General features: G+C 45.4%; 1 protein-coding gene across 5 annotated transcripts; it reads right to left on the bottom strand.

The window, feature by feature from the left end:
* Nucleotides 1-661: 661 nt before the first annotated feature.
* LOC146175042 (uncharacterized) lies at nucleotides 662-109,967 on the bottom strand. 5 transcript variants are annotated; one of them, XM_084584394.1, is made up of 17 exons: nucleotides 109,820-109,967; nucleotides 106,645-106,767; nucleotides 106,198-106,355; nucleotides 104,119-104,211; nucleotides 103,135-103,255; nucleotides 92,233-92,289; nucleotides 77,504-77,560; nucleotides 66,361-66,405; nucleotides 63,769-63,872; nucleotides 54,181-54,252; nucleotides 50,188-50,309; nucleotides 46,851-46,900; nucleotides 45,793-45,901; nucleotides 39,392-39,559; nucleotides 6,164-6,299; nucleotides 2,742-2,858; nucleotides 662-947 (listed from the first exon to the last, which is right to left on the bottom strand). In XM_084584394.1, the coding sequence occupies exons 2-17, from the start codon at nucleotides 106,703-106,705 to the stop codon at nucleotides 843-845; spliced, it is 1,575 nt and encodes a 524-aa protein (XP_084440520.1). In that variant the 5' UTR covers nucleotides 106,706-106,767; nucleotides 109,820-109,967; the 3' UTR covers nucleotides 662-842. The 5 variants fall into 5 exon arrangements, 3 of the variants coding, with proteins under 3 accessions (XP_084440520.1, XP_084440522.1, XP_084440521.1); XM_084584396.1 differs by lacking the exon at nucleotides 6,164-6,299; XM_084584395.1 differs by lacking the exon at nucleotides 104,119-104,211.
* Nucleotides 109,968-121,896: the final 11,929 nt, after the last annotated feature.

Raw genomic sequence — 121,896 nt, 5'->3', positions numbered from 1 at the left:
TTTTTTAGAGGGGTATCGTAAACCACTGCATATTAACTCTACGTTGATATATCTTACATATCAGGCCCAAGGAGAAGGTTCCCGCTGCTGCAACTGCAACGTATTCACTCCTGCCCTTGCGCACAGTTCAAATGTAGCGATATCTGTTTCCCGAGATTAGGCCAACAAATTTTTGCCGAAAAGGTGACTTTCGAATTTGACCATAGCGGAATAGACACCCTTAGCATATTGTGTAGCGAGGCAAAGCTACCTTTGCCGGTGTACCTTTGAGGTCGCCTCTAACGCACCAAATGACAGCAGGTGCCAACCTATAGCGAGCATACCTGCCGCGTCAGACCATTCAGCGCGCGTATCACGGCGGTGGGCGGGCCTCCGGTACTATGTTAATGGCCACGGCAACTTAGTTAACGACGTGTCAATGGCGTCTAAAACTGGACTAGACAGTACCGTGAAAAAAAAAAAACAGATTGAAAACGAGCACAAGAAGGGCGTTACACAAAAATCGAGAGTTGCATGCTTTCTCTCGTCACAGTTTGTACACCCAACATAGGGCATCCGTATTTTGCCTTACTATAAATATCCCGGCTATATGAAACTTCATTTAACGCAACAAGAGTTTGTATAGCATTGGACAACCAAGATTGGAAACACAACTGATCAAGAAAAATAATTTATTCATCTCATAGTGAAACATGTTCTCTGTAAGAGTATGAATTATTTGCAATAATGTGTGCCAAAACGCTTAATTAGTGTTCAACTGGCAACAATCTCCAAGAATTCTCGAAGCTTCCTGGTAACAATCATGAGAAGACACCTTGCGTAGCTCACTGCAGGAAATGGTGCTAGAATGCTTTGTTACTTGGTATCAAATTTGTGTGCTGCGTTTGCACTGATCGTCTGATGCTGTTGTTCCATTGGTGTCTTGCGCACACACCACGCTTGCATGTCTGTAACAAACAGCAGGTCTAAATTATTCTTTATGAAAATTTAAATGCAGAAAATATTCTAAAACGCATATGCCAAAAATGAGAATGTTTGGGAGAAAATAGACAGGAGGGTAGTAGGAGGGTAGGAGGGTAGACATCAGATTAGTAGTTCACATTTATCATTGGCGACACAATGACTGCCATATCATAGAGCAAACAAGCTTTTTATTTCAAAACCAGGTGAACTAGCTCGATGATTATCTGCGGCAGGTTTCTTAAAAAAGGCAGTGCTGTATGTAGATTACCTACGAGGGTTGGAAGTAGTTGAAGGAGGATCACACTGTTCAGCAGTTGGGTGTTGCTATTCTAGTGGAAATTAAGAAGAAGAAATGAACATGGGCAGGACATGTAGTGCGAAGAGAGGATAACCGATGGTCGCATGGGGTAACAAACTGGATTCCAAGGGAAGGAAAACGTAGCAGGGGGCGGCAGAAAGTTAGGTGGGCGGATGAGGTTAAGAAATTCGCAATGGTCAAGTGAATGCAGCTAGCACAGAACCGGGTTAATTGGAGAAATATGGGAGAGGTGTTCGCCCTGCAGTGGGAATAGTCAGGCTGATGATGATGATGCAGGCTTAGTTTTATGAGAGCACCGTCTCTCACCAACACTGGCTCGGCGAGTTCTTAGAGAAAGTGATGTCGTCGTCCGTTCCTTAGATTGTCCTATGCAGGGATATACAGTGGGGAGTGAAAAAAAGTTATAGCTGGTTTTTATTATTATTTATACACGAAGTGCAAGGGTCTGTTTCTTAAAGTTAAGTTGCCTCATGTATTATTTGTATTCATCCTGTGCGTATTTAGTCCTTTATCAACTTAGATGACCACACGTGACACATGGTGAGACAAGAGGAAGACACATATGCACCCCTGTGTTGTCCTCCCCGAGGTTCGCCCTCCCGTGTAGTGTGGCATGCGCTGGCGCTGTGGCACGCGTACCCTCATCATTGGCTGAGCGCGCGGTAAAGCCGGTTCTTCTTTGCTTTAGAAGTCAAGAAGAGAGGTCAGAATGTAAGCTACATCAGCGAAGTTCCAAGGTTGGTAGTATTAGTGCTACCATGATAAGTTTGTTCAAAAACGACACATGAATAAAAGTGTATATCGGACAGTGCGGTGCTGAAGCTTTGAGCCATGCAGACAGCTACAGGCTTAAGCCGATACAGCCTTTCCGCGACGCCATCTTACTGTTTACTGCAGGCAGTCGGCGTCAAGAGCAATGTATACAGCTTCAATAACCGTTGATTTCTGCTTTATTATGCTCGTGCTCCTCATACAAAAAAAAAAAAAACAAAACAAAGCGAAGAGAAAGGGAGTCAGCAGGCGATGATTGCATGCTAAACTCTCGTTAGCTCAATAATCGTTAGGCTGGTTAACTGCGGGTTGATTAACTGCGGCGTATTGCGTTGGCATTGGCCTGCCCGTGGGATCACTCACTTATTCCTAATTTTTGCGTAGAATTCTCGATATCAATAAAAAAGAGCAGTCCTGCTCGACCTTTGAAGAATATAAGTTACTTGGGGCAATGGCGTATTCGCGATTATATAAACACCTTGTACCAGTTGGGCTAGGAGCCTGTGCATTAATAGTGTTTATGCCACAGTGCAGGCCGATGTATCGGTATGAACAAACAGTTACCGCTATTGCTTTTCGGCAGATTCGAGGGGTAAAACTAAGAAGTTGTGCAAATAGAGAACAATAACATGCATTCTTCCTTTCGGTCAAGAGAACACGGCTTGACTAACTGACAAGTCAAACTTACCTTTGAAGGCCCGCATTTTAGTCCTTCTGACATGTAGTGCACTTGACAGACACCGCCAAAATGTTCGTCTTTCCAGCAGCATTTAATTCGGCACTGCTCATGCCGACTTGAACGCTTCTGTATCGCAATAAAGTAAATTTATCATTGTATAATGTTGCAGACCTAATGCTTAACTTGATTTCTTACATGTTAGGTTACTTATATACTGAGAGTTTGTGCAATAGCATACAAGACTCTCAATGGGACATGTGATGTTCGTATTGTTCAAAAGGAGGCACGCCGTAACAGGCTAGTATATGCATACGCCAATCTATTCTAAGAACGTACCGAGACATTAAACTCTAAAATAAGGCTCAAAAATATTGTAGTGGGATAACCTACGTGCAGTGCATAACCAACACTACTGGTAGACAGAATGCATTATTACGTATCATCAGTGTAAATACAGTTGTGCGAACATTTTCTGCTGAAGTTTTGCGAGAAAGAGAGATTAGAGATTACTCCTCTTGAGGCGCTTACGAGGTTTCAGTTATTGTAAAAAACTTACCAGATTACACTGTGAGGACGGCAGCCTTTCGTGAAAGCGGCACTGAAAGACTTTTAGAAGAAACTTACTATTGGACTGATTTATAGTGAGAAAGTAGTACAAACATTCGCGGTGGCAATAACAGCAAACGTGCTTCTCAGTTGTAGAGGAAACGATTTGCCCACGCTTCCGGCGGTGCTCATTTCAAAGCTAACCGCAACAATTCATGCTAAGGTACGAAAAGCAAACAGAAAAGCCTGGAAAACGAGCCCTGTAGAGTGGGATCCGAGCACACTGAACAGGGATTACGGGAAACCGGAGTACTAACGAACGATTACGCTTTCAAACACCGTATCACGAGCGCAAAATCCTGATAACGTGCACACAGAACCCCGTAAACACCGAAGCCACTCCGGCTTCTCTTCCGCGGAGCTGTGACAGGGTTTTAACGGAGCTTTAAATGCACGTGATTTAACGGTATATAAAAAACAACGTATCACAATTGAGACGGAATGAGCCCGAAGCGCTACTGTGTTCCTTAAGTATGCACCATTGGGAAGTGTGTATCCTGTGCGTAATTCTTCAACCACTTTCGCATACGAAGCGGGAACTTTTCTTTTTTGTCGACAAAAGATTCATTCAACCGCAGATGCCGGGAATGGTCACGCTGCGCCAAGCCAAACGGACGCTGCGTAGAGGTAAGTCTAATGTTCTCGATTTGAGCCGCAGAATTGAATCCGCCAGTCTGCAGAGAATAAATGTTGCCTTTCCTGAAATCGCTATTTAAGCGGATCCTTCACGTTTTCTTCCCATGATTTTGAATTGCGGCTGAGGAGGGAGAGCCCGTGCGTGTGACGCAAGAACCGTGCTGAGTTGAGAGAGACAGACGAAGCTTAGAGGTAAGCATGACTGCGGCCTCTGCTGATATGGATACTTTTGAGGGGCACCAGCAAGAATTGTGCATGCAGGGTGTTCAGAAGTTGAATTCGGTGATATTTGTCTTGATGGTCGCTGTTCACTGTTTGCCGCGGCAACTTGTTTCTTTTTTAGTTACACTTCACTTTAATGAGTGAAAATGATGAATACCGTGCCTTTCTTTCAAACAGAACTTTATGCTTACAGCCGGGCCCCTTTTTAGATGCGTTTCACTTTTCCATGTTCACTCACCGGCTTATAGTCACTATAGTCACTTTTCAGTTGGATTGAAATGCAAGTGTAAAGTGCTGGCCATGACAATATACAACTGCTTCACCTATCAAACAGTTGTTACGTTTGCCGAACGAATATTCCGAACGAAACATTTCATAAATTTGTATCCTCATGTCACCGGTACACTATCGCATGAAACCAAGGAAATGTCGTATTTTATATGGAATACGTGAGAAAGTTTGAAATGCCGGAGCTTCCTGCCCTAATGTTTGCCCACCCTTGCTCATGTCTCAAATTCATTTCAGTTTCTTTTTTCTTCTATTTTGGCAATGTCAGTTTTGGTTCATGTGTTCCGAATGATACATTTTATAAATATTCATGATAGACCTCTATGGATGGGTGGTAAATGTCTGCTCAATGCTCAGAATCTGTATGCAGAACACGTGCACGCAATTATTTTGAGTGTTAAGTTTTGTAATTCACAGCTGGCACCGGAGCTGCCAGTAGTGTTATTTTTACAGCCGTAGAGTGTACACTCTAGAGCTTGGAGAAAAGTTAATATGAGAGGTTTTCTATTCCGTCCAGTCCACATGTATTTTGTAATTGCAAAGAGCGCACTGCCACCGCCACGAACGTTCTTTCATTTGGAGGTTGTCACACGGCAAATTTCAAGTGCAATCGAGCTCGCAAGCCTGCTTGACTTCAAGCTGCTTCCTCAATCGATCTCGAGATTTCAAGCACATTTGAAAGCGGTCGTCGACACCCTCGTAGCGCACACGAGGAAAAATTTTAAAACCTCATTAAAAATGTCCGTGTAGCATGGGAGGCTTCAATTCTTGAAAACCTAGATGCAGACCATGTTCAATGAGGATCGAAAGCGACCCTGTGACAGTGGTATTAGACTACCCTTCTCCTATTATTGTTTTGTTTTGTTTCTTCTTAAGATTCTGTCACAGGAAGTTATTATTCCATTACCTAACTTTGTCCAACCTTCTACTGCCAGACGAACACGACACACTAGGGGACATATGCTGCAACCTGTCTTAGCCCGAACAAATTCATATAAGTACAGTTTTTTCCCACGGACCATCTCTGATTGGAATTTGCTTCCAGAATTTCTTTTCCAAAGCAGTAATTTTAACAAGGCACTGGAAGGTCATTTGTTTGGTTAGGCTGCTCAACTTTTTAGTACTTTATATCTGTTTCCTTTGTTCATGCCTAATTGTGCTGTGTTATTGTCTATTTTTATTTGTTAGACTGTCAAATTTTTTAATAATTACTATTACTATTATGATTCCTTTTTGCTCGCCGAATTGTAGTTTGTATTGTATTTTTTGTTTTTTCTGTGTGTGATTGTTACCTGCTATGCCCCTCCTGCTTGGTCCATAAGGCGTGCAGTATTTTGAAATAAATAAATAAATAAATAAACAAATAAATAAATAAATAAATAAATAAATAAATAAATAAATAAATAAATAAATAAATAAATAAATAAATAAATAGAAGTTCAAACTTTCAGCTCTTGCCAAATCAGCCTTCTCACGTGCTCTTGTGACGTCGCACAATGCTACGACCAACCTGCGCCTGGCCACGTCAGCGGTAAACTACCAGGGTCATGGCCGTAATTCATCACTTGCAACGCCCAACGTCGCCGTCTCGGACTGCCGAATTGTCTCGCGAACTCGTTGAATAGGGTTAAAACGTTAAAACATGCTTGATCAAAAGAAGCGTGGTTGCCTAAACTTACATGCTCAGGCTTCGCTGTTGGTTCTCCGGGGTGCATTAGTTTGCAGAACTCCCTGCGCGTTATGTTCATCCCTGGGTAAAAGTCGCTTGTGTAACAAGCTTCTTCACTGACATCAGTGCACTCCTTGCCTAAAGTCCTGCAAAAAAATGCAGTGGGTAAACCCTGCTAAATTCAGAAGAAACGACCGCCGTGTTAGGCTTGTTTACATTCCATCGCTGCTATCATTGTTATCACTTAAGTGCGTCGTCATTGTCTTCGTTAGTACCATCAATACCATTATCGCTAACTGCAGCGTCATTACCATCGCTGTTGCCGTCCTGATAATTATCACTAACTGTATCGTCATTCGCCACGCCATTATCACTCTCACGCAAGACAAGAATTACGATTTAATCTTCTCTAGCCTGGCATGGTGTAGTGGTTTTCACGTTCGGCTGGGACTGGAGGGTTAGTGGTTCGATTCCCAGGGGATAATATTTTCTCTTTTTTGTTTGTCTTTGCTCATAGCAAGTTTGTTTCTGCCTCATTGAAGATCATAAGTGACCCATCGCAGATCTTGGCCCGAGGTGGGGTTGTGAAGCTTTCCTTTCTAAAAGCCTTGGTCGCTGTGTGATGCGAACTAATAGCGGCGACATCCATTACCAACTTACTGGAACGTAATCATATGAAAACTCTTTTGAAACAAATGGCATGAGACATTTTGCCACAAACAAGTACCAGAACTTTCGCCACGAAAAATCAAAAGTGTGATGTCGTCTCACATGTGGCCGCTCTGAACGCAAAGAGCGAAGAACCATCGAAATTTCAAGAAGATGTATTAGATGTAGAGATGTAGAGAAACCTGACAAGCCAATTAACTTGTTTATTTGTTTAGCGAAACAACTGAATCAATCTACCTCTTTCTTTGTGTCCGCCGTAGACTTCAAATAATTCCTGGGATAATGGAAAGCTAAATCCAGTATATTTGTTTTAAAATGTGGACCGTTTAAAAAAAAACACCCAACATGATTTACTGCTGATGAATTGTGGTAAATTGCCACTCCCCGTCGTGATGAGATAGTGGAATGGCCTAGGCTCTTAAGTCATTTCTGCTGAGTCACTATCACAGTTCACGTCGCAGTCTTAAGGATTAAGTAGTAGTTATGGAGCAAGTGGTTTATAAAGAGCGTTAGAGATTACATGACATAGATTGTCCTGTAATCACTAACACTCTTTATTAACCACAGTAACGCCTTGCAACACATTTTCTATCTTGAAGGTTTCTTTGTTTGGTTTGGGGGATTTAACGTCCCAAAGCGGCTGAAGAAATAAGAGACGCCGTAGTGGAGGGCTCCGGACATTTTGACCACCTGGGGTCTTTAGCGTTAACTGGCATCGCAAAGCATGCGGGCGCCCTGCTTTTGGCCTCCTTCGAAAAGCGGCCGCCGAGGCCGAGATACCGTTAAGGGAATTTAGCTTTTTATTTCTTGTTTGCTGGCATTGGGATGATGAACCTGGCTGCTAGATTGTAATCATTGTTGTAGTGTTTCTCTTTGTTTGGTTTCACTGTGAAACGCTAGCATATTGTATTTACATTTGTCACAGCTATTATATGCAGTCCGTGAATGCACCGTATCATAGGTTCGCATTTTATATGGCCTCCTGTTTTGATCTCAGATAAAAAAGGCAGTATTGAATATAAATAACTAAATTCAAATGGTTTTCACCCTGTTTGGAATATACTGGTTATTCTTCTTCGATTGGTCCGATCTGCAGCAAGTGCCTTTGCTGAGTACACGTATTTTCTCACCAGCGTCATCCAGCTTCTACGCATATTCTACAGAGCTTTGTTTTTCACAGGCTGTTGAAAATTAATTTAGTCTTCTGCGTAATAATCTTTAATCCCATAGCCGTGCGTTTACTGCGAAAGCAATAGTCATTCTTTGTAAATACTCCTGTTTTACTTTGCAAAGCAACTTCATCAGATAACTGAAAACCGCCCTCGTTGTTGCCTGTCCAGCTCTGAATATTTCCTCAAAGCAAGTGCTTATAGTAGTCGAGAAATGGTTTTGGACGTAGTTCCACTTCTCGCATGTTTAGCTGAAGGTCAAATCTGGTTCGGAAATGACCTCGAACGGGAGGCACGCCGTCCTAACAGCCGTGCGCTTCGCGGTCACATCCGCCGTAGACTCTACCGATCTAGACCAGGGCACTTATCCTCTCTTGACTTTTCAAGAAATCTGTGCCTTTCACCGGAACTCGCACCGTCAGTACCCGGCTCCTCTCAAGGGGCTAGGGAAAGCGGGCGAAAGAATACTTCTTAGACTTTTTACTAATGCTCTACTGTGCCCGGCAGTATTCAAACATTTCGACCCTTCCTTTTCTGGTATCTGCCCTTTCTGTGGAGAGGTGGCTGACACCTTTCACATGGTCTGGGCATGCCAGCTAAATCCTTATCTTTTACCTATATTCCCTTCCCCTACCCGAGAGGACTGGGAGGCGGCCCTGCTCGGCTGCCTGGATCTAGCGGCACAACAAGCGCTGGTCCAGCGAGCTCGTGTGGCAGCCCAGACCAATAGAGTCCCGGAATAAGGGACTCCACCTAGTATTGTAAGGGGTGCGGCCCAATAGGGGTGGCTCTCCAAGCAACTTCTCCTTTTGCAATAAATGTTTTTCACCGCCACCACCGCTGCGCCGACCGTCGCATCGTCCGCTCCCTGTCGTGAGATGCGGCACGTGACGCATTTCGCGACGAGCCGCCGCCACAGCTACGCGCTGCGAAGTCGCGCCCGCCGCCGCTTCGCAGTGAAGAACGAAGTGTCTGGTTAGGTGAACGAAGACGACGTTGAGGGTTGAGTTGAGCCGTTAAGCAGTGCCCATCGATTCCGGAGTTGTGTTGCCCAGTGGTGCTTGGTTTCCACTCTTAACAATATTGTTACGACGGGGGTAAGACGCCGGAGCGCTGAACAACAAGACGATAGGGTAGTGAGCTCAGTTCGTCAACGGCAGCGCGTCCGGCACGAGAGTCTTTTTCCAACGTCTTTCTCCTTCACTTGTGTTCTAAACATCTTCTTCTGTACTGTTACAATTTCCCCCTGGGCAGACGAAGCCCCCCGGGCGAGGCAGTTATTCGATTCCACGAGAGTAGCCATTCATCCGGGCGACATCGGCAACTTCGGTTCTGACTCAACGACGACCACTTGCTGTCACACGTGCTATTTGGTAGTTCACTTCACTGACGCGTTCAAGCACAACGTAAGGGCCAGCGTAATGCGCCAACATTTTCTGGGCTAAACCACGCTTTCGGAGAGGTCGCCAAAGCCACAGTAAATCTCCAGGGACGTAAGACACATGGCTGTGCCGGCTGTCGTACCGAGCTTTTGAACGCTCTTGCGAAGCGAGAACTCGCAAACGGGCGAGACGGCGAGCTTCTTCGGCTCGACAAAGAGGTTCCGCGATGCACGGTTCGTCATGGACGGAGTAAGGAAGAATGGTGTCTAGACAATACCGAGGAGGACGGGCATATAGCAGGAATAACGGGCTGTAGCCAGTATCTCATGTGTTGCAGCGTTGAATGCAAACGTTATAAATGGCAGTATAGTATCCCAATTCTTGTGGTCAGATGCGATGTACATAGATAGCATGTTTGTGAGTGTGCGGTTTTTGCGCTCCGTCAAGCCGTTGGTTTGAGGGTGATATGGTATGGAATGCCGAAACTGCGACGCACACAAAGAAGCTCTTTCACCACATCTGCCATAAACTAGCGACCTCGGTCACTGATGATCACTCGCGGAGGTGCATGGCGGAGAATCACAGAACGGAGCAAGAACAGCGACACGTAGTGAGCGGTGGCTGAAGGAAGAGCTGCCGTTTCGCAGTAGCGGGTGAGATATAGTCGGCACAAACCACGATGCAACGATTTCCGTCGGATGACTTCGGGAAGGGACCCATAAGGTCGATTCCGATTTTCTCAAATGCGCCACGTTGTGGAGTCACAGGATGCAGCAGGCCCTGTGGCGTGGACGTAGGGTGTTTGTGTCGTTGGCACTCAGTGCAGCTCGCCACATATCGCTCAGTCGTCTGGCGCATCTCTGGCCAATAAAACCGGTCGCGGGCACGATGGAGCGTTCTTGCAGAGCCCAGGTGACCGGAAGGGGGGTCGTCGTGCATGGCGCGTAAGATGCACGAGCGGTAGCTCTCGGGAACCACAAGCAGAAAATTCGTACCGGTGCTTGAGTAAGCCTTTTTTACAAAAGCCCATCACGGAGACAAACTGAGCTGGAAGCGGTGGAATCCCGCGCCTCCGCAAGCAGGGGCTCGAGGCTTATATCGGTCTCTTGCGCAGTCCGCAGAGCCGAGGCGTCGGAAAACTCGGGCACGACAGAGGCGATGTAATGATCGAAATCACCAGAGTGACATTCGGTCGTAGGAAGAGGAAGACGTGAAATACAGTCTGCATCGGCGTGTTTGCGGCCACTCTTGTACGAAACAGTGAAGTCGTACTCTTGCAGACGAAGAGCCCAGCGTGCCAGATGACCAGATGGATCACGAAGGTTGACAAGCCAACACAGGGCATGATGGCCCTTCACAACCGTGAAATGGCGTTCATATAGGTAGCACCAAAACCGCTGAACAGCGAAAACTACAGCGAGACACTCCTGCTCCGTAACAGTGTAGTTACGCTCAGGTTTGCTGAGGGAACGGCTTGCATACGCAAATACATGTTCGCCTGTTGTCGAACGTTGCACAAGCACAGTGCCAACACCAATCCCACTTGCATCAGTGTGGACTTCAATCGGAGCGGAGGGGTTGAAGTGCCGTAGTATGGGATGTGACGTAGGCAGAAACTTTAGTTGGCGAAAAGACGCGTCACAAACTCAGGTCCAGTCGAAAGGGACGTCCTTTTGTAGAAGGGATGTCAGAGTGTAGGCGACGTCGGCAAACCTTGGGATGAATCGTCGAAAGTAGGAACACAGGCCCAGAAAACTGCGGAGCTCCTTTTGAATCTGTGGTCGTTGGAATGCTGCAACTGCTGCAGTCTTCTGTGGATCTGGCCGAACTCTATCGCGGTCGACGAGATGCCCGAGTACCAACGCTTGACGTTCACCAAAACGGCACTTTTTGGAATTCAGGACAAGGCCAGCCTTCTGTAGTCAATCTAAAACAACAGTGAGTCGCATGTTATGTTCAGTAAAAGTCCGGCCAAAAATAACAACATCGTCTAAATAGCACATGCAGATTTCCCACTTGAGGCCACGAAGTATTGTGTCCATAAATCTTTCAAATGTGGCCGGCACATTACATAGGCCGAAGGGCATCACGTTAAATTCAAATAGGCCGTCCGGCGTAACAAATGCATTTTTTTTATTGTCAGCAGGGTCCATCGGAATCTGCCAATACCCCGATCGCAAATCGACTGAAGAGAAATAAGACGCGGAGAAAAGGCAATCTATGACATCGTCGATGCGTGGGAGAGGATACACATCCTTTTTAGAGATGGAGTTGAGGCGACGATAGTCAATGCAGAACCTCCATGTTCCGTCTTTTTTCTTCACCAATATCACGGGAGCAGCCCAAGAACTGGAGGATTCCTGTATTACGCCCCTGTTGAACATGTCTTGGACTTGCTCGGTGTTGATCTTACGCTCTGATGGTGACACACGGTACGGCCTTTGACGGATCGGATGGGCAGATCCCGTGTCAATCCTGCGGCGTGCGCGCGACCGCGGAAAACGTTGCGAGCCGTCGGACTGCGCGAAATCAAAGACGGATAGGTGCTGGGACAAGAGGTTCTTCAATATCTGTCGTTGTGAGGTGTTCAACGATGCGCTGATCATCGGAAGAAGCGTTTCATCAGCAGGTGAGTTAGTAGCGGGGTTGTCTGGAGAAGGAGTAACGACAGCTACACAATTCGGGAGAGTTTCGCTACATGAAGCTAATTTGGAGCCCGCTGGAAAAACAACTGGTTTCGATGAGCAATTTATAGTCCACAGTTTGGTACGGCCCTCTTTCACGCGAACCAAACAATGAGGCACTAAAGCATTTTTCTTTACGCACTCTATATTAAGAGGCGCCACAGTAGCCTCAAAAGAGTCGTTAATAGCACGGGAGCAGGACACCTGGACACATACTGCTGAATGCGGCGGTATGACGACTTCATCATACACACACAAAACGTCTTCATAATTTGATGTCTCTTCCAAAAGTTCACGAGGAAGGGAACTACTAACACTTAGCTCTCCCGTTCGTTAGTCAACTGTAGCGCCGCACATATGCAGGAAGTCAAATCCCAAGATTACGTCGTGAGTAGATCGGGGCATTACTGCGAACCCCGCCGGAAATACTGTGCCCCCCAAGGAAACTTTAACGCTGCATACCCCAACCGGATACAATAACTCTCCACTTACTCCATAAAAATTTGCAGTTTTGTCCCAAACAAACATAACTTTGTTCTTCAAAAGGTCCTTAAAATCTAAACTCATTACTGAAACTGTAGCACCAGTGTCTACCAACGCAATCGTTGGCAAACCATCAACAATCACATTGACCTTGTTCTTTAACATGAACACAGACGGAGGAATAATAGGTATCAGCGCACATTGTCCAGCGACCTCACCTCCATTGGCCGCGCTGGCTAGTTTTCCTGCATTAGTGGTGGAGATCGGCGCCATGGAGACGGGGAGCGGCGCACACGAAATGACGGAGGTGGTGTCACACTACGGTCAGACGCTGGCGAATGGCTGCGGAGCCCTTCGTTTTGAAAACGGCCCCTCCGGGAGGGATGTTCTGGCCGATAGCTGTCGATGTAGGGCTGGACGATGCGTCGGTTCGGTGCCGTCGAGGAATTCCGGAACGATGTGCGGCGATTGCAGTAGCGGGAAATGTGACCCGCGGCACCACACCGGTAGCACACCGGAAGAGGTCGGTCAAAAAGTGGCATGTCAGCTGGTTCCTGCATGGTAGGCCGCGACGAATATCCAGATGGTGGTTCCGAGACGATGTAGTTGTCCGGCGGTCGGCGCGATGTACGACTGGAGTAAGGGCGAGGATCTCTACGCTGATGGCAAAAGAATTGTTGAAAATTCTCTTCAGGTCTTGATCGCGGAGTGTATAGGTCTTCGCGGCAGACAAAGTCGGTGACATTCGCGGACATCGGCGGGCCCACACCCCCATAGGTTGGAAGAGCATATACGTCCCCTCCGAAGCCATTGGGCCGGACAAGCTGCTCACGTCGTGACATCTCATCTCGAACAATTTCACGGATGGCGCACAGGAAGCTTTGAGATGGCGATTCTTCAATGCAAGCCACTGTAGTCACATTTGCGAGCCGTCCAAATTTCGGTGTAATGCGGCGAGTCTTTAGGGCCTGGAATGTTCGGCCAGGCCCTACCTTATCATCTTCAGTCATCCTGCTGTCGACGGTCTTGCACAACTTCAGTATGGCCTCTATGTAGGTAGTGCAAGCTTCTCCGGCTGCCTGAGCACTCTGAGCAAGTGTCTGCTCGGCCTGTTTCTTCTTTGCAGCTAGGTCACCGATTCCTTGATAGCTTGGACAAAACTTTCCCAAGTTGTCAGGGAGTCCTCGTGGTTCTCATACCACATCAAGGCGGTTTGCGTAAAAAAAAGACTACATTGGCTAGCTTAGCCACTGAATCCCAGCGGTTATAGCGGCTCACACGTTCATAATGAGTGAGCCAGCCATTACCATCTTCCCCTGCTTGGCCGGCAAAGGAACGAGGCTCGCGAAACGGTAGCGTCGCATTCGTGGTGGTCGGCGGCGCATCGCGAGACGGGGGTAGAGGATCCCGTGTTGATGTTCGGGACTGCTCGGTAGTCTGCTGCATTCTTGTTGAAAAGGGTGGGAGACCAGCGAGGCGATGGCTCCGACGAAGCTCCAGCGATTGAGGATGCGTCTAGAGGGTAGTCGTACCCAGCACCTGACCACCAATTTGTTACGACGGGGGTAAGACTTCGGAGCGCTGAACAACAAGACGATAGGTTGTTGTTGTTGAAAACTTTTATTGTCCAACAGAGAAGGACAATAAAAGTTTTCAACAACAACAACCTATCGTCTTGTTAGGGAGCTCAGCTCGTCAACGGCAGCGCGTCCGGCACGAGAGTCTTTTTGCAACGTCTTTCTCCTTCACTTGTGTTCTAAACTTCATCTTCAATTCTGTGCTGTTACTATATTAATCCAACTCTTCGTCACTCTGCTCTGTGTTCAAAGGAGCAGGTAAACGGGGCCGCTTCTGCCGCCGCTATGCGAAGGCGCTCAGCCTTTTTAGGTCGCCGACAGCTCCGCCTCTCTTCCAAAGAACTGTCTTTACCACTATTCAGTGGCCGTTTACCTCTGACTATTTTTGTAGCAGCTGCGATACTTTTTTCCATAACATGAAAATCAATGCAGCAGCCGGTGCGCGTCGTCGTCGCAGTAAAATCTCGCCAACTTAGATAACCTGCTGATTGGGTGAAGTGTTTTTCTACAGAATGAGAGAATCTAATACCTCGAAATAAGCTTACCAGAACTAAGCCGAGGTGTAATATAAATAAATAAACTTAATAAAAAAGCACAACTAAACTCCTTAGAAACGCATATATAGAGCAGCAGTTAAACGTGTGTTATCCCACTTACTGAGTCACGTGGACCTGCCAAGAGGTGGCGGCACGGTACGTTCTCGCGCTTATATTGTACAGCAGCCTTTACGAAAACCTGCCTGACCGTTTTAATGTTGCCCTGACTTTATGCACGAGAACTTTAGAAAATACATTGTAAGCAACCAATCGTAAAGTGACCAGTATGTAATTTTTCGCATCCGTGACAAAATACTTTTATCCTGTCTCACAGATTAGTTAATATTACTCCCTTTGCAAGGTTTCGGTACTTTCAAGTTTTTGATGTATTGCGTATAATGGGCCCCCAGCTTTATAGCAAAATATTTACTAGCCCCATTATGCGAAAATCAAGTCGCCGGTGTGTAGACTCGATGGTACCTGAAAACTAGTTCAGATGTCCACAGAAGCCAGTATGACAGATACTGCGCATTCCCCTTTCTGTAAATCAATTATTAAGGCGAAAATCTTTCTAGGCTCATGATGAACTACCGTCGGCGAGATGTGTAAGCGAGATTCCGCCACTAGCAGATGCCTTCCCTTTACTGCAACCAAGTATACAACACCGGAGAACTCTGATGCGGCCAACAGAAGGATGTTTGTGTTGGTGAAGGGGAGTACGATTTACTGTGCGCCGCAGCAACTCTCTGGCTTTCGCATTTCTCCACTGCAGATTCTGCAGTGCTCTCGAAAATATTTCGCAGCACGATTAGTCGACGCTCCGTCAAGAATCTGTATGCTACCTAATCTCACCAGCTACTTTTCCTCTTTTCTTAGCGGTTATGCTTTCGTAACTTCGTTTTTGTGTACCTAAGTAAACTTTGATTATCTAAAAAGTGGATATTTTCATTATCTTCGTCGTTGCTTCATCTGCTGTATAGATATGTGTATAGTTCGGTTATATTGACAATCTTATCAATATTTGTAATGAAATTACACTCCCTGTCTCTTAGCACACACAGCTGAGTTTTTTTTTTATTCTGTAAAGAAGAAGATGTACCTGCCGCCAGCGTGCCGTTATTTGAGACATAGTTTTATTACAAGAAACTTGGCTTTTGCCAAATCGGCCATTTTCTCTAAAGTATTTTAGAACTTTTAGATCAGATCGCACTAGCGGCCGGGGTGGCGGCTTGCTAACATTAATTTCGTCAAAAAGAATTCATCGGGCGAAGGTGTCACACAAAATTCTACGACAAGACTGCGAGCTGCTTGCAGTTGATATCGCAATTACACAGTCTGCTCCTCTCACTATTGCAAATGTCTACTTCTCAACAGGTGTCCGTACAACAGATGATTTGAGTGATCTTTTGAGTTCAACAAACGGACTGATTATTGCTGGCGATTTTAATTCACACCATGTTATTTGGGGTTACCGTTCAGATATATGTGGGCAGCGACTTTGGAACTGGATGTCTGTAAATGATGTGCATTGCTGTAATAGTCCAGGCATAACCTTCATGCGAGCAGCTGCTAGGTCAGTAATTAATTTAACGTTAGCAGCAAATAGAGTAAGGGTCTCATCATGGGCTACGGTGGATTGTGGTACATCTAGCGACCACTTTCCAGTTACGTTTAATATAGAATCTACTCCCCTTAGAGTAACTACTTGTGAGCAAAAATTTGTCAACCATAAACTCTTTAAAAAGTTTGTGAACTCCTCTTTTTCCTCAATAGCATCATCTCAGACGAGCACTCTCTTCACTGCTAGATGCCACTGAGCGTTCAGTGTTCACTGTGAAATCGTCTGTCCCTAACAAAATGTCATGCCGATGGTGGAACGAAGAATGTGAGAAAGCATTCCGTCGTAGAAAAGCTGCGTGGAAGAGCCTTTCCCATAACCAGTGTCCCCAAAATTGGATAAATTATAAATTTTATGCGGCTTCATTTAAACAAACTATTCGTATAGCAAAGGATGAGTATAATGCTAATATGAATATCTATCTCTCTAATCCAATTAATCGGAAGGCATTGTATAGGTTCATGGAACGCAACCAAAATTCTTCTCCACCACATGTAACCGAGTCAGAAGTTTTATCACCCAATGAAGCAAAAGCGAAACTTGAACAAATTGCGAACGGTCTTGCTATTCGCTTTCAAGCGCAAACGGTGGCTCCCTTACTTCGACCTACACCACGTGCTGATTTCGTTGCAGTTGAGTCACCGGAATTGCATTGTATAGCGGCTGCTCTGAAACCTGCAGCTCCTGGGTGTGACGGTATTACAGTGGCTATGCTGAAAGCTTTAGTGCAAGACCACAGCTCGGAGGTGTTGAATATTGTCAATTTTTCTCTGGAAAATGCTTGGTTACCTCAAGACTGGAAAGTTGCAAAAATTATACTGAGCCTCAAAGATCCAAAAAAAGGCTTTGATTTGGATAATATTCGGCCAATTTCTCTGACTTCAAATCTAGTGAAACTTATTGAACGCATAGTTAACCGCCGCCTCACAAACCATGTGATGACCCTGAATGTATTTAATGATGCACAAATTAGTTTTCGTCAAGGGTGCTCCATTTGGACGGCTCATACAGATTTGGAAAGTAGAATTAGGTTAGCAATGAAGAAGAAAGAAGTGTCGGCATTAGTCACTTGGATATCGCCAAAGCATACGACAGTGTAGAACATTCTATTCTGTTGAATAAGATAAACGAAATTAGGTCGCCTTCTTACATGTTTGCATGGTTAAAAGAATTCTTAAGCAATAGAAAATTTTTCTGCACGAGAGGGTCTATAACTTCTGAAACTTATTACCAAACTAGAGGCGTGCCTCAGGGATCGGTGCTGTCTCCATTGCTATTTAATATATTAATGAGAGATATTCCCGTTCATCCAAATATAAAATTGTACATGTATGCGGATGATATTGCCTTTTTCTCTTCTGCACGAGATGTTCATTCCTTATATCAGCTATTGCAAGCCTACTTGAATGCCCTTGAAGTTTGGCTCGGTAAAGTAAAATTAACTGTCAACGTGAAGAAATCCTCAGTACTCGTTTTCCCACCGGCACACCCTCTTTATATCTCCCTTGTGTATTGCGGTTCACAAATCTCACAGGTCGAATCCTTAAAATACTTGGGTGTATTATACCACTCCCAATTAGACTGGCGGCCTCAAATCAAAAGTAATTGCCTGAAAGGTTAGCGAGCCCTTGGTCGCCTGATTCGAATTAGCCATAAGGAATTCGGAATGCGTAGAGATACTCTTTTGTTTCTCTATAAAACTTATTTGAGACCAATTCTGGAGTTCGGCTGCGTTCTTTTCTCGGGCAGTCCTAATTTCAAATTACGACCTTTGTTGCTACTGCAGAGGCGCGCTTTACGACTATGTTTGGGGTTGCCAAGAACAGTTTCAAATGCAGTCCTCTATTTAGAGGCCCGTGTACGTGACTTGAACTCTCGATTTGGGCTGCTAACTGTGCGAACCTTTTTAAGAGCACTGGAATCTCTGTCCGGAGTGGCTTCTCCCATTTTTATTACACACCAATCTCAGTTTCTAGATTATCATTGGCCGCAATATAAGCAACCACAATTTGTATTTACTCAGTCCTTGCTGTCCAAAATTGCAGTTTCGCTTAGGTCAGTAAGACGTGTTGGCAATGTTCAAGCTACTTCCATACTGTGCTTTGACCAGTCGTTGCCATCTAATGCAAAACACTTGACTACCACGGTAATAAAGGGACACCTTGAAGATTATCTATTACAATATCCACGACACGTACCTATTTTCACAGATGCCTCACAACGAAATGAAAAAGCAGCAATAGGGATTTACTCCAAAGCACTTGATTGGAGTTTTTCTGTACGGATCCCTGATTACACACCAATATTTACTGCTGAATTGCTTGCAATTGGTTTGGCCCTTCAAAAAGTTCCCGGTAATGTTACTCACGTAATCATACTCTCTGACTGCCTGTCAGTCTTAGCAGCATTAGAAAGTCCGAAAATGCGTCTTTTGAAACAAACCCTGATGTTTTTCCTTCCGATACACTTACAGGAAGTACGTTTTCAGTGGGTTCCGGGACACTGCGGCATCGCTTCTAATGCAATGGCGGAATATTTAGCAAATTCAGCTCTCAGTGGGCCTGTTGCCGATGTTGTACCCAATATTATCTTGCTAAATATATCCCGTTTTGAACGATTTCAAACGTTAAACTCCTTGAGCCATGAGCCACTCCTTGCGACTACGGATTTTAATCATTTAAATTTCCATTGGAATGTCCGATGTTGTACCTCGAGGCAATGTGAGGTTTCCATGACGCTCATGAGTTGTAGAATTCCTTCCCTCAATCTTTATTTATGTCGCTCTGGATTCACGCCGTCCAATCTTTGTGCGTCATGTAATGACGTGGAAACAATTGAACATTACATCCTCTCCTGCCACAGGTATGCTGCTCAGAGACGACATTACCTAGAAATACCTCTTGCTCGCCAAGACTGCCATTTACAGTTCCTGTCCTCCTCTCCTTTGGTGCAACCGTCAAAGGGTATGCCCTAAAACCGGTGTGTGAATTACTTCATAATTATAATATTGCTACTGGAAGATTTGTGTGCTTGCGCTGAGCTGTCTGAGTTGTATTTTTTCTTCTTATTATTTTTTAGTAATTTACAATTTCATTCCTTTTTTTCATTGCTTTCTATTACATCGCCTCAAAATTTCAAGTTATTTCAGCAACACTAGCTCCTAATTTTTAGGTTATATATATCATATAGTCAAATCGACATTATCAAAAATAGTATGTCACCTACAACGAATTCTGGCCAATCCCCCACTGTGGGTATGTGCCATTACAACGAGGGAGAAGAAGAAGAAGAAGAATTTGAGCCAGCGCCTGCCTGCAAGCTTCGAGCTAGCCCTAGCAAACGAGCTCGCCTTACAATAAAGCTCGTGATAATCTTGGAGGAGTCTGCGAGGACTGATCCTAGAGCTACGCATTCGTATCTTCGCTACCGCGATGCCAGGTGACGCCATCCAACCATCCGCTTCGCAACCTACAACCTGTCTCAGTGCGCTTCGTCAACGGAATCCTGAAATTTTCAGTGGCACGCACGAACATAATGTGGAGGCCTGGCTGTCCTCCTACGACCGGGTGAGCGCTCACAACCGGTAAGAGGACTTTATGAAGCTGACAAATGTCATTTTCTACTTGACGGGTATGGCGAACCTTTGGATCAAAAATCACGAATTGGACTTCGTCACCTGGTCCGCTTTGAAAACATCCTTTAGTGACACGTTCGGGCGTCCGGCAGTGCGCAAACGTCGCGCTGAGCAGCGTCTTTCTTCTCGCACCCAACAGCTCGGTGAATGCTTCACCAGTTATATAGAAGTCCTCGATCTATGCAAACGCGTCAGTGCATCAATGATAGATACTGAGTGCTTCAAGCATGTGCTAAAGGGCATTGATCTAGGCGCCTTTCACATGATTAAAGCCAAAGGCCCCACCTCTGTCAGCGAGATCATCAATATCTGCCAGAATTATGACGAATTGCGCCAAGGCCGAGTCTTCACTCGGCTGCCCTCAACACAGGCCGCGACTCTTAATAACCTCGACGCAACAAGCGAAGCCGACAGTTCTCTCCTACTCCAGATTCAACAGTTTGTCGGTGAGGACGTGACCCGGCAGCTGTTGCTGCTTCCCTTTGCTCCGACCGCGCAATCAAATCTGGCACCGACACTTCAACATCTGATCCGGGAGCAAGTGTCCGAGGCCATGCCATCAGTTTGTCACCCGCCTCCCGTTGCAGTGCCTTCAGTTGCACCTCCTGCTGCAGCGCATTCTCTTACAGCGCCGCTTACTTACGCTGAAATAACCAGACAGCCGCCGGCAGTGTTTTCTCCTTTTCAATATCCTCTCGAGTCATTCCCGCTCCTACTGTTCGGCCGCGCCCCCAACGTTTCCAACCATGGCGAACACCAGACAACTTGCCAATTTGCTCGCTTGCGGCATCGCTGGACACGTGTTGCGTCACTGCCGCCGCCGTGTCATGACCTCTTTTGACGAAGCAGGCCACCGAGCATACGCTTACGACCCTCCACGGCATTTTACCGAAAGCCCTCCTTCCGAGCCTATCGACCCGATTACAATCTCTGTGCGTCGCCGCTCTCCATCTCCGCGTCGTCGCTCAGTGGCTCCCATGCACCGTCGTTCAACCCCGCTGCAGGAAAACTAGGGATCGCAGTTCGGGAGGCAAGAACTGTGTTGTCGACGGAACATCTAAGCCCTCTGTTTTCGCCGCCGAATTTGATAGATGTTTCCGTGGAGAGCATCGATGTTCTTTCCTTTGTGGGGAGAGGGCGCTCTCAGCGCTTGAGGTGAACGGGCGCACTGGAATGAGTTCCGTGTTTCGACACCGATATCAGCGATAAATTGTGCCATCGAACTCGAATCTTTGATGTATTGAACTGCGGAAGTCACGAGGATCACGAAGACACCAAGTTTCTGGGCATGTGAACCTTTTTCCGCCTTTTTTGGAAAGATTGTAGTTTCCAACTACGTGGGAGGCTAAGCCTGACGAGGCATAGTGAGCCGGCAGCAGCCAGCGCTGCTGCGCAGCCGAAGTGCGCACAACACCTGGAGCCACAATAATAAAATAGAAATCGTCGTAGAAGGAGAAAGTATATAACCCGAGGAACTCGAGGTGCCAAACCAGTGGTTCGTCATCTATAAGGCTCGTAACATGCGCTTGGAGGAAGCGCGTCGACAAGAAGAAAAAGAGAAAGTGCGAACCAAGCAGAAGGGAATGAAGATGGTCGTGAACGCGGTGGAAAAACAGTACGTTCGAATTCCAATAGGAACGGAAAGGATCAATATAAGGCCACGTGGAGGCCTAGCGAAGCTCATGACGCACGGAACGCTGGCGTCGGGTGACATAGTCAAGCTGGCGGCGGTTATAAATTCGAAAGAGGAATGAGACAAAGACTTTGTCTAGCCAAACCTGAAGCAACAGACTATTCTTATAGCAAAGACAAGCGAAAGCCGGAGATTGAAATATCTCAGCCTGAAAAACCTGAAGGTGAACGCGGAGGACACGGAGGTTACGGCGTATCCCGCAACACCGGAGACATGCGGCAAGGGAGTCATATACGACATCCCGTTATTTTACACGGAAAAAGATATGATGATAAGACTGAAGAGAGAAGATAATCCGGAAATCTACGGAGTCAGAAGACTAGGGAAAGAATCCAAGGTTGTGATGATAATGTTCGCCCAAGAAGAGGTTACAAGATGGATCATTGTCGGGGGAGTTCCAGTAAAATGCTGGCTGTACAAGAAAAAGTACGAGGTATGTTATGCATGCGGAAGAATGGGACACAGAGCGGGCGTATGCCCAGATTCGAAGAACATCAAATGTAGGGAATGCGGAAAGGAAAACCCACCGGATGACCACAGGTGCGAACCAGTATGCCAGATGTGCGACAAGGGACACATCCTTGGAGATAGCAAATGCAATTCCATCTACCATACGCCATATATCGTCAAGAAGCGGCGCTGGGAGAAAATCATGGAGATGGAAGAACGAAGGAGGCAAGAGCAAGAATGGAGCCAAGAGCCGATCCACAAAAACGGATCCGATTACAGATTCAGAGAGGATTCTTTCATAAGTCTAAGGGAGGGAAGTGGAGGATACAACTCGAGGGGAATCACAAGGGGAGGAGATCGAGCCAGAAGGAGAAGCAAGTCAAGAGACAAGAGTCAACCAAGTGAGAAGCAGCTCCAGTTGCCGACGACAAACCAAAAAAAAAAGACCGAGGACCCAAGCAAACCAGCAACCCATGGGGAAGATACAAGGCGCCGGGAGAGAAAAGCATCAGCTTCGCAGAAGGGTCGCAACCAGGTATGGGGAATAGCCAGGATGAGAAAATAGGTAGGTTAATGAGGCAAATCGAGGAAATGCAAAATATAATAGAAAAACAAAACGAAACCATACGAAGACTTGAAAAACAGCAGAATCCAATGCAAGCACAAGCACAGACGTAACAACCCACAGCTGTAGCAGGAACAGTAGCAGGAAACGAGGCGGGAGCTAACAGTGACAAGGATATGAGACCTATACAACCGCCGCGGGCAAAACGCAAAAGCAATGACACGGGGTCTTCGCAAGACCTGGAAACTAGGGTCACACGATTGGGAAATGGCTTCATGAAGCTAGAGAGTGTGATCACAAGCATCACAGATTTTATGAAACAAAAGATTGCACAAATAAATGCACAGATTCAGAAGATAATAAATAGACACGTCGAACATGTCACGAATAACGCCAACAGGACTCTTGGATACTTGCGTCGAAATTTCTCTACCGGGCCTATGCCGACAAAACTAACCCTTTATAAAACATTAGTACGACCGAAGTTAGAATGCGCATCTGCAGTTTGGGATCTAAATATAATCACACTGAAAAACACACTAGGATCCATTCAAAATCGTGCGGCACGTTTCATCTTATCTAACTTTTCCCGTCACGCTAGCATTACTTCCATGAAAAACACACTTGCCTTAGCCGACCTTTCTTCGCGCCGAAAGTGTTTCCGACTATGTATTTTCCAGAGAATGTATCATCATAACCCTCTGTTAAAGAATCATCTTTTTGCGAGCCCTTCATACATTTCATCCCGTTCCGATCATGTATTTAAAGTTGGTGTTCCATTTTTGAGAACAAAAATGTGTCATTATTCTTTTATTCCTAAAACTAGCGTTGACTGGAACGACCTTCCTCCCTCCATCGCTGCCATCACTGATGTTGCAAATTTCAAGAAAACTGTATTTTGCGCCATCATATAACTTCATTATTGTATAGCTATGCACTGTATATTTTGTTTTTGTCTGTACCACTCCTTTCTGTAATGACTTCGGGCCTGGAAAGTATTCGAAATAAATAAATAAGAGATGCAAAAACAGGCAGAGAATATTAGCCTAATACAGGTGGAGTTGGCAGCCAACAAAGGGTGGCAGCAAAAAGCAGAGGAAGCGATACTTCAGCTTCAAGATGGACAGAACGGAGAATATTAGCAATCAAATCTGGCAAGGGAATTGCAGAGGTTTAAGGAGAAAGAGGTCAGTGCTACAGCAGCATCTTAAGCAATCAGAAAACCAACCTCTCGCAATAGCGCTGCAGGAAACGGGGTACTGCGAATTGGCAGGATACCAAGCTTTCCATAGTAACAAAGGAGACAGAACGAGGGTGACGTTAGTAAAAAGAAATGTGGCAGCTCTGGAGCACGACATAGGATCTAGGGACATAGAACACCTGTTCGTATTGTGGAGGTATTAGCCGGGAGCATCACCGAGCCTAATATTTCATACTCAACATCTACAGCTCGCCAAAGCAGAAAAAGGTGCATTGTTAAAAAAGGCTAAAAATATTGTAAGGCAACACGAAGGTCGGACTTGGGGGATCAGGCTTTATTGCAGACCTGAAGCCTTGGTCGCGCACTGCAGCCAAACACACCCCGCGATGACGATGGGTATCTACAAGAGGGAGCAGGATGAAGATGAAGCAGCACGTTCAGCCGTGTGGAAGATGAAGCGCCACACAGTGCTCACACTATTTCGCCCGCGCAGTTGAAACGGCCAGCCTGGCCACAATTAGTCCTCAGGATTGCTCCGAATAAAAGGTTTCATACGTGAAACGTGGACAACTTCAGTGCCACTGTAACGACAGTCCGAAGGAGGGTAAACAGGGGAGACGCGATAGTTGACCGGGGAGGTTTTTTCAAGAACTGTGTAAGGACCAATGTAACGGTGCTGTAACTTGTCACAAATGCCAGGAGTGCGTAATGGGGTTCAAAGTTACACCTCGTCGCCGGGACGGAACGAAACATGGCGATGGGTTGCATCATGGCGGCACTTGCGGTCTTCCTGGCTAGCTTCCGTGTTGACGGGAGCAAGCCGGCGAGAATTGGCCACTCGGGAAAGGAACTGGTCAGGAAGAGAGGATGAGGAACTGGCATGTGTAGAAAGGAAAGAGGCGTCAAGAAGGGTAGCGGGAGAATGGCCGTAAACGAGGAAAAACGGGGTGTAACTTGTGGTCCGCTGTACAGCCGTATTGTAGGCGAACGTAACAAAAGGAAGTATTACGTCCCAGTTTCGGTGGTCTTGGTCGACGTACATAGACAGCATGTCAGAAAGCGTGCGGTGGAACCGCTCAGTCAACCCATTGGTCTGCGGGTGATAGCTGGAGGTCAATTTGTGATGTGTGGTTGAGGCCTCAATAACTTCGGCTACAATCGTCGACAGAAATGTCCGACCACGATCGCTGAGAAGCACTTGAGGGGCCCCAAGGCGCAGTACGAGCGATTCCAAAAAGAAGGTCGCGACCTCATGTGCTGAGCCATTAGGCAGGGCAGCGGTCTCAGCATAGCTTGTTATGTGGTCGACGGCGGTGACGATCCAGCGATTACCTCGTGCGGACAATGGGAGTGGCCCGTATAAGTCTATGCCAAAAACGGCAAAAGGAGTAGCAGGGCAAAGTAGCGGCTGTAGTAGGCCAGCAGGAGGAGAAGTGGGCCGTTTGCGGCGCTGACATGGCAGACAAGAGGCGACGTATTTTGCCACACTTGAGGCGAGGCCTGGCCAGAAGAAACGGGTTTTCACGAGGTGGTAAGTTTTATGAAAGCCTAAGTGACCGGCTGTGGCATCATCGTGGAAAGCCGCCAGGATACGGGTGCGAAGCGCTCTCGGAATAACGGGAACCCAACGGGTGCCTTCAGAACAATAAATATAACGGGAGAGCACGCCGTTGTCAAGTTTGAACTTTTGCGGTTGCCTGCGCATCCTAGCGGTAGGAGGGTGAGAAGCACCGGTGAGAAGGTTGATTAGGGAAAGACAGTAGGGATCTGCTCGCTGGTGTGAAATAATGTCGTAGCGATCTGGAGCAGCGGCAGGAGTAGCACAGGTGGTGTTTGGAGCTCTGGACGACATTGGGACGTCGAGGGTGCACGCAGGAAGGCGTGAAGGAGCACTAGGTGGTGATTCTGGGAGCGGGCAGCGGGAAAGAGCATCGGCATCTCGATGTTTGCGACCCGATTTGAATATGACATCGAAGTGGTATTCCTGCAAACGCAGAATCTAACGGCCCAGGCGTCCAGTCAAATTTTTGAGGGTTGATAACCAGCACAGAGCGTGGTGATCGGTAACGATCGTGAAATGGCGGCCGTAGAGGTAGGGGAGGAATTTCTGAACTGCCCAAACGACGGCGAGGCACTCTCGCTCAGTGATGGTGTAGTTGCGTTCCGCTCGTGTTAGAGTTCGACTGGCAAATGCAATTACCTTTTCCCGAGAAGTGGTATCACGTTGCAGAAGTACGGCGCCGATACCGAGGCTGCTGGCATCAGTGTGGAGTATGGTGGCAGCAGTGTCGTCGAAGTGAGCGAGAACAGGGTCCGAAGTGAGGGCATTCTTTAGGGTTGGAAAGCTTTTTCGCATTCTTCGGACCAATTGAAAGTAGTACGGTCGGTAAGGAGGCGGTGGAGCGGTGCAGCAATGGTAGCGAAATTGCGAATGAAACGGCGAAAGTACGAAGACACACCAAGGAAACTGCGTAGTTCCTTAGTCCGGTGAGGGCGTGCAAAGTTCAAAACTGCGGCAAGCTTGTCAGGGTCGGGTCGAATGCCATCGCGGCTGACGAGGTGGCCCAGGATCTGGATTTCTTTCTTGGCGAAATTACACTTTTTTGTGTTCAGCTGGAGACCGGCGGATGCCAGGCACGTTAATACTTGGTCAAGGCGGCATAAATGATCAGAAAACGTCGCAGAGAAAATAACTATGTCGTCCAATTAGCACAAGCATGTTTCCCACTTAAGTCCTCTCGGTATCTGCCAGTAACCGGAACGCAAATCCAAAGTGGAGAAATATTCGGCGCCCTGAAGACAGTCGAGGGAGTCGTCAATTCGTGGCATAGGGTAAACATCTTTTCGAGTGACTTTGTTAAGTGCGCGGTAATCAACGCAAAAACGCACGGACCCATCCTTTTCTTTTTTGACCAAGATGACCGGAGATGACCAGGGGCTAGCTGAGGGCCGAATAATGTCTCGCCGGAGCATATCATTCACATCATCTTCTATGATTTTACGTTCTGATTAGGAAACACGGTAAGGGCGGCGGCTAACAATAGAAGTACCTTCTGTAATAATGCGGTGCTGTGCAGAAGACGTTCGGCCCAAGGTCGGAGAAGTGACATCAAAGGAGGCTTGGTGTTTTCGAAGTAATTCCTGCAAAGCTTGGCGGTGAGTCGCAGGAAGGTCAGGATTGATGGTGCCAAAGAGAACACAGAGAGAAGCATCGGAAGAAGCTGCTGGTGAGGAAGAGGGGCGGTAAGGGTGGTGAGGGGCACCGGGTGAATGTCCAGGGCACAAGGAAAGCATGTCCCTTTAGTCAGCAGAATGGGCTCTGGGGAAGTGTTCGAAGCAGCGACAAGCGCTGTGCCATGCTCAAACCGAACAAGACTTGGTGGTAGCGCGATTCCACGGGTCAGATGGCGATCAGAAGGCACGATTAGCACATCTCCGTTATGAATGTCAGTAGAAGTAAGCGCGACAAGTTGTTCGCATCCAGGGGGCAACACTGAGTTAGTAGCGGCAAGCAGGCGATGACGGGGCTCGGGAAGTTCAGAAGACGGATCGCTCTCGTTCATGTAAATGACCCTGTCGCGGCACGAAATGCTGGCTGATGCGGCAGACAGAAAATCCCAGCCTGAAATAATTGGGTGAGCGCACGGTGACATTACGGCAAATTGTACATGGTGGCGGACACCATCAACAAAAACTCGCACAGTACACTTAGCAAAAGGCCGAATTATTGCACCATTACCTCCACGGAGTTCAGGTCCATCATAAGGCGTTTTCACTTTTCGTAAGCGGGAGCACAAATCAGTGTGTATCACACAAACAGCGGCGCCCGTATCAACCAAAGCCTCAACAGATAAACCTTCAACCCACACTAAAATAATATTCCAGGGACGTTCCGGAGGATTTTTGGGATGGCCGAAGAGTGCAGTTTTCCCTCCTAAAAGTGCAGTGGTCAGTTTTCCGATTGGCGGGGGGTCGTTAGTGAAGCTTGACGGAGAGGCGAGGTTGAGCGGCGAAAAGGCGAATGAGAACGTCTTGAAGGCTTGTAACCAGCAGGCGGAGCAGGGCTTTCTGGCGGGGGTGATGAACGTCGGGGATAATCAGGGAATGAACGGTGGTTAGAGCCGGAAAAGCGAGGAGGGTAGTCTGCTTCAAATGAGTCGTAGCCGCGGCGTTCATTCTGGAACCTGCGACGACAGAAGCGGGAAATATGGCCTCGGTACCCGCAGTAATAACAAACAGGGCGGGCTGGGCGCCAGTTGGGGTAGTATGTCGGCGCCGCGGCAGGTGGTGCCAATGCAGCGACATGAGCAGTGGTAGGCGCCGGTGGCGTAGGCGCTCCAACTGCAGGAGGCAAGGACGTGACCTGGGCGTACGTTGGCACCTGACAGATGGTAGGAGCGACCAATGTTGGGGGGGAATAGGTCATTGAGGCCAGCTTTTCTTTGATAATGCTAAGCAGGCCCGCACTTGAAGGATGTGGCTCAGATGCAGGGCGGCACAACAGGGAGCAGGATGAAGATGAAGCAGTACGTTCAGCCATGTGGAAGATGAAGCGCCACTTAGTGCTCACAATATATGCGGAGGGCAACAGCTACTCATAGTAGGTGACTTCAATGCACAACATCAAGCATGGAGTTACAGTAGCCAATGCTCCAAAGGCAGGCAGCTATGGGAAGATATTCAGGAGCAAAGCTTCACATTGAATAACAACCCAGACAGCCCGACGAGGATAGGAAATAGTGTCAGCAAGGACACGTCTCCGTAACTCACACTTTCAAAGAACATAGGTCTAAAGTGGTACAACTTGGAATTAAACCTAGGCAGCCACCATTATACTGTAGTAATTAATATAGAAGGAGGGCCGAAAGCGCGAAAAATAAAAAAAAAAGAAAATCACTGAGTGGGACAAGCTTAGAGACTGGAGAACCGCCGAGGAAATTCCACCCATAAACAATATCGAGGAGTGGTGTAACCGGCTTAAACGAGACGTCCAAAAGCACACCAAAATTGTTCAGGGGAAGGATACTCCAGAGGTGGTAGACAGCCGGCTATTGCACATGCGGGAAGCCAAGCAGTCTCGAAAAAAGTCTTAAAAACCAAAAATGGAACAGGTGTCTTAGAAGAAGGATAGCGAAGCTTAACAAAGAAATAGAAGACCGCGCACAACACCTATGCGAGCAAAACTGGGGAGACAGGTGCAATCAAATGGAAAACGAAATGGGCATGGCTAAGAAGTGGAGTATAATGCGACACCTGCTAGACCCAGAGAAAACTAAAACGCAAACTTCCATTAAGTTGATAAAGGCTAGGCACCATCATGGAGGCAGCGATGATGACTTCCTTACAGAACTTAAAGACAAATACATCGGAGAAGTAAGGAAAGATAAATTAGAAACCTACAAGGGGCACCCAAACCAGCGACTAGATGCCCCTATAACGGTAGCTGAAGTTGTAGCAGAAAACCATAGACTAAAAAAACAAAATCGGCCCCAAGGCCGGATGGGATAACAAACAAGATGCTAAGGAACTTGGATAACGACTCGGTAGTGAGCTAACTTTATGCAGAAATGCTGTTAAACAGGGGAAATCCCAGAGCAATGGAAATTTGCTGAGACAGGGCTAATACCCAAACCCAGAAAACCTCCGACGGTCAATAATTTGAGACCAATATCACTCACATCATGTGTAGGTAAACTATTAGAACATGTGATTCAGAGGAGACTGACCAGATACATGGAGGAGAATGAGCTATTGCCCCGAGAGGTGATAGGGTTTAGACAACATCTTAGTACGCAAGATATTATGCTCAGGATACACCATGATAGAGTAAAATCAAGATCAAAAGATGGTAAAGTAATTTTAGGATTGGACCTGAAGAAGGCATTTGACAGTGTAAAACACGATGCTATTCTGCAGGGCCTCACGGAACTAAACGCAGGGGAAAGGATGTATGAATATGTAAGAAATGTTCTAACAGACAAAAAAGCAAAAATAAGATACCAGGGGATAGAATCTCCGATATTCGAACTGGGGAGCAGGGGCACACCACAAGGAGCGGTGCTATCGCCCACACTTTTCAACATAGCCATGCGGGGACTTCCAGAAAAGCTAAAGAAAATCAGACATAAAATTCAGCCTATATGCGGATGACATAACCATTTGGACAAGCAAAGGCAGCGATGCTGAAATCGAACAAAACTTGCAAGAGGCGGCAAACAACACTGTACAATATGCAAAAGAGAAATATCGGAGTTTTTTATATACAATTCGAAACACCTGAGGCTAAAAGAACAAGTGGACGTAAATATAGAAGTGGCGGGACGAGCAGTCCCAAAAGTCGAGCAAATGAGGGTGCTAGGAATGGTCCTCCAAACGAACGGGTACAACGAAGAAATGATAAAGAAACTGGAAGGACAGGTCAAACAAACGACAAACTTTGTAAGGAGAATAGCTAATAGAAAAAGGAGGCCTTAAGGAAAGGAACCTATTAAGGCTCATACGAGCTTTTGTAATAAGCAGGGTCGGGTATGCCACGCCATATTTAGACCTGAAAAAGGCCGAAAAAGACAGGATCGATAACATGATCAGAAAATGCATTAAAATAACACTACACCTCCCGGCAGGTACCTCCACGGACAGGCTAATGATGCTGGGAATACACAACACCTTAGATGAAATAATTGAGGCAACACTAGCTACACAACAAAGACGGCTAGAGAAAACTAAGGGTGGAAGGAACATATTGAGGGAAATAGGTATACAACCGAAGGAATACTGGGACTCGACAGAGGAAATGAGAGTGGAGGTCCGGAAACTGATCCATATCCCCCCATTACCAAAGAACATGCATCCTGAATATAATAATCAAAGACGAGAGAAAAGGGCCGAAACACAGACACGGAGATTCGAGACGGAAAATTCAGATAGAATTGCGTATGTAGATGCTGCATACTGCAGGAAAGGAAAAATGAATCCAGTCGTACTCAATGGCAAGCGAGAAATGGTTACAGCAGTTTCTATACAAACAAAATCGATACAGGCAGCGGAAGAGGCTGCAATAGTACTGCCTCTTGCTCAGACCGAGGCAAAATACAGAGTCAATGACAGCAAAAGCGCAATCAGGAGCTACACCGCTGGCGTAATAGCAACGATAGCGGGTAGAATCCTCGATCAAAAGCGAATAGAAAGAGACGTCACCCTTGTTTGGACGCCAGCCCACGCAGGCGTGCCCGGAAACGAGGCGGCACAGAAACTAGCCCGAGATCTCACACACCGGGCTGGAGGAGTGCCACCTGAGCAAGGCAAACAAGAGGACCTGATTAACTATAGCGAAATAACAATGCACTACAGACTGAGCAGGAGGGTCCTACCACCACCAGACTCCACGTTAGGCAAAAAGGAAGCAGTAGCATGGAGAAAGCTACAGACAAATACATACCCCAACCCAGTTCTTCTCAACCATATATGGCCAGAAATACGATCAGATCTATGTTCACTATGTAAGGAAAGGGGACCTCTAGATCACATAATATAGGAATGTGCAAAGTCACCAGGCAGGGCTAAAAATATAACTAAAGACGCCTGGGAGACCCTTCTGCGAAGCTCAGACCCAAGAGCCCAAAGACAAATTGTTCGACTGGCCGAAATGCCGCCGGAGTCCAAGTTCTACCGGCCTGCAACTAAGGCGACTGTCCCACCTTCGGGGTCTAACCCCCGAAGAGCGGGATAGTCACTCTGTTGGACGAATAAAAGTTCTCTCTCTCTCTCTTGCCCTTGTGTACACCGGTACTGCTGTGTTCGTGCTAAGCGAAAAATTGTGCTGCCAGATGCGCAAAGTTACGACGCCGCTATATGGATTTTCGCTTCCCGCTGCCGATTCCTAGCTCATATACCCTGCGGCCGCCATTACAGCGAGTTCGTATTTAGGGCGCTCTCTACAGCATTGAATTCATCGTCCTTTTATCATGCTCTCACGACGTCATCCTGGGCTGGTACTTTCTATCCCAACATAAGGCCGTTATCGACTGCACTCGTGCTGAATTAGCCCTGTTTCCCCTCTGTGATGCTACGACGACCGACACCGTTACTACCTGCGCCAAATTCACTGTGACTGACGATGTTTCAATTCCGCCATGTTCTAACGTTCTTCGGTCTGTTTCATCCGACTCTCTTTCTGAAGTGTCTGTCATCTTCACACCTTCTGAAGCCTTCAAGCGTCGCAACTGTCTACCCTGCCGTTTGCCGTGCGCACAGCCGAATGGCTGTAGCGCCATAGCCGCCATCAATCCATTCAACTTTCCCTTATCGTTTCTTCGCGGTGAGTGTCTGGAACACGTCCAGCATTTTGCTACGATGCTGGAATGTCAGAACTGCGATGATAACCCTTGCCATATACCGGTTGCTTCGCTTACTGCTACTTCTGCTGTTTCATCTCCAGTGGACATCTTTGCAGATCTATTGACAATGAGCTCACGCCGACTCAACAGACCTAGCTTCTTGCGCTGCTTGACCAGTTCCGTGTCTCCTTTGATTTGTCACATCATAGTTTAGGCCGCACATCAGTTCTTACACATCGGATCGATACCCGCACCCATTCGCCCCTGCGCCAACGACCTTACCGCGTTTCCGGGACCGAATGTCAAACCATCGACGAACAAGTGGCCGACATGCTTAAGCATGGCGTGATTAAACCTTCGTACAGTCCTTGGGCCTCTCCCGTCGTTCTTGGCACCAAAAAAAGATGGCTCCATTCGCTTTTGCGTTGACTATCGGCGCTTGAACAAAATTATCCGTAAGGACGTTTATCCCTCGCCTCGTATTGATGATGGCCTTGACTGTTTACAAGGCGCAGAATTTTTCTCATCTGTGGACCTTCGTTCTGGATACTGGCAAGTACCGCTGGCCGATGTAAACTGTGCCAAGACAGCTTTCGTGACGCCAGGCAGACTGTACGACTTCAGCGTCATGTCATTCGGACTGTGTAATGCTCCTGCAACGTTCAATCGCATGATGGACAACATATTGCGCGGCCTCAAGTGGAAGACCTGCTAGTGCTATTTGGACGACATTTTTGTTTTTCGCCTTATTTCCCGACGTATCTCGCTCGATTAAAACATGTTTTGGAATGCATTACTGCAGCTGGCCTCCAACTAAATTTAAAGAAATTTCCCTTTGCCGTACGCAATATTGGGCCATGTTGTTTCTAAGAACGGTGTGCCCCCTGACCCAGCTAAACGTCGTGCGGTCACTTCATTCCCAATACCATTCACGATGAAGGAACTCCGAAGTTTCATAGGCCTCTGCTCTTATTTCCTACACTTCATCCGCAATTTTGTTTTCATCATCGCGCCATTGAGAACGCTCCTTCGTGGAAGCAACGACCTCTCCGACTGGTCTTCTGCTTGTGACGAGGCGTTTAGTATATTGCACCGATTGCTTACCTTGCCGCCCATATTGCGGCATTTTGACCCTCATGCTCCTACTGAGATCCACACTGACGCAAGCGGCACAGGTATCGGTGCTATTCCAGCACAACGCAAACCAAGGTCTGCTGACTATGTTGTCGCTTACGCGAGCCGCACCTAGACGAAGCCGGAGCTAAACTACCCAATTACTGAGAAGGAATGCCTAGCCAGAATATAGGCGATAGAAAAATCCCGCCCTTATGTGTACGGCCAAGCCTTCTAAATCATTACGGACCATCATTCTTTATGTTGGCTGTCCTCCCTTAAAGGTCCACTGAAATGGGTCACTAAGAAGAGTAAACAACGCCATAACACTGATAGATATTGAACCACCCATCATTCTCCTGCAAAAATTTTCGATCTAGCTTCTGCAACACCGGAGATATCGCCGATTAAAAATGACCCTTCCTATCTTTCCTCTCAAATCGTACGCCGAAGAGAGCCATAAAAAAAAAGAATACAAGCAAGTTCAAAGCTCCGCCCAGAAATACGTCACTTCGACAAACTTCCGGTTGCCGCGCGCTCGCTCGCTGGCGTACTCGCGTCAACCCGTCCTCGCTCTCACACGCCTGAGGAGTTCAGCAGTTCGCGCAGCGACGGTTAGTCTAACCGCGAACCCGTGGTTAGCCTATGTTACACGGCGGACCAAACCATGGTTACACCACTAACCTCAGTTATAGCAAACCGAGCTTGGCGACCTCGGTTTGCGTCGTTAACCGAGGTTATGACTGCGTCTGTTGACGGAGGCTACTCGTCGGCGCCCGAGTGCGCGAAACGTACGAGCTGATCTGCTTCACAAAGTTATTCATTTGCCCACTGTATCACGTTTAAAGATCGGTGTATAGAATATGGTGCCGCCCGACGTCTTCGATTACGGCCGACAGCGCAGCGACTGCGTACTGAAGCCTTGTCTTGCCTGCAGTATCATTTGAACGGCTTGTTGCTGAGCAGAACGTCAAACAATGCGCGGCCTTAGCTATTAAAGTACACGAGTTTGCATCGCTTGCAGCACGGGATGTCGCGAGCAGGCTTAGGTAGGTTACACAATTACCGCGGGGGTGGGGCGCGCGAGCGCGGCGAACGACGGCGCCGTGAGTGACCGTCCATAGTCGTCGCTAGGCCTAAATTGTTTCGCTTCGAAGCCGCGGCGGTCGACGCTTTGGAACTGATTAACGCTGTCGTAAATCGTCTACTTATGAAACTGCCTTATAGTGAATCCTATCCTGCCATAGTAAAATAATTATAGGATTAACTCTGCCGACGCATTAATGGCAGAGCTAGTACGAGGAGATCCGATCAGCCGAAATGCACCAGCGGCAACTGGCTTGAGCAGAAACTTGCTTGTATCACGGCTATCGCTCTTACCAGCAATTTGCTGCTGGTCAGCGATCCTCACGAGGGCTTCATACTTGATATTCGGCTCAGTATTCCAGACGCCAACAAATTTTAGCACGCTTTATTTCGGACATCTGTGCTAACGATCCGCCGTGTCGTTCGCGAACGGTATGCGGGAGGACGGGACACAGCGGCGGTGTTCACGGCTGTCGAAGAGGTGCTGCCATCGTGCGGTGCTTGACCGTGCTATTGACGCCTCGTCGGATGAAACTCCTGTACTTCTGAAGCCACGTTATATAAATAAGATATTTGTAAATGCAGCTTTGCTCTGCCGATCACTGCGTCGCTTCGGTTGTTGTACTTGATGGGCAATGGCCGCCTAACCGATAAGGGTGGCGAGCTGTGTAACAGCCCTCACAGAGTTCGAGCAGCGCACGAGCAGACAACTTTCGCAGCTACCGGAAGTGTGTCCGTGATGTCATGGCTGCAGTGGCCGCAGCGAATGGCAGCTTCTGGCAAGCCTTGCCAGTCAACTCACCCGTGACGTCAAGGGTTAAGGAAATAGTTCCATGCGACACCGACAAGCGACATGCCCTCTGCCCCCGAATTTCAAAAAAGGCTGTTTTTAAAAATTTATAATAAATCGCTGGCTTTGTTCCAAGGAGTCACACTTTGCGTTAATGCTCAAAAGGATTTGTTCTACACACTGAACACATTTATCAGTGGCTTCTTGGGGGCCGTTTCCGTGGACTTATAAGGACTCCACTGGCCGTCTTGCTCACTGGGCATTGCGGCTTGAAGAATATGATATTCGTGCTGTGTATTGATCTGGAAGCAAGCATAACGACGCCACGCACTGTCTTACTCTCCGTTATCCCCTGGAAGTGTTTCTGATGCCGCCATCGACTGCAGTTGCTTGTCTTTCAACAACATGATAGTCGAGCAGCCCAGAGATCCATGGGTCGCCGGTCTTCGCGCTTTCCTTTCGGCCCCTTCGCAGACCACTACGGGATTCTCGTCAGTTTTCCTATTATATGAACGTGAGCCATCTTCACCACTCGATACCATACTTTCTTACCGGCGGGATTCTTCTGAAGCCACCACCATGTCTGAAACCTCAAGATACGCTGAGGAGTGCAGGAAGCTCGCCCGTTCACTCACGTCTTCCGACCAGGGCCGACAAAACAATCGTTTTGCCTCAACTCACGCCGTCGATAGCTTTCTTCCAAGCTACTACCGAGATACCAAGGACCCTACCGCGTCCTTGAGCACGCCTCACCCGTCAATTACATTGTTGAGCCTGTCAAGCCTTCGCCAGAAATTCGACGACGTGAGCGTGAGACCGTCCATGTTTCTCGGCTAAAAACGTACTACGACCCAGACGTATTATTGTCCTCTAAAGTCGCCAGGATGGCTGCCGCTTCTCCTGGGGGGTGATTGTAAAGAAGGAGATGGCTTGGTGCCAGCGCGCCGGCACGAGACGCGGGCACCAGTTGTTCGAGCCTCCTGCAAGCCTCGACCTTGCCCTAGAAAACGAGCTCGCCTTACAATGAACCTCGTTGTAATTCCTTTTGTCCCCTTCGGCGTTTTAGGCTACCATCATTCTTTCAAATATGCTTAATTCTATCGGTATTATACTTCTTCACGGCAGACAATTTACACGTTTTGACTAGATTTGATAGGCCTGCCTGTTCTACCTCCTATTTGGGTATGAGGGGTTCTTGCTGTGCCATTACTTAAATTATTTTTGATTTCCATAGAGCGCATAACTGAATCCTACCTAACTAATCTACCACTTCTGCGCGCACTCAGGAACTATATTACTGAATATATATTTTATCTCTACTGCGCTAAGTCGATGAAGGCTGATGAAAATTCCCGGACGGCACGAACGAAAATATGTGGTATTTTGGGTCGTTTGTAGAAAGACATGAATACAGGGCTGGGAACTGAATGAAAAATTTAATTATTACTGTCCTGGGCGACTAGCGGTACAGTGTGAGCAGGGTGCTATGCAAACACCGAAAATGGCATTTGAGTAATAAGTGAACCTGATTAGGGTAGCTCAGGTTGTAGCCGAGGAGCATGCGGTGTCTCGTTCATGTTGTCCGCGCATTTAGCGCTGCAGTATTCATGGTGAATAACTCAGTAAATAGGCTACCATAATCTGCATTAAGGTTGTTTTCCTGGGTTTACCCAAATTTAAATTCTGTAGAGTAATCTTGATTTCCTACGCTTTCGCTCGTACCGCAAATTCTTCGTGGGCACCTCCAATGAAACGAATAGTTTTTACAAAAGAGCCAGCTTGTATCCTTAATTATGCTAAAGTTTTTCATCTTCATCGCCATAGTATTCATAGTATTTTGTCATCTTCATTGCCACTAGCCGGACTATACCAGCTGCTGGACGAAGGCCTTTCCTAGATTCCTCCAATCAACCTGGTCATGAGCTAGCTGCAAACACTTGACAGCTGCAAATTTCCTAACTTCATCCTCCCATCAAATATTCTGCAGCCCCCTTCTACGTTTTCCTCCTCTTGGAATCTATTTTTTTCCTTAGTGATCACCCGTTTTCCTCCCTTCGCACTACGTTCCTGCCCATGCCCATTTCTTCTTCTTGGCTTTCACTAGAGCGTCAGTTACTCGAGTTCTTCCTCTGACTTGCACGATTCCTATCTCTTAACGGTGCACTTAATATTTTGATTTCGATAGCTGTCGGTATTGTTTCCAATTTTAGTCCAAGTGTTTTTGGCATCCTCTGCGTTTCAGCTCCAAGGTGAGTATAGATAAGAGGCAAATGTTGCATACTTCCTTCTGGCCTGTTGCCGATGAGCTGGTAGTCATAATTCCGCAGGAACTTGACAAATGCGCTCTATTTTATTCTTGTTTTCAGTTGTTTCTCTTTCGTGGTCCCGATCTGCGGATACTACCCGTCCTAAGTAGACATATTCGCCTACACTCTGCAGTGCCTCGCTACCTATTGTGAACTACTGTTGCTATCCTGGGCTGCTGAACGTGAGCTTATATAGTCGGCTGTATATTAACGCGGTAGCGTTAAGGAGCTCGTGTCGCAGAAAAGCCGGTGTCGTCGGCGGCGTTGGCCGTGAGCGATAAATCCCGGCATGCACTTCATAAATAAAAAGCAACTTCCAAGATGGGCTATGTGGGAATCGAACCAGGGTCTCCGGAGTGTGAGACGGAGACGCTACCACTCAGCCACGAGTTCGATGCTTGAAAACGGTACAAAAGCGCTTCTAGTGAATGCGGTGTTGCCTTACAAACGTGCCGTAGAACGTTATACTGTGGTGTATATCGGTAATTATGAGCATGTTACGAGTAGCGAAATACGTTTCGGCTATATTTCTTCTGCGCTCTGCGCACATGCAGAGCCATCTTGCGGCAAACACAGAAGAACCCCTCCTCGCAATGTGCGGCGCTGCCCCGACACGTGGCGCGCCACTCGCCCCTGACGTTTCGCCGTGCACCCTCACGGGTTGTAGAATCAAGCGTCTTTCCTTTCTTTAGATCACTATCTTCGCTCACCCGCTTCTCCGATTCGGGCCGCAGGGGAACCGGTGCGAGGAAGCCCCAATACCCTCGCGTTTAATAAGTTTTCTCGACGAAGTGCAATAACGCTATTGCGTTCCGCTCTTGAAGGCGAAGCTTAAGCGTCCTCCAAATTTTTAATCAAACGTTCTGCAAGGCCGTGGTGATCCATTCTCTACTGTTTCGGCGCGCGCGCCGCAGGAAAAGAAGATGAAATGTTCTCCAAGCTCCGAGAACGCGACGCGGCCGATTACGTAATCTCGGCCACCGCACTGCGCCTCCTCGCCCTCGTCGTCATGCGCGGAGTCACGCGTGCATTCCCGCGCACGGTACCGGCCCTCCTCATCGCTTCGCGCGGAAGGGCCGCGCGTGCTGACCAAGTTCGAGTAAATTCGAGTCCTCTCCATAAGGCCGAGGGGGGAGGCATAGCTTTGGCAGCGCTAAGCTGTTTTCCGCTCCTCCTCCGCGCCTAGAAGCTTCTGCGCTTGCTATTGAAGAGCGCGCCGCGCAGCCATCGACGGTTCTGGTTCTGAGTTTGGTTTGATTCCTTCTCGGAGAAGACAGCGTAGCAAGCAGGCCCCGACTGAGAAGTCGCAAAAAGAGCGATGCGCTCAGTTTGCAATTAGTCTTTCGCCCAGTCTCTTTTGTAAAGTGTGTCTCACTGCCTCGTGTAAATAAGTTTGCTGTACCTTGTGTTTGTGTCGTATAAAGTTAATTTTCGTTTTGTTACTGCAAGTTCGTCGTCCTACGTCTCACTGAGTGTTTGTGTGTGAACTGCATGTCTCCTGCCGAATCGAAGAGCACCTTGGAGAGGTGCGGAAGATTCGAAGAGACAAGAAGAACCGTGACGTTTACTCATTCCTTACAATTCGTCCCCTAAGTTACTTAGCAAGGCTATATATTTGAGAGTACACAGGACTTCGCTATTATTTACATGCACGTCGACTTGCTTTGTGGTATGAAAGGTTGTTTGATTCCTTGGCAAAAAGGGAACAGAGCTAATATTTTTAGTCTATATATTAGTGGGACCCTTGATAAAGAGCTCTTTTTATGCGCTATTTTTATTCCCCGTGGAGAAGATTGTACAGGATATCAGACTACATGATAATATTATAAGCGTGGCTCGAAAGATTACTTAGGTGGGAGAGGGATTTTATAAAAACGTGAAACGTGCGACTGAGGCTTGCGAATGTAATTATTTTAAGTGCTGATACAGATGAATAGTATTTTTACCTATATATAAACCGTACTTGGTTCCTTGAACAGTTCGATAACGTGTATCTGTTCCGTCTTCCTTCACAGTAGCTCATTAGGTATCCATGTAACCAGGGGCAGCTTTCTGATCCTGGGTAGCCTGGAAACGTTTCAAGCGCGCTGGCGTTATCGTGACTAGCTCCCAATCTGAAACGAAAAGACAGTAACAACGGGACTGCTCATTGTAAATGAACACATTGACTAAGTAACGAACATGTAAAAAGATATTATATTTCACGAAACGACAGCTCTGAAATATTTGTCCGCATATATATTAAGCCACTGTACTGTATTAGGCAATGTGGAAGCAATACACTGCACAATATGCAACAGCCGCAGCAGCGAATGTGATAAATTATCGTTTCGATAACTTGTTTCCTCATGTGACATGAAAAACAAATTACAGTGCAGTAACGAGTGTGCTATTGTGACTGGCCATAGGGTTTGCTTGGAAGGAAATACTAGAGTGGGGTGGAGTGGGTCGAAGAGTCGGACACGACTGAACTGAACGAGTGTGCCTCCGAAATGTTTCAGCGTTGATATGGTTTTAAAGAAAATTATGTTTATAGGCATATTACATTCTCTTTCTTCCATAGTCAAAAAGCTGGAGGTGACTTCCAACTTGCCCTGCGAATCACTGATATCCTGAGGGAATCTCTTTCCAAATACTGATTGCAGTGATCCTGTTGGTCAATTTAGAGAGACAGCTCCTCTTCTGTACTCCTACATTCTCGCCATGTGTTTATCCTTCCATGCATATAGCTGACGCTTGGGTTCTCGTACCAGATACCATTCGATTCCTCAGTTCTCCATACTCGCCTCAGGCATCTCCTTGCACCATATATCTATCCGCTTCTTCCTTTGACTTCACTTTCCGGTTGTGCATTCCCCATGTATTGGGATAGCCTCATCAGTTGACGGCAGCCTAGTTTTGAACTCTTTTGCAGAACGCACTCCAGTTGCTTTTTCTTCCACACTCGCAACCGCTCCCTGTCCAGTGCACCTGCCAACCACTACCTGCCCGCTGACTGCAACGACGGCAGGAATCTGGGTAACGTGCTATTAACGTTTAAAGCTGTCAGCATTGAATAAACTCGCCCGGGAGCGTTGTGCCTCGAAAAGCGATGATACACACGGAGGACTACGAGAAGGCCAAGTTCGCTCATTTTTTCCCCTCTACATTGGCCGCAAACAGCCCGGCAGAGCTACGCGCCTTCATGTTCTCGCCCCTCAAGGAAGCAGATCACATGGCCAACCGGACGCGAAGCGAAGACTAGCTTATTGTTAACGTGTCTCTGAAACATGAAGATTTAAGGGTTCGAAAGACGCCATTCGGAAGTAGCCGAGAGGAAGAACAGGCATGGGCGAGAGGTGGCAGCGACCTTAAACCAACACTGTGGAGATTAACCAAGCCTTTCTAAATTATTTTTAAAGGGCTTGCTACTAATTCAGCCTCTAGCATTCTGATCATTAAAGAAAACCTTCTAAAAGCTGGAAGTTTATGTATTTAGCCTCTTATAGCACCGGCAGGGTTCAACACCTCGGCAGCTTTGAATAAGCAGAACTTGTGGAATAGTTGCGATATCAAAGACTTTCGTATACCGTTTGCAAGTGTGACATTGTTTTCCCCAGCGTGGAGGACATTGCTTGCCGTCAAGCCGCGAAAAAAGAAAAAAGGAGACGACAGGCCACGATTGACTATTTGGGTCGCTTCCAGCTGAGCTAAGCGCGCGACATGAAAAGAACGACTCTACTCAGCTGCTGCTACTGTCGACCCGACCTGTATGCAAACCAGGCTGCCAATGAAACGACAGGCATTGAAACCACCAGCCCTCAGCTATGCCCTACTGCGATATTACAAACAAATTAGCTGCCAAAGACACGACGGACCCGCCGTCCCTCGAAAGGACACCATGGAAAAGCAGCAACAATTTAGATGACGTGGGCACAAAACATGATTCCAATGACACGACGGACCGGAGGTCCCTGCGGTGGACTCCACGGAACGGTGGCCGAGTACTATGCGAGGTGGTCCAGACGCAAGAAAAGAGCTCTCTAAACCAGCTCCGGAGGAGTGAGTTCAAAGTGCTTCTGTACAAAAAAAAAAAATGCCGTCAAACATGAGTTCAACATCGAGCTCTGAACAGCCAGCCTAATACGTCGACCACTGCGGACTACTTACGTTGAAATCAAAATGTTCTACAGACCCGCCTATTCATACGCACTTCATGTCTGGACTGAATTTTTTTTTATTTATTGCCTCAGGGCATCAGTAGGATATGAGATGAAGGATAAATGACTGATTAAATGAATGGAAAAAGGTTGGCTGATTTTATGGATTTGTTCTGAGGCTTTCCGTTTTACAACGCGTGAAGAATAAAAAGGCAAAGCCCGTCCCTTGCTGTGGTAGAGTCTGTCTCGCCGTAGCATCTACGCCACCAGCACCATCTCCTTTGTTAGTTTTTTGCAGTTCTCAAGGCAAGGTTTTGTTGTGTCCAGAGGCCATTTTTTCCAGCTGTAACATTTTGCCATCGAACATAAAGCATCATTACACTTTGTCGAAAATGAATCCTGGTGCCTGCCGCAAGGTTAACCCATAGGGGTGGCGTGGTTTGAGTATCTGACATCACATAATTATATGTGCAATTGTTTCAGCCACCTTATGCACACTACATAAATAACAGTAGTGGTTTTCCTTGCCATCATTCCGCCCGTGCCATTTGCGTAGGGTGCAACACACCCGCTCGAGCCTCAGAGAAAGGGTACGCCCCAGAGAGTTGTAAGCCACTCCTGAGTAACGTCTCTGTTGTGCATGATGTACCGATAGTAAGCTTAGCCGCTCCATCCGTTTTCCATCACTTCTCCTCAAAGGAGAGGTTCTTAGCAACGTGCCAAAGTATGGAGAGCATGTGATCATGGCTCTCGACCTCAAGTGGGCGTTCGACAATTTTAGTCGTGAAGCCATATACTATCGGGTCTGAGCAATCTACATTGTGGGCGAAAGATTCATGGTTGCGTCAAGACCTTCCTTACGGATAGGACCGCGACTATAGGGATCGGCGACTTGCGATCGGACAAGATCAGGATGCCTAACAAGGGTACGCCTCAAGGATCTGCAATTTCGCCCCTTACTTCAACATCTCTATGGTTGGTTTGGCGGAAAAGTTGAACGCCATAGACGGCATTCAGCACGCAATATACGTCGATGACATAACGATTTGGACGACGGAGGGCTCGCTAGGTCTCAAGGAGGAGAGGCTACAAGCAGCCGCGGACTGTGTCGATAGTTATGCAAGGGCTAGGGGACTTTCATGTTCGCCCGAAAAATCTGAAATTCTAAGAGTATATAGGCCTCGATACGACAGTAAAGTTGACCTTACCGTTATGCTAGCCGAGGCTCGCATACCAGACGTGCACGTGCTGAGAGTGTTGGGAATGTGGGTTCAATCCAATCAGAGGTCGGACCACACGATCAGACTGCTATCTGGATTTTCGACCCAGATAACGAGAATGATTAGGCGAGTGACCTATAGAAGAAAGGAGATGGAGGACAACACGCTCAAGTTAGTGCGGGCGCTTGTGGTAAGCAGAGCCACGTACAGCCTTCCCTACCAACACCTGAGCCAGACGGAGAAAGAACAAGTGTAATCGATCCTCAGGAAGGCGTACAAGACAGCGCTGCCACTGGGGCTGCCAATGAGAACGGCAAACGCGAATTTAATGGCCCTTGGCTTAACAAACACATACGAAGAGCACAGGGAAGCGCAGCTTGTCTCTCAGATGAGGAGGCTACAACGCACTACGGCGGCGCGAGCTCTCCTCCGAAGACTAGGCTATCATGATCACATGCTGGAGATTGAACGGATGATAGACATATCGGACGCGATCCGGTCTACGTTTGTAGTAGCGCCAATTCCCAAGAACATGCATCCTGTCGTTCATCAGGGTAGGCGTAGGGCCAGGACGGAAGCCTTAACCAAGACCTATAAGAACAAGAACACTGTCTATGTAGACGCGGCGATGTATTCTAACGAAAGAGATGAGCGGTGGTGACGATTGTAGATTTCCAGCTAAAGGAGAAAATGAACGCCTCGCTACGGAACTGCACCGTGTCTGACGCCGAGGAGGCCGCTGTTGCTCTAGCAATCGCTGAGGGCGATAGGGCCGGGCGTTTGCTGGTAGTAATGACCGATTCGCAAGCCGCTTGCCGAGGATTCACAAACGCCAGGATTGGCAAAAAGGCGGCCGCCATCTTGAAGGCCGGTGGGATAAGCGACGCAAAACAATTTGTACTTTGGGCTCCGGGGCACGGCGACATTCCCGGGAACATCCAGGCCGATCTCATAGCTGGAGGTTATGCAAACCGAGGGAGGTCAGAGGCCGAAGAGACCGGGGCAGTGACTCGTACCTACGCAGACATTTTGGTGCACTACCGGGGGACCAGAAGACGGTATCCTCCGCCCCACAGGTTGTTAAACAGGGAGCAGTCAGAGTTTTTGCGGCAGCTACAAACAAATTCTTATCCATGCCTGTCTTTATACAGCAAGATACATGCGACGGTATACAGGGACAAGTGTCCCTGGTGTGGACAGAAACCGACAATATATCATATCACATGGGCCTGCCAGAAAATAAATGTGGTGCCGATAATTCACAACGCCACGCCGGAGCAGTGGGAGGCTGCGCTGCCCAGTTCGGAGTCGAAAGACCAGCTTTGGCTGATTTAACGGGCCAGCAGGGCAGCAAAGGCCGCGGGAGTCCTGGACTGAGGACCCAACCACAGGAGCTCTAGATTATTTTCCTTTTTTGCATTATATAAAGTTTCTTTCTCTCTCTCTCTCTCTCCCATCACTTCGCCCTCGTCTTTGCCAGACAATCACGCACCTTCCCTTTGTTCCGGCAGATATTTATTGTTGATTATTCTTGGCAACAATATTCTTGGTTTTCAGCGAACGTGTTCTCCTTTCCAGCGCGTATGCGCATCGGAGTGACGGCAGCCTTGCACTCGATGTACCCAGCGCTCTCCTTCTAGAGTCCACGAGCGCTTGTCAAAGCTTATCTTAGCAACTGACTCCTCGGCCTCGAAGTGAGACCACCAAATATCTTCTTGTACAGCTTTGTTGGGAGACCAGCGACAGCCATGCAGCGCATGTCGCCCCACGTCTCACTGCTTTCGCTCATTGATATTCTCGTGTCCTGGACCAGATGCATAGCACTGCATCATCATCGCAGCCATTAGATGGTGGTGATGATGATTGAGCTGGCTACCATGGGATAAGGCACTGTGTACGCAGCCATTTTCTGCCGATTTCTCCTGAACACAGCTTTGGTTCAGAGACATTTCTCACGTACGCCTTCATATTTGTGGCCCGGTGGTTCAATGTACGTATTTGATAGAGTTTCGGTTCAAAGAAATTTCTCGCGCACCCCTTCATATTTGTGGTACGGTGGTTCAACCGTACATATTTGATACAGTTTGCTTCAGAGACATTTCTCGCGTACCCCTTCATATTTGTGGCCCGGTGGTTCAATGTACGTATTTGATGGAGTTTCGGTTCAAAGAAATGTCTCGCGCATCCCTTCATATTTGTGGCACAGTGGTTCAACCGTACGTCGTTGGCAGGCTGTGCTTTTTTTCCTTTGTTGTACTTCATTCTCTGTAGTGGAGAAATGCGGAAGCCTGAGCCTTGCTCCTGCACACGGTACATCGCGCACCCATTGTCGAATACAACCGGCGTTCCGTTGAACGCAACAAAGTTCACCGGCGTTCTGTAATTGGTTTAAGGGGAAAGGCAAGGCACAGTGTCTGTCACTGGCGTAATCTCGCTGACATACCTCGCGAACAACACAGCAATGCTCAGGCTTACACATTTCTCCAGCGTAAATGCTGCAGTGCTCTCTAAATGTTTTCGTTTATTTAAGCCCTAAATATATTTTGTTTGATTAATTGACGCTTATTACACACTTATGATCACTATCACTCACTTATTTGGCAGAAACACGTCCCCTTCTGGTTGGCGTGACGTCACGTATCTTGGGCGTCGACATTAGCCGTATAGCTATTTGCACGTATGGTTTATTTACCTTTATATTTTTGCCCCTGATTAATTAATCATCCAATTGGCATGCTTTTTTCAGCAGCAACCTCTCATCATCCTCTATCAATCACAAGCTTTTCTTTGATCCTAACACTTTTAAGAAGGCCACAACTGCTCTGGACAAGACCTGTACACGCGTTCTGTATATCACATTCTGTACAAGCGACCCTGCCGACATAAGCTAGTAATGTTTTCGCATCAATGAGAGAAAGCTACTGAAACGCTATATCAACAAAATTGGCGATAATTATATGGTTAATCGAAGGCACTTTTCGAACTTACATATGAGCTACTTCGTGAGCCAGCCTATGTACACCATTGTAAGTGTGCGGTGTGTCCTCTACTGCAGCAACTTTCTCATCTCCGCAAACTCCACCAGTAAATGCCACACCTGAAAAGGCAGTTCTTGGTAAGAAACGGAATCAGGTTTACACTCCGTTTACTAAAAAATTGGTTACAAAATGGGCTTGAATATTTATTAGCCGGATATCAGAGCGCAGATAGAAAGGCTGGGTGGCAAGAAAGAATATCTGTACGAAATAAAAAATTTAAAAGATAAACTTTGGTTTTTTTTTTGTACTCTGGCCGGAGTTGACATGAGCGATAGCGTAGTCTATAGCTAGTGACCAGTCAGTTCTTTCTGTATTGGACTTCAATGCATATACTACAAATATGAAAGCCTCTTATATAACAGTCAGTTCCAGTAACGTGGCTTACTGTCCAGTCTATATTACGTCTTGCGTGAATTCGACTACTATTTTTGACTTCAAATAGATCCACGCCTTCCTGCCGGTCATTACATCAAGCTGTGGAAATCGCATGACGACCTTTTATGAAGCTGTCATCCCAGTGGCTGTAGCTGCTCTATTTTTTATATAGTGATAAATTGCCGCCGGAAGCCTGGTTACACGAAAATCGTAAACTAGAAATGTTCTTTCGAAAAATGTTTATTATTATTTGCTTTAAAAGAGCAGTAGCCTGGTGGACAACACTCATTCCTTTTGTAAAGGTAGCCGCCTCTGTTGAGGCGTAAACAATTACTGAGTACAAACTAAAAGCAAATGAAGTAAATGTTTCGAAGCAGCCCAGAAAGATCGTCTCTGCTTGTATACTTATTATTTCGTAGTTCCATAATTGAAGGAGTTAATATTTGGGTTTGTTGCTTGCTTAGTGTAGAAGGACTTAAGTACATGCAACACAGCGCTGCTTTTTAATTTTGAGAGAAGTGGTGGCTTTCGTAATATAGCGCTCTCACGGCATCAGCGCAAGTAAATGCCATTGAAATTCAATTCATGGCTACTACTGTTACGAGGGTTAGCATAGGTGATATCATAGCTTACCATCGGCGTCACTTCCAATCTCCTCATCCTCGAAATACACAAGGTCCTCGCTGAAAGAGAAAAAAAAAAGTATTTCTCTATGGCTCTAGAAAGAAATAAATAACAGGAGCTCAAGACTACATATACTTTTAGAAAATTATAAAACCCGGACATCCCTGGCGTGGTGACAAAGCGTTTATCCAGATTTGACTTTAAAATTAACTGCGCCAGGAAATGGTTTGTTGTGAACCCAAATAATTTCTGAATGTTTAATTTAGAAACATGTTTTAGTTATCTGATTCAAAAGCTGGTAGCTACAAGTTGCAATTATTAATTTACTGCAAGTGCGATGCTTTGCATTTAGTGCCAATTTTTTTTTCGAGCATGTTCTTGCAGTGTGCTTGACCATGACAAATTCATGAAGGAGATTAGTCATGCTCTTGTACGAAGTACTTAATTTGAAGCGCCTGCCACTATGAGGCAGTTTATAGAAGGGCCGCACGAGTCTGAAAAATCAACCTGATTTTGTGAGGTAATCTTCAAGTGGTAGACAATCATGACTGCGCTGCACGCTGTGGTTCCCCTGAGCTTATCAAACGAAAGTAAATAAATAAAGGCTGTTTCAGCACTTAAACTCGGTGTTGAGGTTACCGAGAGTTTAGGCATTGACATCAAAAAGCTATAGAAACAATGCCAAAAAGGGGTGGTTATGTCCACTGTTCTTCAACTGCTCTATCCTTGCTAAAGTATGGCTACGCACTCTTCTTGCCACGAGAGTTGGCCTACATTGGCCTGGAAGATTTGTTTTCGGTAATCTAATTATTTTTCCCATGCCCACAGGATATGATGTCAAAAATATAGTTAGAAATGCATCCCTCATCCAGTTCCTCAAGACAACTAAGAACCAGAGGTAAGAAATCTACTTATGAAGATGACTACGGCAACTACTTGATGAATTTATTTTCTGCAGTTATGTAAGAAGTGCAGAGAAATTCCAAGAACATTTACACGAATATGTCGGCACACAAGACAGACCAGTATTTCATATTGAATTGATATCGCTGCTGACAAGATAGACTATTTGGTAAAGCCTTTCGTCTCTACTAAGAAACTATACTCTTCCTGTACCGAGGCCCTCATTGCTGATGACGCTTTCGAAAAGTATGCCCTTGTACAGCCCAAGGAGTCCTGTGAAGGTTGTAAGAATCTGTTGTACATGAGCCGTACGGTACTACAGTTAATTTATTCCTGTGAACGTGTCTAAGAAATACTCAGAAGAAAATTGTGTTGATCGTTTGAGTCACGCAATCAAGACAAAAACGAGTCCTCATGAGCGATCCGTTTCGCTGCCCCCGTATGAGTGTAAGACACCCCAAGCGCTATGAGAAAACTTATGTACTGTTTTGTTACTCTCCGACTACGTATCTAGCTCGCTGGCTAACGAGCCTGATGACTCGGACGACGGTTACGGCAGCAAGACTGTGACAGACGTCAATTTGCCATAGAGTAACATGCTTTAAATGTCACATCATGCTGTACATTACCTTTATAACTATCTTCCTAGCTTAGTTTGTAGCTGCTAACTTCTTTTTTTGTTTTCATGTTTGCTCTGATGGCTACACCACACTGTGCAACGAAATTTCCCCCATGTCTTGCTTGCCTATGTCATGTTTTGCATTATTTGTCATGTTTTGTTTTCCTTTATATTACACTCCACTGTACATACCACGCGAATATGTCCCTCTGCTTTGCTAACTTATAATGTAGTTTGCGTTTTTTGCCATGATTGTCTGCAACCGACATTACATTAATAACATGCGTGGCTTTCATTTCATTGTCAATGGTGCCTGTCAGGGATAAGCTTGACAAGCTCTAAATATATTTGTCTGTAGCATTATTAAGATGCAACGTTTAGTTTGCAGTTATGTTTCTAATAGCCTAGCCCAATCCCAGGGCAGTTTTGTAGTTAAAACAGAAAATTTAAGTACAGGAACACTTAAAAGTAGTTTTAACTAAACCTTTTATAGCACATTGTTTTGGCATTGCATGACTTTTCAAAGGCGATTTCTAATATTGCAGTAAAAGAAAAAAAACAATTGGTGCAGTTAAAATTGACCTAACATTCACAATATTTTATGTCTATGTGCATATTATAGTAATGAGTACATATGTGCTTGATAAAATAAATACGATATGAAAACATATGCGCTGAAATCGGTTTCACAAACGGAGTAATGGCAGCATGAGCAATCGGTGAGCATGTGTGAGCGACGCAAGCGAAGTCTGCGTTTGAGCGGACACAAGAGCTCTAGGTAGTTATGTACACATAAAAAAATGATATAAGTGAACATTTAGTTTTAATTCTTTGCGCTGACACCAGCTAGAGGCAAGCGGTTTTTTGTGTACTTGAAAACTCAGTCGCAGTGACACCTTTGCTACAAGGCGGCATCATTTTTGTATTCCAACGGCCACCAGCAAACGGATGGAACTGCAATCTTAGCAATAAACAAGTGAGAAACCTGCGGGCACGGTTTTAATTATTTGAAAGCAGACAGACATCAGCTTTAGCGAGCTTAGCACACCAAGACTGCCCGCGCGACGGAAGCGATACCGACAGCAGCGCGACAGTGGCTGACGACGCGCTGCCGTTAACAAAGGCTGGAATTAAAAAAAATTGAAAGCAATAAAAATTTGAATAAAAACTAAACCTAGCATGACAGAAGAAAATCTCTCCCACCAGCCCGCAGCGGCCGCAGCTGCTGGGTAACAGACCTTTAAAATAATAGCTCGTTTTTCAAGCCATCAAACGGCATATGAAATGTTCAATCTAGACCATACACTTTGAGCCGTAAAATGAAGTTGTTCAATTACGTCTCCAGCCGTACGATTATAGCATGGCTATTATGAGCAATGCGATACGCACTACGGTGCGGTCAAAATACTATTCAAGTCAAAGCACTTTTAAGTCCATGGAAAGCATGAACTGCGGTGTTGCGAACTCTCATCCCGTGTGTTTCAATATGGCGCTGCCTCCACCCTGAACGGCGGCGCTCTGGCATCGAGACACGTTACGCCGATTATATTGTCGCGCTGTCCTCCATTGAATGCAGGCAGTATTAATAAATGAAAAAAAAAAAGAATGGCCGCCTCATATGCATAGCAGTACACTTAAGGGTGTGCTTTGCGCCCATTTCACACATTCTTCCCCGTTTGCTCGCTCATTGTTTTCGGTAGAACTGAAGTTCTTTTCAGTAGTGAACAATCTTACCAGCATCAAGTAATTAAGAATAGCTTTATAACTAAAATTTCTAATCGTAAACATCCTCAGTTCAGGAATTGCTATCCAACACATCCTTACGTTGTCATTAGTACAGCAATATCACAACGGTTGAAAACTCCCGTCATTGCTAAGGACTTCATGTTTTCCAATGTTGCATTTATGTCAACTTGGCTATTCTTCCAGCTCAGAACTTCGTCATTCTGAAAAACAAAAACAGCACCAAACAAGACAGTTGCATCTGTACACATGTAGAAAGTGACATGTGAGGCTGCGCAAGTGGTCATGCTAGAGAACGCGTGTAGGTCTAAACTGTACATCGTGTAGATCTAGAGGAAGAGAAAGCAACAGCAGTGCAGATAACGGCACAAGCACAGCGCCCACTGCTACACTTGTATCTTTTTATTCTGCACTGTTCCCTCTTATGCAAGTGCTATTTACCTTCTATGATGAAATATTAATTAGCTCACGTAATTCTTCCTTTCACAGCTCAAATAAGCTTTACAGGGACCAACTAATAGTCTAGTAGGCCATTGATATGTAATCGCGTGAAGTTTTTCCTAAAAGCCAGTGCAGTCTTCTTATGACAGCGTAATAGACCGATCCCACCGACCGATCTGCGCATGCGCCGGTTTTCTGGAAGTTCTCCGTCGCCATGTTGTTTGCAGTCCGCTGGACAGCGCGCGCAAATGCCACTGCGTTCCTGAAATCACCGCTCCACACAAACTCATCGCACACTTCTCAGACATCGCCGTCGAGAAAAAATCGTCCTCATTATTTTGGAAAATTGCGCTCACTGTTACAAGCAAGGAAAGCGTTCTAACCGTCCCTTTGTTCTTTTAGGCGATGGCATATACTGTTCGGTTGGTTTGTTTGGTTTGTTGGGTTTAACGTCCCAAAGCAACTCAGGCTATGATAGACGCCGTAGTGGAGGACTCCGGAAATTTCGACCACCTGGGGTTATTTAACGTGCACTGACATCGCACAGCACACGGGCGCCTTGCTTTTCGCCTCCATCGAAAAGCGGCCGCCGAGGCCGGGATGCGATCCTGCGTCCTTGGGAACAGTAGTCGAGCGCCGTAACCACTGCGCCACCCCGGCGGGGTGCATATACTATTCGTTTGGTCGAATAGCCGTCGGCACCGCACGTCCGAAATAATCGGGGTCTGAGTGAAAAATATTGTTGCGAGGCATATCAAGGCAATTTGTGGTTCTAGTGATTGATAACTGATTGATTTGTAATAGGCGATGAAGAGTAACGAAATAATTGTAATTATTTGATTAACTGACAAATTAAGGAAATGAGAAACGAGCAAAGAAAATTGGGAAAAGGGGCTTCACAGGTGTCAAAATTACCAGAATGAAAAGCCAATTTTTTGTGAAGCTCATTAGGAAAATTCAGAGTATGTAGCCGATGAAGTATTTCATGTAATTGAAAAATGAAAAAAATTGGAGAAAAAAGGTGTCAAAGGTGTCAAAATGCTCAGAATGGTGACTGGCTGACGGGAAAAGCTTCATTGAGAGATAGGGAGGGTGATGTGTTCAGAATGAAAAGGAGATGCTTGATTATTCTAATTAGAAAAATACGGAGTGGGCAATTGATCGATTATTTACTTGAAAGAATTGAAAAAAAATAGAGAAATTGGAGAAAGGCCTTCTAAGGCTTTGAAATTCCGAGAATGAAAGCCAATGCTTCATGATCCTAATAAAGAAAATTTAGCGGGCGTAATTGATCAATTAATTGCAATATTTAGAAAAATCAAAAATCCCAAAACCGGGGCTTCAAAGATTTCAGATTGCTCGGAATGAAAAGCTAATGCTCGTTGATGCTAATTAAAAATTTAGAGTGTGTAATTGATGAATTACTTAGTTGAAATAATAAATAAAAATGAAAAATGAGAGCCCAAATGTGTCAGAATGCTCAGAATCAAAAAGCAGTGCTTGATTATGCTAATTAAGGGAAGTCACTATGCGTAATTGATCAAATAATGAATTAAACAAATTGAAAAAAATGAAAAAGTGAAAAGAGGGTTTAAAGGTCTCAAAATACTACAAATGAAAAGTCAATACGTCATGAGGCTAAGGAAAAAAATTCAGAGTGTGTATTATCAATTTATTCTTTCCAATATTTGAAAAAATTGAAAAATACTTTCAAAGGTATCAAACCGCTCAGAATGGAAAACCACTCTTTGCTGATGCTAAGTATTATGCATAAAAATAAATGAAAAACAAATAAAATAACAATTGGAAAAATAAAAAGCGAAAAGCATCCGTGTGTGTGAAACGCTATCGAGTGATAACCGTGTAGCGGCGGAGCTGAAGTGATCCCTTAATTTTGTTTCTGTTGTTATCGAGTGATTACTCAGTGATCTCCTATATTTGAGCCATGTATGAATACTTCAATGCAGAACGATTATTTGGAGGTTTGATTTTAGCACGCGCGGGATTTCAGTGCGTGTTATATTATTTTAGCCTAATTCTGGATGCCATTGGGATGCAATGGAGGGTGGCAAAAAGTTTTAATTGTGTTTTAATTTCATCTGGATTTGGCACAAAGCCGATATTTCACGACAAAAGTGATATCAACTGACTTCTAATCGATTGGATGATGCGTTTTATTTGTGTTCGCCCGAAAACAGTGAGATTTCAGAAATACCGCTGATCCCGATGATTTGTGAAAGTTGACCTGATCGTAGGCGAGAGTCCTGGGTAAGTTGTTGCAAAGTGTCCCGTGGAGAACATTATGTCGATAAAAAATTATCCTCTCGATGTATCATCACCATAATAAAGTTAATTAATTGATCAATTTTACGCTCCAAATTTTCTTAATTAGCGTCATCAAGCATTAGCTTTTTATTACGAGCATTTTTATACCTATGAAGACCCTTTGTCATATTTTGAATTTTTTTCTTTTATTTCAATTAACTAGTTGTCACAATATTAAAGTTAATTAATCGATAAATTACACGCTCCAAAATTTCTTAATTAGCGTCAGCAAGCATTGGCTTTTTATATCAAGCATTTTTACACCTACAAACCACCTTTTTATATTTTTATTTTATTTCAAACAACTAATTGATAATTTATACTTTGTAAATATTTTTAGATAGAATCAGCAAGTATTGGCCTTTCATCCTGAACGCATGGACATCTGTGAACCTTTCTCCAATTTTATCTAACCCCATTTAGCCAATTAATTACAATGATTTTATTAACTCATCATCGCCTATCACACACAAATCAATGATCAAACAATATAACGAAAAATAACCATGATACAATTTTTCGCGCAGCCCCCGAATATTTCCAACGCGCGCCGTCGACTACTACTACTACTATTACGGTGGAATAAACATGGTTTCAATCAATTACTACTATTACGACGACGACGGCACCGACGGCTTTTCGTCGAAAAGCTGAGCAAGCTACACTTAAAACCGGAGTCGCTTTTCTCTTGTGCTATTGCTATGGCATCCAGGAACGTATCAGGTGAATTTTCCCAATGCACTCGGGCATACACACGAGCTAAAAACCGTTCGGAAACGCGGCTCGCGGGCACTCCAGGCGGGCGGAGCGGCCCAATGACTACATCTACCAGCATGCACCGCGGTAGCGGCGGCGTCGTGAAACTGGCTGGTGGGATCGGCCTATTGCTTGCTGCAGAGCAGCTTTGTAAAATGAGGTCAGTGAGTATGCGTTTGGGCATATTATGTGCATTATAGTTTACTTCATAATTTAGGAGTAAGAACTCAGTGCAAAAGATGCTTCCGTAACTATTACAGTGGAAAGCTGATTATTACTTCTCCCAATTTGTTCCAAGTCAGATGATTCGCGACACATTGCTCTTCTTTACCCTGTTTTTACCACGACGTTTATTATGCACATATGCAGCATGCTGGGGATATGTTGCGCATATGTATTTTTACACAAGTTTTGAAAAAGTTTATGTTAATATATGCACTTGAGGAAATATTGCCCCTGAGTTTAGAATCACTCTGACTTGCATAACTCGCGGAGATAGATGCTCGGCTGCAATGAAAGTTAAAGTATACCATCTTTGAAAGGGATGCTTACCAAATTGGTCATGACATGGTTGAGCTGGAAGGTTATCATCGGTTCAGTCATATCGAGAAATCTTAATCCAACCTTTATAGAGAGGTTAAAATAAATCGTTTAGTTTAAAGATTTTGTTCGCGTTATGATCGACGCTGCTCTCGTTTAGCACGTAAAATGAAAAGAGGCAATTCATAAAGTTATCAAAGTAAATGTGTAAAGTTATAAAATTAAAACAAGGAATTAATTGCCCCTGTCTATGACCATTCGGGAAATAAGTCAGTTTCTTGCTTTTAAGGGTTAGAAAACGGCTATAATGATTACGTTATGCACAAAGACAAGCGCCTATACCCTCTTTTAAATGATAATGATTACCAGTAGAAAACATTATATAATATTTTCGCCGTTACAGAAATATGAATTAATATATCATACTTGAAGAATTATAGCCACCTAATTTATGAGTTCATGTTTTATCCTGTGTAATGATGCCTGCGACATTACATGCATGAATCATCATCTGATACTCGCCTACGGTCGCTGAATAATTCCCGATGCGGTTTCGTTTCTCACCTGTTTCAGTTTCGGTTTGAACAGCCGAGCAATGTCTGTTACGTCAACAGATAAGTCTGGGTCATGTGAGTGACGAAAAGCAGCTATATACTTGCTCCTCTGTCGCTTGAATTCACTACAACTCCAAGCTAGCATTCCTCAAGAACAAGAATCACAAAAGTGATGATTCAGCAAATATATCGCTCTTTTGCCATGCCACGCGGAATGAATGAATGAAAACTTTATTTCCACCGAAAAGGAGCCCTTCATCTCCCGCCCCCGGCACGCAGGCCGGGTAGCGGGTCAGGAGGGCCCCGCAGGCTGAGGTCAGGTGAGGTTACAAGCACTCTTCACGGCCTCAGCCGCCAGGCGGGTCGCGTGCCGCTGAACGGTGGGATCTCCGCTCCGCCGCCAAACCTCCCAGGCTTCTCTACTATCAATGTTAACGCCGGCGCCTGGGGAATCGGCGCATTGCCATATTATATGATCTAGCGTGCCTTTTTGTCCGCAATTTTTACATCTAGAATCTTCTTGCTCCCCGGTCTGTGTTAAAAAAACCCCGACAGGGCAGATGTAGTTATCGGCTTGTAATCGCCTCCAGATGCGTGCTTCATTGTTAGTGAGAGACCGATCTGGGGGAGGGTATACTTTTCGATCTAATTTGTAAGATTCTGTGATCTCATTGTATGTGATAGCACAATCCTTAATTCCCTTGCATTCGGGCTGTTCTACCGCTGCCCGGTGGTAGAGATCTCGGGCCAGCAGGTGCGCAGCTTCGTTGCCAGGGACAGATTCGTGTGCTGGTATCCATATGATGGATATGGTTCTAGTAATGGGATTTGTAAGAATTTTTTTGGCCTCCTCTGAGATCCGTCCTTTTGCAAAATTCCAGACAGCCGTTTTGCTGTCGCTGATTATAGTTTTGGCCTGTGTACCAGTGCATGCGAGCGCTATTGCGACCTCTTCAGCTGTACTAATGTCACGGGTGCGTGTTGAGGCCGCAATTTTAGGTGCACCTTCTCCATTTACTACTGCCGAGACAGCTGCTCCATGTCATCCGCATGATGCGTCTACATAAGCAACTTCATCGACTGCTTTGCGTTTCATCCTTTCAGCTATGGCTTTGGCTCTGTGTTCTCTGCGTTCTTTGTTGTAGTCTGGGTGCATGTTTCGATGTAAGGGTGGTACCAGTATGTGTTCCCTTATGTTGGGTGGGATAGATGTTTTCGTCTGCGGGCCTCTGTCTGATTGGAGTCCGACCCAGTCTAGGATGGCTCTGCCTGTCTCCGTCTGACTTAGTCTTTCCAGTTGAGAGATTCTGACAGCTTCAGTGAGCTCTTGTCATGTATTATGAATCCCCATTTTCTCCAGCTTCTCTGTTGATGTGGAGACAGGGAGGCCTAGTGCGCGTTTGACGCATTTTCGAATTATGACGTCGATTTTTTCACGTTCTGTCTTTTTGAGATTGAGAAAAGGTGTGGCATAACATATGCGAGTGATGATGTAGGCCTGTGTCATTTTGAGTAGACTACATTCCTTGAGACCGTGTCCTCTAAGCGCTACTCTTCTGAATATGCCCGTAACTTGGGCTGCGTAGTTCTCCAATTTTTTGATGGTGTTTGTGTTCTGCCCTCTTGCTTGGAGGATCATTCCTAGGATTCTAATTTCCTCTACTTGTGGAACCGGGTAGTTTTCAACATTCATCTTTATGTCTGCTTTATTCTTCTTATATTTGGGGTTGCAGATTAATAGTTCTGACTTTTGCGGCGAGCAGGATAGACCGCGTTCCGCAGCGTACTCAACCACCTTATTTGCGGCAGCCTGGAGTTTGCTCTCTATTCCTGCGTCGCTTCCTTTATTTATCCAGAGATTTATGTCATCTGCGTACATGCTAAATTTTAAGTCCGGTATTTGCTTTAGTTGTGCTGGTAGCCCCCTCATAGGAATGTTAAATAGAAAGGGAGACAAGACAGAGCCTTGTGGCGCTCCCTTGCTACCCAAGGTGATTGTGTGTGATTTGGCGCTTTGAAAGCTCATGGTGACCACTCTGTTAGTGAGAAAATCTTTAATATAGGTAAAGGTTCTGATTCCAACCCCAACTTCTTGGAGACCTTCGAGCACTGCCTTATGCTTGACATTGTCGAAGGCTTTGGTTAGGTCAAGTCCGAGAATAGTCTTTGTATCTGAAGATTCATGTGTTATGATATCGTATCTAAGTCTGAGCATCACGTCCTGTGTGCTTAGCCCCGGCATGATGCCCACCATTTCGTGTGGCCAGAGGTTCTCTTGCTCCATGTATTTGGTAAGTCTCGTCTGACTAACGCGTTCCATTAGCTTTCCCACGCAAGAGGTCAGTGATATGGGTCTTAGGTTTTCTACTTTTGGCGGCTTCCCCGGTTTGGGTATGAGGACTATACTGGCATTTTTCCATGCCTGCGGTCCAGACTCCAGTCTCCAGTCTCCCATACCTTATTCATGTATCCTGTCAGGGCTGTGATTGAATCGTCGTCTAGATTTCTGATAATAGTGTTCGTGATACCGTCAGGTCCTGGGGCTGATCTTGTCTTTAATCCAATAATCTCAGCTCGTACTTCAGCCCTGGGCGTCTAAGTCTAGGTTAGGTTTCCCCTCATATGCTGGTAACATTTCGGTTTCCGTTTGTCCAATCTAGATTTCGATTAATTTACTCATCAATTGTTCGTCCGAGCCTTCGAAGGCATGCTTAACTTTAGTTTGATTTACGTTGGCTAGTGCTTTAGATTTTTCCGGATCGAGCATGTGCCGTAGAATGTTCCATGTTTTGGAGAGGCTCATGCCTTGTTCCATTTCATCACATCTGCTACACCAGTTTTGTTCATTTAGTTTGATGGCGTATGTCTCCATCTCTTTATTATGTCGAGCTAGTGCTCTCCTAATGTTACGGTTCCATCTTTGTGTTTTTATGCTTTTCTCTAGGTCCTGTTTCTTGTTCCACATGTTTAGGAGTTTGCTATCGATATTCGGCGGTGCATCTTCGTCTTCTAGAGTGACTGTTGCCTCCTCCACATGTTTCTTTAGCGTTTGTGACCACTTATCGATATCGTCGATTTTCTCAATTCCCTCGGTCTCTCGTATTTGCCTAAATCTTTCCAATTCCGTGATTTTGCGTTGTTTGGGTTTTCTAATTTTGATTGCTTTTCTTAATGTGAGTGCAATAATGAAGTGGTCACTACCTAGGTTTTGCTCGGTGTTTTTCCAGTCCGCTGTACTTACATTCTTGCTTAAAGGGCCGCTGTCCAGGGAAGGCCCTTTTAAGAAAAAGAGCCCAGTGTTTCGATCAGGTACCGGAGATAGTCTGTGCAAAATTCTACAGCGACACGCGCGCCGCAAAGCATCGAAAATAGAATTCAAAGCTCCCTCATGCTCTCCTTTGAGAAGCCAGCTTCACCGCTCCCTGCGCTGGCCCGACGGGCCCCGATAACGACGTACGTATCGGGAACGACGTCCATTGGTCCGTCTCGCTGACTGACGGGAGAAGGATGGGTGTCTACCGCTCGCAGCGCGCTTTTCCCTCGCCACGGCCAGACTGAATCCAGCGGCGCGCGCTCCCTCGACCGTTTTTTTTTTCGCGCTCGCGGAGAGCCACGCCCCACCTCCCGCCAAACGCGAAGGAGGAAGGGGAATTTGTATTGCGGAGGCTAGACGACCTCGGGCAGGAGAGTGAAAAACCTTTGCGAGGAAACGGAAGGAGAGAGGCAGGATAGAATCGGGTGATTGCGGTGGCTGTAACTGCGTTATTAGTTACTCTTTTCAAAAACATTTTGCGGCCTTGCGTTCCAGAGGCGAAGTCTCACAGTCACCGGGGAAGAAAATATTTTCGACCGGAGGGTGGACAGTGGCCCTTTAAGGTCAGGTCGGGGGTGGTGTCCCTGCTGACGCTATTACCCGTGCGTGTGGGTGCATTTGGATCAGTGTGCAGGGTGAGTCCTAGTGTTTGCATGTCTTCCCATAATTGTCTGCCCTTAGGATCCTGCCGATTGTACCTCCATTCCTGATGGGCTGTATTAAAGTCACCGGCTATGATAATCGGGTTATTTCCTGCGATCTTTAGGGCTTTTCGGAATAGGGCTTGAAACCTAACTTTCTTTTGCTTCGGAGTGCTGTATATGTTCAAGAGAAAGATACTCTTTCGGTCTTTTTTTCCAGTGATGATTTCAGTTAAAGCTGCTTCTATATCCCGAGATGTGATCTCGTGATTAGTAGCGGCTATGTTTCTCTGGATAAAAGTCGTGACTTTGAATTTTTCGCCCCTATCGCTGCTGTGGCTCTGATATCCAAACAATTTGGTTGGGTTTTTCCCAGTCTCCTGTATCATGATAGCTATGTGTTTGTCGGCAGTTTGTTCTATGTATTGTTGCAATAGCGCTCGCTTTCTCTGGTACCTTCGGCAGTTCCACTGCCAGATCGTGGAGTTGTCTTTCTGATTATGGCTTTGCCCATGATTGTTACCCATTGTTTCTTCTAGTTTTGCGATTCTGTTACTGGATTCAGAGAAGGCTAGTGATGCTTCTTGCATTTGTTTAGTGAGATTTTGAATCTGCACTTGCATCTGTCGCTGAGTCCCTAGAAGTTGCTGGATTAGCGTGTTAATATTCTCGAGTTGCTTATCAAATTTGTCATTACGTTGTTCAAATTTTCTATTAAGGGTTATAAATGGATCGGTCTCTCCCCCTTTACGCTTCTGGGGTGGCGGCCGGGTGAATTCCAAGTTCATACAGTTTGGTTCCTCTGAAGTAGAATTAGTGGTAATTGAATTTGTGGTTTTTGGTACCTCATGTGATTGATTTGCAGGCGGGCTGTTAGCCTTGGGCTTTTCGGTGAATTTAGATTTAAGTTCTTGAATTTCGCGACTCAATTGTTTGATCATCTCTCTAAGTTCTGCGTTTTCCCCTCTAAGTTTTTCCATCTCTCCATTTTAAACCTGGGAGGTTTTGCCAACGAAGCTTACCGTCTTGTTGTCTGCTGACTTGAGTTGGCCCCATGGATTCTTGGGATCTCTGGGAGGCAGGCCAGGTCCTCGTCCCTGGCTCGTGTCCCGGGATTTCGAGGTCTCTCTGGTTCTCGAGCTTGATCTTGATCTCGATCGGGTCCCCGACCGTGAGTCCGTGTTTGCCCGGTTCCTTACTCGGGGTTCTCGTCCCCGGTGCTCTTGTTCCGAAGAGTAGAGGATGGATCCCTGGCTTCCTGAAGTTGATTGCAGTTGTTGTTTTTCTAGCCTTTTCTCCCACATTTTCTTCTTTGAGAGGTAGGGCATCCTGTATATTTCGCGGCATTTGTTGTCTCCTAGGACATAGTCTTTGCCGCAGAGCCCAGTCGAAAAAAACTACAGAACTGTGTCAAAAATACGACAAAATATCCTGTAGTTCTGTCGTAACCATCAGATGTTTCTGTAGTTCTGTAGTACTTTTCTGTAGTTCTGTAATTTTTCTGTGGTATATTTCTGTTGTCTGTAGTTCTGTAGCACTTTTCTGTTGTAACTACAGAAATTTCTGATGTTACTACAAAATGTTGTGTTGTGACAACAGGTTTCTCGTCAAAAACCGCACAGAAATCCTGTCGTAACATCAGAAAATTTTCTGTAGTTTTTTTCGACTGGGAGTTGACACTTAGGTTCACATGTGTGTCCAGCGCCTGGATGTTCCAAGCCACAGCCGCGACACTTCACGTTGGCTGGGTCTGGGCATACATCGGCTCTGTGTCCCAGCCTGCCGCATGTTGTGCAGACGTCGTACTTCTTCTTATACAAGTAGCACCTCATATTGATTCCCTGGAAATTGAGCCATTTCGGCACCAACCAGTCTTCGAAAAGTATCAGAATGGTTTTGGATCCCGCTCCCAATCTTCTAATACCGGAGATTTGCGGATTAGTCCCACTCCATTCTATCATTTCTTTAATTTCCTCCGTTGAATATTCGAGTGGTACGTCGTGAACGACGCCTTTGCCTCCGTCTTCCGGCATGGCGATGTATGACTTGGCTTCAATTATGTTGGGTCCAATCTTCAGAGCTTGAATTGCTGCATACTTGTATGTTCTCTCGGTATCCGTGGTAGCGACCAGTATTGATTGCTGAGTAGAGTTTGGGGGGATGATGTCACCCTTGGTGGTCGTCAGATCCAGGCCGGCGGCTTAGATGATAACTCGCGACAAGTTCAATCTTCCTACAATGTTGATAATACTGTTAATTCCGCCTCTGGGGCGAATGATGATCTTGTTAGCGGTGCTGGGAATTCGCTCCTGCTGTCGCTCAATCGATTTTTCGGCCAGCTTCCTCCCTTTAGGGGGCTTGCGCTTGGGTAGGCTCAGCGTTCCAACGTTATCGGCTTGGGCGTTGTTGACTGCCACGTTTCGGTTTCTCTTTCTGACGAACCATTGTCCGTTCAAAATATCGCTGGCGAAAGCGTCTCTTCCCTCCACGGTTTCCATCATCTTGCTCGTCTCAAGTCGCGACGCTGCTCCCAGCCTCTTCGGGTAACGCCTAGCGCCCAGCGAGGCTTCGGAGGCGAGCTAGGCCTAGGCCTCGGTCAGAAATTTTTAAAGACTCATAAAATCCAGAAACTTGGGCCTACCGTCGAAAGTCCGGTGTCCCCGTGGTGTTTCAAGGTTCAGGCATCCGTTGGTAACACAGGATAGAAGGTGAGAAGTCAAATACCGCATTCGCAGATGAACTTTTGCGGAGCGAAACAAAGTGGCGTCCGTCTCCTCCAGCAGCGTTTGCAGAATTCCCATGCCACGCGAGAAATATACTAGGTTGTGACGTCACAACTATCTCTCGGCTGTTGAAACCGAAACTGGTGAGGAAAGAAAATTCAATTTTAAATTATTTTGGGGCCGTAGATGAGACCATGTGGTGATCCATGTACGGGCTCTTCGTGTGTCCTACAGAATCTTTCATTTAAGCGGTTTAGGCTTAGTTGTGAGTCAGCGCATGTACTGTGGCTTTCTTGTCCCTTGTCTTCGTGTTCGCGCTGTTTATATTAATAATGAATAAGTACCAACTCGCCCAACAAAGTATCTTGGTAAGCCATATTTCTTGTGCAACGGGCTCTTCGTGTGTCCTACAGAACTTTTCGTTTAAACGGCTTAGGCTTAGTTGTGAGTCAGCGCATGTACTGTGGCTTTCTTGTTTCTTGTCCCTTCTCTTCGTGTTCGCGCTGTTTATATTAATATTGCCACTATTGTCTTGATCTTAGATAGCTGTTGCTAGATAAAGTTGGCATGCAGTTTTTTCGAGCTCTGCCACCGGCTGAGTGTTGTATACCACTTTTGCTCACGACTGTACATACTGTGAACGCTGATAGTTTCCTTTGAGCTGCTGTACATGAGACGTGCTCGACTTTCTTCTCGACTTGACTGTAAATTAGTTTCGCCTAGCTTCTTCTATGAGTGTGGATGAAACCTATTGGCACAAAATTTTGGTTTTGCAGTAGTATCATGAACGTCCTGGAAAATGCTGGTTGCACATACATCAAAATAAAGGCTGCATTGTGAATCCCTGACACGATCAAGGAATCAACAAGATTGTCTCCGATGAGCCCAGAAACCTACGAATAGAGCCACTACACATTTTCCTCAAAAGCGGAAATGCTTAAAGATACATTCGCACGAAACTATGATATCTTTTTATTGCAATAATCCAATATTCAAAAATTGAAAATGTGCTGCGTTTACTACCCATCAAGTTTCTGGGAAGTGGACATCAAATTAAAAAAAGAAAGAAAAGGAAGCGAGCGACTATGTTTTGTACAGACATGAATTAAACGCTGATTACGTTAATACAGCTCAGCTTAAGAGTTTTGCTGAAGAAGATATTTAGTTTGCAACTAAAATGTTTTTTTCATTAAGCGAGATTGCTTTGTAAAGTATATTGGCGTCCAATTGAAATATTATACGACGATAGGCATTTGGAAAACAACTAGGACCTCAGACTGAGATGATTTTTCTTGTGGTGGTGACTGGAGATAATATACACCTGTCACTAAAGGAGAAACAAGGAAGAGCGGCTCAGGTGTATACGAGTCGCCACTCGTTTGCTGTCCCATAACGCTGCGTTAATGCCATTCTTAGTTCAAGGCGCATAGCCATACATTAGAACACCGCCCCATTAAAATCGCCTGCGCCATCCGCAAATAGTTACCCCTCTTGGTAAATCACAGCTTCCCATCTTCGTATTAAGGGAACTGTATTGAATTAGACATTTCTGAAAAGTATTCTATTGCATCTGTATACGAACGCTGAATATTTGCAACATGCACTGGTATTCTTTTTTGACAAGGCAGCAGTCTTTCTAACAACGCTACCTCTAGAAGACATGCAGCAAGAATTAGCTTGATGCTTCATCAAAGGAGATGGATCAATATAACATAAGTTTGGATGGACATTGTGCGTTATGTGTAATATTTTTCAGCTAGTTATTGACAGTCGTATAAAGCCTATTGGCTTAAACACGGTGTGTTTCCATGTGGCGGGCGTCTGTTATATAGACACACAAAACCATGTAACTACACCTGCTGCTTCAATGGTTGCACGTGTAAAAAGTATTTGATGTTTGCCAAATTTTTTCTGATTATAGGGTAAGACTTTGAATCTAGTGCTTTTGGTTTTGTTGTGAATTGTGCTAGTTTAGCAACCATTAAAATTTGCCTTCGCGCATTGTACACTGACCTTGACGTGCCGAAAGTTATTGCTACTTTCAATCTTATTTTGTGGAAATAGAGATCAAAATATGTCTTCGATGTTTTGGATCGTTGTTCTGTACACTATACTGCTGGCCGAAGTGTATGCTTAGTACTTTGTTGGAAAAGAAGAGCCGAGGCCTAAGCATCAAACCAGGCAAGGCCATATTATACAAGGGGCCAAGGCCTGGACAGGCGTATAGCCTTTAGCGTTGGTCTCCTCCTGTACACTGTCTATGCAACAAATAAAACAAAAATACATTAGGCCAGTTTTAGGACTTCATGGTTATAATCAATCATGCACTGCGTAATATCAACAAAATTTAAAAGCGCAAAGATACGTACCGCGTTTAACATTGTTGCAAGGTACATGATAAGGTCACTCAGCGATTTGAAAGCATTCGTATAATTTTGGCTCGTCACAAAGCAAGTTTCTACGGTGAACGTTTCTGCAAAATCAAAAGCACAATTGCTCAGTGAACATTGTATGTAAAATGCTAAATTTAATGTTGTGTAAAAGCGCTTGTAGTCGCTATCTTCCATATTCTGGAGCCGTGGCTAGAATAAGCCATCTCTTATTCTTGAAACTCACCTCAGAGAAGCAACCTCCCTCTGTTATTGTGCTTAATATTTAGTTTGGAGCACTCATCGTCTTTTTAGTAGCGTTACTGTTAGTAAAATATTGCTCGTTCTTGAACAGCAAATCTTTTCAGCCATTATTTTCAAAAATATATAGAGTTCGTGTCCCCCACATCAAAACGTTTTGTTTCTAAATACTAGAAACATGTTGTAAGGCAGAAAACTTCCTCCTATGCAAGATTTCACGAATGCTGATACAAACTCTGGAGGTGGAATGGAATGTTGGTCAGGGGTCCTTAACTAAACGCAGAGCGACAAATTCACGTTGATCACTAATCCTGTCAGGTAAAGAGTCCCTGGACTCACCTCTTAAATAGGATTTGTTGTTTTGAAATATCAGGAACTTGATGTAACGAGATGCTTTATATCTATACAGTACCTGGTCTGCTTGTATGTGCATGTTTGTTTCATTTTCGGAAGTAGCACGGTTGTTTGGAAACCGGAACATCACTTCAAAGCAGGCAGCTCGTTGCGCATGTAGCAGATTTTTCTGCTGATTAAAGAGATGTTTCTGGCTAAGAAACTTCAGCCGTCGATGATTTCTCAAAAAAGTAAACAACACTGAAGAAGGCCTGCCGACACGTTCAAATTTGGAAAGCCAAAGTGGTGACCTGCTGTTACCTCTTTTTTTTTTTTTAATGAGAAATTGTTTTAGAGAAGATGTTTGGAAACACATGTGTTGGACATAAAATGACTAACGTCTTTGAGGAATAGTAATGACATTGTGGCCATTCGCACGATGGCTAAAGAAGACAGGAGCATTGAATTTGATTGAAAATTAAGTTAATTTTCTGAAAAGTGTTCAAAAAAAATAAAATAGGGCGCCGGCATGATGGAGCTAATACTAAGACTAGAAATCATCTACCAATATAATTTGTTTTTTGCCCGAAGACGGCACAAAACATACATTACAGTATATTGTTGGCAGGCATGAATTCGTAGATTGTTTAATAATCTTAGTAGTATAAAAAAAGCTCTAAATGACACATGAATGCATGCTGTTTTCATTATTGTAATCCTATGTAAGAATGCATGCTACGCCTCGTTAATCATCATGTTTAGCGTGTGTGAAGCTAAATATAATGCAAACCTGCAACCGTATGTCTTAAACTCTGAGATGAGATGGTTCTAAATTATAGGGATATTTTTTACCAACCGCATCGTGCACTGTAAACCTCGCATTTTGTGTCCGCAAATATTGCCGAGAACATTGCAAGCAAGTACTTTTACGTCTTGCCGTACATTTTTCGTAGAATTAAAGAAGTGACTGAGGATTTAATGAAATCTTCGGCAAGAAAAACCTAGTTTAGGTCCCATTAAAGCATCCAACCGAAAGGAACTTGGTCAAGCCTCGCATCGGTTAACCCTTCATGTTTCTGCTAAAAAACAAAAAGCATTATGAACATATCGAATGATACGTTTTGTTGTATCCCGCGAGAGCAAGTAAATGAGCTGATGAAACAAGGAGGGACGTGCCTGATGCCTTTTTGTTTCGAATGTTTAATTTTCATAAAATAGGAGGCCAATGAAAATAGCTGCAGGGAATCAGCTTGAGGGGCCCTGGACCCCTTTGCAAGCAACAGCGCAGAACCGATGCACGCATGATCCTCACTCCTAGATGACCCCTGATTTTGTATGAATTTTTCGTGCCCTTTGGAGAATACAGGAAGAACAGATATTGGACGGTAATTTCTGACGTCTAGCTTATCACCATTCTTTTGTAGTCCAGTAACTCTCGCAGATTTCATTCTACTTGGAAACGTGCCTGACGAAATGCACATGCTGTAGACGTGGACTAAGACAGGTGATATATCGTGTATGCATATATCGTGTATTTCATGTATTATGTATGCATATATCGTGTATTTCAAAGGAATAATACTGAGGTGGAGCTGCAGATGGGATTAGTGTGCATTGTTTTTGTTTTTCTTATTGACAGCAGAGAAACAAAACGAGCATGTGCCTCTAGGGAAAAAGCAACTATTCCTAACAGGAGGCTTCTGAATATAATTTTTCTTGAGCACGTGATACTAACTGAAGGGGCATATTAAGTGCTCATCATATAATAGTGACTGGAACTTTCTTTTTACTTTTCAAATTTTCTATGATAATATACACGTAGAAAACTTAGAGTCTTGACTGACCATAAAGCTCACAGGAAACACACACAAGATAAGCAGACGCAGGACACGTGCTAAGAATCCACTTAGAATCCATCCAATTTGTTTTGCAAGGCGTCGAGAAAGTGTGCAGGCTTTATATTTCGTGTCAAAAAGGGACACTAAGTTTTCAACTTACCATTCGTCGAACCTCTCTCTGGTGTCCTGGTGTTGCCATCAGTTTCTTCCAATATGAAAAGAAAGCTGTCGCACTTCAAGGATATACAATCAGTGCTCTTCAGTCAACATGCACTCAGTGTATTTATTAGCGGGGCAATACGAATCCATGCCATGTAAGAATCCGTGCTTCTGAGCTAGCCGTATTAATATAAAGTATTGGTCTCTTAAATTCATAGCCTCAAAAAGCTTTTATCCAATTCGTACCTGCATTTAATGTCAGAATACTGAAATAGCTGGCAGTCTGATACTGTTTCAAACTTGAGACCAACAGCGAATTGTAGCACTTAAGAGTACCAGCGTTGCCATATCAAAAAAAAAACAACAAACAAACAGCGCGAACAAACGGGGACGAAAGGAAGAAACCACGGCAACAAGCGCTGACTCTCAACTAAGGTTTAAAAACAGGAACCACGCTTATATAAGGAAACAGACGCAATAAAACACCCAAATGAGAACGCACTTATTACTATGTGATATCCAGATATGCAACCTCACAGTCACGCAGGGGCAGGGACGGTTTGCTGACACACAATCTTTCTTTCTTAGCCATATTGTACGCCTCGATGATTTCCCTGGTCAACTGCTCGGGGTGTTTGTACAAACTTTCAGTAAATTTCAAGGACGTAAAACAAGATTGCCACTCACGGCAATGAACAACTAGATTAGTGGAGCGATTATATTCCAATGAGTTGAGATGTTCTATGAGTCATGTGTTAATACATCGTCCCGTTTGCGCAATGTATATCTGACCACAGGACAGGTTTTTATTTTTTATAAACTCCCCCTTTGGAGCACAGCATAAATCTCTTATTGTGTATAACAGCACAAAACGCTACAGATTTATTAGGATTGCGGGACTTACTTTCTACAACTCAACAAATTTTATTGAGCTTATTAGGGGCCGAAAAGACAATATCAGCTTCATACCTATGGACCACATATTTAAGGCCATGAGAAAGGCGATGTACATAGCGAAGGACTGCGAACTTTCTCCGTTTCTGTTCTTTCTGTGAAGACGGAAGCAAAGTCTTCTGCGTCTTGTTCTGCGTTGTCAAAATCCTGTCACCATGCTATGAAACAAAGTTTCGATGACCAGGCTAAGAGACTTAGGGAAGCAGGTTATCCAGCTGAGCTTAACACTTTGGGTTGCAATAAAATAATTAAAAAGCTTAAATCACTGGCATTGCTTTCGTCTTCACAGAAAGAACAGGAGCGGAGAAAGGTCGCAGTCCTTCGCTATGTACATCGCCTTTCTCATGGCCTTAAATATGTGGTCCATAGGTATGAAGCTGATATTGTCTTTTGGGCCCCTAATAAGCTCAATCAAATTTGTTTCTCTTTACCCTCTTCAGTACATTCCTGCCAGGGCCTCTCTTGTATATGGCCCTATAGATGGGCTCCGGAAGAACAACGCCACACGAATCTTTGTACAACTTTTTCTTTTTCACAGTTGATAAATATTCTTTTGAAAATTCTGCGGAAAGAAATCGCACACTTTGAACAACCTCTCTAAAATAACCAAAATACCTCGTTGCACCAAAAGGCTATCGCTTCCCACCGCTTCGGTTATTAATGGGCCACATAAGGGCTACTGCCGCACGAGGCGGACTTATGGTTGTCCGATGGCGGAGCAAATTGCTGGCCTATCGGCGCAACTGTTTGGGCCGTGACCTCTTTTCCCAAGCATTTCACCCCAGAAAAGCCGAGCATCATGCCGGAGGAAAGCTTGTACCCATTGAAAACCCGTACCCGGCGGCACCAGGGATCGAACCCGGTAACTCCGGAATGCGAGGCGGATGCTCTACCACAAAAGCACCGCTGCGGGATCCGAGTACGACCTGCGGGATCCGGACTCGGTTTTTAACCGGGTTTTTGCTAAAGGCAGTCTGTGTTCGCGGCCGGCCAACACCTGCGGTCATTACCTGCGCCCGTCACCACCGCGCCGGGCTCTCCGATCCGGCGTACCAAACGCAGGTAAGCGTTACTCCTGCGCACTCCCGCCCGGGCCTGGTTCCTGCTGTCACCCTTCGCGGCCCGCTACCGATTTTTCGCCGCATTTGGAAGCTCCGGAATCCTGGAGCTGGGTGGCGTGGCGGCCGTGCCTAAGCCTATTAAGTCATGATGAGAGTTTCAGCTTAATGGTTTGCGGCGCGTCCTGATGCCGGTGAACACCACCGGCAACACACTCCCTCACCAGAACAGGAATTGGCCGCCCTGGTGCAGCAATTGGCCACAACCTCTAATGATTAGTTCTACAAAGCCACGGCACTCAGTCACCAACGGTGGTCAGACCTGTGAAAGAACTGGAGGTTCTAAGAATTTCTGGCTCCGCTGGACAGGCCTCCATTAGAAACTGACCCTGGCAACGTTTAACGCTAGAACGCTAGCAAGTGAAGCAAGTTTAGCAGTGCTGTTAGAGGAACTAGAGGGTTTGAAATGGGATGTTATAGGGCTTAGTGAGGTTAGGAAGCCAAATGAGGTATATACTGTACTGAAGGGCGGGCGTGTGCTGTGTTATCGAGGTTTACCGGAAGAGCGAGAGCTAGGGGTAGGTTTTCTTGTCTTGTCAATAAGTATATAGCTGGTAATATAGATGAATTCTATAGCAATAATGATAGGGCGGCAGGCCTCGTAATTAAGCTTAATAAGCGGTATAAACTGAAGGTTCTACAGGCCTACGCACCTACATGTAGTTATGATGACCAGGCAGTCGAAAGTTCCTATGAACATGTGAATTGGCAATGCGGAAAGGAAAGACGCGCTATATACTGTACTAATGGGCAACTTCAATGCCAAGGTAGGGAAAAAGCAGGCAGGAGATCAGGCAGTGGGTGATTATGGCATTGGTTCTAGGAATAGCAGGGGGGAGTTTCTAGTTGAGTTTGCAGAGCGCCATAACTAAAGATTCATGAACACCTTCTTCAGCAAACGTAAGAACCAGAAGTGGACATGGAAATGTCCTAACGGGGAGACTGAAAATGAAATTGACTTCATAATCTGTTCTAACCCTGTCGTTGTGCGGGACGTAGAGGTAATCGGGAAGGTGCGGTGCAGTGACCACAGGCAGTGGCGTAGCCAGAAATTTTTTTCGAGGGGGGCTGACGTTGCTGCTCAGCCTCCTCAGTATCGAGACACCTGTCGCCAACCTGTCACCTCTCAACTGCGCCATAAATTCTGCATGCCGGGATGCAAAGATTGCACGGAAGAATAGTACCATCCGGGGCTTTCGTGATCCATCGAGTATCCTGCACATAAATTGTTTCAGACGAAAATCATTCGTTTAATTTAACAATTTCAGAACTGAAAATTCTTCACAGGCAGTTTTTCAGCCATATACAATTAACATTAGCTCGAATACGTAGTGTTCTTGACGGACCCGCGGATGAAATTGTTCTCTGCACTCTCTCCAGTGTGCTTATAATTTTGATTATAATGCAGCATCTGCACTCTGACAAACTAAAGTGTTACGAACAGACGAGGACTCTCAGCAGACCACTTCAACATAAAAACACCTAGATTCAGTGCGAACAAGAGGCCCGAGAGGGAGAAGAAAGCGCGGCGTCAGAAGATCGAGTTTCGCCTGTGGAGGCTGCGCACGTGGCGTCACGCTCTCTCTTAGTTTTTTTTTTTATTATTATTATTTCCCCACGCATTCCATCTCTGCGTGCTTTATCAGCTTATTTAGTAGCATGGCTTGTCTCCTTTGTATGGTCCGATGGATGATTTCAGAAAACTAAATGCACCTTTCGCTTTTTTTATTCCCGCAGAAATCTCTTTTTGAGCGTGAAAAAGACATACTGGAGACAAAGTCCAGATTGATTTCCGGCTCTGGTAGCTGTTTTGGTCTGCGGTGTATGACAGTACAAAAAAATGTCGTGGGGGGCTAGAGCCCCATAAGCCCTCCCCCTGGCTACGCGCCTGACCACAGGATAGTAAGGTCTCGAATTAGTCTAAATCTGAAAAGGGAACGAAACAGGTTAGTAAGAAAGAAGTTCATCAACGAATTCGCAATGAGGGGGAGGGCTGAAGAGTTTAGGATCACGCTACAGAATATATATTGATACGTGGCAAGGTTTGTGCACGAAGGTTAGTTGAGGATGACACGTAAATGTAGAGGTGCGGAGACGGAGCGTTGAAGTATCAGAGGCCTGTTTGTCAGGAGAGAGTGGCAGGTCGAGATGAAGCAGTCCAGAAGAACAGTCAATGAGCGCGGAATGTGCAGTTAAAAAGTCGAGTCCTAATATAGCGTCGTGAGGGCGACTGGTGAGGACTGTAAGTAGGACAGGGATATGGCGGTCGGCAATGGTAATTCTCGCAGTACACATACCAATCACAGTAGCTGGGTTGCCATCAGCAACACGAACGGTAGATGAGGAAGCGGGTGGGAGGACTTTGTTGAGGCGTTAACGGAGTGAGGAACTGAGGATAGAAATGTGGCGCCAGTGTCAATAAGGGCAGAAACTGAGACTCCGTCTACAAAAATGTCAATGAGGTTACGTCCGGGTGCGAAGGTCAGTTCCGAGTTGACAGTCCGGGTCGGTAATGCAGCGTCACTCCCGGGCGCTGCACTCGCTAGTTTCCCGAGTGGGCGCCGGCGTATTATGCGGAGGAGTTGCGACGAGGCAGCGGTGAACGAGATCGACGAGACCGTGGAGATGGAGATCGGCTGGAGTGACGGACACTTGAGACGGCTTCAGTGTGAGGTTCATCTGGTTGAGGAGGGAAGTGTCTATGTCCATCATATGTGGGGCGGAGCTTTTCAGGTTGGCCAGGGAAGCGTCGAGGTCCGTTGTACTACCGACGGTCAGCATTGTAATAGGAACGAGGGGTGGGGAAGGTGCGACTGCGGCAATAACGGGAAGTGGGGCCGGCTCGACAGCAAATAAAACAAATTGGCCCGTCATCTGACGTGCGCCACTCTGCAGGATTTCGACTAACGTACCGACGTGGGGGAGCTTGGCTAGTGGTTGCAGCAGCCACTACAGGAACAGGATGCGATGGTGACGAGGGCGGTACGGGGTTGGAGGAAAGACCGACGTTGGAAAGTTGCTGTCGGACAACAGCCTGTATCATGGCCACGGTGTCAGGCACTTGATATGGGAATGATGTAGGAGCTAAGGCCCCGAGTTCTCGCCTTACGATCCAAGTCATTGTTGCGGACTGAGAAGGCAGTTGCAGAGGAGCCAGTTCATCGCAGGATAACGTGGCTGCCGTGTTCGGAAGGCGTTCAAAGCGATTTACCAGGCGTCGTTGTTTAGCCTGCTCGAATCTTCGGCAAACGTGAAGCACCGACTCGACGGTAGAGCAATCCATGCCGAAGAGAATGCTGAACGCGTCATCTGCGATGCCCTTGAGGATGTGCCCTACCTTTTCACTTTCCAGCATGGAGCTGTTCGCCTTGTGACACAACGCGAGCACGTCTTGAATGTAGGCCAAGTAGGACTCCGTGGTGGATTGGGTGCGAGACGAAAGTTCGGTTTTGGCTGCGAGAGCCCGTCCAATGGGCTTCCCGATTAAGTCGTGAAGCTTTTGCTTGCAAATTCCCCAGGTCACCAGCTCGTGCTCGTGATTTTGAAACCACGTGCGGGCGGTTCCCGCCAAATAGAATATCAAATTGGCCAGCATGATGATCGCGTCCCAATGATTGTTCCTGCTGCCTCGCTCGTATTCGTCCAGCCAGTCATCAACATCTGTTTTGTTTTCGCCATTGAAGATGGGAGGGTGGCGGATTTTTGTGAAGACGAGTGGCTGCGCCGATGTTGTTGCAGTAGTAGGAGCTGCCTCAGAGGTCGTTGTTGACGTTGTGATCACAGGTACGTGGCTACCACTGCGCAAATCCAGCTTTCGGCTGCTTACATGGATTTATGTGTGCACACGGGGATCTTTAGTCACCTCCACCAAGATGATACCTGGCAAGGTTAGTGCACGAAGGTTAGTTGAGGATGACACAGCATACAAAGCACAGAAGCATAGCAGCGTCAGCCTTATTCTAGCACTAAACGTTGCAACCACTTTGCCGTCTTCTGCGTCACTGTTAAGATCGTTGTCCAGCGATGCAGGGCATATATGTCACAATATTTAGCTCTAACCGACGATGACGACATTAGCCTGGAATCAATCAACAGTAATTTCAGAATATCATTACTGAGTGCGCTGTAGATGTAGCCGGTAGAATAGTTAAACAGGATGCCGGTAAGTTGTCTAAGGAGACGAAGGATTTTATGAATAAACGCCAGAGTAGGGAAGATTCCAATCCAACAGACCATTGGCAGAGATATCAAAGCTAATCAATAGGCGCAAAGTAGCCGATATGAGGAAGTATAACATGGAGAAAATTGAGCATGCTGTAAAGAACGGGAAAAGCCTTAAAGCGATGAAGATGAAATTGGGCATAGGCAGAAACAAGATGTATCCGCTAAGGGATAAGGCGGCCAATGTCTCTACAGCAGCCAACGAAGCCATCACAATAATGGCATTGGCGGTAGGAAAATGCACTCAGATGTTCCGCCAATGACGAAGGGCGAAGTTAAAAAAGCATTAGAAACTATGAATAGAGGGAAAGCAGCTGGAGGGGATCAGGTAACTATAGATTTGCTGAAGGATGGTGAGGATATCATGATAGAAAAACTGGCCGTCCTGTATACGCAATTTCTGGTGTCATCGACGATACCGGAACCATGGAAGAACAGAAACATTATCTTAATTCATAAGAAAGTGGACGCTAAGGATTTCAAAACTTACAGACCAATCAGGTTACTGTCTGTTGTGTATAAGGTATTTACCAAAGTAATCGCTAATAGTATCAGGGCAACTCTAGACTTTAAACAAGCAAATCATCAAGCAGGTTTTCGGAAAGGATACACTACTATCGATCATTATCCATATACCATCAAGCAGGTAATAGAAAAATGCTCGGAATATAAACAGCCTTATACATAGCATTCATTGATTACAAAAAAGCATTTCACTGAGTAGAAACCTCGGCGGTCATAGAGGCAATGCGAAATCAGGATGTAGACGTACGTGCAAGCACTGGAAGATATATATAGAGAGTGCACATCAACCATAGTTCTGCATAAGTCCAGTTCAGGTCGGTCGTTCAGTCATGTCCGACTCTTCGTGACCCTATGGACCATATCACGCCATGCTTTCCGGTCTCTCACTATCTTCCTAACATCACTTAGCTTCATCTGCAGCGCCTCGAGGATGCCATCTAACCACCGCGTCCGCTGCCTACGCCTTCTCCGGTGACCTTCAACCTTACCCAACATGAAATCTTTCTCCAGCAACTCCTCTCTTCTCATCAGGTGACCAAAGTAGCCGAGCTTTAGATTTAGAATTTGACCCTCCAATGAGCAGTCAGGGTTTATGGTCGACAATATAGACTGATTTGATCTTCTGGCAGTCCAAGGAATTCTCAAGAGTCTTCGCCAGCACAACAGTTCAAACGCGTCAATTCTTCGGCACTCAGCCTTCTTCACAGTCCAACTCTCGCATCTATACATCACAACCAAAGAAACTAACATAATAAAGCCTTAAGAAAGTAACAAAATTCCCCTAAAGAAAGGTGTTAGGCAAGGAGACACGATCTCTCCAGTACTATTCACAGCTTCTTCAGAAGAAATATTCAGAAACATGGAATGGAAGCGGTTTGTTACGGATATGGGTAGGTGGAGAATACCTCAGTAATCTGCGATTTGCTAATGACATTGCCTTGCTAACTCAGGGCATGAATAAAGAATGATTGATGAAACCTAGGCAGGAAAAGTAAAAAGGTAGGTTTGAAAATCGATGTGCAGAAGACTAAGGTAATGTTCAACAGCCTAGGAAAAGAACAGCAGCTTACGTTAGGTAGCGAAGCACTGGAAGTAGTAGCCTGATATGTCTATTTAGGACAGGTAGTAACCGAAGATGCGGACCATGAAAGGGAAATAACAAGGAGAATAAGACTGGGATGGAGCGCATTTGGCAAGCACTCGGAGATTATGGTAAGAGGAAAGTGTACAACAGTTGCATCTTACCTGTACTTCTCTATGGGGTCGAAACGCGGAAGCTAACAAAGAGGGTTCTACTTAAGTTGAGGACAACTTAGAGGGCTATGGAAAGAAAAATGGTAGGGGTAACATTAAGCGATAGGAAACGTGCAGAGTCGGTCCGAGAAATAACTCAAGTCACTGACATTCTACTGGAAAGGAAGAAGAAGAAATGGGCATGGACATGAAATGTAGCTCGAAGAAAGGATAAGCGATGGTCGCCTAGGGCAACAAAATGAATTCCAAGGGAAGGAAAGCATAGCAGGGGGCGCAAAAAATTAGGTACGCGGATAAGGTTGAAAACGTTGCAGGATTTAAGTGGATGCAGCTCGCACAGGACAGGGTTAATTGGAGGAATATGGGAGAGGCCTTCGCCCTGCAGTGGGTATAATGAATCTGAGGAGGATGATGTTATGGTGATGATGTCTTTTGAGCCGCCGATTGTGAACTGGGATAATAGCTTCTGGGAGTGGCTTTCGACGTTCCGTAATCTGAGTAGGTAGAAAGTTGTTGACGGATATTTTTAAATAATCACCTCTTAGGCACTACTATTTCTTTTAGCGCATTTTGTTTCTCGTTAGAGGAATGCATAGCTGAATATTGAGATGCAAGAATATGCTAGAAATTTTTCAATGATCACTTCGTGAACTTTTTAGGAAAGTGCATTCCAATGCGCCATAGTTAATTTAAATTGTTATATTAATTTATAATGTCTAGTCCAGAATGACCGTAGAATGGGTATGACGATGCTAAAGGCGCCTAAGAACAATACCCAATAGGTGTTCTTTCGCAATAATATCTTCTGCAGGTTGCTACTGTGGCAGAAAGGTATTGCGCGCTGTTAACGGCAATACTCCGATTTAATTCATCCTTGGGGCTGACCTTCAAGGTGGGAATGACTTATTTAAGGCTTTTTGCAAGCAACTTACGATATTTATCGCGTTCTACAAGATGTCGTAATTTAATCTAAACAAAAATAGTGTTCACGAAACATTTGCATGTCCGCATGAACGTGCACATCCTAAGCCGAAACGAAACGCAGCGAATACGTGGAAGTCCATAGATAATTGCACGCCACGTCTTCATAAGCATCGCCGCAACGTAAAGCACGTGGACAGTTGTGCTCCTTCGTGAAGTGTTTGAAGTAGGGCTGATGAACATCATGTTTTAAACGCTCTATCAGTGTATTCCATGTCCGTCGACGAGTAGATTTGTTTTTATAGGGGATATGTGCGAATAAGTGCTGGTCGACGCGAACCGAGCTCATGAGATTCACGTATTGAGCACGGTAGCAGAAGCCGGCAATGTGGCGTCCTGTAATGAGGACTCACCTCTAGTCTTGCACTCCGTTTCCTCCCTTTCATGCTTACCGAATAAGATAGTGCTATGTCTATCACTGCGAGCATAATATATGTGTTTAGGTCTTTGGAGCGGAAAATATCGCTTCCGCCACTACATACTCGTGAGGATCCGTTGCTTTTTGATGGAACCGCCAGGATCACAACCACTCAACCTCAGTAAATTTCGGTCAAAAAGTCGGAGGAGGCGGGCAACTATTGTAAGTTATTGTGCGCGTTTTCATGAGCGATGTTCGAGCCCTCTACAAAGGGGTGAAATGAAATTAGCTTGTTTGAAAAACTGCGTGTATTAGCCATAGTTGTTTTAGTAAACAGGCTACACTTCGTTCAGAATTTCCGTTTCGCCAGCACCGAGGGGTAAATTAACTGTTCTCTTGGCAACTTAACGGCAAGTGATGTACAGGTTTGAATATAGCGCTATTTGGCGACACGTCGAAAACCGCTTTTTAGCTGAAAGGGAAAATGGAGAGCTTGGGGGCATGTTGACTGCGGGCAACTGCAAAGTAATTTAGCCCCTTTTTGCTCTCTGCCGAAATATGAGAAAATGATACATACCATCTCTACGAGGTTAAACTAGAACTCAATGGTGTGAAAAAACAATAATGGCGTCACTTGGTTCGATTCTTTGGTTTCTTGTTATCTATAGTGGCTTCATTCCGAGCGGGGAGGGAGCCATTCTCATGAATCCTCCTCTGGTCACAAATCAAGTTGGGATAAACACTGTTCAGATAAGGGGCCTACGGGGCTAAAGCTAAAATTCATATAACAGGTACGGTGCGCCTGTTGAAGGCTTCTGTGAGGTTCTAGCAGTATTGGTTCTACGGCTTCGTCAGGTAGGTTCGCTACATGCACGGCTACCTTGCGCCTTCATGAGATAGTACATGGAGAGAAGTGCAGCCAGCTCCCCCCCAAAAAAGAGAGGGAACTAGATTGGATACTAGGGCCACAAGTGGCTCCCGAAGCAAAACTATTGGCCTCAAAGACTGCTATTAGGTACGCGGTACCTGCCGCGAGGAGAACTAGCATTGCTACAAGCTACCCATTACTTGAAGCTGAAAGTTTTTCAGATTCAGTTTCAGAAGCACCCCTTAATACCTTAATCATTGCCGCCACCAGTACACTCTTGTGAATCCCGTTTGCTGCTCTCGTGGCAAGAGAAATCGGCGCGTTTCAGCAGACGTACTCAATGGCATAAAAACTTCAAAATGCTTCATGGACAATACGAAGATTTGTCAACTCTTGCTACTGCGCAGCATCGCCTAGATGATGATATCTCACATATTTGGCGTGGGAATGAATACTGTAAACCCCGCGATGTACGAAATTTCGATGCGTGGAATACAGGAATATTGCCCATATCTGACTTTGAAAATATCTCCTTGAAAATATAATGCAAACCTATAGGTCTGGTGTTCGTGCTTATCGAACTCCCGTTCACGATAACATTACATATATGGACCGGCGCGCCGTGCCCCCGTAAGGCGCCTCTATCATAATACATGATACTTTGAATTAGTCTTAAGGCATTTCGTCCCGGCGCAATCTGCACATCTCTAAGTGCCATTGAAAAGAGCCACGAAACTACGTAGTTTTGTTTAAATCTAAATGAGTGAAACTCATTATGTGTTCAGTTTATGCAGCCACTTGAAAAAGTACTAATGACGTTTGTTGCAGACAATCAAGAGAGAAGAAACAGGCTCTTAGCACTCACCAGAAGAAACATCTGATCCACATTCTTGTGCCTCGGCACTTTCGTCTTCTTCACCATCTAAACACAAAAAGCTCATTTGATTGATTTACACTTCATTAATCTTCCCCGTTTTATTGCGAGATCCGAATGCATTCTGATGTTAGAGCCGCCATAGCGCTTCAGCGTTTGCGCAGTAACAGCGCTGATATTTCAGAAAAATAGCTGTGCGCACATTTTCAGAATAAAGCCTACTCTATTTACTGTGCAGTAACCCGAGGGTACCGTTATTCCTGTAGCCGGTGCAATACAATATATCCATCCTTGTGTTTTTGCTGACTTGCCTGCGGAGAATTATTTCACACAAAGCTGCTACTTAGTAGCGGCTGTACCACATCATCAGAATCCATATTTCTTATTTTTTGCTTTTAAATTCTGCAGGTGCTACTCAAACGATCTCCTTCGATTTAAGCACCTGTAAATTTTGTATATGATTGAAAATTTAGATTCAAATACAGAGCCTAAGAGCGTCCACGCCTCATGGCTTTTACCAAGAGGCCTTAAAATGACTGTTAAACAATACAATTGCAAATTATTCATCTTGATATTTTTTCTAGCGCACGACGCTTTGCATGCGACGCATGATGAAATGTAAGCTGCAACGCTATTTGATGTTCAGCTCAACGGCTAAAGTAATAGTGACACCAACTTTTAAGATACTATTGTACAAGACGTTCATTATTTCTGTACGGCCTGGGCAATATGCCTTTTCAAAGAAACAAAGGTGTTGCTGAATAAGAGGTACCTGGAATGCTGCCGATGCTGAAGTTTGGAGGCTTTAGGAGGGCACAGAATTAGCATGTGAGGGTTAGGAAAAAACAGTACGGCGACCAGTGAAATAAGGTTTATGTTGGCATTGAGGCACAAAAAGCAATGGGATGATACTAAAAAGGTCACTAAGCTAGAGCAATCGCCGCAAGGCCCGTAAAACGGGTTAAGATTACCCTCATTGAGAATAAACGTGTGTGAAGTTATTCTTATTAGGAAAGATTCGAGATGAAGCCTTGATGTCATTGTTTTTTTTTACGACGATTCGTGTCTTGCCCCAATGAAACTGGACTTTCTGCGTAACGGCAAGGTTTTCAATGGCGTTATTGCGAGTAGTTTAGTTCTGCGTAAGCGTTTCGTATAGCTTCCTGTTTGCCGACGTAGAAGCAGTTATCATCTGAGCAATGAATGGTGTAGACAATGCCTGCTAATGTCTCTTTCGGAAACTGGTCTTGCACATTCATAAGCTGTTGTCGCATTTCACTGAGTGGTATATAGGCTACTTACACTGCATAAATCGTAAAACAGGCGCGAGACACACGCTTGTTAGTAGAACATAGGGAAAGCAGCATGTTTCGTGGCATGAAGAGAGCTGTCCGGTTGTCGTAGTCGTGACAATTGACGTTCTGTTGACTTTAAGAAACGCCTTGGGTAACCATAGCTACCGAGACCATTCCGTTCACGGTGCGGCATCCACAGCTGCATCATTGGTGCTTGTACATATGCCTTACGCACGGTGCATTAAACTGATGAAAACTGCCCTTTTGCGCGCGGTAAGGTGTTCCGAACTGACATACAGGTGGCGGCCCCCGTGCGTGTCCCTTCTCCACACAGTAAATCAGAATTGTTTTCCTTTCGGTGAGAAAAAGACATCCAGGGAAGGTAAGCAGCCGTCCACCTTTTTGTACAACGTGAACAGAATGGCTTTTCAAGGGTCAAAAACTGGTTCACCGTTGCCTCATGAATTATCCAAAGAGGATTGTCGATGTAACGGAGGCAGAACCTTTGTGACGGGAGTGGTTAAATAGGCTTATGCCTGTCGCTTCAATGCTTTCATAGTAAAATTAGCGGCCGCCACCAAAATATAATTACGCATGGGCGTTGTGTAGACGCATTTGAAGACGTTTCCTCTAAAACAAGCACCGCAATGGTGCTGCAGTGCTTAGGGCACTTGGCTACTGTGCCAAAGAATGCGATCTTGATTCCTGGCCTCGGCGGCTGCTTTTCGATGGAGGCGAGAAGATAGGCGCTCATGTGCTGTGCGACGACAGGGGAGGATAACGTACCCCAGGTGGTCGAAATTTCCGGAGTCCTCCACTACGGCGTCTCTCATGGCCTTGAGTGGCTTTGGGACGTTAAACACCATAAGCCAAACCAAACCTTAAAAACAAAGTACGTATTGCTCAGGCAGAAAGCCAAACACCAGCGCAGGTACCGTACATTTATTGATAATCTTTTCGGTCATAATTATAGAGCACAGCGGTGCATTGATGGGCAGCTATGTAAGTCGGCACGGTGGCGAACAGGGACTTCATAACTTCACCTACTATACGTGGCTGTCTTCAATCAGGGTGTCATGGACCTTCTTAACAAATTTATATCAGTTATCAACGTATGTAGCCTCGCAGCTAGCAAGTGGAGAAAGAACAGAGTGTAAGAATATAGAAAGGCTTCACAGAAGGCACCGTGTAAAATCCATGATTGGTCGTATTGTAACCACTGATTTCAGTATTAGTGACACACTATAAAAAGCGGGGATAGAACCATTGTTACGTAGTAGCTTGTAGTAGAGTGGTTTACAGCTAGACAGAGTGGCCTGTAAAGAGGCGTTCTGGGAACGGCGCTTATAATCTTACTACGAAAGAACTGGCGCCACAAGCGATAACGTTCTTCAACATTCCCCGAAAGATATTTCTCCGTTAGATCGACGATTCTTGTTGCATAATTCTTAAGGACGCAGGAAGCCAGTGTTTTACACAGTTGGATACCCTGCAAGACGCCATTCAGTTCACGTTTCAAGGACAGATGGACGCAGTCCACCTCTCTTGGGTATCCCCGTCTCACAGGAATGCCAAAGTGGTCATTTTGCGTAATCAGGAGGGATAAGCTCAGGGGCCGTTACTAACTTTCAGTTCTGTGCATTCTGCTGTTCACAGAAGGGCATTTGTTAGAAGTTTAGTGCAGCATGCCAAAATAATATGAGGGACAAATCACGCAGCTGCGAACGCAGGAAGATTACGGAAAGATCTTGCTAGTTGTGGCTATCGCAGATACTTCATAAAGTAAACAAAACGACAACTGGCATGACCTCAACAACCAGATGCCCTTCTTCACACCAAGAAACGTGCTGCTATATTCCATATGTTCTGGAAAGAAGTGCGTGACTTGCCCATGTTTTACGAGATTACGATGTGTAAGAAGCCCATCTCTCTGCCAAGGAAACACTAAGATTAGAATCGGTGCAAAGAATAGATTCTATCACGTCTTCATCTCGAATCTCTCGCATTACAAAAAACATCTCACAAGCTTAATTTACAACGAGAGTAATCTTAGCCTGATTTACGCGCAATCCTTGCGGCGATTACTCTAGTATGGTAAAACACAAGCCCTTTTGGTGTCATTTCCTTGTGAATAAGACCTCCGTTCTTGGCGCCGAAACCTCGAAATAAAATTTCATTTGGCTTGTCGGCGTCTTTGTTCATTTAGATGTATCGCTCCCTACAAAGCAGATTCCGTAGTACTCTCCACTTCAAAGCAATATATAGTACTCATAGGTGCCATCATTTTGAAGTTAGCAATAAAGCAGGCAGGAGGCCACGAAGTACTATTATTTAGGATTTAGGAATAGCTGAAGGGTGACTACAGCAGGGCTCGCACAACGAGGTGGATTACGAAGCAGGACTACTTCTTTCCGCAAACGAAGAACTGCTGGCGGTCTTGGAAAAAGGTAAATCGCGAGTTAAAAATATATTACACTTCATATTGTGAACGTATACCGGCATCGTGCGTCACGCTGAAGGGATGGGCAATGTGACATATTGGAATGAGATTATGGTAAGCAGTCTTGAGAACGTTATAGAAAAAATGTAACGGACTACACATTAGTTCTAATTTCAACTTCAATGGCCACGCTTATGTGCAAAAGCAGGCCTCATTTTTAGCGTGTTTAAATTTTTTTGTCCTCGCGATTAGTTATTTCGGACAACTTGGTTTACGAACCGCATTTTTCAGGAACCGAGGTATGCATTCTGCCGTGGCGAGACTCTATTTCAAACACTACTTCAAACAATAATCGTGCAAGTTAGAAAAAATTAATTTTTTTTTGTAACAACGAATTACCTATAGGCACGACGAATCCGAAAAAGCATCCCGCTTCACCGAAAACGAAGCCCTCGGACAGCGCAACATGCTAGAGGCAGCCATGCGCGCAGTCGTGTGGTCAAATAATTTGACACAATTACGTCGTCAAGGACGCATCGCCCCAGCAGCATCTTTTCCAAACAAGTAATTGATTACGGGTAATCAATTACAGGAAAAACAATCGAATTTCTCGAAATGTGATTTTCTGAAATTGACCGATTTGTTACAAAAGAAATGCAATCGATTATAAGTAACAATATACGTACAAATCTGACTGAGATGTCTTGCAAAGCCTATATTTTAAGACGAAAAAGCAAACAAGCCACAATGTACCCAGCGATATGTTAGCGTGTGGTAAGCAGTGATTATGATGATTTATCAAACTCATTGTATTTAATGCTCAACCATCGGATGGTAATTTCATAAATAGCATTACGAAAAATATGAGAAAAGGAGACAGTAGGATGATGATTTGATGCAGAAGCGACAAGGCAATGAATCCTTTGACTTCATAAATAAAATAGAACTGGCACAGCTCCCATCTCAATCATTGGTAGTGTTGTAGTGGATATGGGAAAGAACAAAATATTGAAGGCAGCGAACATGTTCTCAAGGTCAGCTTGACCTAAACACGCAAAGAATTTGACTGCGCTCTCGAAGAGGCAAAGAAGGAAGGCTATACCAGCGGTGCTCTTCTAGACAAATATTTACGATAATTAAAATAATTATGGGAGGAATGACCAAGAAATCGGTGACGAAAAATAGAACTTCCCATCGATAATGATTCCGAAAGTGCTGGAACCTTAGCATGCAAAGCGATGGGAGAAAGCACCTACAAAGGGCAAAGTAACCTTAGATTAGTAGAATTTACGATGGGAGATTGTGCTTGAGATAAAGTCGGTAAGAGAGAGAGAGAGAAAATAGAATAGAAAGGCAGGGAGGTTAACCAGGTGATGCCCAGTAGGTTACCCTGCATGTTGAAAGGGGAACAAAGGGAGGAAAAAGACAGAAAGAGCACGAAGGGAAGAAGTCTGACGCGCAGTTAAAGTCTTCAACTCAACCCCGAGTCCTTTAAAAACTTAAGTAGCGCCTTCACTGATTTCCTTTGTGATGAAGGAGTCATCCAAGGCCCCAGAATCATTTTTTAAGTAAGAGCGCTAGAGTACAAGCGGCGTAGTGTAGCAGCCAGAAAAGTGTGCGCACACCCAAACTGAGGGCACTCGCAAAGTATCTGCGCGATAGTTTCAACACACCCACACTACTCACACTTTGGAGAGTCTTCCACGCCGATGAGATAGGAATATGCGTTTGTAAGCGCCCCTCGTAGCCACATGAGACACAACATTGCAGCATCACAGCGGGGGAGACCGAATGGTACTTGCAGTTGAGGTAACTGGTCAAATTGGTACGAGCAGGACGTCCACCCTCTAGGCGTAGACCATGACTGTCTTAACTCGTTTCGGGAGATCAGTCGAATGTGCCTTGCTGCGTCGGCGCTTGTCAATGGTATCTCGAAATGTCAGTTGTATCGGGAGCCGATTGAGCAGCATCGTTAGCTAAGTTGTTGCCAACAATTCCGCTATGGTCTGGTATCCACTGGTAGATTATTTTAGGACCTTCTTGTAATGCCTGATGGTGCAGATGTCGAACCTCCGTTACAAGTGGCTCATGGTCGACATGGCTCAGACCGACTGAAGACATTTTTGGACAGATGTGGAATCGCAGAACACAGCCCGCATTTGAGCACCTTGTTCAGATATATATTTACAGCAGCATGAATTGCGGCCAGTTCTGCTCCAGTAGAGGTAGTCTTTAGCGAAACTGGGTGGTAAATGTTTTCTTTTCTCGCAGGGACAACGGCGGCGCATGCAGAAGTGGTAGAGGTTTTTGAGCCATTTGTATATACGTGAATGTGGTTCCAATAGTCCTTGTGTAGCATGAACACTGTCAGTTGTTCAAAGGCTAGCATTAATAAGTTGGATTTCTTCGATATACCCGGAATAACCAGGCGCGCACATGGGAGCTGCAGACGCCACAGTGGTGATGGAGGTCGGTATGCCGGAGTGAACTGTTTTGGGATGGGAGACTGGTGCGTTGCTGTGTTTTTTTCAAATGCAGAATACGGTCTTCGCAGAGGCATCTTCGCAAGGTGATGGTGCGGACCCTTGAAATATGTCGTACGTGCATCTGCAAAGAGTCTAGAACAATATACGCTGAAAGCGGATGGTCTGTGGCGAGTGAAATACTTCCCAGTGTTGATGCGCTCCGAGGGAGGCCCAGGCATGTGCGAAGTGCCTGACCTTCTACTACCTGGAGGGCACACAAATTAGTCATGCACGTGTTTGAACGCACGAGCGTACTCTTCCGCAGGAATCCTAAATATAGGGCTCTGTACAACTGCAGCACTTCATGTACTGACGAGCCCCATGATTTTCCGACAAGAAAGCGGAGTAAATGAGCGATGGAGGTTAGATTTTTCTTTTTTTTAATTGGGTGCAATGCGAGCTCCATGATAGAATACGTTCTATAGAAATCCCTAAGAAATGAGGAGTTTTGTAGTGAGAAATATTATGACTGTCAATGCATACCGGATATTGATTCATAGATTTGCGAGTAAATGCCACTAGCGCACACGTTTCCACTGAAACGCTCAGACCGTGTTTCTGAAGATAAGTTACTGTTGATTACAAAAAGTTTCTCGGTCAGTTGGTACATCATTTTCAACAGAAACAGAGAGCGCTAAAACTGGACAGAGAAGTAATATAACACAAAGATACAGCGCTAACAACTGAAGATTTATTGCATTGCTCGCAGTAAATACCAGAATAGTGAAAACTAAAAAGAGAAGGCGAGGAGTGTTGTGTGGTGTATTCTGTGCGTCTGTGTGTTGTATTCTTTCTCTGTACAATTCTAGCGCGCTATTTCGGTTAATATCTTTGATGCTTGTTGAAGTCTTGTACGAACCTGGAGGCGCGTCACTGAGGAGGTTCAAATGCAGATGTCATCGGCATACATTGACATCTGGACGGCGGAAGGGAGGTTTTCTGGGAGGGCGATGGGTGTTAGATTAAAAAAAATTAGGACTGAGCACATACACTGCTGAACACCACGGTGGGTATAATACGCTTGAATCGAGCCACCTTCACACTGAATAAAAATTGATCTTGTCAGATAATCCTCTTTAACACAAACAGCCGACCACCGATGCTCACAGTTTCCAGCGCATCAAAGGTGGCTTCATGGGCCTCGTTGTCGTAGGCACCTTTGACATCAATAAAGAGTGCCACGCACAGACGTTTCATTCGTTTCTGTTGTTGAACCGTAGACACAAGCTGAATGACGTTGTCAATAGAGGAGCGACCCCACCGAAAGTCAGCCATTGCTTTGGGGTATATTGTATAGTGCTCGAGGTACCACTCAAGGCGTTTAAAAACCATTCTTTTCCATGACCTTTCCCATGCAACTGGCCAAAGCTATGTGCCTGTAGGATGTGAGCTCGAGCGCAGATTTCTCTGGTTTTAGTAGGGGTGACAGCCGACTAGATTTTCATTGCTGTGGAGCATCATTGTCGAGCCAAAAGCTGTGATAAAGTTTGAGGAACTCTACCCACGCATCGTTGCCAAGATGGGACAGCGCAGCGTATATGCTTCCATCTGCTTCTGGTTGGTACAAACGCCTACATCTGGCAACAGCAGAATCGACTTCCTTGCGAGAAATAATGAAATTCATTTCTGATTCCCGTGATGCAGCAGGAACAAGCTGAAAAACCGAGGTGGTCTTCGCACCCGGAAACCAGTTGCTACCTCTATCTGTTCACGATCTTTATATACAGCCAAAACAAGAAATGGCTGACTTTGCTGTGGAGACGTGCGAATGCCCCGCACAGTCCGCTGGATGAGGGACATGGGCTTTCCGGGATCCAGTTGCTGCCAGAAAGAGTTCCAGCGCTGATCCCCAAGTCTATCCATTCTTCGCTTGATTTTTTTTTCTGCATGCGTCCAGCCACTCCCAGATCAGTTAAGTACTTGGTTCGTCTGTATCGTCTTTCTGCTTACCGCAGAAGAGCACCTAAGCATTGTAATTAGATGACAAAGACACAGCGTATTTATTTTAGATGAAGAGATGTGTTTACTTGAAGCAGTCATAGCATCAAACATAGTAGTCTCCTCTAAACTGCCAGTGAAGGCGTCTTTGCATGCCTCCTCCATACACTTTTGAAATGTGGTCCAGTCGATGTCCACAAAATCCACGGAGCTCGTTGCCATTTTCTTCGGAATTGCAGAAAAAAATATGAGCTACGTTTACTTTATAAAAACGCTTTTAGAGCCTGCGGCGTAAGTAGGAGGAAACTGGGAAGCTCCGCCTAGGTTGACACAAGCTTACAAGGGAGTGCAACTATGACAGTGACAGTACCATGATAACTAGAGCCCTTATAAGCATTCTTTCTGCCAAACACGAGGGTGATGGCAGTGGACAGCATCACTTGAGAAGGTCAGAAGTGCGGACAAAAAATATGTGTACGCTGAAATTCGCCCTGCACTAGATGTGGAGCGCTTTGAAAACCACCTTTTCATTGCTCGAATGCTTTAAACGTTTTTGTTTCAATTTGGAAAAGAAGGCGCAGCTTTTATCTCTTCGCTGTTAACTCTGCCATTTCATCCCACGAATAGTTTTGCATTTTTTTGTGTAGGTTGACGTTTTTGGAAAAAAAGGCGCAGCATTTCACGCTTCAGCAGACAATGCGTATGTCGTCGGTACTCATTCCTATAGCAAAATAGCTTGCAACTGGGCTAGACGATTGATATAAAGAAGGAAGTACGAAGATGGATATATATGACTAGAAGATAGACGAGAAGCGAAAGAGTAGATACCATCGTGCACGCTACACAATATACAGTTGCTTAAATTATATGGTACAAAATCACGCGCGTATTTTCTGTGATATCGCTTTCCACATATTGGGTTACAGCGACGCTGGTGGCTTTACGACTGAATGAGCCATATATGCTTCACGTAATACTTTTTGATCCTGTGAGGTAAGCCATCTTGAATTGGCATAGCACGAATCAAGTCGCTAAAATTTGACAAACACTGATCCGAACCTGATGTTCTTTCCCAAATTTATCTTGTGGGTTTTGAAAGCTGAGCCGTTTTGAAAACTTGCTGCTTTAAACATGTTCCGGATGAAAACGAATTCCCAAATAACCTCGTTCACAATTCTACACAAATCTACAAATGCATGTACGGTCATCATATTGATGGAAATATCAAAATAGAACAAACTACTAATATAAAGTGATCCCTTTCGAGTGCAGGCAGTGATCACCTTCATGGATCACTGCCTTGTTGTGGCGGAGGGGCTTGCAAAACTCGATGAAGTCGTGAGCTCTGCTGTGTAGGGCCACCCAAGATAGACAGGTCACGGCAGAGAGTTTTGACAAAATGTGATTCACTTGAAAAATAATGGCAACCCACTCCAGTATTTCCTGCCAAGAAAACCCTATGGCCAGTCACAATGGCATTAATGATATAGCGGAGATGAGCCCCCCAGGTTGAAGTCCCACATGTTACTGGGGATGGACAAAGGGCGATTCCTAGTAGCGCCAGGACGAATGAAGAGGCTGCTCTAAAGCCAAAAGGAAGCTTAGTTGTGGATGTGTCGGGAAGTAACCGAGAGGTACGATGTTGCAAGGAGATATATCACATAACAATGTGGAATGTAAGATCTATGATGCAAGGTAAACTGGATGTCGTCAAGCGAGAAATGGGCAGATTGAACATTGATATCTTGGATATCAGCGAGCTCAAGTGGACCGGAATGGGAGAAATATAACTCCGGCAACCATTATGTCTTTTATTGTAGGCACGAATCCAAGAGAAGTAATGCGGTCGCTCTCATAGTAAACAGAAGAATGGGCAAAGCAGTGCTTGGGTACAACCCCAAAATTGACCGAATGATTTCACTTCGGATTCAAGGTCACCCTTTCAGCATAACAGTTATCCAAGTCTATGCAACAACCACTACTGATGAAGAAGCTGACGTGGAGATATTTTATGCGGACCTGTAATGCCTTTTAGACCACACTCCATCTTCAGACGTCGTTTTTCTCATAAGAGACTGGAAGGCTAAGGTCGGGAGTGAAGAAATATCCGGAATTACAGGCAAGTTCGGTCTTGGTGAGCCAAATGAAGCTGGGCAGAGGCTAGTAGAGTTCTGTCAAGAAAACAACCTGACCATAGCGAATACACAATTTCAACAGCACAGCAGGCGAAAGAACACACGGACTTCACCGGACGGTCTGTACAGGAATCAGATTGATTATATTCTTTGCCGGCAGAGATAGAGAAGCGCTATAGAAGCAGTAAAAACAAGGCCTGGGGCCAATTGTGGCACCGATCATCAGCTTCTTGTTGTCAAAATTAAGCTTCGATTGAGGAAAACGCAGAAAACTAGAAGGCCTTTCAAGTATGATCTGGATCAAATTTCATCAGAATATGCTGTGGAAGTGAGGAATCGATTTCAAGAATTAGATCTAGAAGACAGAGAGCCTCAAGAGATGTGGACTGATGTTCGTGATATAATACAAGAAGTTGCTACTAAAGTAGTTCCAAAATAAAAGAAATGCAAGAAAGCAAATTGGTTTTCTGAAGAGGCTTTGCAAATAGCTAAGGAAAGGAGGGTGGCAAAAGTTATGGGGGAAAGAGAAAGATGCAAGGTTCTGAATGCGGATTTTCAGAAAATAGCAAGAAGACATAAGAATGCCATGCAGTTGAAGACAACAGCCAATTAAGGAACACAAGAGCTCTGTATAAGACTATCAAATATATCAAAGGAAGCTTCTGTGCTAAGCTGGGCGTGATAAAGGACAAACGAGGCAAGGACCTCACTGAAGCCTCAAAGTTAAAGAAGAGGTGGCAGGAATACACAGAAAATCTGTACAAGAAGGACCCGAATGTACAAACCCAACATAAGACGGTTGTGATTACTGATCTCGAGCCGGGCATCCTGAAGAGTGAAGTTGAATGGGCCTAGCCAGCCTTGCTAAGAACAAAGCTAGCGGAATTGATGGCATTTCAGCTGAATTGCTTCAAAACCTCAACCATGATGCTGTTAACATTCTGCATACATGATGTCAAAAGATTTGGACGACCCTGCAGTGGCCACAGGATTGGAGGTGGTCAGTTTACATCCACATTCCAAAGAAAGGCAGTGCTAAAGAGTGTTCCAACTACCGCATGATTGCGCTTATTTTGCGTGCTAGCAAGGCGATGTTGAAAATCCTCCAAGGTAGGCTGCACCAGTATGTGGATCGGGAACTTCCGGACGTGCAAGCTCGGTTTTGCAAGGGCAGAGGAACTTGAGACCAAATTGCCAACCTTCGCTAGATCATGGAAAAAGCAAGAGAGTTCCAGAAACCCATCTACTTCTGCTTTATTGATTATGCGAAAGCGTTTGACTGCGTAGATCACAGCAGATTGTGGCAAGCTCTCCAAGAGATGGGAGTTCCAATTCACCTCATCTGTCTCCTCAGGAACCTGTATGAAGGGCAAGAGGCCACAGTCAGAACTGGGCATGGGCTTACTGATTGGTTTCCGATCGAGAAAGGAGTGAGGCAGGGCTGCATACTGTCGCCCTGCCTATTTAACCTATATGCAGAGTGCATCATGAGGAAGGCCGGTCTGGACGAGTCTTCAGCTGGAGTGAAGGTTGCTGGAAATCCTATGAACAACCTTAGATATGCGGATGATACCACTTTAATGGCAGAAAGTGAAGTGGACCTCAAGAGACTTCTGATGCGCGTACAAGAAGAGAGTGAGGAGTTTGGGCTTAAACTGAACATTAAAAAGACAAAGATCACGGCGTCTTGCCCTATCAAGTCCTGGAGCATCAAGAGACAAGAAGTGGAAGATGTGACAGATTTTCTCTTCTTGGGCTCCAAGATTACCCCGGAAGGAGACTGCAGCCATGAAATTAGGAGACGCCTGCTTCTGGGAAGGAGAGCAATGGTTAGCCTTGACCGCCTAGTAAAGAGCAGAGACATTAATCTGCCAACCAAGATCCGTATAACTCGTGCTATGATCTTTCCAGTTGTGATGTATGGATGCGAGAGTTGGACTGTGAAGAAAGCTGACCGCCGAAGAATTGACGCGTTTGAATTATGCTGGCAGAAACTCTTGAGAGTTCCTTGGACTGCCAGAAGATCAAATCAGTGGATACTGTCGACCATAAACCCTGATTCTGATGTTGAAGCTCAAGTACTTTGGTCATTTGATGAGAACAGAGGAGTCGCTGGAGAAAGATTTGATGTTGGGAAAGGTTGAGGGTCGCCGGAGAAGGGGTAGGCAGCGAACGCGATGGTTAGATGGCAGCCTCGAGTCGCTGCAGATGAAGTTATGTGATGTTAGGAAGATAGTGAGAGACCGGAAAGCGTGGCGTGGCATGGTCCATAGGGTCACGAAGAGTCGGACACGACTGAACTGAACTGACTAATATAAAAATGAAAATAAATTTTTTGTCGGCCTCAATGAACAGGAAGCCCAGTTTTCGACTCTTATTAAAATGTTGAGAGCAATGGAAAAGCTTCTGGAGAACTATATATTACACAGGTTGTTTTGTGCACGCTATTGAGTCGCACGAATATCTTTTTGGTTGAAGCGCATCTGTCGTGTTGTGTTTGTGACTGCTAGAGGTCCAGACAATTTAAGACGCCTCCTGGCTCGGAACGATTGGAATTGGCAGGAGGTCTGCAGGCTAAAGCAGGACGGATGTTCTGTTGAAGAGCAACGAAGCCAGCTGCAGGAAACCTTCTTCATCGGAGGGGCTCCTGATCCCTACAGAGACATCCGCAGCGTGGCTAGCGGTACGTACAAAGACAACATATATCTGTGAATACCACGTGCAACCGCAGCTTGCGGTAATGACCAAAATGGCCAAATGGCGGCTATGAAGCAAAAGGCCTGTAGTGGCGGTGACAGCTGGGAATAAAAGGGCAGCAAAGATCAATTGACATTTTGGCAGAGAGACAGACCACGAGGATGAGAAAGGACTCCGAATGACGCACACATGAGACGTTGAGACATGTTAACCGATGCGAGATGCCACACACTGAGTGCAAAGACATTCTGCATGCCACAACTATAATTAGTGTAATCATCATTATGTTTTGTTTATATGAATCCAACGGGAGATAAGACCTTAGAAAGAAGAGAAGAGCCGCTTTTTGCACAGGACGGGCATACTAAGTGGCAAGAAACTAAAAGAGACAGTGCACTCTGCAAAAATGCAATATGCGTATGCAAATATCTTAATGCACAGGGCAAGGATAACAAAGGAAAAATCGCCGCTCTCGGCACTTGATTTGCGGCACCGTCGTAACCCTTAGCCATGTAACTTCTTAAAGACGCACGCTGTCTACCACGTAATCACGCATTCCTGACATAAGGATTGCAGCAGTACACGTTTGCTTGATTTCTTATCCGTTCTGTCCAAAGAAGGAGAGGTGTTTATAAACTATTGAGAATTGAAATAAACTAAATACTTTAGCCGACATGATATAGCACCTTTGTTCTTTGTTCGTCTTCGGTGGCCCTGTTTTGTAGCAAGATTGCTTTCACTTTGAGGCTGTCAGGAAGACTTTCTCTAAATAACACAGCTGTGACGTGACATTTCAATCGTCGTTCAGCTGGTTTAAGTTGTGGTTTCATGGTAGGAAGAAATTAGTGTTTGAGAAAACATTGAAGCATTTGAGAAAACAGCTGTCACGGACGTAAGTGAACAGTCTTGTTCCGTCTCTCGGGAAAATGGGCGGAGGTGGCTTATTTACTGCGATCCGAGACATCAGACTAAAGGAGGAAAGCCCTAATGTATTTAACGTGTGAATTTAAAATGATCAGCTGGTGATGGGTTTACGTCCTGAGGTCCTATACCCAAAAGAGGAAATAGCGCTTAGAAAACTACGCTTACACTACAACACTGCGAGCGTCGATACTGCGTCTGTGAGGAGGGAAACCAATATGAAGCACTTATCTCTTTATAAGGAGTTTTCGGCCAGGCCTGTTAAGAACGGCATTTATCTTTCTTCTTGAGAATTATTCGTCTATAAATGAAGCTTCCATTCACTTCCCTTAAATACGAAAAAAAAAACGTTTGCAAATTGGTTTAGGTAATTTATTATTACGTAAAGCTTTAAAACTAACCACAACGTTTACTTAAAATGCAGGAGAACAGTTTCGAAATTAATTAAGCATACAAAGCCCGCCATGGTTCTCTTTCGACCTTAAAGTATTGGCCACGAAATTTTAAACTTCCGGCTTCGCTGATTCTCCTGTGCCTAAACATTGCATGCCGCAAACGCCCCCGAAATTGGAAAAACTCTTTTATAAAACCACAGTGTATCAGCAGGCCACCATTGACGAATTGGTGTATCAATATATACTATGTATTTGTGTCTTGTGAGTCACAATGCGACTGTGGAAAGAGAACCAGGCTACTGCTATTTTGCAGCACTGCAGTCTTGATGCTTCGCAATCCAGCGTGATTATGTCTGCTGTTTCCGAAAACTTACCGTCATAAGTAGGAGACGTATAATCATTTGACTGTAGGCTGGTGGTCATCTCATCACCTAGAGAAAGAAAAAGATGCATAAAAATTGGCCATAAAGGGGTCAGTCTAAAATATTTGGTTTGCTTGGCTGATTGATTCACCACGTCTGTGTAATGGAACAAAACGAACGGCTATCCGCCATTTGCTTAAGCTTGATATTGGTCACATATATTTCGTATCAAAATGACTTCAATATCCAATTTGTGCGAAGATTACCATATGCTGCGTTTACTGAGCTAAGTGTTAAGGCGAGCATTGACGGCTTAAATGAACGAGCGTGCGTGGTCAGGAGATCCCCCAGCACAGTCCGGACACGAAGCTATCTTCGCCGTCATAAAGTAGAACGGGGTCGGAAAGCATGACGTTGAGCACCTTTAAATGTTATCATAATCACCTAAGCAGCTCAGCGAGCCTCTCCCAAGCATTGTGTTGATCAGCCGTGCATGCAGTGAAAAACATTTGCCGCTAAAGGCTTTCATACCCCTCTCGTGAACAATACGGTATGTGAAAGAGAGAGCACTAAACGACTGCATTATTATTAACGTAACTGCATTATACTTCACTATTAGTTTCACAGACATGTTCAAGACAGACATGTTCAAGACTTTATATTGTTCAAGCAACAGACCTTGCTCTTCACAGATATTGTACCTTGATTCTTCAATCTATATCAAACCAGATAAGTATGCCTAAACACCGGAGTGAGCATGAGAAACGTGTCCGCAAAATGTGAAAGCAAAACATGTAAGCAATATGGAAGCAAAATGTAACGTGTGATACGGAGTCAGATTAGGATTAGTCTGGTAGCCATAACTGTGTTTACAATTACAAGTGGTAATAAATGTTATGTAATGCCTAGTCATGTCGTGGGAGTCATTGTAGTTAAGTCATCAGTCCTATTCGCTTGTCATGACACAGTCAGTTCGGAGATCTAACGTGCATGAATATGAAGCTTATGAGTTGTGTAAATCATGACCATGAATAGTGTCTAGTCATGCCTTTCAAAAGTCCTAAGTCATGACACTGAAGAGGTACCAAAGACGACTGGGAGTTACTAAGAGGAGCCAAAGCACATGCTCGCGAACTTCTCTAATGCACCTCTCTGCAATGCTCTTACAATTTTTTTTTATTTATTGAACCTAATTTCTCCTTCAGGGATACTTGCTACAAAGGTGTGGAAAGGCTGTATAGAAAAAAAAGCTTTATACATGAATACCCAATTACATGCATTCAAAAATGATACAGTCTGTGACAAACTGCAACAGGTAAAAGTGGCAAGGCTAATTCAGGAGATATTTAGTCAGATGATTAGAAACAATAACAACAAGTGTAAGTGAAAGATTGTCTATGACTTGGACATGAAAAAGGAAATCTTATCCCATTATAACTTAGAAGAAGCATACAATGAGATATCACCCGATAGAGAAACAAGAAAAAGTGTTAACATTCTAATATGTTCAAAATATGCCCACAGCATATGCTGAAAAGTGCTCTGAGTGCTGCCAACTACATCAGCCGGAGCTTGTAAGCTGGAAGGAATGCATAAGAAAACGTGCGCCAGCGATTATAAAACTCTTTTGGAATGACTGAAATGACGACATTCGGGTAGCGGCCCACTGAAAAGTTTCCGCAAGCAAGAGGGGCCATAACGAACCTATGAATGGAAGACAGGCGGTCATATATGAGGTAATAATCTGCATCATATCATATGGCCGTTACGCAGCTAGGAGTGAAAAGGAAGAAATGGGCATGGGCAGGGCATCTATTGCAAAATAAAGATTACCAGTGGTCTCTAACTGTGACAAGACTGAATTCCTAATTAAGACAAGCGTAACAGGGGCGAAGAAAAACTAGTTGGGGAGATGACATTAACAAGTTTGCAAGGGCAAAATGCATGCAGATGGCCAAGGACAGAGAGAGGAAGAGAGAGAGAGAGAGCGAGATGCTCATTAATGAAGAACAAATAATGCAGTCGGCGTTAAGAATGTCCTGGCAGGCTACTCCACATATAAAAGAGAATAAGACAGCAAAATATAGAAAGAGCTGCGGGGAGTTTTGAAGAAATGAACATTGTTGCACGCACGGCGTGCTCCCTACGGTAAACCGTAAGCCGCTCAATGCAATGCACAGCTGTCGCTGCGGTGGCGCCCGCTTCGTGGCCACCTTACTAAACGCTCGACCGCTTGGCTCGCCGGTCTTTTTTTGTGGCGCGCAACGGAGGAAGGGGTTTTTTGTTGTGCGAAAGAAGAATACGCGACGGCGGATGCTGTAAAACGTTTGTAGAGTTTGTAGAGACTAGAGTGAAACTGAAAACGCTTGTGCACGGTCTTTCAGGCAAGGAAAACATGGTGAAAGGCGAAAACTACACTGCGGTAGGTTTTCAAGACCCCATGTGGCCGCAGCTACGTCGCGAAGAGGCGTAGCTACGGTATCTTCATAAAAAATCAGCCTGCCATGACATTTGAATTCACGTTACTCCTATGCCACCGACAGAAGCTGCCAACTCGGGTCGCTCCTTTCACATGGGAGGGTCAGAATCACCCTGCCAGAACCGTTTGCATTCTCGTTACCCGTACGACACGCAGGCACGTCCATACGGCTTGGTTGAAGCGGGACTTTATATGTGGGCTGGTAGCTTACGCTCTCGCTTCATACCCTTAAAGCATGAGCTTAAGGGTCCCCAATAATGTAGTACCTTACACTGATAGGGTGTGATAGGGGATCAACTAATGTAGCAGGCAAACGAAGCTTCCGCCGTAGCTTTCGCATTTCAACTAGGGTATACCAGAGCTAAACCACAACTAATTTTTTCTAATATTTTTATTTATGAAATTTCACCCGGATCTTTTTTTTTTTTCGTGGGGTTCCCCGTTGTGCACGCAGTCAGCATGACTTCGATAGAGTCCGCTAACTTCGAAGCTCTTGAGTCTGTGTTTGCGCTCGCGTGTCATCGTCTGCTATGCGCGCGCGATGCTAGTCCTGACTATGGTGTTCAATTTCGCTAGTAATGTTCCTAAATGCAGCTGCTGGCACGCTGCGCTGCGCCTGTATTTCGCCAGTTAAAAAACTCGGCACACGAGCCGTTCTTTATTTCGCTTGTGCAACCAGACGGACATGAAGGTGAGCGAACATTTGTCACTGTCAACGTCCTGTGCATTGAATTTTAAATTAATTGATTCTTGCCACTGCAGCTACCATGCATGCTCAGGTTGGGAAATGAGAGGGGACCGTATTTATCTGAATACTGAATCAGGACAAAAAAGACCACGCGCTTTCCGAAATGTCAGGCACTTCCATATAGATGCAAAGTATGTCTTCTGTATTAATACTCGTTTGTTTTTGACTTATCGAAAGGTTTAAATTTGAATATCATGAATATGCACGCCCTTCGTCTGGTTGTAGAATATGGCAGAAATGTCGGGCTGTCGTTGTCGTACGCGCGTTTTTCTCAATATCATACAGAATTGCCCATCAGATCTTGTCATTCCTGCTAAAATTGAGTGGGCGTTTTTTGCGCCTATTTCGTTTGATTTTCATAACATGAAACTGTTCCTAGCCATGTTTTGACCCAAAGAACTTTGATGAGAGTCGAAGGAGGAGCGAAAGTGATGTAGTAGGTTCAAAAGCCGAGTGCGCTGCTCTGGAGAAAGATCGGCATCGATGGAACGGAGGAACAAGTCTGTAGAGGGGGGAGCGGGCGCAGGTGAAGGGGGGCTGAGCGCAGTCACGGCACAGTGCGGCGCGTCGTCAGGTTCCTCAGAGATCAGAAGAGAAGCGATTGGCTGGATACTTCCGAGGCATTCGCCATGGCGCAAAGCAGTAGGGGAGTTAAATGGGTTAGAGACCCATAACATGGAAAGGCCAGCCAAGCATGTAGAAGGCCAAACTTCTACAGTCACTCATCGCATCGACACCGGCACCCACGCACCACTACGACAGCGCCCCTATCGTGTGTCTGCAACCGAACGCCAGGCTATTGAAGACCAAGTCGACCTAATGATCCAGAATGGCGTGATTCAGCCCTCAAGCAGCCCTTGGGCCTTACCTGTTGTCCTTGTAAAAAAGAAAGATGGTTCTATCCGCTTCTGCGTCGATTATCGCCGCCTTAATAAGATTACGCGAAAGGACGTCTATCCTCTCCCACGCATCGACGACGCTCTCGATTGTTTGCAAGGCGCCGAACTCTTTTCTTCCCTAGATTTACGTTCCGGGTACTGGCAAGTCCCCTTGGAAGCGGCTGATCGCCCCAAAACTGCCTTTGTAACTCTCGACGGCTTGTACGAATTCACAGTTATGCCGTTTGGACTTTGTAATGCTCCGGCACCATTTGAGCGGATGATGGACACCATTTTGCGTGGCCTAAAGTGGAAGACATGCCTCTGCTACCTCGATGACATTGTCGTCTTTTCTCGTGACTTTGACACACACCTCTACCGTCTGAAGCACGTTTTGACCTGCCTATCTGATGCCGGACTGCAGCTGAATTTGAAAAAATGCCGTTTTGCCGCCCGCCAGCTCACCATTCTCGGCCACGTTGTTTCAGAAAAAGGTGTATCTCCAGACCCTGCCAAACTTCGTGCCGTAACAGCCTTTCCCAAACCGACTTCCATCAAAGATCTATGTAGCTTCCTCGGACTCTGCTCTTACTTTCGCCGCTTTATTAGGAATTTTGCTTCCATTGCTGCTCCCTTGACAGAACTTCTGTCCGGCAGTTCCGATCTTTCGTCGTGGTCACCAGCGTGCGACGATGCCTTCAATGCTTTACGACACATCCTCACGGCACCGCCTGTCCTACGTCACTTCGACCCCACAGCGCCTACTGAGGTCCACACAGACGCCAGTGGTATTCGTCTTGGCGCTGTGCTCGCTCAGCGCAAAGCAGGTTGTGCTGAATACGTGGTCGCCTATGCTAGCCGTACACTCACGAAGGCTGAATACAATTACCCTGTCACTGAAAAAGAATGCTTAGCGATTATTTGGGCTCTTACTAAATTCCGCCCTTACCTCTATGGTCGCCCTTTTGACTTAGTGACGGACCACCATGCGCTTTGCTGGCTTTCCTCACTGAAAGACCCGTCCGGCAGACTGGCAAGATGGGCTCTTCGCCTTCAGGAATATGATTTCCACGTTGTTTACTGCTCTGGCCGCAAACATCACGATGCCGATGCACTTTCCCGCTGCCCTCTTACAGCTGAGGTCGCGAGCCTTTCCCCTTCCGACGATTCCCCGCCATCGCTTCACATCAATGACATGCCGTCAGCGCAGCGGCAAGATCCTTGGATAAACTCTATCCTCGATTTTATCTCCAATCCTACAACTGCTTCTCCATCGCGTGCTCTCCGCCGCCATGCTTCCCACTTCGCCATCCGTGATAACCTCCTCTACCGCCGCAACTACTGTGCAGATGGCCGCAAGTGGTTGCTAGTTATTCCCCGGCAGCTACGTTCGCAAATTTGTGACTATTTCCACGCTGACCCACAATCCGGTCACGCGGGCGTCTTCAAGACATACACTCGTCTCCGGCTACGTTACTACTGGCGGGGTATGTACACCTTTGTACTCAAGTACGTTCGCTCATGCCTGACCTGTCAACGTCGCAAGCCATCTCCTCAACGTTCTGCTGGAGAGTTGCTGCCGTTATCCAGCCCACCACGTCCTTTAGACCGCGTCGGCATTGATTTGTACGGGCCGCTTCCCTACACTGCGGCCGGCAACCGCTGGGCTATGGTAGCCGTTGATCATCTGACGAGGTATGCCGAAACCGCCGCACTTCCATCTGCCACAGCGTCAGAAGTAGCTTCCTTCATTTTGCAGCGATTTGTTCTTCGCCATGGTGCACCTCGAGAGCTGCTCAGCGACAGAGGACGCGTTTTCTTGAGTGACGTTGTGAAAGCCTTGCTCACCAAGTGCAACATTATTCCTAGAACCACCTCCGCCTATCATCCCCAGACTAATGGCCTCACTGAGCGTTTCAATCGTACCCTTGGCGACATGCTCTCTATGTACGTCTCCTCCAACCACTCAAACTGGGACCTCGTTCTTCCGTATGTCACGTACGCATACAATACCGCAACGCAGTCTACTACTGGCTTCTCCCCTTTTTTTCTCCTCTACGGCCGTCACTCCTCTGCTACAATCGACACCATACTCCCGTATCAGCCAGACATATCAGAGTATACACCTGCGTCTCAAGCAGCCCAGCATGCGGAAGACTGTCGACAAATCGCCCGCGCATTCACGGCTAACACCCAGTACCGCCATAAATCCAACCATGACAGCCAACACTCGACACCGCACTTCTCGTCTGGCGCTCTTGTGTGGCTATGGATACATTCCAATGCCCCTGGACTGTCTTCAAAATTTCTTGCTAAATACCATGGCCCATACCGTGTTCTGGAGCGCACCTCTCCGGTTAATTATGTGGTGGAACCTGTTACGCCGTCCCATGATCTACGCCGGCGCGGACGCGAGATTGTTCACGTCCAACGTCTCAAACCCTATTACGACCCTGCCGTCTTGCTCACGCCGTAAGTCGCCAGGATGTCTCCTCTTCGTCCCGCGGGTAATTGTGAAGAGGAAGAAGTGCACAATGAACATGCCAGTCAGTGGCATCGTGATCGCTGCGCGTGCTGGAACTGACTGTGTTCGCTGCCGCTGTATTCGCCGCTGATCTGCTCAGTCCTGCTGATCAAGTCCTGTTGATCTGCTGAATGAACCCCCCATTCTTACAATACTTCTTTTTATTTTCACCTACCCTTTCCTTTCTTCCTATCACTCACCTCTTTGGTTTCCTCTACCCCTTCCTCGTAATCTCTTTATTTCCGCCGCCCCAGTTCAGGTGCTTCAAATATCAGATCGCAGATACCGGGGCTCGCAAACATCTTTTCCTTTCTTTTGTATATAAATAAAATCACCTCCACCACCACCACCACTATAGAGAAAATTGTTCTGATGAAACGAAGGTTGCTGCGGTATTCTGCCTGTTTTGTTCGGCTCGCCCTGGACGAATGTCAACAGCGACGAACAATGCATATATAGATTTGTTCGTAACGACATATTTTAAGGCGAAAGCCTTTAATGACTCATGCTGTCGTGGACAAAGTGTGTCCCACTTTTGCGGCGTTCTGATTGGCTGAGGTGGGAGGCGTCCCTGCCATCTGCAATGCAACACTTGAATGTACGCCAAGGAATGCCACACGACAGGAGCGATGGTGCACCGTCTAAACTCACACTTGCCGGAGAAAGTGTGATAGATACTGCGCTTTTTCTTTCCTGTACACAATTATAATTATATGTAGCACTGCAATGAACGCCAATAAAAGTCTCATCTTGTTTAGCGTTCCTGCCATCAGCAACCCAGCACTTCAATGAGCGCCAAGGAACGCCACGTGACAGGAGCGATGGTCTATTGTCCAAACGCGCACTTGTCGGAGAAAGTGTGACAGATACTGCGCCTTTCCTTTCCTGTAAATCAATTATAATTATATCTAGCACTGCAACGAATGCCGACAAGAGGCTAACGATGGGAGGCAAATTATACGGATAGGAAGGGTAGGCTTTTGCCACTCTCCTCTTAAGAGACATCTAAGAGACCCTTTTTCTTTTCTAACGGATCATGAATATTTTCTGCAGACTCCCAGTTTTTACTATCTTTACCGTTTACTGTGAGCGTGTAAGGCTGCTTTTGGGGAAAAATGTTAAACTGTATTTATTAAATCTTATTTCTTGAAATGAGACGCAATTGTTGAATAAATCACGTACCTCCTCGAACTAATTAAGCATGGAAGCGAGCTACTTTTTACCATATGATCGGCAATTTATAGTACGTACTTTCCATTCATTTCAGAACTTGCGCGGTCTTTGTTTTTCACGATACTTTAGCGTGATAGAATAGTCAACTACAATCGCCGCTCATTCTTCAACATGAACATTGATAGGAGCTGCAGTGGTAGTAAGTAAGTAAATATTCATGCAAGAGGACGTTGACATTTGGGTCCGTCTGGTCGCATAAGCCAAGTAAAGAACGGCTCTAGTGGGACGAGATGGTAAAATAAATGTAGCACAGAGTGTTAGCACCTGCATTTAGGAATTCGCCCGTCGGGATGGTGCAGTGGTAAGACGCCTGGCTACTGTGCCGGAGTACCCGGGTTCGAACCCGACCACGGCGGCTGCGTTTCGATGGAGGCGAAACGGAGTAGCGTCCGTGTGCTGTGCGAGATGTCAATGCACGTTAACGAACCCCAGGTGGTCGAAATTTCCGGAGACCTCCCCTACGGCGCCTCTCATAGCCTTAGTCGTATTGGGTTGTTAAACCCTACAAAGCAGAGCAAACCAGCATTTAGGAATTCCACTAGGGAAATTAAACAATCATCAGGACCAACACCGCTCGCGCGTGCAGGCGATGGGAGGGGAGCGCTAACACTGGCGCAGGAGTTTCGAAGTTAACCGCCCTTTCGAAGTTGTGCTGCATGTACGTGCAACGATGATCCACACGCCGAAACAAGCCGCCCATTTTTCACCATGTTCACCTATAAGATGCTTGAGAAACCGTGCTCCTATGAATTTCTGTTGTTTTTACGTCGACTATCACGTACTCACGTTTCACACGCAAACAGCCCCCCCTAAACAGTCGCAATCCTTCGTTGTCCGCAAAAAAAAAAAAAAGACTAAAAAAACTCAGCCTTCGTCTTACTTCAAGCGATCGCCCGTCTCGCGAGAGGGCGCGCGTTCTCTTGGGACCACGGAGCGGCCACCCCCGCAACGACCGCCGCGTATGGTGTACAACAGATTCCCGTTTGCCGCACGCCGCACGCCGTACGTAGAACATATTGTTCCAAAGAAGCAAGGCAAGAAAAAAATGTGGCAATTAAATGCATATTCTGGTGCATCGTCGAATAAAAGTTTTTCATGAAATAGTAAAATACGTAGACCAGCAAATGAGCTGAAATATTTACAGCGCAAAATGCTAGAGCTTAACATGCAATGTCAAATTAGAGCTTTTCCAGATGCCCCATTGCCTTTTAAATGCGTAAATACACGGGACCGAGTTGATTGAAGTGATATGCAACAAGGGTTTTTGTTTATTGCAGATTTAGGCGGGCTCATGATATGGCGTGTACTACTGGTAGACAAAATAGACTTAGCCAAATAATAGGCCTGCCTTAAAGCAGGCATGTCATGCTGAAATGTTTTGCAAGTCAACAATTTTTCACGCCCATTCACTAAGTTGTATGCGCGCTTAAGATGAAGCCGAAAAAGCGAAGTGGATGCTATACGTTTGTTATCTTGGTTTATTTGTAGGGTTACCGTGGTGAGTGGGAGATGTGCATTTCTGACACACAACTCAAAATGTGAAATTGCGGGGATTAAGGCTGCGATTCGCGAACCAAATGAACATGGCAGTGACAGCCCGCTCATTGTTTACAGATACCAAACGTGGGTAGAAAGTAACCTTTGTCCTCTCTGTAGTTTCCTAAGCGTATGCTATTTTCACTGCTGTTGCGTTTCCTGCTTGGACCTCACCAATGCTGTACAGTATGTACATAAATGAAATAAAATAAGTAAATATGATTCCCTAATGATTCCAGCAAAAAGATAGAACGTATGAGGAAAAAGAAAAAGCGTTGAGTTGGGACATAGTCGTTGTGAGCTCTGTTTCCGTCCTATTTCTCCTGTTCTCTATTATACTGTGAAGGTGAATCAGTGCTCTGCGTGCTGACAGAAGTCTGGAGAGATTTCAGCAAGGTGGGTCAAATCGCAATTTTGATAAGCCAACAGAAATATTTAGGCTTATGTAGGGCTGAGCTTGGCTCTGCCAAGGAAAGCCGTGCTCCGCTTTTGTGGCATGAATTCATCTTCATTGGTGGATGCTGCACGGCTGGCTGTAGCCCTCGCGTCGACTTATACTTAGGCGTCTGAACACTGCGCCCCCATGCAGCATCTTCCGAAACAACGAGTTCGCCGTGTAACATAGATAGCTCCACCACCTCTGTACCTATGTCGCACTGCAGGAAGGAGCTGTGGGTCTTCCTTTCAAATGCCAACAGTAACAATCGAGTCCCTTCAACATCGACAAATGTCCCCATGAGCATCGCCTCAGTGCACCTCTACGTACTGTATAATTCTATCGAGGAACTGTCACAAGCCAGCACAGCGCTGTGGCATAACTGTTATTCGTCCTCCTTATGTTCAAGACACACCTCTTATGCCTTGAGCTATTCTAATAGGGGTGAATATGTCGTTCATATGCAGGTTCCTTGGATCTTATGCGCATGTCATGTCCTGGTGCAAATAGATTTCGCAAACGGCCTTCACAACCTCCATTGCATCGTCTACACATAGATGGCTGTAGACCTTCTGCAAAACCTTAACATATTACTTTGCAATTGTCAAACGAAAGCACTTTTGGGCAAGCCATACCTGTATTATAATTGTCAAGAAGAATATCGTAGTCTAAATACCCGAATACCAGTTCCTATCCTTCCGCTACGGTCGATTTGTGCCCTTAGGCAATCGCCGGGACGTAAAATTAGTTCTCCTGCATTTTTCTGTAGAAGTTGTAACATTGATTACGCATCAGTCAGCTGCAAGAAACTGTGAACGATATAAAATCCCGGGTGGCTGCGGCAAACAGGCACTAAATACCGAGGAGCAAAGGGGAAGACGAGGTAATGTAGTTTGCTGCAGTGAGTGAGAATATACACTAGTTTTCGTTTTCCTTTCTCCAAATTTCTTTTTCAATTAGTGGATTATGCATTCTTTAACGTTAAAGCCAGGCTTATAAAAGTTGCTCACGTAGTCACTCCGGACAACGTTCGGCTTAGAGTCGCACACGTAAAGCTTTGTGGAGGATTAAACGACTTACTTTTACCCGAAGAGTCCGTTCTTTCCCTTACGTTAACAACCTCATGAAGGGGCGTGCGATTCTGTGAACGCTGTGCATCAATAACCGGATTAATCCTCAGTTGGTTAGTTAGCATGCCGCGCTGAAAAATAAAAAAACAGTGACAGTGAAAGTTCGATTTGAGCCCTAGGTTGCACAGCACCTTTATGTACCCTCAGCATTCGCTCCGGTAAGTTGCCTGAACAAGGCGACGATGCATAGATCGCTGGAAGAAGGTGTGAACATTGAGAACCCTGATTTTTGTAAACAATTAAAAGCAAACTGTGTGCTTTGTACCCACAAATAGGAATATAAAACTTATGAACTGTGTTCGAACGCGCCGGTAATGTTTTAGTCGCAAAGTGCGTTTGCAATGGGTTTTAATGATTACGGCAAACGCACGGTGTAAGAATGTATTTTTTCTACGATGTGTTTATGTCTCGGGGCATAAAAGGAATGTTATGAAGGATGAAGGGTATTTTAAAATAAATGAAAAAATGTTGGCTGATGTGATTAAGTCTAGACGACATCGAAGATGTGGTCCCTGCGTTCAAGCGGCGTATGACTACGAGTTAGGGGAGAGAGGCCAGCTGCCATCAGATGCTGGGTCTGCCTCGGCTTCAGCGCTGGACATTCCTACAGCAGGTGGTGGATATCGGCTTCTGTATCTCGAGATTGGGAGACGGGGCACTCAAGGTGAGGATACCAATCTCGAAATTGAGGCCACTTTAGAGTCACTGCAAGTATTAGGGTCACCTCAATTCGAATCCCTCGAATCGCCACCTCCTCTTCTTAGGTTAGACCGCGGAGGAGGATTACCGCACGCGGAAGTGTCTGGGTTCTCTAAGTTAATGCCTTCTTAAAGAGAATGTTCTTTGTACTTAGTTCTCAGTTTCCAGCTATGCGCAAGGAATCTGTGCAGCAGCTGCTGCTTTTCTAACCAGCATAGCGCTGACGAATACTTACCACCTCCACACCGTGCTCTAGTATCTCGATAAAAACTGCAGATTGGTGATGCTCATTATGGTACAAATTGTATTCTAGTTGTCGTCCATACAGCTGAAATATGAAGTGCAGGAAAAAATATTAAGAATGTATTGAACATATAGATGAACACCATGAACTTTGAGCCTTGAATACAAGGCTCAAAGTTCATCGTGTAGAAACTGGAAATTAGAGAGCAGACGGCATTTATTAAGGCCTGTTATTCAGGCGGATCAGTTACCACAACGTCTGTTAAAAACCATGCTTCAGGAAATTACTTGTCTTGCCACGAAACTCTTCCTCTCTCTTCGTATGTGCATTTTAAACGATAAATACTCTTCTGCACTGATTCCTGCTAGATTTCTCACAAAGCAAATACGCGGGTCTCGTGTTGGTATGCGTAGTCGTGTCAGGCGCCTATAGTGGAGTGAGTGCCGGCAACAACTTCAGCGTAGCGCAAGCCGCTATCATACAGCACCCACTGCACGCAGCAAGTGTTATTGCGACGGCGCAGGGCACTATATTGCCTCCTCAAGGTTGCCTTCGCATGTACACTGATGACATAGCGTGCTGCAGTAACTGGTAGCAGTACGCGCTATGTGAAAAGGCCACACTAACTTGTGCAAATTCCAGTTGCTATACCGGGCAGAAAACAGCCACAGATTACAAGGCGTTTTCTTGGCGCGCTTTGCGTTGATCATAAGAATATTAGATTCGCAATTCGCAATTTATTTCAACCAATGTGGTGATAACTGAAACGACTGTAGATTCGGCGAGGTGATAGTGAAGCGAGGATTCGAAGGAGGACATTTCTGAAAAACAGAATAAAAAATCAAGAACTAGTGGTAGGCGAGATAAAATTGGAATTTGAGGTCTTCGCATACCTTTAAAATGCATAATTCATATAGTTGCGTCTCGAAAGTTCCATAGGGCAGTTTCTTTAAGCGCAAAGACGAGCAAAAAAGACTGTAACACGAAGAATGAGCTGCATATCATAGTAATAAGCTGAAAGCTGCTGCAACAATATAGCCAGAACCTCGCCGAATAAAACAAATCTAAACAGAAGCTAAGAACTGGAAGAGCCTAGCGGATCGAATTAAAACGTGTTGGTAAAGCAGTGATGTGGTTTTATGCGAACGCTTGAAACGATAACATAATAGTCAGATAAAGCCATTATGGTGAACAGGCTTCTTCACAGCCCAGTCTTAGGCCAATTTTTGTAGTCATCAACAGCAATGATATATTTATTTGTATTGCAGGCACGACTGCCAGAGGAAAAAACAAACACAATCTTATGAAGAACAAGCGGAGCGTAGTTTGGCGACTACAAACAACTGGCACAGGATGCTGTTGGCTAACACTTACAATCTCACCGTCCATGGCATTACGACAAGTATTGTTTGCCTTCGTTTGTCGTCAATTAAATGGGTGATCGCGAAAACAATTTGAAATCTATCTAGAGAAAACTTGCAGTCTGCACCTAAGAACTTATGCTTTGCTTCTAGCTTCTCATTTAAGATGGCTGGGCCAACCGCCTGCCTAGGCGGCTGTAAGTTTTCTATATATACGAACACATGCACTTGTAAAAACTAAGCCGGTAAAAATATTTTGTGCATGGACTTCAGTATGCAAGAGGTTGAAACCTCATCCACCACTGATCTAAAGTGATGACCATGTTTATTACAATTTTATTGTATTCGACTGCATTAATAACGTTTTCTAGTATGTTTTTAAGAATTATACTCGCATGGCTATGTTGACAATCGCTTTCTTGCTATCCAACACCTACAAATTCTGTATGGCGTCATCAGTGTGTGACTAAACGGTTCAGAAAGTTTGCCTGTCTTTGCATATTCTAGCAAAAAATGCGGTAAGCGCGGTACGTAAGGTGAGGAGGCATTTGCATACGATGGTGCACATACGCTATATAGAAACATACGACATCCCGATGCTCAACAAAGACGTGAAGGACGCATTGAAACAAACTCTCATTTAACCTGCCAGGGAAAAGCAAATGTTTTTTACGGTTGGGTAGGAGTGATTAGCTAAGGGTAAACTTACAATGAAAGTGTCAATGTCGATGGCCTTTGTTGAAATGAATAAATCATCTGCCAGTATCAAAGATTTTTGTAGCCTGAGAATCAAACCTTCATTTATATGTAACAGCAATGTACCATCATCTGATCTGCTTTCCAGAATCCTTGGGTAGATAAGAAAACCTGTAAATGAAACGAAACACAAAAACGTTTACCTCCTAGTGATGAACAATCTTACGGCATTAGGAGGGGTTTTTATATGTGCGCGTAGAAAACGTTCGAATAAAAGACGGCTTTATACACTGCAATTCTAGCTGGCCAGTGCGAAAGCATAATTTCAGTTATGAACGATGTCTCGCTTAATGTTATGATATCGTTACCCGCACAGATTTTTAGGGCACGAAGGCTTAATTTTCCGCCATACAAATGTTACTAGCGAAAATGATTGATTCAAGCAAACAACACTACTTGCCTGCTTGCAGTTCCATGGCAAGAAGTTCCAACAGGATGACAAAGTAAGCAGCTGTCTTCATTGCGTGCTTGCCTACGTCTGGCGCTTCAAGCAAAGCAGCTTCAGCAGATATCCTGACGTCAGCTAATGCGTAATGTGTTTTAGCAAATCAAGAAAAAGTAAAACACATAATAAAATCTCATTGTTCTACATTATTCAGGATTTGAAGTGCATATGGCATAAAATCTTCTCAGGCAAGCAACAGATATGTTGGGAGAGGCTTCGTAGCAGTATTGATTGGTGGGACATGTGTGTAAGGTCTGTAAAATGGCCTTTGGTAGCATTTATTTACGTCAGTGCTACATATCGATGTGAGCACGGAAGCGGATTTAAGGATTGGAAATACATTACGACTGTTTCTATGAGCTTATTTACCTTTCTATAGGTCAGATATCGTTTATGTTCTTTATGTATCGACCTGTCTTCAGCGAAGACACTTTTTACAAGAATGACGACACTTTGACAAGAATGTCGATTATCAGAAGAGATTCAATTGCAGTTGCAACACTGAAATTCTAAAGGACAATGCATGATACATCAATTGAAGCCGCGTTCCAGTTACACACTGGAGAGTATTTAAAAAAAATCACATGCCATGAGTAGACATTCGGAATGTTTTCGATGGGGAGGTGCGGATAACATTAACAAACGGCGCCTACGAGCCAACTTGCATTCTGCGGTTACTACGCTCAATTTTAGCTTGCCTTATTAATAGGCGCAGTAAAGAGTGAGCACAATAAAGAGTTCTTTTAACGCATCTCGCCTCTTACTTTCCTGGCTTCGTCACTCTCATAATCAAGTGACAGTATTCTCTAAGAAAAGGGTTATACATCTTACAGTAGCGACAAGGTTTAGTCCCCGGACCATGCGGTTACCAAGGATACCTGCTGGACAGGATAGTGCAGGGATGATTTACAGGACTGGTGGGAACAACAACAACGAACAAGCGAACGTCATTTTGACTCTCCTTTCTCTTGTTTTGCTCCGCTGTAGGCTCATAAAAAAATAACAGTACTTAGCCCAGTTAACCCTCGTTATGTAAGCGAACACTTTGGTACCAAATGGTTAAGCTTCGGTTTAGGTGTAGCTAGGCATTGCTAGATATGCGTTGGTAATTACATCTTTCTCTCGCCTCTGAGCAAAATGACTGAGCTTAAACTGTATTGAACCTGGTTAAACGGACTGCACAGGAGGTAAAGCATTGTTAAATAGAGTTCAGCTCAAGTTCATCTTTTATTGTTCGAGCCTTGTTCAATCTCTTCAGTGTCTAACGAGAAGCGATGTAGCCCAGTGGCCACCCAAAGATAATGACACAGCTACAAGGCACGATGAATTGAGGACACAATAAAATGAACACAGTTACCCGAGACGCCACCTCAAGCGAGAACATTCACCCTATTCATGCTATTCAACGCATTCCTAGAGGCTTGATCTTGTTCACCTTACTACTTGTTCCCTAGATCGTGGCTAAATGCGGCCCAGAGACTTCCTGGGAGATCACCGTGGCGACATTCCGTTCCATCTTTTTCTTCTACGTTCGCCTATCAAGCAACGCCCTTCGTCATGACATGCATCAATCGCCTTCAACATTCGTCTTTTTCCATGATCGGGGCGATTGTTCAGCTGGTCCGAGCAGTGTTAAGTGCGAGGAAGACAAAGAAGCGGGCAGTATATTCGACAGAAGCGGTTGAGCTGGGCCCCTTCCCATAATTCAAATATCTCATCGCCATCCATCATATTATTGTGTCCCAGCTTTCCACCCCGTAACAATATTTACACATTTTGCACTCTGTTAGCGAGATAATAAGCAAAAAGTTAGAAAAAGAAGTGTATCACTTTGCTCTAGAACAAGTGCACCGTTGTTACGTATGCGCAGGTGGTGTAGAATTCAGGTCTGATAATAATGGTTGTGGGTTTGTAATATGGGGGATAAATACATTTGGGCCGCTTAGTAGCGGGTGAATTGGGAACGAAAAAATAAGAGTTGCTGGCAGCAAACAGGCATTTATTGTTGCAATAGCAACAACACCACCTAGCAATAAAGCACGCTAATAAATCTAGGTCATTCGACTCACGAGCGAGGTTGCGGCTGAATGTTCACCCACGCTAGGCCAGGGGATTAACTGCGAGGCCGGACAGGACGAGTAGGCAGAAAAAAAAACACGAGGATGCGTCCGCTCTCGTCGGGTTCTCGATGCCGAAGACCATGAATTCCCCGCATGCGCAGTGACGAAGCTGCCCGCGGGAATCGTGCTGCCACGATGGTGGCACCACCTCATGATAGAGTAGCTATAGCAAGGAATAGCCGCCTTTGCAAGGCCTAAGGTCATCTTTATGAATAAAGGTTTATGAATGAATGAATGGCTTTACAAGCGAACGATGGGAGATTGTTGCCCACATCCCCCCAACCTTAACTTGTTTTACGCGTCTGCAAGTATATGCTATGGAGATGTCTTCAAGAACTTGTACTTCAGACAGACCTTGGAACCACGAAGACGTCCGCGCAGACATACGCGGTACGCTGACGGTAACATGAAGGCCTCCGCGGGGTAGCCGGCATGACCCGCGGGATTAAGTGATCGCAGGTCGGTACGCAGCGGGACGCGCTCGAGGACTATGGCCGGAGTCCTTAGAACCGCCACCTCTGTGAAAGTCAGCTGAAGACAGTGCCAGGTGGGACCCCGAGCCGAGCCAGGTGCTGGTATGGCGCAGAGCCCGTGAACGTGGCGAGTGGTAAGAATGCCGGCTGCAAAGTGCAGGCCAGATTCTGCAATTGCTATCTAGGCGGCACGCTTGCACCTTCACGTCAGGGTAGCAGCAGCCGGAGGTGACTGCACTGGTCTCGCCACGATTGCTTTTGGTAAATTCGCCGAATCGGATACAGGCAGCTCCGTTGCATCAGGTAGCAGCGAAAGGGAATAAATACTTTTTCCTCGCTTAGTCTCGGCTGGCAAACAATACCGTTGACACCACCCAAGATCGCGTGCGCTACCGAGTGCACGCAGACCACGGCGAGCCATGCTCTTGGGGACATAGAAACAGCACATGCTGAGAACAAACATGCATTCATTGCTGCAATAACAACGACGCCAGCTAGCAATAAAACAAGCCAGTGAATATAAAACGTCTCTATTACCAGCAAGGTTACGGGTGAATAGTCGCCCACGCTAGGCCAGGGGATGAACGCCAAGGCAGGAGAGCACGACCAGGCGGCAAAAGTATTTCGCCTCGTCGGCAACTGCGGAGCGCCACGAGGATGCGTGCGCAGAGTTTTCGATGAAGGTCATGACTTCTCCGCGTGCGCAGCGGTGATGCTGTCGACGGTGCTGGTTCTGTCGTGATGGTGGCGCCTTCTCTTGATAGTTAATCTAAACTATTGACGCTGGCGCCATCTTATGATAGAGTAACTGCCGAGTGGGAAAGCCGACTTACCGAGGAGTGATGGAAGATCATTTCCCACACGGTAAGAAAATAATGGGGAAGTAATGTTTACTCGTCTGAGGATGGAACATAATTTTAAGACTCACAAAGAAGCGTTTACACAAGAACTTGAGCTAAGTGTCTGTCCACTGAATCCAGACAGATGTCGCTTAAAATTGGTGCGATGCAAGAGCCTATCGGAATTCCGGTTTGAAGGTGCATGTTTCCATCCCAGGAGCAAAACGTGGAGTACAGGTACATTGTAAGCAGTTAAATAAACCTTGCACCGAAATCCCCGAGGCATTTTGTTAGACTGTGGAGCCATGACGCTCTTTGCACTTTTATACGTACGAAAGTAACTTGTCTTGGGGGACAGAATAATATTAATCTTTGACGTCAATAGAAAAGGCAAGTAACCCATCAGTTCTAGTTTTCAGAAATTTAACTACATCATAGGAACTTTTTGTTAGATACGGATCCTCAACATCCAGCATCATCAGTTGCTTGTTAAGAAAGGTCGATATCGATTTTTCCATGACCCTTTTTGTTATATAATTACACGAAGGGCGCAACCAAAATTATGGATTTTCGCTGCGAAAGACATATTCAGTGTATCCTTTTCACTTTTTTCTATACTCTTTTGAAGATCACATTGGTTCAACTCGGAGCATAACTGCATCGCTTTCTTTTTCACAGACGCTATAGAGACACTTTTTCTGTCAAAGACCGAGTTAATGACCGAATAGGCCTTGGAGTAAAATGTGGCTTTAGGTATGACGCAAATCCTTCTTATTTGACGGACATCAACAAGCTAGGTGAGTTCTCTCTTAAATGGGAGACTGTGCGGCTAATAGTAATATTACATCCGGAATGCCCATACCGCTTCACAGCGTCTATACCCTCGGAAATGCATCTGTCTTTCTCTGAGTCGGGAGCAAGGCGGGAGGCGTGGTGAACCATTGCGGCTAGTTCTGGGGGTGTCTTCTTGGGCGGTACGGCGAGCTTTGGTCCTAGACCAAGCACCTGGACACTTCATGAGGAAGGGAAATTCCGTCAGTGCAGTAGACGTTGCTCACCGCTGTGGATGCCTTCTTAGGGAGCAGACATCTCCGAACCGGCAGGCATTGTGGCCAGATGACTTCCGTAGACCTTCCTGTGATGACGAGATGTTCCCGAATGGGCTGTGTGCTCAAAGAAGGGCCACACGCAGCTTGCTGTCGCAAGAGTAAAGCGTTCTTGTGAAGGCGAGTTATGACCTGCCATTCTCATCTCATGATCCTGCATATCCTGACACCGTGTCCGTTGATACCCACCAAACCACCACCGAAGTTCAGGCGGTAGAATATTGTGTCGAATTTAAAATCCAGGCACTCTCGATTTTCAAGAAGCTATGGCAATGAGGGATACTATAGTGCTCGGTTGCAAAGACATACATGGATTAGGGTCCTTTGTAGACGAAATAAGGTTTGCCAGAATGGAAGCTTGGATGAGTTGGTAAACAGACAGGGACAAAGCGAGACACACGGGACCGGCGCGAACTTACAACTGAACTTTTATTGCATGAAAGAAGGCAATATCAGCACTTTCTGAACAATAATGAGGAGGCATAAAACGATTGAAAATACATGGAAGCAATCAAACAGTGCTATCGTTGAGCTGCATTCACAGATTGGCACAGAGGAATTGCATTTCTTTGCGTTTTTATCTGACAAAGAAATGCAATCCCAATTGACGTCAAAACTTTATATTATTCTATCCCCCAAGACAAGTTGCTTTTGTGCCTAGAGCACTGCATAGACCGTCATGGCTCCACAGTCTTCAAAAACGCCTCAGGGCTTTTGGTGCAAGGCTTGCTTGAACTGCTTACAGTGTACCTGTCCGCGACGTTTCACTCCTAGGATAGAACCATGCACCTTAAAAAAAAAAACTGGAATTCCGATAGGCTCTTGCATCGGACTAATTTTAAGCGACATCTTTCTGGCTTCATTGGACAGACAGCTCAAATTCTTGAAAGCTTCTCTGTAGTTAAAATATTTCGGTATGCAGTCGATTATTTGGTTTTGACGAATGTAACTCAAAAGAACTTTCATGCGACGGCACAATAAATCTTAAAATGCTTTAGCACAACCTCATCTCTTTTAATCCTAACTCATGAGATGCCAGCAGATCTAATTATTCAATTTTTGGACATAAAGATACACCTCTATACACGTCACAACTGCTGGTGCTATGAACCACGGTGCAAAAAACCGGTCCTTCCGTTCCATTCGGCTCATTCTAAGGTAGTGAAACGTGCTATCGGAAACCTATGCCTTTCATATGCATTCAAAAAGTCTTGTACACATTGTAAGGCATCTAGGTTTCTTAAACAGTTCAGCAGGCTAAAGAGAGCAGGTTACCCGCCGTATCTTCTGGTATCTGTTGCTCAGAAGTTGCTGAAGCATACCTTGTCTGGGTTGGGAAAAGCCGAACCTAGTGAGCCAACACCAGAGAACAAAAAGAGAGACCAACAAAAATTGGCAGTTATTCCTTATTGCCACACACTTTCCCATAATCCTAAGAGGCTAACGAGCCGTGCGAATGTACAGTTGATGTTCTCCGCTCCAGACAAGTTATCAAACCGATGTAGTCACGTGGGCCCTCTTCTTAATAAGGCCGAAAGTTTTAAAAAGAAGCGCGAAGACCGATATGTCACATGTAAAAAGAATGCAATCTATTCTATCCCACTAAAATGTGGCCGGAAATACATAGGGTAGACAAGCAGATGCCTCAATGATAGGTTACGGGAACATAACAATGATGTCAGGAATGGGCTAAGAGCGCACCTGGCTGGTCACATCAATGAAAAAGAAAATGATGGTAAAACAAAAAAGTGTCCTGATTGTCATCCTGATTTTAAAAGCTCTTCTGTCATTGATTGCCACAAAGATCAGCTCACCAAGGAAATCATAGACGCTTTCGATATATTATCCCAAAATGAAGATAGGTGCGGCAATGCCGCCTCAGTGTTTTTATCTGACAAGGAAATGCAATTCCTCTCTGCCAATCTGTGAATGTAGCTCGACGATAACACTGTTTGATTGCTTCCATATATTTTCAATCTTTTTATGTTTCCTCTTCAGTGTTAAGAAAGTGCTTATATTGCCTTCTTTCACGCAATTAAAGTTCAGTTGTAAGTTAGCGCCTGTCCCGTGTGTCTCGCTGTGTCCCTGTCTCTTTAGCGCTATGTGGCAAGAAAATCTTCAAATGAAGTTAAATTACAGTTGAGTCAAATCAGCACTCATTTTTGTGGGGGAATAACGACGGACAATGAAAGCGGCAATGCCTCGCTAAAGTATTGGCAGGTAATCCTGTAGAGTTCTTGAGCAGTCATCCTCTGCATTGTTGACGGCGTTCAGATTACTAGACCCACCTGATGTTTCGACTAAGGACGCAGAACGTTGCGTGGATGCCGGAAAACGTGGTTCGAGCTAACAAAACATTTCCTCTTCGGTTTAAATTGACGCGAGGAAAGTTTCAAGAGCTGCGAAAAGCACAATGTTTGGTGTAACGTTAAGAAACGTTTGCAAATCTTTTATTTTTGCAGTCACACAAAGCAAACTCAAATTCAAACTTAATTACCGTGTATATCGTTTTGTGTCCGTGTGTAAAGAGCTTCAATTTCCTCCAAGACCAACGGATTCCCCCGACAGCCCGCTTTAACTGGATTGAGGAACGAGGAGTGTATGAAGTTCTCGCCGGTACTATGCAAAGGAAAGCTGTTGGATATGGCATGCATATAGATAGAAAACAAAACGATGGATTGAATATCAGCCTAGCCATCTATTCCCTCTTTTACGCGAAGCGTAGTGGGTTTATCGCGCCGAAATGGGGTAGCCGTACCCCGGTTGTAAAGGGACCATTCAAGAACAAGTACAGATACTTGCGCTGCAAACATTTAATTGACATTATGCGAGGCAGCAACCACTGGAACTACAGACGTGATTGGTGTTCACCAAAGTAAATTGCACCTCCGTGGTTCAGTTCATCATTAAGCTGGGCTTATAAGTTGAATCGAAAGAGATGACCAGATAATAATGGGCGATTGGCTAAGTGATTACTTAGTTTATAGTAAATGGTGATTAGTAAATGGAACTAGTGTAGAAAAATATTCTAGTGTGTATATCGCTGAATTTGAAGACGTGTGGTGACTTGTGGTTGTTTCCAATGCAACAACGTTGACTGACGTTGCACCAAATGAGTGCAATAGTGCGGTGTCTCATTTGAAGTTTTGTCATGTCGTCATGGTGCTGCTCGCATACCACGCTGATGTAATACGGATGCTAATAGGACAGAGAAGAACGCTCGGTGCAAGGCAGCTTGATGGTCGAAGCGAAGGCTTCGAAAGTCGGGGTACGAAAGTTAGAAACGGAAGCGAAGTGCTTAAGCGTGGGAAAGAAGCCGAACTGGGACAACAAGCTGCCGATGACTGCGAAAGCAGGACTATGCTGGGTTAGTCCTTAAAGCCAACGAAGGCAACTTGAAACATTATTGTCGTTTAATAATAGGCATAGAAGGGGCGTCGATCGAATAGCATCAGTTACAACAAGTTAACGGGCACGTGCACCTTGACATCTGCTCTTTATGAAGCTTTAGCGTCCTCCTAATTTTTACCATACAATATTTGTTTAGTAGTTTTTATCACGGTTATAATTATTGAGGTGGACAGTGGCGAGCTTATGTGATTTCATGGCACTCAAGAATTTGGCAATCACCATGTTCGCAACACTTCCTAGGAGCTTTCTAAAGATCGTGCGTCGTCCTGCAATTCTTACTTCCCAGAAGTTCTTAGAGCACCTTATAACTTCCTTCATCGGAGTCTGAAGCCGCGCCTTCTTTTGATCTAGAGAGCCGAGCTTGCTTTGAAGGTTGGGCACAGTTTTGGTGCTATTTAGGGGGCATTTGAAGGAATTGTGTTGACTTCTCGTTTGGATTTTAGAAATCAACTCGCTCTCATCACCCACCAGTTGCTGCGCAACGGCACTTTGGTACGTAAAAAGCCTAAGCTAGTTGGTCTGGCGTCAACCCAAGTGGCAGTGTCATACAATTATATGAAAGTTCGGTATGGCAGTCCGCGTTGTTCCTGAGGGCTTTTTCGTCTGTAGATGATTTCTTATGGGACTCCATGATTTATCGCGAAATTAACAAAAAATCGCTTTCAGTGGCTGCGGCGTCAAAGTTTGTTCCCTTAAAGTACAACTTAACTCCTATTGTACTGTCTCACATTCCTTGAGCGAGAAACAGTGGGTGGTACGAATTGAATATTAGTGGAGGCAATATGGATTGTAAGGGCGTGGTCCTATACATATTCGGCATCGCAGATGGACGCCAACAATCCTCTGGTTTTCGACCTTCACCTGCAATGTGCTGGGAGCAGTACAACACAACTATTTTGTGATGCAATCCTGCCTCGATATTGCTCGCCGTATGTGATCGCGCAAAACGGTTCCAACTTCTTATTAGCAGGAGTCCTTGGTTATGTTGAAGTCAAAGGTATTAGAAATAGTCTTCTTGAAATAAATTACAAAGAAGCAGAAATTACGCAACTGGCGGAAAGCTGGAATTCAGTGATAAAAAGGGGGCTAAATAATACACTCGCGAAGAAGAGGATGGCCTTCTCCAGACGATGACCAAGAATATGGCCTTCTTAAAAAGGAAGGCACATTGCTATCGCTCTAGGCGACAGCCTCTCGACTTGGCAAACCGCAGTGTTTATCATACTCTTGCCCCAGTCGACCTCGATACGTCACCGAATAAACCTTCAAGTATGCTTGTTGGAGGTGCGGTTGGGCATTTTGGTCGAATCCTACAGCTTCTCACCCGCACGCGACCGAAACCTCCTACGCCCGAAGACGGACATCCACAAGCCGTCCCGATATCCCCGCCGGTGCTTTGCACCGGGTTTCTACCCAACGAGGCCGCGCTCTCTTCGTAGAGACTAACTGCACTGACTGTGACGACTTGCTTGTCTCTTACGAGAGGGTCAGTACATACAACACGTGGTACGTCACCACAACCCCTTATGAAAATCGAATTTTCCTTTTTACTTCCTTTGTTTTTCCTTTTTGCTTCCTGAACAGCCTTCCTATAGACTTTTCCTTTCTTTTGACTAAAGGAAGTTTCCTTTGAGCTCACCTTGTTGAGACTTTCCGTTCTTTTGACAGAAGGAAGCTCATTTTTAAACTGGCTCTCTTTGGCAATATCAATAATGACCTTCCTTTGTTTTTCCTCAAGTAAAGAGAAAGTTCTCTTTACTCTTTATGCATCATACCTTCTTTTTTTTTTGTTCTTAAGCGAAAACATACGAAGCTCATTTTTCTTTTCAGCTATACTTCTCATTTTTTTCTTTCATTAGTATCCCTTGCACTTTTTTAACTTCTGAAGTTTTTTGAATAAACCAATTATACATTTATCAAAATATACAAAATCGCATTCGTTTCTTTGTTGTGCAAGTAAACATCATTTTAATTTTTTTTATTTTATATTAAATTCATGCTTTTTTTTTCACGCGCTAGATCTTATTTTTAGCGCAAGTTTCTTCTTAGTCACCACACAAGGACCAATAATATTCACCACCTTCCTTCCTTTGTCCTTAAGGGCAAAGATAACTTTCTTTTCATTCATTTCTTGTGCTTATTTTGTGTGTGTGGCATTACTTGGTCTATTTCTTGCTCCTCTGAATTTTTTAAGATAAAATAAGGTTGAGGGTCGCCGGAGAAGGGGTAGGCAGCGAACGCGATGGTTAGATGGCATTCTCGAGGCATTGCAGATGAAGCTATGTGATGTTAAGAAGATAGTGAGAGACCGGAAAGCGTGGCGTGACATGGTCCATAGGGTCACGAGGAGTCGGACACGACTGAACGCCCGAACTGATAATACATTCAAGAATTTTCATACATGTTAAAGAATGCCAGGTGGTTCTAATTCATCGCTTTCACAGCCCGCTGGTTCGATGGCGATGCATGCGCGAGACGGCATGTAAGGATGTAAGTACATACATCCGTGACCGCTGCTTCAGCACTCTGACACGGTACGCAACAAAGCTCGGCGCAGGGCTGGCAGGGTTCGTCAGTATTTTGCGTCGGCATTGCAGCCTGGCAACTCTTGGCTCGCAGCGACGCCAAGGGCGACGCTGTTAGCAAGCGCGGCCTGCTTCCGTCGTGATTTAGTGCACTTCGGTACGGCGCGACGTTGACGTCGCGCAAGTACGCTTTTACCGTGGTGGCATTTCCAGTGCGTTCGACGGGTAGGCGGTTACCACAGCACCATCGATAACGGCTTCAAAAGCCTGCAGTTAAATGCACTTCACGATGTGCCTAGTACCGGATGTCACATTGTTCACGAAAGTCAAGCTCGTTTACCTCCTATCGCAGTTTAAAGACCAGCAATTAATACGTCAGCGACGTCGATACGTCGGTATCACCACGCACAGAAGCTCCCGCAGCCGAGGTTACGAATACTGCCAGTAAAACCAACGTTCTCACGGCGAGTAAAACCAATGAAGATTGACATGCACCACAAGAATTCCGCAGCAAAAAAAAAAGGCGCTGCAGCTGCTTGTGGCAATAATTTGCTTTAATTATTTTGTGTTTTGTTACGCATCACATATTACTACTAAAAAAACAAACGTTTAAGGTTGTTTATAAATTATAAGATTTATTTTGAAAGTTTGTGAAGTTTGCAAAAATGCATTTAAAATTTTGCAATGGCGCTTGAGACTCTAGCGCTATCGTTTTCGTGAAAACAGCCGGCGGCATGCTTCACTATGTGTTTCATGACTGTAGGAAGTTGATTGTTCGCGTTCGTTGTGTTCGTCGTGTTTTCTTAGCGTGAGTAGTGCAAATGGCCGATCATGTCTTGGTTAAATGGGCGACCGCTCAGAAGTGGGACGTATACCCTGTAAGAAACCTACAATCAAAAGAACTGCAGGCGAAACTGATGGATAATCCAAAATACTGGAAGATTATTCCAAACCAAGGAGTACTACATGCCCAGTGGAAGGAGGGGTCGTACTCTCCCACGTTCATTCTCGGAGTGGGTAAGTAGTCAAACGTCTCTTGTCTCTTTTCGCATTCGTGTCTTAATAATGTTTACCTGTGAAACACCTTCCTTTGCTACTCGCGGTGAGTCGTGTCGCGAAGTCGTTTACATGCCCGCATTACGACCGCAATGTGTTAACCGGCAGGTGACAGTAGTACACATGGTGAAAGAGGTAGACAGTTGATTCCGGGAATTGCGTGAAATTAAAACAAAAATGCATAATGAACTGAATTTGCGGAAATAAGAAGTAGAATAAACGCCGCTGCTGTCGTTACGTGGACCTGATTCTCCCTGTTTACACAGCAAATGGCGATTCTCGGTGTTTCGTGATAACAGGAGTAGGCTTCCCAATTTGGGCTCTTAAAAAAAAAAACCCTGCCGTTGTCTCGGAACGGTGCGGCATGGAGAATGGCAGCTCCTTGATTATTGAAGCTGATTTAGAACAAGTTTTAAAGATGCCCAGGGTGCTCGTTCCGAGACAATTGGTAGTGTAGCAGCGAAACGGACGCTTTCACAGCTGCAGGCGACTGAAGTTTAAGCAGATAAAAGCGCCTAACGTGTTGTCGCATTCATTTACTTTCATATTCATTTGTTTGTTTCTTTTTATTGAAGCGTCAAACATGCTTCCTTTCTTCGCTACCAGCCATTCCTCAGATTTCGCGCAGAGAGAGAAAACTTTATTAAAAAAAGGGGAAAAAAAAAGTGTGTGTGGTGGGGAGGCAGTGTGTGGAGTCTCCATTCTAAGACTCCAGTGGCCTGGGCTGCCGCTTTTGCCTGAGTTACCAGCCTACGCTGGGTTGCTAGGTCAGAGCATAGCAAAGCAAGCAGTGATATCAGTTACCAACAGCATAATGCTGCAATGATTTTTAGCTGCCGATGTAAAAGTTGCTCCCAGTGCATGAGGTACGGCCAACAGGTGGAAGGGCACCGCTCTCTCTACTTCATTTTCAATGCTGCCGTTGCACTTTGCCACTACTTCTGGATGAGGCTATCTGCCACGGGATCGCATGCTCCCTTTCATAAAGCTCACGACTGTACATGGGTACAATCCCAGCATTCATGGCCGCATTTCAGTGGAGGTGAAATGCAAGTTGACTGTGTACTGTATGATGTCATTTGCACATTAAAAAACCCCAGGTGAGCCCACCACTATGGCATCCCTCATCGCTATAGCTTAAGTCGCTTTGGGACATAAAACACCATGAACCTACCATAAAGCAGAGTGGCTATGTTTTACGGTATGCGTGGGAGCTCAAACTGTTTTTCTGGAAATGCATCCTTTGTTTTGTTCACTACTGCTCAAGTGGGCATTCTGCCCACTTGAGCAGTAGTGATGCTGGATGGTGTCAGCTCGCAGTTAAACATTACCATGTCCTTTTATGTGCCAAGGTTTGCTCAAGGGCTAATGTTCCTCCTTAAGAAGTGTTGCTTTGAACCCTAAACAGTGTCCATGCTACGTTTCTCTTGTCAGTGGTCTTCATTTGGTCACTATTTTGCTAATCTCATGTGTGGAACCAGATATCTGCACAATGCGTTATACTGAATAATTTTTGTATGATGCATTTGAGTGCAAATACAATTTAGTGAATAGACCTTGCTACATGTCGTTTTGCAGGAAAGCTGCAGCTGTGACAAAATGTCTAAGCCAACAGATGCAAAAAAGAGAGTCCTGGAGCTTGAGGATGAAGTGGGGTCTGCAAAAAAAAAAAAAGAATGAAGAAATATAAGGCCGCAAGAGATGAAGTAGTCAGATGCTTGGTATGTGATCGCTTTTTTCCGAAGCCATTGGAATGCTGATCTCCATTGCCATGAGACTGAAATTATTTGCTGTGTCACCAGATGCTACGTAAAGCATAACAAATTCAAGTGCTAACTCTTAAATGAATAAAACCTCTTGGTCTGTAGCACGTCCTAGTAAAAGCACTAGTAAGATTATGTTGCTGCAATAAGGTTCCCCCTACACTGAGGATTAGGATTGGTGTTCCTCCTGTAGTTGTCTTTGCGACACATTATAGGTGGTGTACAGTAGTGCTCAGCTACACCGTGGTGCTGCTGCATGACGCCACCAACCACCATGCTTGCAGTGCACGTAGCAGATGAACTGCTGCCACTCCTGCTCTGCAAGCATGCTTTGTTTGTGTTACAGTGACTTGCGTGTCACATGTCATTGCTTGGGATCGGCATGCATCTGAGATTGAGCCTGTTGTCGTATGTGATAGCTGCATGAAAATGCATGGCAAACAAATGCCACTCACGGTGAGCACCTGTGCTGATTTGTGCTGCTCAAGCCGAGGCCGAAAAACGGGCGCGGGATTGGGTTCCTTTCTGTTCTGGAGTGGTCGGTGACAACAACGCTCCAGTGAACCCGGAGAGCTGCATTAGGTTCAAACACATTCACGGGGTATAAGTTGTAGCCAGATGGCTGCGGCAGGTCTGTGGTGCTCTTGCATTACTGTGGGCGGCGTATCTGAATGGAACCCTTGATTCCCTCAGATTTTAACCTCAGAGTCTCCTACAAATGATGAGGTGCATCTAGAATGAGCGCAGGAGGGACAGCAAAAAATCTAAATTTGTATGAAATTATCATATGTGGCCTCGTCCTGTCTTGGACCTTGGAATCCTTATGGCATGCGCTTCATTTTCCTGTGCCATTTTGGTCACTTAGGTGGTGTTTTTTTTTTCACAACAGGAAATTTATGCTTGTCCAAGCTCGGCACCTGGCTCAGCAATCTGCCTAACTTAACTCGGTCACTACACCATGTTAGCAAATGTCGACACGAAAGACAGACACGAGATAGGTGAAGCATGGGCTATCGAGTATCATCTACACACTCGAGTGTCAGCCTTTGTCCAAATGTATGGCGTATTGCTGCCGCCATACATGTATATTGCATGCTGACCTCTTCAAGGCCCTTGCTACCGACAAACTGTTTCAGGGATGTGATCTGACTAACTTCTGTTAAAGCGCTCACAGCTATCTCGGCATCATCATCCGCACCCATGAATTCATTCTAAGCAATAGCAGCACCCGTCAGTTGCACTGTAGTTACAACGTCCTCCGCAGTTAATTCAATCCAGGCATTTCCACAGCGAACAAAGAGATCAGAAGTGGGATGTCAGCATTGGCTTCATCAATTGCTATCAGCATCCCCTAGATTATGTACCGCTGATAGGGCGCCTTGAGTGCGTGAGTGATGCCAGTGTCTAGCAGCTAAATTTTGAATGGCGCATTTGGTGACAGAAAAGGGTTGGTCATGCAGTCAAGGGCAAAGAAAAGGCTTTTCTCCTGTGGTGAATGTTACATGGGCTGCTGCTGCTAGTGATGAAATAGTATGTTTTGTTCCAGCTTTCCTTTTTTGTTTTTTTTCAGATGTTGCTGAGCTGGTCAATCAGCTGGCGGAATCCGTTAATAATGCTGCGTGTACAACACAAGCAGTTGTGCTGCCAACCGAGGCTCAGGTTAGTTGCTTTAGTCTAGTGTCTGCATGGTTGTGCTCATTACTGCCTTTCTCGATGAAACTTTTTTTAAGGGTCACACAAGAACTTGGTTCTAGCTTTATGATAGCACTGCCACAAGTCATGCACTTCCATTGAGAAGTGTGCAGGGATAGGGAAACGAGGAGCTCATTATCCATGTGAATGAAGTCAGCAGTCACTGAATTCAGAGATAGGCAAGAAGCAATGCTCTTTATGATTGGTTGGCTCTTAGGGTTT

The sequence above is a fragment of the Amblyomma maculatum genome, chromosome 11 (genome assembly GCF_055883805.1).
Source record: "Amblyomma maculatum isolate TAMU_Amacu chromosome 11, ASM5588380v1, whole genome shotgun sequence".
NCBI classification, from domain to species: Eukaryota; Metazoa; Arthropoda; class Arachnida; order Ixodida; family Ixodidae; genus Amblyomma; species Amblyomma maculatum.
The sequence above is the reverse complement of the archived record's forward strand: the minus strand, read 5'-3'. Positions and strand labels throughout refer to the sequence as shown.

Coding starts and splice junctions, on each gene's coding strand:
- LOC146175042 (XM_084584394.1), bottom strand. CDS start 106,705: ATGAAGACAGCTGCTTACTTTGTCATCCTGTTGGAACTTCTTGCCATG. Junction 77,561..92,232: donor TACGTCTCCTACTTATGACG/GTAAGTTTTCGG, acceptor TTTTGTGTTTAG/ATGGTGAAGAAGACGAAAGT. Junction 46,901..50,187: donor ATTGCTGTACTAATGACAAC/GTAAGGATGTGT, acceptor TTTCTCTTTCAG/CGAGGACCTTGTGTATTTCG.